Raw genomic sequence first — 129,841 nt, 5'->3', positions numbered from 1 at the left:
GTATTGTTAATTTTTCAAATACTAACCTTAAACAATTTGTATTCTAATATAATTGAAAATCATATAAATAAAAATTACAAAATTAACCAATAAATTTGGATATAGTGGTAAGACACGTGTCATACCAAAAAATTCTGCCTATAGCGTTCACAATAACTCTCAAACGGCAAATGATTGGGATTTCTTCATGAGCCGGTTGTGACACCTCGTTTGTCCGCATCCCAACGTATGTGTCCGAATAGGGGACTTGAAATACTTTCAGCAATTGATCGTCAAGGATCCCTCTGAGATTGCTCTCATCATCGGTACTGCATACAACATGTGGAATCCAATTACTACCAAAAATATCCATCGGCGCCTAAGTGAGATCTAGTCATCAACATGGGTTTGTAGATCAAACTATGTATTCACTGCACATTGATTGGTAATGAGGATATACAATTTATTTAGTTGTGAAATGTCATGGCTTTCGGTTGTATGGTCTACCTATTTCTTTTTATTCTACATTTTTCTTGTTTATCTTTTTTTCTTTCTTATTCAAATCACAGGCTAAATCCAAATCAAATTTCATAATCAAAATAATGTCGATAACAAAATCAGACATTTTTTATTTATTGTTAACTGATGCATAACTCATAATAGATAATAATAAAGAAAAATGGTTTATTTGAATGAATAGCCTCCGTTTTTTTATTTATGATATATCAATATTTACATCACAATAATTGTAAAAAAAATAAACTCAATCGTGTCGTTAAGGAGAATGTGTGCCACAAGGAGATGGACGATGATTGCATGAAGGATTTTTTCGTACAACCAGCTGTACAAATGGAGGTTCAACCGGAGGTGCATCTGGAGATGCTGGCCTGTAGACTTCCTCCTCCTCGTCATCATCGCCTGAATATGTTTTTGGGAAATGTGACCATATTATAGTAAACATGTAATTGTTTTCTATCTATTTGAACGATTACTAAATAAATAAAGTTAATTTCACATTTCACTATTATGTCTTTTGTATTTTTTGTGTTTCATATTTGCATGCATGGCGAAATTGTGACAAGCAAATATTAGTTTATTTTCTAAGTTCAAACTGAAGATAAGTGGCATTTAAGAACATTTACATTACGAGAAATACAACTTACTTCAATAAATAATCTAAATAAGTTCATAATCCCGTAAAAGAATCGAAGTGAGCATTTGATTCAAATACTGAGAAGGATTATTATGTCATATACAATTCTAATTGGGAAGATGACTAGTCTTGGCTATCGGAGCAATTGACTCAACGGATAGAGATATAGATGTATTTATTGGTAGAATGATACGTTGGACTGTACCCAAGATGAATTAATTCTAAATCCATTTATGAATTAATTCACTTGTGACATTCATGGTGTAATTTACCTAAATCCTGAGTTAGTTACTGACATGCGTATGTAACTCATGTGCTTCGATATAAGTGGAGGCTTATGCTCTAAAGATGATTAAGCCCATAGCCGGTATGTTGGGTACATGACTTGTGTATGGCATGACTTTACTAGCAACAGTGAAATTCATAGGTCAATTAAAGAGTTAATGGTATCTTCTCATTAGCATTGTGAGGATTGATAAATATGGAACATGACCACGGGTAGCTCTTTTTCGAACGAGCAATTTATCACAGCCATTTGTTGACAGTTATCATATTAATAATTAAGAAGACACAATGGTGACCATGAGATAAAATAAGATTGTATTAAGTGAACGGATTTAACTCAAAAGAATCAATGATATCATATGAGGGTAACACACATATGACGAGGTTACTAGACAAATAAGTTGGATGAATTGTTTTGGTAAACAATATACAATAAAGAGTTTTCAATCATGATAATTCTTGTGGATAGTCTCCATGATTAAGTAATTACGAATTATCGGAACGATGCTTCTGAACATAATTGCAACCACTAGAGCTTAATTGTATATGTCCTATTCGTCCCTCCGCTAGCTCAACAAAAGCTCGATTGGACTGTATTTGAATTAGAAGAAAATCTTACGACTTTGGAAATAATTTGATTGAGTTGATTTATTCGATGTGGAATTGAATTAGGTGGCCATGAGAATTGTTTAACAAGAGAATTTGATTAAAGAATTTTCTTGAAAAATTAATTTGGAAAATCTAAGTGATTTTTGCGAAAATTAATTTTGATCAAGTAAAATTAAATTAATAAAATTAAAATTAATATGATATTTTTGGAAATTAATTTACAAGTTAGACAATTCGCTCAATGGGTAATTGAACTTGAAAATTGGACCTGAGATCGTAAATTGGGTCCGGGAGCCCAAAACCGAGACCAAGTTCTAAAAACTGGTCGAACCAAGCCCGATATGTGAAATCAGACCGACGATTCAATCGGTGTATAGACCGGACTGATCGGGTTGTCACTGACCTGGATCGAACCGGCTTGGGGTGCTGTAAAGGTGTTGCACTTGCATCACCGGACATGGCGGTGCTGACGATGGCATTCCGGTGGCCAACGATGGTTGGTCTTCAGTGGGTGAGTAGTGAAAGAGTTATATTTCTACTGAGACTCTACCAGAGAATTTAATTTCAGATTAACTATTCTAAAAATAATATTATTTTAATAGTTTAATATTAAATTAAATTTAATACTTATCTTAATAGTATTTTATTAATTTAATATTAAATTGATTATCTTAATGTTAAATTTAATTTAATGTTACATTCTATTATTTTAATAAAATTTAATATTAAATTTAATCTAATATCAAGATAAATATTATATTAATTTAATATTAAAGTAATTAAGTTCAATCATAATTGAACTCTCTAAAGTCTCATTGTATAAAAAGAGCCTTGAGTCATTATTTGACACACACTTGAATTTAAGAGAAATTATAGAGAGAAAATTTTCTGAAGAGATTATTTTAGAAAACTTCTAAAGATATTTTTATTTACAACTTGACCTAAAATTTTAGAAAAATTACAAAATTACCCAACTGATAATTTTTGTGAAAAATTTTCTGATTCGAAACGAGCTCACACTCGGCAGATGTGAGCCTGAGGATAACAGAAAAGACTACTTGGTTCAAGTGCTCATCCTAAACGAATAAAAAATGTACAATTTTGATTAAGTGTTTATCACTTTAGATATCACAACCAAGATTTTGTTTTGGAAAATTTTTTAAAAACTCTGATTTTTTCCTAAATTTATTTTCTGCTACCTTTTCGAAACTCATATTTTCCAACAAATATTGCATAGTCACAGGCAGTGCATCTTCTTTCGGAGCGGATGATGAACTCGTTGTGTGACCCTGTCCCCTTCTACACTGCTGTGGCTGTCGATGTTGCCTTTTTAGCCTAATTTTTTGACTCCTCGCCTTTGGTGGTAGCAGATACAGCTTATCGACAGCTCTGAGCCATGTCAAGTAATCATCAACTACCGCCATGTCCGCTGAGAAAAATGACTCGTAAACGGGTAAGGATTGTATCCTACAATCCCACGCTACGATATGCTCCCCGTCCCGCACCACCCAGTTGTTGTTGTCCTTCCCCTGCATGTCCACCTTGTACAGCTCTTTCAGGTCTCGCGATAGCGGCGAAATTCGTTGTCGCCACCCGAACTTCCGCAACACTTAAATTGATTTATGCATTTCCACTATTGCTTACACTACCAACGGCACCTTGGCGTCCCACATCTGTCGATTTTCCAACACTTCTGGTAGATGCAAGATATGACATTGGTGTCAGCGTACGACATCCATTCAAACTGAAAAGCAAAATTATAAATATCGTTATGTATGATTTTTTTTACGAATCATTACGTAATTAATATAGGTTCGAAAGAATAAGTAACTAGCCTCAACTTTCGAGCGTTGATCTAACAACGACCTAATATCTTCTAACTCATCTGGGCACTCCCATGTAACTTGGTGTAACGTCCCCTCACCCGAGACCGTCGCCGGAGTCGAGCACAAGGCACTACTAAACTAATTTGAGCACTTAACCAAATTCAGACAATTTATATCACACTTTTCAGACAAGCTGTCCAACTGCGTCATAGTTGCTAAAAAAATCATATCTCGAGTTATAAAACTCGAAATCAAAATACGTAAATTTTCCCCGAATTTAGACTCATATATCTACTTAATAATTTTTTTCTAGAATTTTTGGTTGGGCCAATTAGTACAGTTTATTATTTAAATTCTCCCCTATTTCAGGGTTTGGCTACTTTGACCCCTATGCACTACGAACCAAATTTCTCCCTGTACAGAATTCAAATAACCATGCTGTTTGTTTCTCTTAAAAATATACCCAATGAGGAATCCATACATATACAGTATGACTCCTAATTATTTTTGTGCAATTTTTAATGATTTTTACAAATTAGAACAAGGGAACTCGAAGTCATTCAGACTCTGCCTCACAACAATTTAAATATCTCATAACATAAAATCCAATTGCATGCACTGTTTCCTCTATATGAAACTAGACTCATTAGGCTTTAATCTCATTTTTTTCTCAGCCCTTAACTCAATTTCCAAAATTTATGGTGAATTTTCAAAGTCAAACTACTACTACTTACCAAAAACTGTTTTAGTACAAATATTGTTAACTAGTTTATAACATCTTTACTTCAATTCATTCAAACTCTATACATGCCATATAAATATTTAAACATAAAACAAAAACTACCGGAATTGATCTGAATAGTGTGCCTTGTTGTGTTGATCCGATCTACCAACTTCTCTTTAATTCAATCTACAAAAGAAATTATCAAACACATACAAGTAAGCTTATTGAAGCTTAGTAAGCTCATAGGCATAAAAACACAAATCTTATCAAATATTGTACACAATCATATATCTATTAGTTTAACTATTTCATCCTCCAAATCACAATTTCATTAATAACTCATTTGAATAATTTCCATATGGCTACTCACAATTTAACTCCCTTAGGCCCATTTCTCATTTACTTCATTGTCAAATTAGGGAACAATAAGGGAATTGAGTGCTTCATTATCACATTGCCATAGTAAACTATGGACTTTCACATTGTTACGCATCACACACGAAGCCATAGCCTTGCCATGGTCTTACACGGTTCACATATCATCTGAAGCCATATCCTGCACATGGTCTTATACGAATCACATTATCCCATTATACCGATGCCATAGCCCAGCTATGGTCTTATACGGAATCACCTTATCACATTGCACCGATGCCATAGCCCAGCTATGGTCTTAAACGGGCGCACTTATCACATATTTTCCGTCAATTCATCAGGGTCACAGAATGGAAGCACTCAAATCCATTGTTCCTACTAATTTGTACTTTTAGTTACATATTATTTATTAGTTAATGCAAATTGATAGTATTCATCAACAATAAAATACTTTAACAATCATAAGATTTTCATAACAAAACATTGAACTTTGCCATATGAACTTACCTGGGCTAATTTGCAAAAGTCGTAGAAATTCAGGGACTATTCTTGAATTTTCTCCTTTCCACGATTCACTTCGTTTTCTTGATATGTAATAGAAATATGAAAGACCAGCTTAAAATAACCCTTCAATGGTGTTTTTGCTGGAGAAGACAAAGAAAATTAAAGAAAACTCTAGATTTTTACCTAATATATCATATTTTACAATTTAATATTTACCCAATTCCAATTTTACCCCTTGTTCACACTTGATTTTTTTTTTCAGCACACACATGCCGTCCAGCCCAATAATAGGTGTTTAATTGCCTATTTAGTCCTCCTTTAATTATTACTAGAGCTATTTAATCACATTTCACAATTTTGCACTTAATTCAATTTAGTCTTTTTTTACCCAATTAACTACTGAAACCTTAAAATTTCTTGACGAAACTTTAATACTAACTTATTAACACTCCATAAATATTTCTAAAATATTTATGACTCGGTTTATGAATTCGAGGTCTCGATACCTCGTTTTTATTCCGTTTTATCTACAACTTCTTATACTACATAATTTCACTAATTCAAAATTATTTCTAAAACCACATTTAACATTTACTTACTAATATTTAAGCTCACATATTGGATTTAGTGATTTCAAATCACTGTTCCGATATCACTGAAATTTGGGCCGTTACACTTGGCCCATAGTTCCACCTATACAAGCTATATGTTAGTTGAAACATATAATAATAAAGAATTTATTGTACAAAATATGTATTTGTTAATAAACTATGTTTACTTCGTTACCAACGGGAACATATATGGGTCAGTCACATTGGGATGTAGAAACGGTAGTCACCATGTAACACCCCAAAATATGACCTAGGAGTTTTAAGGGTATTTTAGGGATTTTATTCTTAGAGTGTTTGGAATTTTGCAACATGATTTATTGATAATATTTTATACTATGATTTTTAGATAATTAAATCAATTTCTGAAAATTAGTTTTAAAGAGCTTCAATCTTGAAAATTGGATTGATTTGTAAAAAAGTAAAATTTGTGAGTTTTTAAGAGTAATTAAACCAAATTTTAAAAATCACCCTAGTATCATCCCCCACCTATAAGTTTCACGTCTTCTTCCCCTTTTATTGTTATTGCCATCCCTTGCTTCTCTAAGCACTTTACAATCAATTTTGATTCCCAAACTCCACACTCTTGATTTCTTTCACTTTCCCAATATTAAACCTCCATAAAATCCAAGAAAAACACCCAAAATACCATAGATTCTTACATTTTCAAGACTGTGAGTTTTTTGGGTTTTCGATTAAATATTCAGAATTTCGTCAATTAAGGTAACGATTCAATTCGTAATTAGTTTTAAATATTATCTAGTCTTTTAAATGGAATTTTTAGCCATTAAATCACATGTTTTAAATAAAAGTTGAAAATTTGATCGTTAATAGTGGATTTTGAGTTTTTGGTTAAAAACGCGGTTTCAAAATGTTTTTCAATTAGTTTTGACATAATTAAGAGGTTTCTAAACTTACATTGAAGTTTCGTTAAATATTTCTTGAGTTTTAATGAATTTTCAAAAAATAATCATAAAACATGTCGAAAAAGTCGATACTATGAGCTTAGTAGTTTTGTATAGTTTAAAGGTTGGGAATTAGTCATAGGTGAATTTTAAGATGAAACCGATATATTCAAATTTAAAGTTTGCAATGTTAAAGGTTTCGATTACATAAAAACATAGCTTAGGCTAATTTTTTTGTTGCTTGAAGTGAGTTCTTAGCTGATAGTTGAATTTTATTGTTGTGTGATTGTTGTGTTGAAGCTCGAGATTCGCTAGGGCCATCTATGAGTTAAGAAAGGCTAGTTTAAGCTTTTGACTTTTCAGAGAAAGCGTAATTGGTGAGTGTTTGGAATAATTGCTTATGGACATAATTTAATGTGTTATTTGAGAATTTAGTAGTAGCCGAAACCCCTACTCTAAATTTCGAGTGTAAGCTTTCTCATACTTGTGTTATCTTGTGAACTATGTGCTTAAGTGTTTGTGAATATGTGAATTGAGATGAGATGCTATAACATGTGATATGTGGTTATGATAATTGTTGTGAAAGTGCAAATGTGTACATGTTATAATATGTTAAATCCTAGTGACAATGTTTTGCTAAAAATGCAAATATGCAGTGACAGTGCACGGATAATCGGTAAGTGATGTTTGTTTGATTTCAGATATTTTGACTTTGTTATCTTGAAACTGTTGGATATAAGCATTAGGACATGTTGAAGGGATAAGAGAATGTGAGCTAAGCTCCATCCAATGGAACATGTGAAGGGAAATAATGAGAGTGTTAACTTTATACTTCACTTTTGGGACATGTTTGACTCTATAAGTCTATCTGGTGTGTTGAAGATCTGTGCATCGGATGAGTGACGATAGAGCTTATTTTTATATTTCATAGCTCAAGTGCCAATTTATCTATAAACATGTTTTGAGTATTGTGATATATTCTTGAATGTTATGTGATTAAATATGTATTGTGATATATGTTTAAATGTTATGTGATTGTATGTGTACTGTGATATATGCTTAAATGTTACGTGATTATATGTGTACTGTGACAGCCCTAATTTGGCCCTAGTCGGAAAGTGGTTTCGGGATCACAAAACCGAGTCACAGAAATAATTAAATGTTATACTCTGTGTTTATTATATGTGAAAGTGCATGTGTGAAAATTTCATGCTTTGATTTTATCATTTGAGAGTAAAATTATGAAATAGGACCTATGTGAAAATTTCTGAAAATGCTATAGGCCAAATTGTAGTGGGCAAATAATTTGTAGTGTAAAATGGGAGGATTTGCATGTCAAACTCCCCATTTTATGTGTAGTGGCCGGCCATGATGTTGGTGGGAAGCAACATGTGCATTAGATAATAATAATTTAAGACATGAAGTTATGGTACTAATTGATATGTGTCATTTTATGTCATAAAATAAAGACTAAAAATAACAAAATGATGGAAGGGAAAAGTTTGTCCATCCTTGTTCATGGTAATTGAAAATAGAAGAGAAAGGAGAGGAAAAGAGCTCTTGAATGTTCAGTCACTTGGGGAAGAAAATCCAAGGTGAGTTCATGGTGCTTTGCTTCTATTTTGATGTTCATGGGTTTTTCTTGTTTCTACGTTAACCCATGGAGCATATTTTTGATTGTTGGTTGTGTTGTGAGCATTTGGTCATGAATGGAAATGAGAGAAATGGTTGTTGTTTCATGTTCTTTTGATAAAAAATGGAGAATAGATGAAGTTGAGCCAAGCAAATGAGCATGCATGTGCCTTACATGCTAAGGGGGGAAAATCGGCTAACATGTTGTGTGTATTATGGCCGAATGTGAACTTGGATAATATTGAGTAATGTTGTGCTTTAAAATGATGAAAGGAAGATTATGCTTAAGTGAAGTTATAGGTATGTGATGATTGATTTGTGATATGCATGTTTAAATAACATGCATGCAAGGTATGTGTGAAAGAGTGAATTGGTAATAAATCTACTTGAGACAGCAGCAGTAACATGATTTTGGAAAATCACCATAAATTGTGGGAGATGAGTTAGAAGCTGAATAAATTATGTAATTAAATCTTAATGAGTCTAGTTTATTATAAAAGAAACCGTGTAAGCAAAAGAATTGCTTATGATGAGATATTTGAAGTGATGTGGGACAGGGTCAGAATGACTTCTAGATCCTCTATTCTGTTTTTATAAAATCATTATAAATTGTAAAAAAATGGTTATAAGATTAATTTTATATGCTTAGACTCCTTAATGAGTCTAGTTTCAAATGAAATAAACGAGAACATATTTTGAATTTTGTATAATGAGAAATTTGATTCGTAGTGAAGAGTGGTCAGATTAGTCAAGCAGTGAAATAAGGGAAACTTTAAGAAAAATCTGGTATTGATTGGAAAAACCAAAAATCCTGAAAATTTTATGGGTAAAAGATATATGGGTCTATTTTCAGAGAAAATTAACGGCACTTGGTTTGGAGTTTTTTAGCTCTAGTTATAAATGATATAGTGACTGTTGCTCAGGAAGACAGCTTGCAGTGAAATTATGATTATGTGGTAAATATTGACAAAAATTTGTTAATGAGTTGCTTATTGATTTCTTATAAGCTTACTATGATCAGTAGGTGTGAAAGTTGAATATATATATATATTATATTTTGAAAGTGATGCTTGAATAGTCAAATAATGACTAATTTAAAATCTTTAAATTTTAAGCTCAAGAGCATAGATGGGCAAATTCGGATAAGAGAAAAGAGAAAGTAATCGAATAGCCGTTGTAATCATTCGACAACATTCGAGGTAAGTTCTTAAGTGTTTAAGCTTGATTCCTTTTTATATGCCCAAGAGTTAAATTAATATGGTAAAGGGAATGTAAATTTTATTTAGTTAATGTGCCGAATATGTAATGATTTAAGGCTATAAGCCGATTATGGCTATTATGCTTAAGTTGAATTGGATTTGGAAATTTGATGCACTAAATGAGTGTTACAATGAATAAACTATGCCGTATATGTGCTGGTGGAGATATCATGATTTGTGATTATTAAATACTTAAAGGAAACCATGATGTGTATAAAATTATTATTATTAGTCCTTTGTGGTAGCCGAATATGGCTTGGCACTAAAGTGATTAAATGTGAACTTCGATGAGGTAAACCATTAAAAGTGTGGTGCTATAAGACTATGGGCTAATACGATATGTGGATTCGTTTTGTAAAGTAAATTATTCAGGTATACGATATGTACTTAGGCATGTTAAATCGATTGGAATTGAATCATGAATGTGAATAGAGAAGCATAGGTAAAAATGCCTATGACATATATGTGAGTAAGGGTAAAACCATCGTAAATTATCGATAAGGATGGGCTATGTGCGGAACCATCTTATAATTGCTAATTTGAAAGGTTGTGTGCGAATCAGTGAGCAATATGTATATATTAGATGAATCGTGACCTTTTGGTTCTACTTGAACTAAGTTGCGCGATAAATAATTTATGCATATGACTTATAGTCGAATGGTCACTATGGGTTAAGTTTGAATGGTGAAATGGAAATGTGATATGTTGAATGAAATGTGTTAATATATGATTAAATATGCATGATATTTGATATGTATCCAGGCTTAAAGACCCGCAGGCTTCATGCTTGTAAAATATCCGGGTTAAATCCCGCAGGCTTCGTGTCGGTGATGTATATTCGGGCCTTCGTGCCTAGCAGGCTTCGTGCCGGTGATGTGTATTCGGGCCTTCGTGCCTAGCAGGCTTCGTGTTGGTGATGTATATTCGGGCCTTCGTGCTCAGCGTGCTTCGTGCCGATGATGTGTATTCGACGCCTTCGTGCCTAGCGTGCTTCGTCTTGTGATGTGTATTCGCCTTCGTGCCTAGCAGGCGTAATGCCGGTGAAATGATATGTTATGTGAATTCGGTGTTCCTTGTAAGATAAGGGTTTAGCCGAATGTTAAAGATGAAATGATAGTGTATTGTATCATGCTTATATGGCCTAATGGCAAGTATAACATGTTGGTAAATATGCAATATGCTTTTATAATCGAATGATAAGTTTGAAATGAATGTGAGTGAAATGTTATGCATAAGCTATCAAATGTTAAGTGTGAAAATGAGATGGAAGAAAAGTGTTTGAGATGTATAATTATATACGTTCGAATGATGTTAGTACTCAATTGATATGAATATGTTATATGGAACTTGTTGATTTGATTATTCGGGCCTTTGAGCTTAGCAGACTATAATATCGGTAAGATAGTATTCGGGCTTTCGAGCCTAGCAGGCTATAAAGCCGGTGAAATGATATCGGGCCTCGAGCCTAGTAGGCGAAATGCCGGTGATTTGAGAAAAGCCTATGACTAAGGTACCTCGTGCTAGATTGTCAAATAAATACATTTAATACGTAAAGTGGGCAGTGCGCAGATGTACTCAGATGTGAGTTTGATTTGAAGTGAATCATAAGTGAGTAATGTGACACGTACGTGAATAAATGTTAAAACTATACCTATGATCATGATACACCTGGTCAGGGTGTGAAAGTATGTGAGGGTATTTGATTTAAATATGTTATATGAATTCAGATTAAGTGTGATAAGAATGCTAAACGTGCATTATGTGCTTGTATATATTCGGCCAGATGGTAATATCTCTAGAATTTGGCCTCTTAAGAAATTAAATAATCGAAGTATAATTGTGTTTATTTGTTTGCATTGCTTAAGACTTACAAGCTTATGAAAGCTTACTTCGTTGTTACATTTCTCTATTTTATAGATTGTTGACTTCAGTTACCTGCTCGGGTTGGAGTTCGCCGGAGATATTATCACACTGTCGAGCTCACGTTATCGGTGTAAGTAAATCCTAGTATTTCGAGTCTATGGCATGTATAGGGTTTTAATGTTTTGGACCTCGTAAGCTCATATATGGGATAGATTGCATGTGAAAAGAAAAGTTTTAAATTGATCGAAATTTTTCAGCACAGTTTTTGTGTGATTGACTGAGTTTAAGCCGGGTAACACCTCAAACCCTGTTCCGGTGAGGGATATGGGCGAGGGGTGTTACATGTACTGTGACATATGCTTAAATGTTATGTGATTATATGTGTAATGTGATATACACTTAAAAGTGAATATGAATACCATGTAAATGAACTAGTAAATAATGCACAAGTAAGTATAATATGACGCTAGAGTTGGAACTGTTGAGATTGTGTTATATGGTTGTTTCGTTAAAGCTTAGTGTATTGTTTGCATGGTATTTGTTCTAGGCATTCATTGAGCTTGTTGAGCTCGCCCACTCCTTTTAAACCCTTGTAGAGTAGTTAAGTGTCGGTGTGAGCGATGTGGTTCTAGGGGGTTGTACCAAACAAATCCATTTCCTTGCTTTTGTAGGTGTTATTGTTATTTGTTTATGTTTTGGGAATAAGGCAATGTGGTATACTTTTATTGATATTTACCATGACATTTTGGATGCTTTCATAAACTATTTGTTGCTAAGTATATGAGATTCATTTTTTATTACATTGATTATTGCTCGGATTTACTTTCAATGCTTGAGACTATTACTACAACCGTTTTAACATTTATTTGATGATGATATGATAGCATGATAAGTTGATACATGTTGGACTGACTTATATGCTTATGTATGTTGTATTTTTCTAGTCCGAAGCAATGTATCTATATTCGTGTTGTAAAAACGATACATCTGTAATTTGAAATGTGCAAGAAGCCAGAATCGTAAATTGGTATCGATACCATATCACGAGTATCAATATTTTGGGTAATTTTATCGATGTTTTTGCAGAGGTACCGGTATTTTTTGAAACTTTGATTTTAGATGAGAAACAAAATACTGATTTGGTATCTATTTTACAAACAGTTTCGATACCGTACCAGAAAAATATTGATTCCCTTGTTCTAGTATTGATACCTACGTGATTGTCTTAGAAATTTTGCTAAGTAATCCTAATGCATGTTCAATTATTACTATAAGTTTATTTAAAGTATGTTTGACATGTTCTAATGATGATTGATATACTGACTAAAAATTTATGAGATCACTGATAAAGAGGACAATTTCTTAATAACATGACAATTTACTATGAGTATGACATAAGACGGTGGTGTGGCATCCTGATATTCGGGCTTGGCAACCAGGCGGGGTATACGGTGTTACACGCCACTAGGCCCATGACTACAGCGGAAGTAGACATGTAACACCCATTAACCTGTATCCGTCACCTGAACAAGGTTACTGAACATTACTGAAACTTTTAGAATATTTTCAGATAATTCACGTAAATTACTATTCATTAACCGAGATTATTCATATCGTCCCTTAAATAGACCTTTGATGCTCAAAACAAACATTTGAATCAAGTTAGGACTTAATCGGAAACTCTAAGAATTTTTCATAAATTTTCAAAAATTTTCTAAGTTATAGGGCTCACATGCTCGTGTGGTCTAAGGGACACGCTTGCGTGACCTTGAGACACGCCCGTGCTGCAGACCGTGTTCAACCCTATGTAACTCTCTGACTTATACACAAGGCCATGCCACACGCCCGTGTAAGTAGGTCGTGTGATTAATTAAATTATTTCGAAATTAGATGCAGGTTTCACACAGCCAAGACACACGCTCGTGTTCTAGGCCGTGTAGTACACACGGTTGAGACACACGCCCATATCTCTGCCCGTGTGCTCAATTCTGAGCATTCTGTTTCTTAAATTTAAGGTGCAGGGGACACACAGCCTAACCACACGCTCATATACTAGGCCGTGTGTCTCACGGTCTAGACACATGCCTGTGTGGACAAAATAAAGCCATTCCTAACTTCATTTCTCACCCAAAATCACACCAATGACCTGCACTTAAACTCGTATTCAAATACCAACCATTTTGAGCATTCAAATTGAGCAAACTCAATCATTCAACATGGCATATCATTACATGCATACATGTTTATAATCTTACATTGGTATATTCCATATGTTAGACATAACTTGATCAACCATTTAACATGTATATAGCTACCATAGTATGACATTACAAATATATCAAAACAACCATTATTAGCCATTCCAATGGCTATATTACAAGCCATATATTTAAGCCATCTATGGCCAAATTAGCTTATACATGCCATTATACCAAAATGATTTTACTATATATACCCAAAATAAGCTAATGGATAGTGTGATGGTACTCCAATGACCTCCAACCTTTGCAAGCTTTCGAGCACTATAAAACAGGTAAAAATAAAATGGAGTAAGAATTGCATGCTTAGTAAGTTCGTATAACGGAAACTAAACTTATCAATCCCGTTTATTAAATCTAAGCATACAAAGTCATGTTTTCCATCGACTTGGCAAAATTGCTTAAACACATGCATTCAATCAAACATGTTAGTCACAAAACTTTCATATAGACTAAGAAATCATAGATGAGCTCATCATGTAATATTTTTTTCAAGACATTATCATTTCATCTCATAATTAGAGGTGTGCATGGGCCGGGTCGGGCCGCGTTTAGGTCGACCCCAGACAAAATTTTAAACCCGTTTTCTAGGCCCGGGCCCGGCCCGACCCAAAATATGGGCCTAAAAATTTGTCCAAGCCCGGTCCAAAATAAAATTGTTAAGCCCGAGCCCGACCTGGGCCATATTATTATTTTTAGTTTATTTCATTAAATAAAAAATTTTTAAAATATAATAAATCAAATACATTTAAAACAAATATTAAAAAAGAAACAAATAAAAATTGATACTAAAACAATACACAAATTGAAAATATAATAAAAAGTGATTATATTAAAATTGAAAATAAAATGTAAATATGATTAAAAATAAAAATATATATATATTTAGTATATAATTCGGGCCGGGCCTGGGCCAAAAAAGTTTTACCCAAGCCCGGCCTATTTTCTAAACGGGCCTCGTTTTTTTGCCCAAACCCATATTTCGGGCCTATATTTTTACCCAAACCCTCCCATTTTTCGGGTGGGCCTTCAGGCCTGGCCTGGTAGCCCGACCCATGCACACCTCTACTCATAATTCTCTCATCATGCCAAGAGTTTTGTCGTTGAACCATTGAAATTTTGATGGATACTCGAGTAGTACACTCAAGGTGTACAATTCAATAACCCGTCAATTCTTATTCAAGAGTGCTCAATAGGGCATTTAATCAAAGGACACACTCTCGAGCCACATATCGCATTTCAGGATTACCAGTCCAAGCTAAATCCTTTATATAACATGTCGAAACCATTTTCAAATCGAGTTTTGAAAAAATGGGAACTGATTTTAAAAAACGAAAACGGGAGTCGCAACCAATCTTTTTAGGTGTGATTGGATCACCTTTAAAACATTTTATTCTAAAATAATTAGTTTTGGTCCACGAAATAAAAGAACGGGTTCGGGAGTCGGTTACGTACGAGAAAGGATTAGCACCCTTGTAACGCCCAAAAAATTGGTACCTAATTTATTATCCAATGTCTTTAATGACGGAAATTTAAAAAAGAAAAAAAATTTAAGATGTAGTCCCCTTTAAAATATTTTAACTTTGAAAATTGGGATTCACTCGCGTCAAAGTTTTGACATTAAGTTAACCTTTTTTGAAATTCCTATCTCGAAACAGTAAAACGCTATATCCAATAAGTTAGGACATATTGCTTTGAAATTCCAAGATACTGGCTTGCATTTAGAAAACCTTTAAAAAACTTAGAAGGGTGCTTAATTATTCGAATTCAACGAGAAAAGTGGCAACCCAATAAGTTAAGGCATTACTTTCTCGAAATTTCTAAACACCAAGCATCGCCTTATTTGTAAAAAAAAATCTTATCTCGAGGTAATAAGATGTCATATCCAAGTGAGTTAGGACACAACACCTCAAATATCGAGAGTAAGTATTTTATTTAACACTCAGATTATGATTTAAAAGAATATGCCATTATTTAGGTTAAACGTGAGAGAAAAAAAATCGAAATCCAGAAGTTAGGGCACGATTGTCTCGGATTACCAAATACGAAATATTTACTTCAAAGAAAGAATCACTATCGGGTTGGATAAAACCTAAATTAAGTAATGAAACGAGATAATAAAGAATGCATAACAAATAAAAATTGATAACTATAACAGGATAAACATAAACACAAATATGAATACTAACGATAAATACGAAGGTAAGATAAATGGGTTTAATAAATAATAAGAAAGGAAATAATGAATAAGCTAAATGTTTGAAATTATTTAAAAAAAAGCTGTAAATAGAATAGATGATGAAATAATAATAAAAGTAATGGTATGTAAATAAAATAAATATGCTAAAAATATACAGTTATCAAATTAGTTAATATAAAATAATAACGATATAAGTAAATACAAAAATAAAGGAAAATATAATAACAATAATAGAAAAATACAACAATAATAATAGTAAAAGATATAATAACCTAATAATATAATAGTAATAGTAACAATATGACGATAATAGTAAAAATAATATATTAAATAATAGTAATAATAATAATAATAATAATAATAATAATAATAATAATAATAATAATAATAATAATAATAATAATAATAATAATAATAATCTATTAAGTTATAATGAAAATAATGATAATGATGATATATTAGATAATAATAGTAAAATAATAAGTAACAATGATAAATTATAATAATAGTGATGAGAATAACAAGTGATGATAATAACAGTAATAATAATAGTAATAATATATTAGTAATACATAATAGAGTAGTAAAAAAATATAGTAGTTATAGTAATAATAATATAAACAAAGAGTATATATATGTATGAAAAATAATGATAGTAAAATATAATAATAGTAATAATAATAATGGAATGAAGGTAATAATAATATTAAAGTAAAGTAAACAAAAATAATACTATATATCAATATATATATATACATATAATGCAAATACACACTACCATATTATTATAATAATAATAATAATAATAATAATAATAATATAGAAATACAAAGAGCAAATAAAAATATTAAATTTAAAAAACAATACTATATATAAAAGTATATACATACATATATGTACATAAAATATACACTAATATATAATAATAATAATAATAATAATAATAATATTAAAATGCGAAAGTAAATATGATATAATAGTAATATTAAAATGACGTAATAAAAATAATACTTATATATAAAAATGTACATACGTATATATATAATAAACATACATTAATTAATAGTAAAAACAATAGAAGTGCTAATAATACTAGTATTAGAATGAAATAAGAGATAAATGTAAACATAATAATATAAATAAGGTAAACAGAAACAATAAAAAAATAATAGGAAGGACATAATCGAATCTGAGAGCAATATTTTGGGGCAAATCCGTAATAAATAAAAGAAGAGGGGATTAATTCGCACACGCAAATAACCGAGAAGGACTAAAACGGACAATAGCCCTTTGACCCAAAACGCGCAGCTTTGATTCTATCATTTATTTCTTACTACGATTGGAGTGAATATAATGAAACCCTTTGAACCTTTTTGATTGCTATTGATATACTGATTTTTTGTTCTTGAATCTCAAAAAAAAAGAAAAATCCCCTCTTGAATCTCAAAAAAAAAAAATCTCTTCTTGAATCTCAAAAAAAAATCTCTTCTCTCCAAAATACAATAGATTCCTCTCTCCAATCCCCCCCTCTCCTTTGTTACAATGAACATAGGGCTCTTTTATAGCCCAAAATCCAAAGAAAAAAAATACAAAGAATTTCATTTTCTATTGTTTTTCTTTGTTGCCCTTTTTTTATCTTCTTTTGCAGGTCTGGAGTGGTGGATAAGTGCTATTTGCACTTATCAATGCAACTAAAGTAGTGGGATTAGGTGATTTAGGGTTTCTTTTTCTTTTCTTTTCTTTTTTTTTTTGTTTTTTGTTTTGGGTATTGGGCTAATTGGGCTAGGGTTAGGTATTAGGTTTGGGTTTAGTATTTATTTATTTGGTTTATTGGGCCCCGGGCAAAATTTGGGCCATACAGCTGCCCCTATTTGCTTGTTGTTGTGTAACAAGAACAGAGCAAAGACTATAAAAGGACCAATTTTGCCCGGGCTCGCCGAGTCTTGAGTTCTTGATCTGCTTCTTCGATCTGCTCCCCATAAACACAGGGATGCCAAATCCGCTGTCTTCAACTTGTTCCTTATAAACACAGGGATGCCAAATCTGCTATATTCAACTTGTTCCCTATAAGCACAGGGATTCCATGCTAAAATCTTCTATCTGCTTCACCGTAAGCACAGGAATGTCAGTTCTGCTATCTTCGATCTGTTCCCTATAAGCACAGGGATGCCAAATCTGCTGTTTTCAACTTGTTCCCTGACAATACGGAGATGCCAAATCATCTTAGATCTGCTTCAGTGAAATCATCTGAAGGTTGGATCTACTATGTATCTGCTCTCCGTCGAAATGGAGATGCCAGATCTATTATCTTGGATCTGCTTTGGTGTGGGAACATCCGAAAGTCAAATCTGCTATGTCTTCGATTTGTTCCTTGTAAGCACAAGGATGCCAAATCATCTTGGATCTTGCTTCAGTATAAACATCTGAAGGTTAGATCTGCTATGTATCTGCTCTCCATTGAAGTGGAGATGCCAGACTTCGATTTGCTCTCTGACAATACAGAGACCACAAATCATCTTAGATTTGCTTCATCATAATCACGTGAAAGCCAAATCAGTTATGTCTTTGATTTGTTCCTTATAAGCACAAGGATGCCAAATCATCTTGGATCTTGCTTCAGTATAAACATCTGAAGGTCAGATCTGCTATGTATCTGCTCTCCATTGAAGTGGAGATGCAGGACTTTGATTTGTTCTCTGACAATACAGAGACGACAAATCATCTTAGATTTGCTTTCACGTGAAAGCCAAATCAGCTATGTCTTCGATTTGTTCCTTGTAAACACAAGGATGCCAAACCATCTTGGATCTGCTTCAGTGAAATCATCCAAGGCGAGATCTGCTATGTGTCCGCTTCTCTATCAAAGTGAAGATGCCAAACTTCGATTCGTTCTCTGACAATACAGAGACGACAAATCATCTTAGATTTGCTTCATCGTAATCACGTGAAAGCCAAATCAGCTATATCTTTGATTTGCTCCTTGTAAACACAAGGATGCCAAACCATCTTGGATCTGCTTCAGTATAACATCTGTAGGCGGATCATTATGTCATGACCTATTACCCTCATCGCTAAGGGATTAAGGCCCGTCATCCTGTAGAATGATTATGCCTGATAATTAGGATGCCATGATCAAAATGAGTCGGATGTTCCTAATTAAACATGTTATGATGCAAAATTTTACTAATATGACCCCCAATTCTAGACGTCACCACTCATTCCTTTATTTATTTTTTTAAAGCATTATTCTTGCTCAACCTGTAGGCCTGTACCCTTCCTCCAATGCTACGATCCACTGAGGATGTTTGTAAAACAATCTTTTCTTAAAATTGAATCATTGATTTTGTTCATTTTCCCTTTAAACTGGATGAAAGAAATTCCTCGCGTTTCTTCATCCTTTACTTACGTGAATTTCTCGAACAATTGTCCTGTTTTAGTTTCTTGTATTGTCTAGAAATTTCAGAGTAATGCGCAAAACTTCGTTTGTAAACATATTTAGTTCATCTATCATTATTTCAATGCAACATGGAAGATGAATAAATCTTTAAGAATAATTAGATTTGAATGAATTAAGAAGAAATAATACAAAGGAAATTAATCTGAATGTCTATCTTTAAAAAGGAATAGAATCTAAAGATGGAAAACAAGATAGAAGTTAGATCCTCCAGATATCACCGCTTGAATACCTATACACCAGCTCCATGAAGTCTTTCTTGAGTTCAAAATGTGTTTAAAAGATCCCAAGTACTCTGTTGATGCCCCAGTTTGTAGCATTCTTCGCTCTTTGCAACAAGATCACTGTGTACTCTTCAAAATTTGAGCTGCCCTTATAGGTTTTCAACTCAAAACCCTTTTGGTCACAAGGTGCCCTTTGCGGGTTTTCACCTTGGCCTCTCTATTTTTTATTTTTTTTTCAAGGCGCCCTTTGCGGGTTTTCACCTTAGATTCTCTTATTCTTTAGACAAAGTATTTTTTAACTAAGTTTGAGTTCACTGGATTAGGTAAACTTTTCCCATCCATTTCTGCTAAGATCAATGCACCACCGGAGAAAGCTTTCTTCAAGACATACGGCCCTTCCCAATTCGGCATCCATTTTCCTCTAAAATCTTTTTGAATAGGAATGATCTTTTTCAGCACAAGGTCTCCCTCATGGAATTCTCTTGGTCGAACTTTCTTGTCATAAGCTCGCATCATTCGCTTCTGATACATCTGACCATGTCGAATGGCTTTTAGCCTCTTTTCTTCAATCAAGTTCAACTGGTCATACCGGGATTGAACCCACTCAGCTTCATCTAACTTTACTTCTGTCAAAATTTGAAGAGAAGGTATTTCTACTTCAATAGGTAATACTGCTTCCATCCCGTAAACTAACGAGAATGGAGTTGCCCCAGTAGAGGTTCTGACAGATGTTCGATAGGCTAGGAGTGCAAACGGTAACTTCTCATGCTAATCTCTATAGGTCTCAGTCATCTTCCACACTATTTTCTTAATGTTCTTGTTGGCAGCTTCTACTGCCCCATTCATTTTTGGATGATAGGGAGAAGAATTGTGATGCTTAATCTTGAACTGGTCGCAAACTTCTGCTATCATTTTGTTGTTCAAGTTCAATGCGTTGTCTGATATGATCCTTTCAGGTATCTCATACCGACAAATGATCTCTTTCTTCAAAAATCGACTTACAGCCGACTTAGTAACATTTCGTAAGAAGTGGCCTCTACCCATTTTGTGAAGTAGTCAATTACTACAAAGATAAATCGATGTCCATTCGAAGCTCTCGGTGATATTGGTCCAATGACATCCATGCCCCACATGGAAAAGGGCCATGGAGAAGTTATAACATGTAGAGGTGAAGGTGGTACATGTATCTTGTCTCCATAAATCTGACATTTATGACATTTCTTAGCGTAGTTGATACAATCCCTTTCCATGGTAGACCAATAATATCCAAATCTCATGATTTGTCTAGCCATCGTGAACCCATTTGCATGTGTCCCGCATACGCCTTCATGAACTTCTTCTAAAATTAGCTTAGCTTCCATAGCATCAACACATCTCAAAAGTACCTTGTCTTTCCTTCTCTTGTACAGGATATCCCCGTCCAAGAGATAGTCGCAAGCTAGCCTTCTCAACGTTCATTTTTCATTTTCATTGGTCGGCTCAGGGTATTTACGATCCCTCACATATCGTAATATATCCTGATACCAAGGGTTATCATCCTCTTCTTCCTTCTCAATGTTGCAACAATGTGCTGGAGCCTCGTAGACACTCATTTGAATTGGTTTTATCTCTTCTTCTTTATTCGCCTTAATCATTGATGCCAAGGTTGCTAAAGCATCTGCCATCTAATTTTTGTGTCGTGGGAGATAATTGAAGGTGATGTCATCAAACTCCTCAAGTAACCGCAAGACTACCTTTCGATAATTAATCAATTTAGGGTCCCTTGTTTCCCATTCACCTCTAAGCTGATGAACAACCAACGTGAATCTCCATATACTTCTAGGGTTTTATACCTCGCCTATAGTCGCTTGAAGTCCCATGATGCATGCTTCATATTCAGCCATATTGTTTGTGCAATCAAAGTCCAACTTGCACATAAAAGGATAATGATCGCCATTCGGAGATACCAAGATTGCCCCAATTCCATTTCCGACTGCATTAGAAGGCCCATCAAAATTGAGCCTCCAAGAAGAATTTTCAGTCATTGCTATACACATCAACTCTTCATTTGGAAAATCGAAGTTCAATGGCTCATAATCCTCTAGAGCCCTACTGGCCAAGAAATCTGCTACCGCACTTCCTTTTATAGCCTTCTGACTTATGTAGATTATATCAAATTCTGAAAGCAAAATTTGCCATCTCGCCATTCTTCCATTCAGAGCTGTTGACTCCATCATGTATTTCAATGGATCAAGCTTTGAGATGAGCCAAGTGGTATGGTATAGCATGTACTGTCTTAATCTCCGAGTTGTCCAAATCAGAGCACAACATAACTTTTCAATCGGTGAATATCTCATCTCACAGTCAGTGAACTTCTTACTAAGATAATAGATTGCCTTCTCCTTTTTTCTTGACTCATCATGCTGACCAAGCACACATCCCATAGAATTACTGAACACTGATAAGTACAGTATTAATGGTTTATCTGGGTTGGGTGGAGACAATACCGGAGCATTCAACAAATACTTCTTGACATTTTCAAAAGCATTCTGGCATTCCCCATCCCAAAAACCTTGATTGTGCTTTCTGAGGAGGTGAAAGATAGGATCACATTTCTCGGTTAGTTGTGAAATGAACCAAGCAATATAATTCAACCTTCCTAGGAATCCTCGAACTTCTTTTTGAGTACGTGGTGGAGGTAATTCTCGTATGGCTCTGACCTTGTCTAAGTCGACTTCAATTCCTTTTTCACTGACTACGAAGCCTAACAACTTTCCGGATCTGGCTCCAAAGGTACACTTTGCTGGATTGAGCTTCAACTGAAATTTTCTCAACCTTACAAACAATCTTCTCAAAACCTCAATATGCTCTTTTTCCGTACGCGACTTAGCAATCATATCATCTACGTATACCTCAATATCCTTATGCATCATGTCGTGGAACAAGTTCACCATGGCTCTTTGGTACGTTGCCCCTGCGTTTTTTAGTCCAAATGGCATTACTTTATAGCAAAAGGTGCCCCACAAGGTTATAAAGGTGGTTTTATCCATGTCCTCTGGATGCATCTTTATCTGGTTGTATCCTGAGAAACCATCCATAAAGGAGAATAATGAATATCCCGCTATGTTATCTACTAAAATGTCAATGTGGGGTAAAGGAAAATTATCCTTTGGGCTTGCTTTATTCAAGTCTCTGTAATCGACACATATTCGTACTTTTCCATCCTTCTTTGGAACAGGCACAATGTTAGCTACCCATTCGGAGTACTTTACTTCTTGCAAGAATCCCGCATCAAACTGCTTCTTGACTTCGTCCTTTATTTTCAAAACGATATCTGGCCTCATTCTTCGCAACTTCTGTTGGATTGGCTTACAATCCTGTCTTATCGGAAGACGATGTACCACAATGTCAATACTCAATCCAAGCATATCCTGATATGACCAGGTGAAGATATCTTTAAACTCTCGAAGCAACTCAATCAGACCATGCCTTGTGTCTACGCCAATTAGGGTTTCGATTTTCAACTCCTTCCCTTCCTCTAGGGCTATATTCTCTATTGCCTCTTTCTCATGTGGCATGATTTGCTTCTCCTCCTGCTTAACCATTCTTAACAGATCGAGAGATACGTCACAATCTTGAACATCTTCAAAATCCTGAGGTTCCTCTAAACCCATGTCTTGCTCGCTAGAGAAATTAGGAGCTGTAGTATCAGCGCTCATATCATTGATATCTAGAGACCTGTGGGGGTATGAAAGAATATACAAAGAATGAATGAATCGAAAAATGATTGTTTACGTGCTATGAATAAAAGAATAAGAATTGCTAGAATTTGAAGGAATATTGGTCGATAAAAATAGAACAATACTCGTTTAAATTGATAAAAAGTTATGTTTTATTTAAATAATTATAGATGAACATAAGCCTATTTCTAGAGTAACAGACATGTTTTGAGAATTACTCTGAAAAATTCCTAAAGACTACAGGAAAGTCTTCCGCAGTCCAATTATTCAGAGAGCTCCCTGGTTCGTAAGGGCGAATGCCTTCGAGGCTTCCTTGCTCCGATCCTTCATTGTGCACAGCATTAACTTGATATCTTTCCTTTATCAGCAGTCCTCCTGATTTGAAGGATTTAGATATAGGTGGGAATGTCATCGGTTCCCACTCCACTTCTTTTCCATTCAAACGCGCCTTTCTTCTCGCTTGGCGCTTCTCTATTTCCTGCCTCTTGTGCTTGTGGTCTGGCTTGAAGCCCAAGCCAAAGCGATCCTTCTTCTCAATCAGTTTTGGGATTTGAACCCCTCCTTGCAACTGTCTTCCTAGCCCTTTTCCCGGCAATGCTCCTTTCCCCATCATTATTCGTAGGGCCATTCTTGTGGCTCCAGACATTTTGGGTACCGGCACTTCGTTTCCTTCCAAAATGAAGGTGGCATTAATGACCTCTAAAGAACGGAAAGAACATTCAATAGCCTCTTCATTTGCCTCAACATAAAGGGCCTTGCTAGTAACTACCGCTATGATGTCCTCTTCCGCATTGATGGTTATTAAGCGACCATCTGTCACTAACTTTAATTTTTAGTGCAATGAAGAGGGCACCGCTTCTGCCGAGTGTATCCATGGTCTCCCCAATAAACAATTGTAGGAGGGCTTGATATTCATTACTAGGAAATCAACTTCATATGTATTCGGCCCAATCTCCAGAGGGATGTCAATTCGTCCCATTACTTTTCTTTCAGTTCCATCAAAGGCTCTTGCCACATTATGACACGTTTTCATATGCGAACTGTCAATGGGCAATCTGTTCAGGGTGGATAGCGGAAGGACGTTCAAAACAGACCCATTATCCACGAGTACACTTGGAAGTGTGTATCTTTTGCACCGAGTAGTGATGTGTAGGGCTTTGGTTGACCCTATGCCCCCAGGTGGAATTTCATCATCATTAAAATAAATGAAATTGTCACCACTAATGTTGTTTACTAACCGGTCTAGCTTGTTAACGGATATGTCATGGGTAACATATGTTTCGTTAAGCACCTTTAACAACGCATCTCGATGCACCTCAGAATTCAAGAGTAGGGCTAACACTGATATACGCTACGATCGCTTATGAATCGCTCAACCACGCTATACTCGCTATGTTTCAGGAATTTTAGAAACTCTTTAGCCTCTTCCTCCTTTACCGGCTCATTGATGAGTACTTCAGTCTCCTTTTCCCTTTCAGCCTCGACATCTTTTGTCTTTGCGGGCTCTACTATGATATTTCCCCCGTCATAACATTTCCCACTTCGTGTATGAGAACCTTCATTTTGCGTGCCCCTGGATGCGCTAGCTATACTCTCCCCCTCAGGTATTATTATATTGCAGTCATAGCTCCATGGCACCCTCTTGTCATCCTTATAAGGGAAAGGATTGGGTTTATGGATGACTATTTTGGGCCTAGTTTGTGACCCCTCCTCATTATTCCCTGGCAAGGAAATAATAATTCTCGGTTGGTTGGTTCTTTGTCGTTCATTCTCCAGCACACATATTTGTCTTTCATAAGAACTACCTTCAGAAACCTGCAACTCTTTGTTAACTATAAGGCATTGTACCATGACCTTAAACTCTTCACAATTTTGGATCATATGACCCACTTCCCCAGAGAACTCACAATGGTTCTCAATTCCTTCTCCTCCTTTTCTAGAGGTCAATATACCTTTCTTCACCATCTCTTCCCATATTACCTTCATAGGTGTCTTCACCTCAGCAATGTCTTCCTTGATTTTTCTTTTCTTTGTTTCATCAATGGCATTCACTCCTTGATTGCCATGATCTGGTAATGGATTTTTGGCATTAGGGGTACTGTCGAATTTCACAACCCCCATCTTGATAAGCCTCTTTACGGCCTTCTTGAATCCTGTGCAGTTTTCAATCGAGTGCCCCGGTATTCCTTCATGATATTCGCACTTAGTATTTGCATCATACCATCTGGGGTACGGTGGCTGTAGTGGTTTCAAGTGAAATGGAGCAATGGCATGTGCATCATACAAGCTTTGATAAAGCTCACGATACGTCACAGGGATAGGCGTAAATTGCATTCTTTCTGAATTCTGTCTTATGCCCGATTCCTGTCTTTGGGTATTTTGTTGTTCGACCATAGCTGCTTTGGGTTGACCAACTGTGATTGCCCTCGAGTTGAGACTATTCACCTCATTGTCCTTTCTCCTTGGGGCCGATCTTTTAGCCACTTCCCCCTTGATTTTACCGCCTCTCACGGCATTCTCAATCATCTCACCCGCCATAACTATATCCGCGAAACTTTTTGTGGTACTTCCAATCATATGTGTGATGAATGGCGCCTTCAAAGTATTAATAAATAACATGGTGGTTTCCTTTTCTAACAATGGTGGTTGTACTTGCATTGCCTCCATGAACTGATTCTTGCACGGCTCAACTAATTGTACCACCTAGCCGCCGCTCCCACTAGGCTGTCTAGAAAACAATAGATCAATAGTTGATTGTTGTTCACATAACCAGTCATTCTTCTACAAAACATTGTTATGTGTGCCTCTGGGCAAGTAGTCCCGTTGTATTTTTCAAACTCTGGCATCTTAAATTTATGAGGAAGCACCAAATCTGGAACCAAACTTAAGTCTTTGGCATCAATCCCATGATGATTGCCAGGGCCTTCTAAAACCCTAAACTTCTCCTCTAACCACCTGCAACGGTCTTCCAATTGTTTTGAGGATTCAGTGGCCATTCTTTCCTTCTCCATTAAATCCAGATCAGGAGTAATAGGGTTGATTGAGTTATCACCCAAATTATTTCCCAACCCAGATGGGAAATTTATGGGGATTCTAGCATCCACTGGCCCATATTGAGGCCTTACAGTGACAGATGGCCTTCTAGGAGGTGCCTCGGTTTGTAGGGGCACATAAGGCGGAGTAAAACCCGAAGGAGGACCTTCATTATCCTCTTCAGTGATCACCATGAGAGCTTTTCCTTTATCAGTGACTCTCAGCAGCTGAGCCATTTCAGCCATCATGTTTCTCTAAGCCTCTAGCATCTGCTCCCTCATTTCATTCTGTATTTTGGTCAACTGCTCTTGCATTTGATCTTGCATATCTTTTTTGTAATTACACAAACCTTTGATCCATGTTCTTAGTTTTAGTACGAGTGCCGTAAGGATGTGTGATTTCCAGATTTTCTTTTCTACCTCTCTCTTTTCTACCTCTCTGGAAAGTAAACTTTAACTAATCAGGGTCTTTCTATAATTTTGAATGCAAATGATGTGATGAAATGTTATGAGATGCAAATGCATGAATGCAAAAAGAATATCGATTCTGGTTCAACTTCATTTAAAAAATTTTATTTAGAAAAAGAATATCTTTACATATAAGAGGATTACAAATACGATTTCACCCTAAGGCCCAAAGCTTTAACTCTATCTAATAAAAAGGCTAACTTTCGTCCTACATCCGACGATGATGAATACATCAGACTCAATACGTCAGCTCGAATTGCCAAGTCTTGCACATACTCAGCAACCTCTCGAATCTGAGCTATGGCTTCACCAATGACATGATCCCTTTTTCGACTCGTTCTTTAGCCCGATGTAGCTCTCCTCAGATAATCCTCTTGCGCCTTGAGCTGCTCAACCCAGAGTTCACCGTCATGCAATGCCACCTCCAAATCTTCAACCTTGCTTCTTAGCTCCTTTAACTCGACCGTAGAATTGTGGTTTTGGTGCCAACGCAGGGATTTTCCAAGTTCCATTACCTTGGTCTTCAATCCTTTATTCTCTTCCTCTAATGCCAAATTCTGCCCCTGCATTTCTTGGAATTTCCTCTCCCAGTACTCGGCTCTATCCTTTTCTTCTTGAACCTCCTTCTGCCACTGATTCGAAGATCCTCCTACTCTCGCCCTCCTCAAGGCTATTTGTGCCATTTTGTAATGCTCCCTTAGATCATCTCGGTCTTTCTCAATCTTCCTTTTTTCTTTCCTCTATTTCTCGACTTCCATCTTTTGAACATCAACGTCCAAACTCAAGTACATCTTTTCTTCTTCGAGCTTTGCTATCCTCCTCTCGAACTCCAAGCTTTGTCTCTCTAACTCCTGTTTCATAATTTCTAACTCTGAGGGCCTTACTTGCAAATATTCCTCCATTGGTCGAGCTCCTTCCATACTTGGCTTAGGGATATTATCATTAACTCTTCTACCTCTCCATTCTATGTATTCTGGTATCGTAGCGGGGCTAATAGCTTTTCCTCTCAATCGACAAGTCTTCTTCCAAGCACTAGAAACTTCACTAACCCTCCTCTTGTAATCGGCTCCTCTATATACAAACTCACTTTGAGCCAACCCCTGAGTCGCTGGTATGAATTGTCTCAATCCATACTGCCTCAGTATGAGCAAAAGGGCATAGCCAATGGCACCCCAAATCCCCAATAAGGGTATCCAATCAAAACTACCGCATCAGTAAAGAACCTCACCAGGCATCATCCACGGAGCCCTCCACTCGACATCTTTCGATTGAAGGCTCTAAAGTAACGCTATCCAATTCTCTTCCGGAACATCAACTCTCCTGGTTGAAGCTACTATATCTTTCAACGGTGAATAATCCTTAAAGTAAACCCAACAAACCACCCTATCTATCAACCGGAAATGACTGTAGAACCAAGCCAAAAGCAACTGAGCACACCCTATAAACCTGCCAGCACAAGCCCTCCTACATGCACCTAAAGACCTAAATGTTTCCGCCAAAATTGCAGGGACAGAAGTGACCTTTTTACTAAGTCGATGAAAAAGATCCGTGGTTGCCTCATCCACATATCCCAAAGCCCTAGGGAAGACCATCAATCCATATAAAATTAGGGCAAAAGCATCTATCTTCTTTGTCTCATCAGGGTGTGTCAGAATCAAATCTTTCAAAGCATCCCACGAAATGCACTTGCACTCACCCTTTTCTTTAATTCGGGCCGTGGCCCACTGCTCGCTCATCCCCGTAATAATCATCAATTTCTTCCAAAAGGTAGGGATACAAAGAGCTTGGGAATAGATCCTATCATTCTGAAATCGGGGACAACGAAGTAAAGCAGTGTACTCTTCCACCGTAGGTACCATATCTACTTCCCCAAAAGTGAAGCAACTATATGTCGGGTTCCAAAACTGAGCAAGGGCTCTGAATAAGTGCTCGTCTATCTGAATATCAAGCAAGTAAGGTAAGTCTCCATAGTTACCGTAGAATAATTGCTTAGTCTCTTTGCCCCACTGATCCCAAATTTCCTTAAGCTCTTAGAGATTATTCTGTGTGACACTTATACGAGTATAATCTGGCAGCTCTAACACATATCCTATAGCTATACTGTCTCCCTTTTCTAGTTGAGTTTGCTCGGACCATCTGTGGACATTAACGTTGCCTTCCACTTTATCAAAAAGTCCGTTCTTCATAATAAAACTTCCTAACTTAGAAACTGACCATGAACCGATATCTTTGTAAATGCAAAATGACATGCAAGCAAAAGAAAAGAGATAGTCAGTATCACATGATATCAATAAATTTCAAAGATAACTTATAAGGGTAATGTCTAAGTTGGGCTCATACGGTTCTTCGACATGGGGTTGGTTCTAAAGTTTGAGGTACCCGAACCAGCAGATTCCTCGATCCTCACCCATTATAGGCTCATTTGAATCGAGTTCAGTTCAGGGGAATACATTTCCCTATGGCTACACGGAGATGAAAATCTCACGAAACCATAGGTACGGATGTATCCCGAAAGTGATCCACTATCCTGCACGGAGGCGAAAACCTCACGAAGGCATAGCTTTTCACTCCTACTTAAGGGTGTGACCACAACGGTCATGCAAATGCAATACGATCAAAATATAGCATGTAATAATACAAACACATGTAATGCAAAGAGGATTAAATTTTAAAATTTTTAATTTCTGACATTAAGACAAGAGATAATCAATTACATGGCTCGAGTCTCTTATTAATCCCGATGGAGTCGCTAAGTCGTCAAAACCATTTTCAAATCGAGTTTTGAAAAATGGGAACCGATTTTAAAAACAAAAGCGGAGTCGCCACCAATCTTTTTAGGTGTGATTGGATCACCTTTAAAATATTTTATTCTAAAATAATTAGTTTTGGTCCACGAAATAAAAGAACGGGTTCGAGAGTCGGTTACGTTTAGGAAGGATTAGCACCTCGTAACGCCCAAACAATTGGTACCTAATTGATTATCCAATGTCTTTAATGACGGAAATTTAAAAAGAAAAAATTTAAGATGTAGTCCCTTTAAAATATTTTAACTTTGAAAATTGGGATTCACTCGCCAAAGTATTGACATTAAGTTAACCTTTTTGAAATTCCTATCCCGAAACAAAGAAAACGCTATATCCAATAAGTTAGGACATATTGCTTTGAAATTCCAAGATACTGGCTTGCATTTAGAAAACCTTTAAAAACTTAGAAGGGTGCTTAATTATTCAATTCAACGAGAAAAGTGGCAACCCAATAAGTTAGGGCACTACTTTCTAAATTTCCAAACACCAAGCATCGCCTTATTTGTAAAAAAAATCTTATCTTGAGGTAATAAGATGTCATATCCAGTGAGTTAGGACACAACACCTCAAATATCAGAGAGTAAGTATTTTATTTAACACTTGTATTATGATTTAAAAGAATATGTCGTTATTTAGGTTAAACATGAGAGAAAAAAATCAAATCCAAGAAGTTAGGGCACGATTGTCTCGGATTACCAAATACGAAATATTTACTTCAAAGAAAGAATCACTATAGGGTTGGATAAAACCTAAATTCGTAATGAAACGAGATAATAAAGAATGCATAACAAATAAAAATTGATAACTATAACAGATAAACATAAACACAAATATGAATACTAACGATAAATACGAAGGTAAGATAAATGGGTCTAATAAATAATAAGAAAGGAAATAATGAATAAGCTAAATGTTTGAAATTATTTAAAAAAAACTATAAATAGAATAGATGATGAAATAATAATAAAAGTAATGGTATGTAAATAAAATAAATATGCTAAAAATATACAGTTATCAAATTAGTTAATATAAAATAATAACGATAAGTAAATACAAAAATAAAGGAAAATATAATAACAATAATAGAAAAATACAACAATAATAATAGTAAAAGATATAATAACCTAATAATATAATAGTAATAGTAACAATATGACGATAATAGTAAAAATAATATATTAAATAATAGTAATAATAATAATAATAATAATAATAATAATAATCTATTAAGTTATAATGAAAATAATGATAATGATGAAATATTAGATAATAATAGTAAAATAATAAGTAACAATGATAAATTATAATAATAGTGATGAGAATAACAAGTGATGATAATAACAGAATAATAATAGTAATAATATATTAGTAATACATAATAGAGTAGTAAAAAAATATAGTAGTTATAGTAATAATAATATAAACAAGAGCATATATACGTATGAAAAATAATGATAGTAAAATATAATAATAGTAATAATAACAATGGAATGAAGGTAATAATAATATTAAAGTAAAGTAAACAAAAATAATACTATATATCAATATATATATATACATATAATGCAAATACACACTACCATATAATAATAATAATAATAATAATAATAATAATAATAATATAGAAATACAAAGAGCAAATAAAATATTAAATTTAAAAAACAATACTATATATAAAAGTATATACATACATATATGTACATAAAAATATATACTAATATATAATAATAATAATAATAATAATAATAATAATAATAATATTAAAATGCAAAAAGTAAATATGATATAATAGTAATATTAAAATGACGTAATAAAAATAATACTTATATATAGAAATGTACATACATACATATATAATAAACATACATTAATTAATAGTAAAAACAATAGAAGTGCTAATAATATTAGTATTAGAATGAAATAAGAGATAAATGCAAACATAATAATATAAATAAGGTAAACAGAAACAATAAAAAAATAATAGGAAGGACATAATCGAATCTGAGAGCAATATTTTGGGGCAAATCCGTAATAAATAAAAGAAGAGGGGATTAATTCGCACAAGTAAATAACCGGGAAGGACTAAAACGGACAATAGCCCTTTGACCCAAAACGCGCAGCTTTGATTCTATCCCTTATTTCTTACTACGATTGGAGTGAATATAATGAAACCCTTTGAACATTTTTGATTGCTATTGATATACTGATTTTTTGTTCTTGAATCTCAAAAAAAAGAAAAATCCCCTCTTGAATCTCAAAAAAAAAATCTCTTCTTGAATCTAAAAAAAAAATCTCTTCTCTCCAAAATACAATAGATTCCTCTCTCCAATCCCCCCTTCTCCTTTGTTACAATGAACATAGGGCTCTTTTATAGCCTAAAATCCAAAGAAAAAAAATACAAAGAATTTCATTTTCTATTGTTTTTCTTTGTTGCCCTTTTTTTGTCTTCTTTTGCAGGTATGGAGTGGTGGAGAAGTGCTATTTGCACTTATCAATGCAACTAAAGTAATGGGATTAGGTGATTTAGGGTTTCTTTTTCTTTTCTTTTTTTTTGTTTTTTGTTTTGGGTATTGGGCTAATTGGGCTAGGGTTAGGTATTAGGTTTGGGTTTAGTATTTATTTATTTGGTTTATTGGGCCTCGGGCAAAATTTGGGCCATACATAACGTATGCTCAAAAGAGGTCACTTAGAATTACTAGTCCAGGCTAAATCCTTTATATAACGTATGCTCAAAAGAACTCAATTAGAATTACCAGTCCAGGCTAAATTCTAATTGTAACATATGCTCGAGAGGGATTATATCAGGATTACCCGTCTGGGCTAAATCCTTTCTATAATGAGATCAATAGGATTCCTCGTCCAAGCTAAATCCAGTCAGCAACAAATGCAGGACTTCATTTTATAAGGCAATCACGTTTATCCATCGAAATTCAATATTCAAACGAGACTTTACCCTTTTTCCAACATTCCCGAACATATAATCCTTTCACACATTTATAACATTTACATAAATGTATTTCATATTGCATACAATCATAACATTCAAGTTAACATATTTACATGCTCGATTAAGTTACACGAACTTACCTCGACACTTGTTCGCGTAAATAATCTACTAATCCGAAATCTTTCCTTTTCCTCCATCTAACCTCAAATTTGTATTGTCCGGATCCAATTAAGCCATGAAAGTTTATTCTTTCTCTCCTAGGGTTTCCATATATTTTTGGGGAAGATGATGAGAAAATAAGATGATAATTCTTTTCTCATCTTTTAATTAATTAATTTAAGTCAATTTCCAATTTAGTCTTAGCCATTTTTTCTAAATTTCCATGGATGAGTCACTAAAATATCTGCATACTTTTCTTTAATGGTCTAATTACCATATAAGGACTTCAAGTTTTGAATTCCATAGCTATTTAATCCTTCTAGCTACTAGGATTCAACTTTTACATTTTATGCGATTTAGTCCTTCTCGTGATTAAGCACATAATCGATAAAATTTTCTTATTGGAATTTTCATATGACATTTCTAACATATTACGGACCATGTAATAAAATAAAAATAAATTTTATTTTCGGATCGGATTTGTGGTCCCGAAACCACTGTTTCGATTTCACTGAAAAATGGGCTGTTACAAGACAACCACAGATCGACGCCGCACTCGGTATTGTGGCCCGACACATCTTCCGGTATAACATGTAAAATATGACAGATTCCTAACTTAGTTTCCCGCATTCATTGAAGTCCACTAGATGTAGTAACCACTTTACATGCACCTTATTTCGAGATTTATCTGACATTAAAATGCCATTTATTAACCTCATGATGCATGCTCGACGTATTGTTCTATGACCTTCTCTGTTCGATCTTCAAGGTCTTCATGGAGCTCATTGAAATTATTCTTCAACCAGTTCATTAATAGCTGACCACTTTCAATCTTCAGGGTCTTCAGGGCGCTTTCCTAACACCTATACAGAAAGCTCGCCTAGCTGAACGATCTATTTTCCTAATTAATTTTAAAACCGATCTAAAATCCTAATTAATTAAAAAAATTGACCTACAAGCCTTATTTTGCCACTAGTTAATCACGTCATTATTTAATTATAAATAACCACATTAACATAAAATAAATTAGTAAAAACAAAACTTGAAGGTTTTTTAAGTAATTCATATTTTTTAATAATTCATTTTAAATTTAATAATTATAAAGCAAAATGTTAATTTGAATAGAATTCTAAACCTAATATAGATAAATATTAGAATAAAAAATTAATTAAAATTTAAAATTAGCTCTATAAATAGTATCAAGTAGTTTGACATAATTAATCCAATTACATTTAATAAATTAGAATTAAGTTTTTAAGCAATAAATTTTCGAAAATACAATATCGACAAATAACAATAGCACCAGATGATGAGGTAATATAAACTATCTTTTATGATTTCTATTTAATATTTTAATATTTCTTAATTTTAATATTCCAAACATTCCAAGGTTTTTTGAACATTTCGAGATAAATATGGTTCTCACCACGAGAAAGCTCAAATTTTCTTTTCTTTTTCTTTTTATTGATTTTATGTTTGTTAAATTTTTATTGAGTTAAATTATTTTAGGAAATTAAAATTCAGGTGACAAAATTCAAAGATATTTTTCATAAGAAAAAACTTATACTGCATTAGAAAAACTTAAATTATTACAAATGGTGTAGTAAAAATACTTATGATGAGAATAATAGTGTTCATAATAAATATTAATTGTCATTGACTTCTTATACCTTTTGATTATCTAAAAGAGCAAATTGGTATAAATTTATATTTTCTACTTTGTAGAATTTATAATATTCTATTGTTTACTTTGTGTTGTTTTTTACTAGATATTTTTACGTGGTTATTAATGTCAAACCAACTCTTCTTAATAAAAAAATAAAAAAATAAAACAAAAGTATGATGGATAAAAGAGAAAAAATATCATTATTAATTATAGGTAGTTAATCTTTTTACTTTAAACATCTAGATTTTCAATTTTAATTTATATAATTTTCTAATTCTTTATAAATTTATATTTTTAGTTTTTATAATATTAATTTTATATAAATTTTTAAATTTAAAATGCTACATATGTCATTAACATTGTAGGAGATCTCTCCAACAATGAGACTGAATTCCTTAAAATGATTTTGATAAAAACTTTGTTATTACATTATCTAATCTTAATGATATTTTTTATATTAATCTCATAAGAATTGTACTTGTTTGTGTTTGAATTACATACATTTTAATACTTTAAAAACAATAATTATAATTAATTATTATTTTATAATTTTTAAGTAATTTACAACTTTAAAATAATTCAATTATTATTATGGAAATTAATCGACTCCATCGTAATTCAACTATTACTATGAAAATTATTTTGAATCTATAATATATATAAGTACGAGTTTAGAAAAATTGTAAGTTGATGAAACTACTTTTTATTTTTAATCATATTATTAAATTGACATTTAAAAATAATTATAATATTTAATGCCATAATTATTCATTTAAAATAAATATAATTTAATAAAATTGTGATCATTGCACATTTAAGAATAATTATAATTTAATTTACAATTATTACTTAAAAGTTTAGTTGAAATAATTATAATTGAAGTAAAAGTTAAGGAATTTTTTAAAATTTTTTGCTACATATAATTTATAACTTATTATATTCAATTTATTGATTATTAATGAAATAAAAATACAATATTTTAAAAAAATATTTAAATATTAAATACGTAAAATTTCTATAATATATATAAAAGTATAAGTTTAGAAGAACTTTTGATTTAAGGAGAATATCATTCATTTTCAATCATATTACTAAATTAACTTTAAAAAAATTATAATTTGATTTAGAATTATTATTTAAAAAATAGTGCTATTTTCAAAATAAAATTATCACTTGGATAGAATTTTAAGTATAAAATATAAAAAATTTGTGATAATTGTAAATAAATTAAATTAATAATTATTAGTTTAAAAATTGATGTAAAAAAATTGTGATGGAAGGTTATGTTAATAGATAGTGAGGTAATATAAGTTTATGGTATTTTTAATTTTTTTTCTAAATTTATAAGAAGCAATATTGTTTATTTAGAGCAGTTGATAAATATTGTATGACTTTTTCTGAATATGAAATAATTTAAAAATATTTTATATATACAAATTCATCAAATAATAAATTAAATAGAAAGCAAAAAGAAGAGCAATGTGTGATGCTTCCCTTCACTTCATGCAACTTTGAGTGCTTTACCTAATTACTAATTAGGTGCTCTCTCTTTGTCTTATCCAATATTAAACTGTTATTTTCTCATTCTTACCTCTACTTATTTAATACTAATTACTCAGCTAATTCAATGCCTACGTGGCCATTAAATAAATTTATTTGGTCATTATTATTTTTAATAATTAAAAAAATGTTAAATAAAATAAAACCACACTTCCTTCTTTCCACGCGCGTCACCTACTCTTAACGACAAACTGTTGAAGAAATTTGAAGCTTGAAATAATGGATCTCATTAATTAAAGGAAAATATTTTATTTTAAATATTGATTTTTTGGTGAACTTGATAGTGTTATGATTACTAATATTTAAAAGGAAAGAAATGGTATCATTCTAAATGGAATCACGTACGGTTTTCTCACTCTACCTTTTCAATTAGGTTTTTCTCTCTGTAGAAAATTAGGCTTTCTTTTTATGAGTTGGTGGAAAAATCCGTCTTTTTTATGGATCTTCGTGTAGACGACGCTTCGATCTCCAAGCGACTCAAACCAACCCAGGTTTTTCTTTTTTCTTCAATATATATATATGTCTTTTCCATTAAACCGAATTATGTGCGTGCTTTATCCTTTGATTAACTGTAGAAGTGGATGGAATTTGGTTTTTGTTGTTTCTTGAAGAATGATCTTTTGATTTGATTTACGGTATTTGATCGGAATTCTGTTCCCTCGCCCCTCTCTCTCTATCTCGTTTACTAAATGAGCTTTGTATGTAATTCTTTGACTATTTTTTTTTATAATATAAATTTTCTTCTTAAGTTCTATGTTTGGTTGCTTGGAAAATTCTGTCCACGGAGAAAGTCGAGGTCTTACTGCCTGTTTCAGAGAGAGAAGTTAAAACAAACTATAAGGATCACCAAAAGGGTTTATATTGTTCTTTGGCTTTCCTCCTATGTTTCTCTGTGGCCAAGCACAGCCTTTGGTTAATTTTGGTTTGTTTCGATTCGCCAATTTGTTTAGCGTGTTGTCTTTGGTCCAAAGCATCCATGTAATATTTTTGGCTTGCATGCAAGTATTATTTATGCAATTATTATTTTTTAATGATGGGATTGGAGGATTTTTCTTTTTTAATGGAAGTTTAGGACTTCTGACTTAGAAAAAAAATTAGCCCATAATAGTTTGAAGTGAACCTTTTTGAAGAGTTAGTAGGATATCCTAATTTGGTTTCTTGGAATATTAACGTTTTCTTGCCTTCTTGGTACAAATTTAAGTAATTTGACTTAAAAACAGTTTTGTAGATTATGCTTTAAGTAAGTAGCATAGCCTTTTTTCCTGTTTAACCTTTGCCTCATTGATCAGTTGAATACTTTGAGTGAATATTTGGTTTACTGTTATGAGTACCTATCTGTCAATTGAATCTTAATATTACTCTCAAGTGTTCTGTTTGGTACTCTGCTACGGATGCCTTTGTGGGCAAGACAATAAATCAAAGGCGTGATGGAAAGACGACAGGCAAACAACTTTATTTTAGAAATATTCCTAATCATAATAATTGCATTTAGCAAATAGTTTATTTCAATAAAAGTCCTTAATTATATTTTCTTAATTCCCTATGTAACTTCTATTCTAGGGGACGATTCTTGGTAATAAGTTAAGACTCTCTCCCCTAATCAGTCTAAGATTAGTAGCTCCCTTCCACAAGTCCCGAGGTTGGGAGCTCCCCTAGACGAGTTCCATACCTATTATTAATCATAGGTTTTCCACGAGATAGGAACCGCAACAAGGGTAATGCCTTATCTATCAAATCAGGTTTTCTCATGAATTGCCTGGTTACTTGATCCGTAACCTGTTAACATAATAAACTTCGCCCTAATATTCAATTTGCACCTACAAGCATAAAAAAACTAGAGCATCTTGAAACTTCAATGCATGTATGAAAAGCATATTCTTGTCACTGTCAATTTTCCCAATTTTTTATCATTGTCGTTGAAGCTTTTTGATATGCAACTTTTTTAAGTTTTCACTTAATTATTTTGCTTGAACTATATGTTGAAGAAACAATCTTGTTGTTTAGATTCTTCTTTCTGATGCAATGGATATTGAACAAGTTGAAGATCCAACAACTGTTTTGGTTGATTCTGAGAAAGCTGGTATGGACACCAAGGGGAAGACTAAAATATGCTGTGACAAGAAGTGGGAAGACCATGTGAAGGTATATTCATTATATTTTTAAATCGAAACTGCATGTTTCCGTGGCACATCTTTTTATTATTTTATCACCAATGGCTTTTAATTAACTTTCCTTTTTTTTTCCCAGGATGCTTCAGCCAGTGATCAGGGTATTTCTGTCAGTATAGCAGGGTCTGAGGATAGTAACAATCCCTTCAAGAGTTCTACTTCTGCATCAATCAATTCGAATAATATCAATAGTTCTAACTCTGATTTGTCATGTCCTGATGATGATGAGGATTATGATGACTATGCTGATGATATTTCTGATTATGGTGACAATGATGATTTTTTATATGAAGATGATTATGCAATTATGCAATCCCATTTTGATAATGTGGATCTTCCTCCTGGGGTAGAGGCTTCAATTCCTTGGCTGAAAGACTCTGCTCCACTTGGAAATCTACCTCCTGCCCTGGGTGTCTCACTCTCAACAACCCCATGTCTGGCTGAAAGCAAGAAAGCGACAACATCAAATTTGGCTGATAGCGAACTGAAGTCGGTTTCTATCAATACTTCAATGGTCTTAAGAGAGTCAGGGTCTGATCGGAAAGAAGGAAATGAAGAAAATGGAGTTGTGCAAAATTCTCTCAGTTTCAAACATTTTGATATTGTGGATGATTTCTCAGATCATCATTACAGCAATTTGAATTCATCAGGAGAGGTGAGTATACATCTTGTTTGGCTGTCATGGTAAATTTGTAAGTATTTATATAAATATGAAATTTGCACTTTCCATTGATAGCAACCAAAGGAGTGGGCCAAGCAAATACAAGAGGAGTGGAAGATTCTGGAAAAGGACTTACCAGGTGAGTTCGATTTATGAATATGTTTTCTGAAACATGGTGTCATTGTCATGCTAACTGTAAGGAATAATGACATATTAAATTACTTTTACCAAGCGTTAACTACTCCCCTGACTGAAATTCTGCTACATTTGCAAGCTGAATAACATCTTTAGAGTCATGCATTTCAAACTTTAAAGGACAAGTGCAGTTATTTCTAAATTTTGTAGCTTCTTTTTTTCCGGTTCCCTTCTAAATGCATCCCATGACTTCTAAAATATGAATATCACTACGTTTTTTTTCTTCTCATCCCCTGGCATGATTTTGTTTGAATGACTCATGTTCTCTCTCTTTCTCTCTCTGTTCTTACACAGAAACTATATATGTGAGAGTTTATGAAGCAAGGATGGATCTTTTAAGGGCTGTTATTATAGGACCTGCTGGTACTCCATACCATGATGGCCTTTTTGTTTTTGATTGTTTCTTCCCTCCAAAATATCCCAAAGAGCCACCGGTATGTTCAGTCTTCAGTGTGTATGCAAATCTGCGTGCTTCCCCAAAAAATTCTCATATTGGACTGTCTGTTGTATTAAAACTTATTTTTATGGAGCTTAATGGATATATGGTAATTTCTTGGCAGATGGTTTATTATTATTCTGGTGGCCTCCGGTTAAATCCAAATTTATACAACTGTGGTAAAGTGTGTCTAAGCCTTTTGGGCACCTGGCATGGGCATCAGAATGAGATGTGGGTTCCGGGGCAATCGACCATGCTACAAGTATTGGTTTCCATACAAGCTCTTATTCTGAATGCTAGACCTTTCTTTAATGAACCTGGGTATGAAACTTCGTATGTTGGGGCTGAAGGTGACAGGAGGTCCAGGAAGTACAATGAGGAAGTATTTATTCTATCATTAAAGACAATGATTTACACACTAAGAAGACCGCCAAAGGTATCCTTGCTTATCTAGTATATCCACGAATTCTCTTCTGTCTTTTTCTGTTTTATGAAGTGTGTTTTTGTTGGTAAGATGCCGAAAAATATGATTGCCACAATAATTTCTTTTTGTGTCTATCTGTTATTATGTAATTCTTTTTCCTGGAATTTGTATACATGCATTGACAAGTCCGAATACCCTCCCATTTCCTATAATCTTTCATTACTAAATAATTGACCCGATGTATATGGCCTCGGCGTTTGGTCAGGCATGCTTGTTAAATAGGATCATTTTACTATTCTTTTTGTTCTTGTCGTCTATGCTCAGTATTCTTTAAGTTTTACCAATCAGTCATGTTTTCTGTGTACAGCATTTTGAGGACTTTGTTACTGGTCATTTTCGCAACCGTGCACAAGACATCCTTGTGGCATGTCAAACATATAAAGAGGGTGCTATAGTAGGCTCTGTTGCGGTTAAAGATGGTGTTCCGGATGCTAACAAAATTGTAAAGGGTAGCTCTGAGGAATTTAAAGGAACGATTCCAAAGATGATCAATGCGGTGGCTAAAGAATTTGTGAAAAACGGGTCAACGAACTGTGAGCAGTTTCAGAGTTGCAGAAGCTGATAACGGTTAAGAAGAGTTGGTTAGATCTAAAGTGTAGGATGGGATGTGTTAAGCCATTATAGAAGCTAATGTAGTGCCGTTTAGTATGAATGATTTGGTGAACGCAATTTTGGTGAACTTGGTTACATTATTACTACTTCTTACGGTATATATAATCTCGGGATTCCCCGGTAGATTTTATTATATATAGATAGTGGAACGGCTCTGGTTGACTGAAAGAACGTCCACAGTGATTCAATTTTAGCCTTAACTGTTATTATTTTTACCATTTCAGTCAAAATGTGCTGCTAAACTCTAGCATACTTTATCATTTCAGTCAACATGTGCTGCTAAACTCTAGCATACTTCGGTTGAATCTATTGTACTTAATTTAGCCTGTTCATATGTGTACTTTTAAAGGATCGCATTTGATAGATTTTAAGGTTCAAACTGTAATGAAGCGTAGCAGAAGCAGATATTGTTAAATCTATGAAGCAGATATTGTTAAATCTATCATCACGTGACTGTTGGTATGTTTTGTCACTGTTTGTTTTATCTCTGTTTTATTATGGATGTTACAATTTGAATATCATTACCATCAGGGATGTTAAAACTTGAATACCACTATCATATATAGATGTTAGATACAACCATTAAACACCACCTTACATACAAACATGGACGAATAATCTTGACATCATTGCGTTGCTTTTGGCTTTTGCACCAGTCTACTACCCCTCCATTAGCTTGCTAGCGTGCGCACAGATAAATAATTACTCTTTCAAAATGATCTCTTTAATTCTTATGGGGAGAATAATCTAAAGCTATGGAAGAAGGAACAATTTTATTTATCAATCATATAATAATATTTATATCACTATCACAATCTCAGAGCTTAATACACAACCTTGGTTTCGATCTAAAAGATAAGTCTTTGCAAGCAGACTTGGGTGTACATCGACCAAGTTGAACACTTGAAACAAGTGATGCACCTAAAAGTTCAACAAGCCCAAATGAATATGGCTTCATGAACTTCACTCAAGAGCTTATTGCTTAGAAAGAATTTGCTTACCAGAAGAAGAAATGGAATCAAGTTAGGCATCGGAGGAGGCTGAGGAGTGGCTTTTATCCAGCTCCGCACTCAACATGTGATGTAGAAGGATATCAACTCTTTGACTACGAGTCTTTGTGCTGTGCATCATACCAGGATAAAAGAAAATCAAAATGCAACTTCAACATCAAACAAATGGAGTGAAAGTGAAAAAAAAATTATAGAAATATCGGGACAGAAAATACAAACCCAGCAAGTCTTTTTCGACCTTTTCCTGATCCAGCATCCTGGGAATATGAAATCAGCAATCAGATTTACATCATTTAGATGGATATGTTAACACTAATTTGTTGAATAACGGCCATGATAATGGGAATGACAATTTGCCCATAGGCATACATTGTTACTTAGAAGTGACCTTTTACTCTTCTAAATAGATTAACTTGACTTAATAAACCATGGTTAAGCGGACACTAATGCTAACCTCAAACTTTATGACGCTGAAGAAGACTCATGAATAACAAAAATGCAAAGGTTGCTACAATCCCAACCTGAAAACTCCCCTGGAATACTCCCAACTTCTGCAATAAATTTGTATAGATTGAATGACGAGTTTATAAAATGTACCAACCTTGTCATCTTCTTCACTATTCCCTGATGCCTCAAGATCCATTTCAGCAAAGAATGCCTCCAAGACAAAAGCTACGACCTGAATTTACAAAAGGAAGAAAACTAAGTTTTTTCTTGTTCTTTTTATAAACGTCTTGAACGTACCTTGAAAACATGAATTATAAAGGCATGATCTAGAGAACAGGGAAACAATCATATATCAGTAAATCTAACTCAAATCTAGATGAATGATGATCAAGCAAATAGACATATTCAGGGTAGTCACACTGAAACTTAATATATAGTATCTATTATTAAGGGAGAAAACTAAAGATTGCTGATTAATGAACAGACTTATATTAATCTTATTACTAAATTAATATTCCTTGTTGGGTATGTTCAAATAAATTAATCTAAAAAAGAACTATATTTAGGGATGCTATATTTAACTTGTGGAACTATTAAAAAACACAGGGCCAATCAACTTGCTCTTCTTACTCCCTTCTTCACTCTTTTCTCTTTCCTATTAGTCCTTTATGTTGAAGCAGTTTTAAAACTGTCAAGTCACAAAATGCAAGAAAAAAGACTAAACTGCAAATATATAGAGACCATATGTGAGTGAGAAGCATCCAATTGCTTTTGTACATGTCAATACAAACAAATAAACATCATATAAACATATATGCAAAGCATACTGGATGACAGCATGACAATTCCGGAAAGCATTGAAGTATACAGAAGTATTTACAATGTTAAAGAGAAGTGAGAAGGTCAAATATTTCGTAACTTACCAAATTCAGAAGTAACAGAACAGTAACTAGGTAGAAGCTGATAAAATATACAAGGCTCCAAGAAGTTCCAGTTAATTCTTTGTAGCTCTGTAACAGCAATTCAGAAGGAGAATGAAAAATCAATGCCTCTGGGAATGATTATACCATTTGAGTAGAGCAAGATGAGAAAAAAAGAAAAGAACATGCATGAGCAAGCAAAATTCTATAGAACCTGCATAAAAGAATGGCTACAAATGACCAAGCTAAACGTCATTTTTACTTTTGACCAGAAAGTACTTCATTCCTCAATGTAATAGAGGGAAGCAAAAACTTGAAATATACTACATAGAGTTTAAGCGATATTTGTTGAGAAAGAGTATTCAAGTCAGACGCAACAAACCAATCCACACAGAGTCCAGACAATTTATCCCTCAGTCTCTTCTCTGGAGAAAAAAAATGGTGCTGATTTGTAATTTTCCTCAAATATATTTATTTACTCAATATAAGTAGAGCATTTTAAGAGCAAACAAAAAGTGAAAAGCATTTATTATGCGATCCTCTATACAGTTATCTCCTTTTGTTAGAATTACACTTTGTTTTGTAAGTGTAAAACTGCATATACAATTTTTTGGTGTAAGAATTGGTGCAAAAGGTTTTTGTTTTTTTGTTACAAAGAGAACAAAAAAATAAAATACAAAATAAGTCTCTGTGACCTAGCTTTGTATGCATCTATTTTTAGAACTGCCCACATCAGCATGGACCATGCATATCGAATCTGTGCCCCATTTTATGTTAATGTGAACATAGCTTATCAATCAAACAATATCCTGAATAATAAAAGGTGGTACACCTGCTTTCAAATTTACTTAGATGCTTAGAAGTTCAAAGAGATAAATTTGCTATAATTTGAATAGGTTCCCATAACTTTTAAACTAACCCATTGCCAGCTCTAATTTAGAAAATATTCTTTTATTCCGCGAGTTAGTAGAGGCAGTAAGAAGAAGTGAGAAATATATCCAGAAGTGAAATAGCATAATTCTATTGTAATTGACCAATGAAGCATACATCAAGATCATATATAACAAGGATGTCCCTCTACATGTCCTACACTGTAGAAACATGTTGAAAGAAACAACAAAATGAAGAAATTCATGCAAAAAAGCAATACCTGCATCCACACTTGCCAATTTCCCATCACCAGCAAGTTAAAAAGTGTTACCATTCCATTTGGATAATCATTAAAATTGAAGAGCAAATAGCTGATATAGTCAAGGAAAGTCGCTGAATGTTAATACAGTTTAACAATTCAATTGCTGTTAAAACTTAATATACCTCTAAAACTAAATGCAAAATTTACGAATTCTGTAAATTGCCATGATTGTCAAAGCATTCTGTTTGATTAAAAAATAAACTAAGTGAAGATAAGAAGGGTATACAGAAATGAAAAAAAAGGATACTCATCATCAGTGAGTTCTGTTGCTTCTAGAGCAGGATTCCCAGCATTGACGATCCCACCAAAGATCTAGAAAAATGGTGATAATTTCCATTAGTAACAAATCAGAACATTGATTGGACTGAATAGTAATCCACTATGAAATCTAGAGATCTAGGAATCTGAAACCATTTTCTTTTAGGATAAAAAATTCATGACTACTCCAGATTTTGATATATTGAGGTAACTTCAATAGAATGTTGCATCTGAAAATCCAGGTAGGCAGGCAGATGAAGATGGAAGTAAAATATCCATAGTACCTGTACACCAATTGAGCAATAGATGCATAGGACACAAAATATGGTCCCAAGATATGGCATTAAACTTGGTATTAGGGTTAAGAATGTGGCAACGAAAGCTCTATAACTTCGGACATGCATGAGAAGCCTTATCAATCTTAGCAGTCTGGCAAGAAGAAGGTAGCGAATCCTGTAGACAAGAATGGGAGCAAATGGGATATGTAAAAGCTACTAAAGGAGGAAAAGGGGAAATCCAAAACTAACAATATTAACTAGAATTTATTTCTAACAAGCAGAAAGCATATGTTTAAGGATAAGTGATGAATGATAAGAGGAAAAGAAAATGATGCATCTAATATGCAAACTTTGAATATTTTGTCCTTACCATTCTCCATTTGAGAAAAAGTAAAATTCATCAGGAGATGCAAAAGTTACAGTTTCTCCTATAACTGCAAGCACAAATTAAATAAAATGAAATTCAGCAGCCTATTGACAAATGAAGCATTTTCTTTTACACGTAAAAAAGACATATTAACCCAAAGAGAAAATAAAAGCTTATGTTTCAAAATTGAACGGACAAATATTGCTTATGTAAAACATGCAGAAGTGCACACGCCATTTGCTCTATCCCTATGTGCAAACATTTCCAAAATATAATAATAAGCTTTGCGCATTATTGCTTGATAGTCTCTTAACAGCATGGTTATTCCCCAACTTGTACCTATCTGTTTGTAAATGTATACAGCAGTTCACTTCAGTGGAAAACCACATAACGCAGCAGCATGTTCAATAATATTTTGATCATAATAAAATCATTTCATATCTTCAATTTTTACAGGTTACCTAAAAATTTTATAACAGTCGATATTTAAAAATTGGAATAACATCAACAAAAGTCATTTCCCAACCATGCCCTCCTCTATTATCGGTCACCTAGGAAACTCTAGAATAGGAAAAATGAAAGGATTTAATTAATGCATTCTGTTTAATTTCTACAAGTATTGGCAGTTGACACAAATGACAACCAAGTTTTCACATTTGGTTTAACCAGTAACTAAATTAAGGTGTCATCCAATATTAGATCATTAAACAAAATAATTTCTGAAATTTTCCTTTTGAAAGCTCATTGTGCTATTTGATTTGTATTACTAGTATTATTATTAGAATTTCAAAAAAAAATTGAAAATAAAATTGGTTGCTTTAGTAGATCTAAGTAAAATACCAAAGATTTAACTTGATTAATTACCTATTATCCATGTGATAAGAAAATCGAAGCGATTCTGACCATCCCTCCAATAATTTTCAAAGCCAAATGAATATACTTTCAGTGCCATTTCCAGTACATATATCCAGCCTGTCAAATAATAAGCAATGCATTAAGCACCATGAGATAGTAAGTAATAACATACAACAAGCTAAATGAATCATGCAAATTTATGAATTTAAAATTAAGTAAAATCAGGGAGTTAATCAACAAGCTCAAAAATCTTGACATGCACTAGAAAGGTACGTACCAAAGACAAACTCAACCTCCTGCCACACCTTCTGACCAGAGTTGTTTGCAATATCAAGCTGCGGGCCAATTTATATCAGGGAAATTAGACTGTAACCCAGAAATTAAATTTGGCGATATGTATCCTAGAAATCAAATGATCTGAAGCAAAAATAAGGAAAATGGGTTCACTTCGTTCAGCAATCCATCCAACAACGAAAAAATAATGGTAAAAGCAGACCAGGAAGGTCTTCTGTTGATTTATCAGAATAATGCATAGGCATTTTTCTCTCCTGTTCCTCAGTGTCAGTGGCGCCACTTCCGTACCCCCCTCCATAGGCATCAGATCTTCAGACCATTGCATAAGCTTGAAAAGCTTCTTGTTTAATTTTAAGCTATCTTATAATTTTAGTTCCAAATCAGGTTTAGGTGGCAAACATGAGCCCATGTTGAAAAGAGCAAGAAACTGTGTTAAAGTTGGGAATCACATTGCTGGACTCTAGCTATGGTAGTAGTAAAGCAATAGAAAGCTTCTGCAGGTCATTCATATTTCACTTTGTTAGTCTGTGAATTTGATGCATTCACAACATTCTCGGAATTAAATTGACATATTTTTCTTCGGTCAGCAAATTATTTTTTTTGCCTTAATTCAGTCAGAAAATTAGAATATACATATAAGGGAAATTACATGTAATTTAGATGCATGTCTAGAAAACCTAGAAGTTTGTATTACTCAAATGGATGGAGTACCTCTTGAAAAATGGAATAATTAAGGGACAAGATTTAATCATATAGAAAGAAAACAGAAAACTTTAAGCAATTACTCATGGGGTAGTGATTGAGATATTTTTTTTATTTATAACCCTATCTTATTATGTGCTTCAAAACAATTCATCAGAGCCCCCAACTGTGGACATGATATAAGGCAAGATGGAAATCAGCACACGCCAGAGGCAAGAGTTCTAAGTAGTTTCCAAACTCTTAAAATTGAGACAAAAAAGAGTTTTACTCCAATGTGTGAGTCCCTTTTATGAAAGTGGACAACTGACAACATCACCATCAGATAAATGCAAGTTGTTTATTCTATCAAATTGTAAAACTAGTTGCACGAAACAAGGATATAAAAGCACCTTAATTGCTAAACAAAATTACATATTATATATTCATTAGATGAAATGCATTAAGAGGCATACCGTTGTCTCAATGATAACTGCAAACAGATTCAGTATGAGAATGAAGGATATTATGTATCCAAATTTGGGACCCCGAACAAAGGCTTTCAAATTTTCAGAGAAAGGCGAACGATAGATTTGAAATCTTTCAAACAAAGATGGCTGCACATCATAAAAAGATTCTGCTGTCATAAATATCTTATCCGTATGAACATGTTTTTGAAAAGGTTAATAGAAAATTGGACTTACAACATCCTCCTTTTGAAATCTTAGACCAATGGCATTGCAAAGATCAGTAAATTCATCCAAGTTGATCTAAAGGTGGAAAAAAGATCAAACTCAGAAACAATTACATTAAAAGAAGAATAAAGAGTAATGATATTGTACAAACAGGCAATCCACTGAGCAAAAAAGATATATGAAACAGAGCTCGCATACAAGAAGATATGGAAAAGAACAAATAATGTTTTAAAACAATAAAATAGCATTATAGTCTCCGTTGCTTAATGATCTGAAGAAATATATTGAAAGCTCCTCCAAAGTTTCCCATACAATCGATTTCGTTCATCTAAAAGGAATCAGAGCCTTGTAATAAACAACAATTAAATATTACAGCTGGTCCTTCAAGATCCTTCGATGCCCCAACTAACTTGCATTTTCCTAGGCTTCAAGATACAGCTTTAGTTTACAAATCCAGATTAGAACAAGATTCTTACGAATATCTGAAAGGGCTCTGGAAAGTGTGAGATGGTAATGAGTGACCTATCCAGATATTATCTTTGTTAGCCATCAACCATATGTCAGGCTCTTTACCTTCCAAATGAACCACCTTCACTTAACATAAACAGCAGTAGCCATGTTCACATCCTAAGATATTTCTCTTTCCATCTGTGCAGAAGGTTTAACATTTATTTATAGATGAACCCCAGCATATAGTTTATTTCCCTGTACAAATTCAGTCCCACAAACTCAGGGAACACAATTGTAGAAGATCCCAACACTGTTCATCACCAAGATAAACTCAGGCAATTTGATGCGCATCCTGATAGAACTCCTACACCGAGTAAAACTGAAGTTGACTTCTGACCAACAAAAAAAAGAGAGCACCAAACCTAGAGAGAATATTAGCTCATTCTCTCCCATTCTAGTGACCTCTTATGTATGACTTACACAAGGCTCTTTTTATACCCTTCTAAAGAAAACTATTCATTCCATATTAATATGTAGAAATTTTACAATTGGTTAACGACACAAACTTCCAGATTTCTCCGTAAGGTTATCCTGCCAAAGATGGAAAATAATTCTATTTTTTCAATAAAAGAAACAGTAACCAAACCGATCTATTTTCTCAAATTAGAAAACATCAAACTTTTTTGCCCCCACTTTTCTCATTAGAGATTAGAAAATTTTGGTTATGCTGGTATTTGATCTCAACAACTACAATCTCTTCTCGTGTATCGTTGAAGTTAACAGCATATACTGACTGATATACAAAAAGGAAAAAAATGCCCAATTTAAATAAAACCAAAATGGTGAAGTAATAAGTATACCTTGAAGTCATGACTATCATCCAGCTCATCAAATATTAACTCAAATTCTTCCCTTGTTATTTTTGGCAAAGACCTGAATAGGATTTTTGACGGCATACTTTAGCATGCACAATATCAGAAGAACTAAAAAATGAAAAGAGGTCGAGAAGTCAATAAAATCAGGAACCTTCATACATTAAGCGACTTACAACAAACTCAAGAAATATGAACTACAACCTGATGAATTAAATGCATCTACATAAATTTGCTTTCACTAATTAAATAAAATCTTTAAGATTTAAGATAAAAGATACAAAGAGAAAACTAGCTAATCTTTGACAATCAAACAAGAGATTGAATTCCTTCTGGTTCAAAATGCTTTGATCCTAATTAAGATTTAACAATGCACTAAACAGACTTAACAAGAGAGACAACTTGTTAATAATGCTTACACATATATCCCCTTATTTGAGACAGTAAATCTTTCCTGCATCTTAAAATTAAAAAAAAAAAAAAAATCCTTCCTTCATCTTTTCTTCGTTCATTTTTAACATAATTCACTTTCTTTTACCCCAGAAATGCAAACCTTAAATGACTTAAGCCCAACAGAACCAGCACAATTTCCATAAATCCTACTAGAAACTGGAGAAATATGTATCAATGCAAGAGATAAGAAGGCATTTTACTTCAACAACACATTAAATATGGTGACGTAATTAATACCTGTACTTATTCAGTTCTTCAAACAGATGAATGCATTGCTCTTTGTTTAGGAACCCAACATTCTGCATTTAGAATAGGAGCCCTGATATAACATTCAGAAAACTTAAACAAAAACATAACCACATACTACCCTTTTCCTGAAATGTAGGGTTGGCTCCATCAATAAAGTAGCAATAAGGTTTTTTTTTCAAAAATCATGATGACAGACAAACAAGTTAAATATAAGTTGACTGCGGCTACATAAAAGGAAGGATAATAATACTCCTTTCACAACTCGAATAAAAAAATTTGTATTGTGAAGGAGTAATGCTACTTGTCAAACATTTTTGTCCCTACTTTTTATCCACCTAATGTGGCAAAATTTATAGGATAAATCGAATGGTGGGATCTTCCAATTCATGGATAAGTCAACCTATTCATAAATAAAATATTTGAAGTTGAATAAATTATTAATAAATCAAGTCAAACAAATAATTAGGACAAGTGGTCTCTGTTGTAAAGTCTCTCTCCAGATATAAACATGAAACAAATAATCCAACCACCAAACTCGAGGACATAAAAATTCTCTCTTTATCAACTTTACATAATAATTCAAACATCTGAAAGCATGATAGATTGATGGTAGTAATCTAATTATACCTTTGAGATGCTCAATCACCAGAAGTGTCCCCAAGCTATCTTTCCTGGTCTTACTTTATCCATCCATTCTCTTTCTAATTAGATGTTTAGACAATATCATAAGTCTCTTTATTCATCTTATCTTTCCGATACATTTCTAATTAGGTACTATAGAAGGACTTTTGAAAAAAGATATAGTGAACGAATCCTATATACTTGACATTGCAAAATCTCCACATCCAGATCACAATGTGAAAAGACTGCAGAGATGAAGTTCTGCACGACTTTGACATACAAAGATTTCTAGCAACCATATATTGTAAATAAAGACAGCAGTATTCACACGGAGCAATTTAGAATGTAAAAGGGATATTTGGCCAATAAGTGAATAAAGTACTTACATAATCATCAATAAGGTTGAAGGCTTTACACAATATACTTCTCCTATTTCGGTCCATCTCAGAGACTTGTTTTGCAAGCTACAAGAAAAGAAGATTTAAGCACATATGTTTAATCTTTTTTTTCTATTAAGTGACAGTCATCATTAGCAATATTCAAATAATAACTGATCATACAACAACAACAAAAGAATAAAAGGAATATTGCATATTAAATTGGCATCTTTCTCCAGTCTTCATCAGAGTAAAAGTAAAGAGAATTTGCAACCAACCTCGCTTTTGAAGCTATCATATACAACAGCAAGGATCAAATTTGTGACAAAGTAGACCCCAATCAGGACAAATAGAACAAAAAAGAGGCAGTACCAACGAGAGGCCCTGTAGCCAAAAGATTGAAAGATAGAAAAAAAAATCAAAGGAATTATCAAAAAGAATTTAGGCTGTAACATGATCCAAGCATACAACAGAAGATAAACACCCTGCCTTTCTTAAGAAATGCAGATTTTACTTATTATAATTCCAAAAAAAAAAGAGTATAAATAAAGCTGAACTCTGAATGAGTTTACTGTAATCACCAGTGAAAGAAAAATGATAGGACATGGCATAAAATGATCATTACAGAGGAAAAAAAAGCAACTAATATTTTATACACTGCAAAACAAACGAGTGGAACAAGCAGGCACTTAAGAAATATATAAGATTGCAATGTTTCTTGAAATGTTTATAAATGTTAAAATTTGTCTCTATGGGGGAAAGAAACACCATCCAACCAATTTGTTTACATTAAAGAAAAATAACTCCAACCAAATATATTATAATAAATCAATAAAAATCACCATTTAACTCTAAACTTACTTATAAGCAGGTATCCATACATCTGGGTTGTTGGACGTGGTGAATAAAACAAACATCTGATACAACGTGGTACCATATGAGGTAAATACCAATTTGCCCTGTTGTGTATCTTCAAACATAACATATGCTACCCAACTAGCAAACAGAAGAAATAACAGCCACAGAGCCTGCAATGGAAGCAGATGAGACAGTGACTGTGTTCTCAGAGAAAACATAAGCAATATTTACTTATGACCAATAATTTGGGCCAGATCAGAAGGCAAATACATATTGTTTAAAACTAAAATACAGCAGGCATGTGTACTGGTATGGTGCTAAGAGAGTATACAAACCAAGACATTCAAGTACGTTCCAATCATTCCAGCCAAAATGACGATGCTATTTCGTAGTTCCCTAAGCAAACAAAGCAGGGAAAAAGATTAAATGAACATCAACTGAAATCATGGAGAATAAAAGAGTACAACTTCCTTCAAACATGAATATTAAAAAATGGTCGGTAAAATATGCAACCTTTACAATGAAAACGTGATTTGCAATCAAGATTTAGAGACCAAAGTTAAATAGGTTCTCAAAAAGCAAAAAAACTCGGAAAATATTGAAGAATCAAGTTAAATTACGGGCATGACAATCTATAAATGGTCAATTTATGCACCCCAAAGCAAACCAAATTAGCCTTAGCCCAAGAACCAATGAGGTTAGGTAAAAGGAGATCAACTACTCGTTTAAAACTAGTTACATTTTTATTTGTTGTGAACCTTAGCGGAACAAAAAACACCATAGAAAATTCACTACTTAAATTATCCCCAAGCTCTCTCTATGATAATCTTATGGATCTATATGATACTCAGATCAGGTCAAGTAATGAATGGAAAAATATGCTCAGTAGTTCCAAGTTATCTTTTGTGATGCATAATTTCACACGTACATCTACAAACCACAAGCATACACATTTTCGGCAGACTTAAAGCTTAATTCTGGACATGCACATCAACAGATAGATTCCTGTCGGACATATAAAATACAAACATATACACATAAAAATTTTCTACAGAAACAGTCACTACCTAATGCTCAGGATGAAAAGAATAACTCTGACATAAGGTGCAACCCTGAACGGAAGAGAACTCACTGCCACTGGAGACAAATAGAGAGTATAAACCAGTAAATCTGCAACCAAAATTAAGAGGCAGATGACCTGGAAGTAGAACCAAAACATGCATTGTTAGGCTACATCATAAAAATTACAGAAGGGCAAAGCAAAACTAAATTCTGAAGAGAACCATGTGGCTAGTATCGGGGGAATCAAGATAGTTAATTCTATTCATAGGATTCCATAAGCAAAAGATGCAATTTTAACGCCTCTGAAAGACAATAATAAAAAATCAAAATACAACATGCAAAAGCCAATATCAAATCATAAGCAATGACCAATGACAAACATCATCTACAAGAAGCAGTTCCTTGCACCTTTTTTTTTAACCACTGTTCCTTGCACGTTGGTGGTTTATGGAGGTAAAAAAAAATAGAAGACCACAAAGTCCATCTTTTATTGAAACAATAAGACTTCAACTCCATTGTTTAGCTTCAAAGAAATAAGTTCTACTTAGAGTCCATATAGCTTGAAAGGCTACTAATGTATATACTATGATTGCCTACGGAAATAGGTGACTGTTGCACAAAGCATAAACACTATTTTGGATTTGGCATTTTCAGACAGTATACATGTCTAACACCATATAGAGTATCATCTCAGAATATGCAAGTGCAATTGAGAAGTCCCAAACAGGTCAAACATGGGTATAAAACGTACATTGAAGAGTATAGTTTTGGAATGGTATTCTTGTCATTCTTTCTGTCTCCTAACTTTTTTTTTTCCCTTACATTCAAGAAATCCATCCATAAGAGAGTTCTATCTGAATACTACGAGAGAGAGAATAAAATGCAAGTACCTTTATCTGATTAAGAGGACGCTTCCAATAGATACTGGACCCTTCATAGGAAATTGGGAAAATAGTATGTATAGCAAGGAGAATGAGAGTCACGACCTGCATAAAAATGGAAAACCAAAGGGTTATTAGCGAATTCTAATATGATAGAACACGCATTAAATTGATAATTCCTGGAAGCCACTACTCTTTTACACCAGATAGCAAATAGCATATAGCAAACAGCGGTTCAGTCACTTCAGTATAACCTTATAGAAAGCACATGCTCTCAGGGTACTCTTACACAAGACCAAAGCCAGCAAAGATAAGCATTATATATATATATCCCCACAAAAGCAAACTAACTAGCAATTAACTTATAAGCATGCATACAGTCAAAACTGAGCAAATTTTCACTGCTTTGTCTTACTCCCTTCTTTTAGGTACAAGATGTTTGTATTGAGCTATATATCACAACTCGGAGTGATCGGATGGATAAGATCACACAAGCATAACAGCCACTTTTTTTGTGTGGCGTGAAAAACCGGAGAATTTTACAGAAATTATATCTACCTATATTACCTTACCTCATATATAAGAGACTCTGTAGCATTCAAATAAGGCAACTGCCCAAGAAAAAAGTAGTCCCTATCACTGCAAGAATATGAACTACTCAAACACCACAATGGCTTCTGCAAAGAGTCAATCAAGTTCAGAATTAGATAATCATCTTCATAAAATTTCTAGAGCATTTCTTTTTGTTCTTCCATGGTTTTTCTTCTTTCCATCCTGATTTACCAAAAGACCTTGTACGACCTCATTGAAATATAATGTAAATGATAGCAAAAAAAAAAAAAAAAAGGTTAAGCAAACCTCAAGAAAGTTTAGGACAACCAATGCAAAATAATTAAGGGTCCAAATAATATCAAATTTAATGAACATGAAGTAGAACTTTGCAGCACTTCCAAAGCTTGATTTATCAAGAATTTGTTCGGGCAGACCAACACCATCCTCAGCCTGCAAAAATCACGCCAACCAAATAAGTTCTCTCTTTTTTCTTTTTTTTTTGTCAATTATTTGAATAAAAGGGTAAATCTAGAATTTTGTTACTAATTAATTGTAGTGTTATTGTGTTAAGAATTACTTATTTCAGGTACTGTTTTAACTTTTAAGTATTCGTCAAAGAGAGGATAGGATAACTATAACGTTGAAACGGCGGAATGATAAATAAATACAGATAAAAAGAGCAAATTAATAAAATCCTACCGTACTATTTTACCAAAAAAGAATTGAGATTCAATGATTTCGAATGCTAAATCAAAATGCCAAATTTTCAGTAAGTGATGAATCGATACCTATAGTATTGTTACATTTGATTACAAACTGGGAAAAAAAAAAAAAAAAAAGAAATCTTAAAATCTCAAATAAGTAACATCCGAAACTAAACTATCACTATTCAATTTTCTTTTCGGAGCATTTCTATTCATATTTCACATATACTAAAGAGATCTCTCCATGCTATAGATAAATAAATAATTTTCAAAGACATTATCCTGAAGCTACTAAATCTAGAAACATAACTAGAAAAAGAAAACAAGATCTGTTAAAAGGAAGAATAATCAATCATTTTTAAACAAGCTTAAGAAAAAAAAAAGACAAATCTCGGAACAGCAGATAGAAAAGTTAAATTGAGAATAAAAAAGGAAAATAGAAGGTGACCAGATCGACGAGGGCAGCTGCTCTTTGGTAAGGAGAGCCATACGTAATAGCTTCAGAGCGACGATATAAACGATCTCGCCTTCCACCGCCATTACTAGTTTCTCCAAACAGCAAAGGCTTATTCATTTTCTTTTCCTTCAATCACAAACAATGGAGGAGAAGCTTTGATTATGAACAGAGAGAGATTGGATCTCTTCTCTTTTGGACTTTGAGGAGTTGAAATTAAAAAAAAAAAAACAATGTTGTCAGCAAGGAGAACGTTCGTTACAGTGAAAGGAACGTGGCCTTTGGATATACGTCGATACCATTTGTATCTTTGATTTCCTTTTTCTTTTAACTCAAGGGCTCGAAGATGCAGACAAGTAGACTGTCAATATCTACTTTCCCTTTGGCTTTTATCCTTAAAGGTGTAAATGGATGAGGATCACATACCGTTTTCTACATTATAGTGAGTTGTAGCCTGCGCATTAGTCCATTTGCACATCAATGTTGACAGGAGGAGGTTGGCAGGACGTGACCTGACCGATCTGTTCGTTCTTTTATTTCATTTTATTTTATCTTAATTAATATTTTGACTTTTTGCTAAAAAATCCAAATTTTGCCGACATGTCATCATCTATCCGTGTATTCAATATTGTAATTTTAAATAAATTTTTTATTTTACAGATTTAAAATTTAAATTTAATTATTGTATTGTTAAGATTATTTTATTAAATTTAAATTTATTATAATATTATTTTTAATTACATAATTATCAAGTAAATATTTTTTAATATTTTTAACAATTGAAACTAAATTTTAAATTTGAAAAATAAATTATGACATTTTTACAAATAAATGTATAGAGATTAAATTTAAAATTTATTGATTACAGGGACTTATGGTAGATTTTAACTTCTATTTTTGTAGTGGAGGAAAACATAAACTAGTTACACCAGAACAAATCTTCATGGACTATCTGCTGCACTTGTCCCGGTGGAACATTGAACGAATGAAACCCCAATATTTTTGGAAACGGTGGGATTAGCAGGTTATTTTATCCAAATGACCAAAAAAATTAAAATAACTTACCAAATGATGGACTTTAGATAAATTTTTGAAGCAATCATTGTCTAATAATTTTGTCAGGTGATTAAAAAATAATTTTTTGAGTGCTGGGATTAGATGACCGACACTTTTATATTTTTTGACCTTGTATTATATAGGTGTACGTTTATACTAGTATTCGAAAAAAAATTTAAGTGCTAGTATATTGATGACCCGACACTTCTTTATCAGTTTTTTTTTTTTTTGTGTTGGTACACCAATGCCTGACACCATTTAAAATTTATAATAAAAAATTAGGTGCTGTGACACTGATGACCTGCACCCTTGTACTAGATTAAAAAAAATTGGGTTGCTGAGACACTGATGATCGGCACCTTAGTACCAAATTTTAAAAAAAAAATTGAGTGCTGAAATACTGATGGCTGACACCGTTGTACCAGATTTAAAAAAAATTTAGTTGTTGGGGCACTAATGGCCAGCACTCTTCTACGAGATTTAAAAAAATTTTAGGTGCTGAAACATTGATGGCCTGCACCCCAATGTTAGGGCACTGATTGTCGGCACTCTTGTACCAAATTTTAAAAAATAATAATATTTTTGGGGTACTGGAACACTGATGAATGGCCATATTCTTTAACTGTAATTGGTCTACACAGTTCACCATCTACGACAGAGGAAGTCATCCAACCTTTGACGGCATAACTTTTACGGTTCACGTGACAGTATATAATTCAGCTCTGTTAAAACATGACAGTATATAGTTCAACTCTGAAATTTGGTTATACACTAACATATGCAATCCACTACATTACACCTATTTGATGATATACTCTCAAATATGATATTCTCATTTGATGGTACACACCCAAACACTCTTCTTTGATGGTAATCCCAACATTTTTTTTCTCATCCAATTATAATACCAGAACCCAAAGAGTTTCTATATATATAGACTAAGGGGTGCCGACCATCAGTGTCCCAGCACCCAAACTTTTTTTTTTAAATTTGCTATAAGGGTGTTGGTCATTAGTGTCCTAACACTTTTTTTTTAAATCTGGTACTAGGGTGCTGGCAATTAGTGTCCCATCACCCCAATTTTTTTAAAAATTTGGTAAAGGGATGTCGGCCATTAGTGTCCCAATATCCTAATTTTTTTTTTTTAAATCTAGTAGAAGGGTGTCATTCATAATTGTTCTAGAACCCAATTCTTTTTAATCTGGTACTGGGGTGCCGGCCATCAATGTCCTAGCATCCAAAAATTAATTTTTTAAATTTGGTACAAGAGTACAGGCCATTAGTGTCCCGACACCCAAATTTTTTTTTAAAATTTGGTACTTGGGTGTTAATCATCAATGTCTCAGCACCCCAATTTTTTTTTAATCTAATATAAGTGTGTAGGCCATCAATGTCCCAACACCTAAAAGAAATTTTTTTAATTTGATACAAGGGTGTCGACCATTGCTGTGTCAGCACCCAAAAAAATTTCAAATACAGGTATAAACCTATACTAATATGATAATGGGTCAAAAAAATATATGTTATTTAGCTAATCATTTTTTAATCCGAATTATTTACATAATTAATTATTTTTTAGGTGATTTGGGTAAAATAGCAGGCATTAGAGCAGCATATCTATTCCCTTCTCGATACACGTATGCAAAATACGTACTTTTCATCCTCTTTGGAGCATTTCCTAAATTGATCAGACCATAGAACTGGGCGATAGACCATCCTATTTATTGCATAAGATACTAATAGTCATGAAGCTATCCATTTCAAGAATAACATGTCGTATACCAAGTGATCAAGCTAAATGGAGCCTACGATGAGCACCCCCACAATTCCGCATCAATAACCGTAGTGATCTTGGTCATGAGCTCCATCAGTGTTGATCTTGGTGCAATCAGCGTTGGTTGGAGTCAGCCGACCAGTAGCCAGTGTCCCTCACCATCCTTCCCCATCAAAATCTTGTCTTAATAAAACGAGTACACACACACACACACAAAAAAAAAAACATCTTATTATTATTCCAAAACGTATATCCCAATCTCACTTTCATTAGCAAGATTTGCAAGGAACCATTCTTTGACCTCCAACCTTATAAATTCCACCAACTTGTCAGCTTTAATAGTCCTCATCCAGATAAATCAACTGCGAAGCACATGGTTGATGCCCTCAATTCAATTGCATCCCCACATATCAGCCAACTCGGATTCCACAACGCTCTTCATTAGTAAGCAGTGTGTTTAGAAACACGCCATAGAAAAATTCAGATTCTCTGAGCCTTGAGGGAGACGAAATCACCATATCCACTGTCATCTCCTATCACCTTCATCAACCTGGTAATCATCAATAGCTTCATATGCAGATTTTGTGGAGAATTTATAGTGTTGGTCCTAGGAAAAGTCATCGACATCATGCGGAGGAGGCAGCTTAACTGCTGAAATGCGGGCTAAAATAGTTTCAAGGACCAAATGACATACTCTTTTTATCATTTTGTTAAAAAAAATAAGAATTAAAGACAGGTAGTGAGTGAACAAATGATGTATTTCAGACAAAAGAATAACAAATACACTACCATCTCTCAACAATCTATAGAATACAAAGCTATACTCGCTATCAACAACACTGCATAAAGAGCATCAGTAACTCTGGAAACCTGGGAAAGTTGAAAAAAAAAAAAAAAAAGAAGCACGTAATTTAAGTAAACATAGCTTAATTACAGTAAACAGTAAACAAAGCTGAAGCTAGCCATTATGAACAATAGATCAAAACATGAAGGCAATATCCTCCCCAGCCGCTAAGTCCAAAATCAAACTAATGCCATGGCAGCTACATCTTCTGTCTTACAAGAATCTCCATAGAACCAAGCACTTTAATCTACCTAATCAACTCTTGTCCAGATAGTCTCTCATGATGAATAATACCAACCTGCAAAAGATAATGCCAAGAAACTATGAGCAATCCATGACATCACTTGGTATTCTCTGTTTAGTTAAAATGTTCCAAGAAAATCATTAACAAGCATTTCGAAGTTTGAACAAATGGCCTAGTTTGCTGCAGGCTTGCATGTCTATAAAGGACACAGCATGGTGACAGCGTCAGCAAGCACCCAAGTTGCATGCCAAAACCCCAAAGGCCCCGATTACCAAGTCATACAAATTTCTTCTAAAGCTACTTTTTTTTAGCAGGTCAACCATCATGCCATGAGTCAGCCATGTCCCAAGAAACTTGGAAGATAGTAGATGACATTCTACATCAGGGCCTGAAAGGAAACCAATGATAAACAGTTTGTCTGGTTTTTAGACTTTTCTATTGCATGATTTAAAGTTTAACAATGGTAATTCCACATTCTAGGACAAGTTGCCTAGAAATTAGGTTTCAAGGGTAAATTCATTAATGAACTGGAAAAACAGCAAGAACTTTACCAAGTACCATTCGCCTGATAGCTACTTTTCAATTGTGATAACAGAGTAGAAACTTAATATGATAAGACAACATACAGGACAGGCTGCACGCGGTTTTATGTATGTTTCCAGTTACACTGACTTGAGAATGATTGGAGGAGGATCATTACATCTCAAGCTTGTCACGGGTTTTAAACTCTGAACTTAACAGATAGATATAAACATGGATTGACTGACTGCCAAAACAAAGCCTTTAAGGACAAAATGTACCTATCAAAATGGAATGCATACCACAACTGCAGCATACAAATGTATTATAGATAAATGCTACTTCAATTTTTGGATTGAAATTATTCAGGGCATATGGACAATCTTGGAGTTGACACAGATTAGTTCTCAGGTAGCCATCAAGTAACACCCTGAATAGAAGATAGTGGACCCTAAACAGGACAAACCTAAAGGCAAGGCATATTATTGAGATTTCAGTCTTGAGGGGCCTTATGGAAAGGCGATGCATGGCCATGAACCATGATTAAACAAAAGATAAATATTTCCAGTAGACAGCAAAGGTTTTAACAGCAAAACACTATAAAAATTTTGCATTCATGGCAAGAAAGAGACAAAAACTCCATAAACCTCTCACCCTCCGTTTCCATGACCTAATGAAGTATAACCATTATCTGCAGCCTACTACATGATAAGTCAAATTCAAAACAAAACGCAACAGAGCTTAGGATGCAGCATGAACCAACCTAGCCCCAACTTATTCCAATAAAAGAAACTAAGAGATGAATAGGAATCACTAAGACCAAACATGGAAAGAAGAAAGAAAGTGGAAAAAAAAAAAAAAGGGATGACCTATGCAATAGCAAAAGCATAAAAAGTTCATAGTCCACAAACAGAATTAATTTGCTGGAAAAAAGAAAAGAATAAAACCCATTGCATCTAGTATCATTATAATACAGAAAATTAGCACCAAAGCAGAAAGAGACAATTGAATGGAATTCAGAGTTTTAAAGACGTTTATAAACAAAGAAGCCACAAATATGAAGAGAAAAAAAACCGCAGCCTTTTCTCATTTATGAAATGAACAATAAAAACTCAAGAAAGAAAAGCGAAACGTTAGTGAACCTAACCAAACAGCATTATGCTAAAGTATAACTGTACTTGCTAGCCAAATTGCCCATTAGCATTTAACTACTAAATAAATAAATAATCAGCCTCCAGATCATTCTGAAATATCTCTGGCAAAAGAAACTATAAAACAGAAAAGTGCTGGTGAATTACCTCAAACTATGAGTCACTTGATTTTTTCCCAGTAACAATCTGGAAAATACGCAGGCCCCTGCTGAATGCTTCATTAAATAAGATCCTTGTCTGCATTGACTGAAATCCAGGCATCCACGACAAAAATGCCAGAGGGACCATAACAAGGACTCCAAACATTATATCATACAGCCGAGCTACAGAAACCACAGATTCCCAAAGCCTGGTAGACTGCAGGAATGGTCTAAGTACTTGAGCGATTGATATAAGTCCCCAGCCAGTGGGAATAAAAGCCAATAAACTGGTGAAAATGTCAACAAAATTAAAGGCTGTAAACTCAAGCAGTGCAATAATAACTAGTATTCCAAGAATGATGACCAGGAACTGAACCATCCGGAAATATATATGCTCCTTAGCTGCATATTTGTCCCGAGCGTATGAGATTACCAGATAAATTCCAAATGCCACAAAAATGTAGATCCAAGAAAGCAAGTATACAGCAATACTGGTACTGCCATTAGCAATACCCAACTGGTACACAATCCCATACTGGAAAAAGAAAAACCGAAGGTCTAAAATTATCTCCAGTAGCTTTCCCCAGAGGCCAGTTGTCCTTAGATGATCCTGCTCCTCATACCACCACCTTTCCCAGCTTTGCTCAGCCTTTGCAAACACACCACCATGGTACCAAATCCAGTTCATAAATTCATCAAAGTCATAAACAGTCTTCAACCAATCAAAACCAGAAGGATTGAATACAAAAGGGGCCATAATCCATGATAGGACCAGAAACCAACTTGAGATAGTCAAAGCTATGTAAACAAATGTGTCCTTAGCTACAGGGCTGTGAGATGCATAAACTGTAAGTATGAGACCAAGCTCAATAGCCTTTACAAAATGGCTACGTGCATACAGTCTATAATTTTCTGCAAAACTCTTGTGCTGAACAACAAAACCACGGCCAGTCGCCCGATACTTTGCACCACCATGAAGGACAGTCCGGCCAAAGTAGTGAGTTCGGGTTCCCATGGAGAAGGTGTAGAAAACAGATGAAAGCTGAAGCTGCATTGTTATGAAATCCCAGATAGCTTGAAGGAATCCATGCTCAAGGGAATTCTCCACTATCATTGGAAGAGCAGTGAAGAGACCAAGTTGGATGATGAACTGCTGATTTAAGATGGCACCAAGTGCTCTGTTGTTGTCACTGCTGCTAGACAGCGCAGCATTCTCAACACCACTAAGAGCCAGGTAAAGTCTGCCCCAAAGAAAAGCATATACAGTAAGAATGACCATCATCGTAGTGAAAAAGAACCCCACAGTCGTATAAAAGAACGACAACATCCTGAAGAAGTCCAGTCTATGACCCAGCCGATAGACATCTCTGCTGAGAACTTGCTCACCATTCCCACTAGCAACCTTGGCTTCAAACATAGATATTTGATTCAACCCAACATCCCTTCCTTTGCCAACCTGGATGTATTCATGATGTGTGACATTGCCTCCTCGCAAAGTACAATTAAAGCCAGCAAAAATATCCTCGCTAATATTAATCACTCTAGAAGCTTTACTGATCCCACCCCGACTCAGAAACCAAAACCTGTCAAAGACATCTGGATGGCCATAATGCATTCGAATTTTCAAAGGATTTGCCAAGACACGTTGTCCCAAAGTAACAAAACTTGTTTCTTGAGCTGACATAAACCAAGCAAGTGATGAAACAGAACCAGTAAAAATGTGTTCCCTGACTCCTAAGATAGTTGGCTTTCGTATACCATAGTACTGTTTGTATTCCTCCAAGAGATTGCGCATTTTCAATGCCTCTTCAAAATAGTTGTCTTGGTTCATGTCAATAGTTTGAACAGCATCACCACGGGTGAAGATAAGAGCGTGATTTTGATTTTCTGGCTTGCCCTCTCCAAGCTTCAACGGACCAGGCAATTTGACACGATAGATCTCCACCTCCTTCTGTAATTGCTGATCATACTTCACAAGAACAGAGTAATACTCCTTCTCATCCCTCCCAGTTGAAACCTCATCAACATAGGCTACTCGAAGAGCTTCATGCTGTTTCATCAGATACAGGATTTCCTCAGCATGCGGATCCTTTTTGGCCTTCTGAGCCCCATAAATCTGGCAAGCAACCACATATGTGTATTTCATCATACACGTGCCTTGCTCGTGGCCTTTGAATAGCAGACCCAGAGAACTATTTGCTCTGCCTAAACTTCTGGAAGAAGGCGACCTTTCAGAGTTGAAACTGTCCAAACCACCATCTCTCCGCATAGAACCAAGTTCTCGTGCCCCTTCTCTAATATCCATCTCTGATGCAGAATCAAGGAAAGCCAGCATCTTCAGAGCTCTATAATAGTACATCATTCCTCTGACAGTGCGTGAAAGTGTCTGGCCTCTGTATGATGCCCAGAGCCTCAAATCTCTCATCTTGGTTGTCCATATCTCATCATCCTTTACCATTCCCTCTCGTCGCATTCTTTGCATGAAATTTTTCCACTCATCATCATATATGGTCTGCAAGTAATATAGGATCGAAATCCCATCTTCATTCTCAGTTCGGAGTTGTTCTCTGCTATAGAGCACTTCTTCGTTGTAGTAAGGTGTAAGGACACTAAAAGCCATCATCTTCTCTACTTGGGGTGCATGAGGCATATTCATAAAGAGCGAGTTGCTAAAGAATGCAATTCTTCGTCTAGCCTCAAGATTAACAGGAATATTCTGCATAGAATCCCTGGAGGTAAGAATTGTATGCAAGCGCCTAACTTGCCTATAGAACTTCTCATCACTGGGGTCAGGCAACTTAACAGCATTTTCAAACAGCAATCCAGCCATGGCAGCAGGGTCACGAGGAGCCAATCCATCCTCCCTCAGCTGTTCAATGTTCCTTTTGTCTTTGAAAAAATCACGGACAGCAATCTCATAAAGGGCCTGCAAAGTATTAACCACCTGATTCACATCCTTCTTGGGCTTAGTCAAAATATCAACAAGTTTTATCAACTTCATATGAAGCTGGGGTAGTGCAGTCATTCTGAATGTCTTGGTGAATCTCTCGATCTCGATAGAATGATCAATTTCTTGAAACAGAACAGTGAGAATGGAATGCTCTTCAGACTGGACATTGAGAATTTCAAGCATCATGTGCTTGATACTGTCATATGCTTCAATCACGGCACAACGTCTATACTCACTCTTGCATATTTTATACCAAAGCCACTTATCAGGAGCATCAACCAACTCTTTTGCCTGGCTGAGAGCAAGCAACAGCTCATTACATAGCAACAAACATGGCCAGCGAATAACCCTCACATTCCAAGAATTCTGGGGCAACTCTAGCAGCTCAACTTCTCGATCAGAGATGATATCTTCTTCCCTGAAAATGGTAATTATCTCATTCCATATCAGAGCAAACTTGTGAGCCTCAACCTGGTTTGATTCAAGCTTCCTAAAAGGACGCCCAAGCCCATATCTCAGCTTCAACCGGTGAATAGCATCATTAAACTTGCTCCTAAATGTTCCTCTGGCATTCAATAACTGCTCTTCAGGCATCAGATTGAATTGAATTGCACTGGCAAAGAACTGAAACCTCAGCTTCAACTGTTGAATGTTCCTAATCTCTCCCAAGTGCAGGAATAACCCCACTCCTGCTCCCACAAAGGCAGAATAGATTGAATACCAAATCTGAATATCCATCAAGTAAATGAACACCACAGGCAGCCACAACAAACCGACAGCAAATCTGTTACTTCCACCGAAAATCTCATGCCATTCATAGGGCACATCCTTAAGATCCAACATTAGTTTCGTAGGTCTAATCATTGGTTTGATCTGTAAGAAATAACTAAATGCAAATTTTGTAGCCAAAACCAGTGCCCAGAACAGAGTATATTTAACATTATCAACTAGCCCTTCCCTCAATCCCCGACCAACAAAGCTCTTACTCTGAAACCACCAAGACAACAGGTAAAAGATCTTCCAATTTGTCTGCTCAATAAAGTTCCTAATCCAAGGAATCACAAACAAAGCCAATGCCAATAACTCAGGTAACACATAAGCAAAGGCTATTTGTAAAAAGAGGCGCACCCTCCTATCAGCCTCAGCTGTCCAATTTTTACCATGGTTATTCTGCCAGATCCTTCCATAACAAACTGCAAAAATCACTATCCATGCAGCAGCAATCACCACCTTTAACACCATCCTAATGCCGAGACCCAAGGTTTCTCTCGTCACACGGCTATACTGCATCCCTGCATCTAATAAAGCCTGCAAAAACCTCATCCCACTCCAAGTAATAAACAATGTCAAAATCTTAACCCGACAATTTCTAATTGATAATGCTTGCCACGGATACTCCTTCTCTTCCCAAGCCACAATAATAGCCGCCTGAAGAAACAAAAACAGCATCACCCAAAGCCTATCAAAACTCCTGTAAAGATTCCAAAACGACCTTTGCTCAACGAACCCAGTTTTCCCGATATGTTTACTCTTACTGGAAGTAACGAAAAAATTACTGCCCACATCAATCGGCCACTTGAGTTTCTGAAAACACCTCTTACTCCAAAAATACTCATTCAAATCATCATAATTCCTCCAAGCAGTATGCGGAGCTGTTCCGTTCTTGCTGCTCTCCACTTCAGCCTTTACAGTCTCGTATATGGGTTTCACCACACAGTTCAGAAACGCGTTTTCTCCGGATATCGACGGCATAACAGGCTGACCAGTATTTTCGTCGATGTAATCTTCGAGAATCTTGTTTAACTCCATGGCCATGTGGTGGAAGATGTAGCAGATGCATTCAGGCATGAAACGAAGATTAGCAGATTCGCCCCAAATCAACAAATATAGCCCCACGTACAGTAACTCCCGCCGGTGGTCAGAGTTAGAGCGGCTGCTGTCAGAGATCCATATGTTGGACTTTTTGCCTAAATAAGAGCACCAGCTAGTATAGTTTTTGAGAAGCTTACGGCGAAACCTACGGAGAACGCTAGGGTCGAGGGTGTCGATGTTGTCCGGCGGAGGAGTCAGGCGCATCTGAGCGTTAGCCAAGTGGAGCACAAGGTGTTCCCTCTGGTTCCTGACGTTGTCGTGTTGGAAACCGAAGAAGAGAGCAAGCCAATCCAGGAGGTCCATGGAAGGTTGCCATTGAGCATAAGGAGGCCTGCGCAGATCTCCAACGGCGCGTAGAGCGGCGGCAGCGGCGCGTACTTCTGGGAAACGGAGGGAAGGGTGGTCGGCAAGTAGGTTGTGGACGGGGATTATGTTGTAAGGTTCATCTTCACGAGCCGTTCGTGTTGGGCCCGACTGGTTGCCGGGACGGTAACGGAGAGTCATTGCATTAAAAAGAAAAAGAATAAGGGAGTTTGAACTTTGAAAGATGTTGTAGCCGGTTTAGAGTTTTTTTTTTTCTTTGAAAAGAGAAAGCGGAAATAAACCGAGAAAGCGGGATTGGGCGGGTTTATTACGCGTTTAACTTTTTTTAATGTTTTATTATTTTATTTTTGGTAAAGTGAACATTTTGAAGCTTTAACCGATATCTTCTTTTTTTTGTTCTTTTGGCGTTTTCCTATATTTCCAGAGTCTAATAGTTTTAGAAATATTGGGAAATTAGAATAAGATGATATTTTCTAAAAAAATATTGGGAACGAAAATTTATTTGATAATAAGATAATATTTTATAATAAATAGTAAGTTATATAAATTTAATAATAATTAATATATAATTAAATTTTAATTTTAATTTATATATTCATATATGAGAATAGATAATAAAACATTAAAATTAAAATAGATAAATGAAACTAAATACGATTTAAACAAATATTTATATTTATATTATTAAAATATTAATATTTTATATTATAAAAATGTTTAATATGAATATATACGTTTATTATTAAAATATTAACATGAATATTCAATATTTTATACTATAAAATATTAATTTATTATACGATTAATACTTTTTTATTAAAATATATATTTAATAGTAATTAATGTATATCTTTAATAATATTAAAAATTATAATGTTTGATTTTAATATTTAATATTTTTAAAACTTAAAAATATATTTTATTAATATAATAATATTTAGTATTATTTAAATTTATTTTATATAAAATCAAACTACTAATATTTTTCCAAAAAAATGACTTAAAAGCTTATTAAAATGAAAAGTTATTTTTGTTTACTACCAAATTATAACCCATTCTTATCCTAAATAAAGAAAAAAAAATAAGCTTATAAGATGGATTTATTATATTAGTATTTTTGAAAAAAATTGATTGATATATTACTAAATTCGACCAATATTAGATTAGAAACTCACCTAATTAGACTCCAAAATGAGTGACCACAAAACGAGTAATAATGGGGTATTAATAATCTCATGTTTACACCTATATATCGTTTTCTAGTATTTATATTGCTTTCAAAATCTTCTTTAATGTTATGTACACTACAAGTTTTATAAATTTAATCGGGATTGTTTTTCTTTGTTTAAATAAACACCATGCTTTGGAAAATTCAATAAAGTTACCCAAAAAAATCATGCATTCATTTACTATGCAGTTTTTATTAAACAAAAAAGAGCAAATAGTGACTGAGGTCTAAAACCTTCTTTTAACAGGGCAACTTATCTCATCGAAGGTTGGGAGATTGAGCGGAGCGCTTTTGGGGTTTAAGCACATGGACAAGTTTGAACTGCCCCCACCACCTTAAGCTATCATCCAATTTTTAAAATAATTTGATTAAGTCATCTTTCATTAGTCTAACTATTTGTTTAGGCATTACACATCAGTTTAAATTTTAAAATTTAAATTTAACATTTTCAAAAAATTTAATTTAAATTGTAAATATGTATACACCTATGATTAGATTGAAATGTTAAAAAGCAAAATGTATTATTAAAAATTAAAAGAGTATTTTTTAATACGTCAAATCAAGTAATTTAAGTAATAAGCTCACACTAGATTTAAGTTGACATTGAATGTAATATTAATCCTTTAATGATATAATTATAATATTTTAAAATTTAGACCATAATTTAAAGATATTTGATACAATTAATCTATGTTTAAAATTATTTTAATATTCTTATTATTTAAATTGTGTTTTAAATTAGTTAAAAGGAATAGGTGAATAGGTAGATTTGAAGATGACTTCACAATAATTCAATTAAAGCTACAATATGTTTTTAATCCAATTTGTCCACTTACTTTTATTTATCAAAAATATCAACTTGAAAATTTAAATATAAATATTTTTTATCTATATAATTAAAAAATTTATTCTTAAAATACGTGAAATTGTAAGTGAAAAATTAGAGAATTCATTGAAAAATTACAGAGTACAATATACAATTTATTTTTGGTGAATTACAATAATAAAAAAAGTCTGAATAACTAACGTCGACTCAAACCCAGACCATATCTAAGATAATGAACACCCCTAACCATAGGCCATTACATGAGATTCAATATAATATACATTTTAAAATTAAGAATAGAAATTGTATTAACAAACATATAGTTAAAATTTGTTGCACGTATATCTTTCCCGTTAAATGGCACAGAATTTTCCTGTTAATTGTTTAGTTGAATTATAAAAGTACATTTGAACTTCTTCTTTTTCTTACAAATTCAAATTTATGATTATCTGAAATTGTATACCAAACAGTAAATACATTTTTCTTGGGGCAGAGCTTTTCGAAATTCCCCCAAGACTTTGTCCGCCTGCCTGCCCATTCTTAATGCAGAAGCCACAAGTGTACGAATTACGAGGACATTTTCAAAAGATAACAAACAAAATTTGACGATTTGCTCTCTTCTACTCCAAGTAGTTTCCATATCGCATATCAATTTTACGCGCTGAATTCATTTATAAGCAACCACGATTCCAAAATGTAAATCATACACTTTAAAAAGAAAAAAATCTATTTATGTCTATAGTTTTATATCAAATTTTTTAAAATATATAATATAAATTTTAATCCAATTCAATTGGTTCATATTGATTCATTAGTAAATCGATTTTTTATCTATCTCTGAGCGATTCAATTTAAACAACATAATTAAAATGAAGCATAACTAAATTTAAGTAGAACCCGTTAATAATGTTATCAATTGATAAAAATTAAATAAATAAAGTGACTAAATTCTTAAATTTAAGAATAGAGGATTAAATTTTAAAAGTCTAAAAATACAAGGATTTAAGAAGGAATTAAAGTGAAATATTAAATATAATTTTCTTTTCACTGATGGGTACAAAGAAAACTTAGAAAGATCCACTACTTTTTTATATTATTAAAAAATATTATTTAGATCACATTTGCATAAGAGTTGTCTTATAGTATATAGAAATAAAGGATTAAAAATAAGGTATAAAAAAACTTCTTTTGAAAATTAGGTTAAAAACATATATGGTAAAACTTTAGTTCTAGAAAGAATATTGTTTAGAGATTCCGCTTTCATAAGGTCAAAAAGGGAGGATTTGCACTCTCTTGATTCGACACTACAATTTATTGATTGAGAAGATATATTATTCATAGAAATTTTAAATTGATAAAAAGAAATGAATGGGAGACACACAGAACAAATGCTTTTTAACTTTCTTTTTCTTTTCTTTTTTTTTGTAATATGGAGAAATATTTATGTATTAGATAATCATTTTATATTTAATTTTAATTTTTAAATTTAATTTTATTTGTTTTCATTTATAATACACTCATCTCATTATGTGATTATATGCAATGATGAATTAAGGGTCGGCAAGGGTTTAGCTCCTTAAAATAAAAATTTCTCTTTTAAGATTATTATATTTTTAAATTTGTAATAATAAAATTATATTTAAGTTTTTCAAAGTATGATAAAATTTTAATTTAATATTTTAAAAATTATAAAATATAAATTATTAAAATAATAAAATTATATTTTTATTATCGTAAAAATATAATTTAATTTCGATCTCCTTAAAATTTTTCTTTTTTATTTTGCCTCTGATTATATGCTTTAAACTTTGAAGCAATATCTAGGAATCCTGTATAATAATTGTGGTTAAACCCCTAAAAAAGAGAAAATGGATGGAAATTGGGGCTCACATGTCTTTCATATAGAGACAGAATCGAAGTTCCAAGGTGTTAAAAGGATGGCTTTATTTTGGGGGTAGTAGCCTCTCAAATCTATGAATTATTTTAAGGTGCTTCATGTAATTTAGACTATTTCAGTATCCAAATTTCCATTCATAATATATGTTCGTTGTTCAATTTGATGGGATGTGATTACTAAAAAAAAAGCCATTATATTTTAATTTTAATTTAAGAGTTTTCTAGAAAAAATTAATTTTAAAATATATATAATTTTAAATGATTTTATTTTTGCTAAGTTTTTTCCCTAAATTTTGATGTTCCTTTTAAAATATCTCGGTAAAACTTCATTTTATATATACAATTGTAAGCATTGATATCATTGTTAAAGGTAAAAAAATTTATGCGATATAATGATATAATTTTATTTTATAAATGCTTCAACATATATTTATATTAAAAATTACATTATATTTGTATTTGTAAATTTTAAAAAATGTATTGCATTAAATCAAAGCACAAAAGTGCAGACACTGAATTTTTTTTTTTGGTAAAATGTGATTAGTTAGCTCATGGAGGAAAAAATAGGGAATGAGAACACAAGGCATAGAAATAGAAGACAAGAAGTGAAAATATCCCTAAATCAATCTCAGATCCCAAGTTTAAGAAGAACCCAGCAATCCCATTTGTTTACAAGTTGAACATAATATATTCATATCTGGAATTGATCTTTAAGAGCAGAAGTCAAAGCAAAATTATTTTTTGTGTAAATACAATTTTTTTAAAAAGCAAAACATCGAAAATGTTTATAATTTTTAATTTTAAGATATTATTTGATAATTTTTTTTCAAAAACTTGTATTAATATACAAATATTATTAAATTAAAAAATTGTTTCTAGAAACTAGTTTATTTTTAAAGAAAATAAACAGGACCCTTCCTTAGATTTCTCCTTTAACAGCATAAAATTCGACAGCATTATGAATTGAGAAGAAAGAAGCAGCATGAGCATGTGTTGAGAAAGAGGTCCAGGCAGGATTAGCACGTGAAGTTCCATTCCATGCCGCATTCAATTAGATCCATGGGGGTGGGTTGGCCAATTTTGATTAAATTATTATCATGGGATGGGATGGGATCACATTTTTGTATAAAATTTTGAAAAAGGCTGAGGGAAAAGAGAAGGGGTATGGTATCGTGTCATCTAACGACTTTAATTTTTTCCATTTTCATTGTTATTCACTTCTTCATGATGATTATATGAAATGGGTGGGTAGGTAGGATGGGTTTGACTATATTGAAATTTGAAAACCCATACAGGGTCAAGGGTTACCAACCTAATGCCACAATAATTAGTTAATTAAAATCCTATTAATACATGCCACCAATTACCTAAAGTTGAAGAAGGTTAGGTGTTACCTATCGGGGATAATTGTATTATGAGTAGGGGTGAGCGTTCGATCGAATCGAATCGAATGAAAAAATTTCAAGTTAATTGAGTTGATAAATCATATTTTATCATCCTAATTTGATTTGAAATTTTCTCGAATCGAGTCAAATGAGATAGAATTCGAAACGAATCGAATCGAATCGAATATATTTCTTCGAGTTAAATTTTAAAAAATAATTTTGGCTCCTTGTAACCACTGTCACCTATCATAATAAAATTTGTCCACCTTAATCAAATTTTTTAACTTTCATCACCTCATAATTTATTTATTAATTTTTATATACGGGTTAGCTTCTTTGCTTGCTTAATTGTTTCAATTATCTTGATTCTTGTCACTATGTATTTTAGAATTAAAAATATATTAAATGTAAAAATGTGATTTTTAATAAAAGTTATTTTAAATTAAAATGTGAAATTGATAACAATATAAAATTTTAGCACGAATATTTTATGGCATAATTAATAATCCAATTTTAATATAAATATTCAATATGACTAAACAAGTCAACAATATAAATAATTTAAAATGTGAAATTTAATTTAATAATATAAATAGTATATATAAATAAAATGATTACTATTTATGTTTAGTGATATTTTTGGATAATTTTGATTTTTATTTGAGAGTAAAGAGTGAGAAGTAAAAGTCTAGGAGAAAAATAAAAAGTTTTGGGGAATAAAAGTTTGAGGGAAAGTAAATGGGGGGTAAAATTTTGGAGAAAAAATATTAAAAAAATTTGGCGGGGTGATGGGTTTGGGGTAGATGGGAGGTGGGATGGGAAGGGATTAAAAGTTTTAGGGGGAAAGTGGGAGGGAGTAAAAATTTTGGGGAAAAACAAAAAGTTTTTGGGAGTAAAATTTTGAGAAAAAGTAAATGGGAGAGTAAAATTTTGGTGAGAAATGGATTTTGGGTAGATTAGGGGGTTGGGATGGAAGGGGAGTAAAAATTTTGGGGGGAAAGTGGGAATGAGTAAAAGTTTTGAGAGAAAAGTCAAAAGGTTTGAGAGTTTAGGGTAAAAATGTAAAATATTATAGTTTGATATTCGAATTATTCGAATTATTCGAGTTATTCGAATTCAAAAACTCAACTCGATTCGAACTCGAAATTCAAAAAAAATTTGGGTTGACTCGAATAACTCGATTCGTTTAACTCAAAATTCGAGGTTTTTTTTTTATTTTTTCGAGTCGAATCGAATTTTGCTCACCCCTAATTATGAGCCTATCTACTTCACACACACAAACACGCAGCAGTGTCTTTTGTTAGGATTTAAAATTAGTAAGAAGTTAATTCAGGCGCAGTTAATAGTTTGGTAGTAAGATAAGATAACATGACGACCATTCATTCTTCCATTGCACCTGCTGCTGATTTATCAACTGAGGAAAAGGAGTAACTCTTCTAAAGCACCAAGAAAGTTGAGGTTCTAGACCATGGGATCTCAAATCCTTGCCGTATCGTTTCTTATAAACAAACACTCATTGGGAATGAGTTTGGTGATTATCAACAATTCCTTTCGGATAGTTTGAAAGAAATGGATGAGGAAGTTGATGCCAATACACCCCAAATTGTTGAACACATTATTGAGGAAGTTAGTATTATGAAGGCCTGAGATTCATTTGGTCAAATCTCCGTAATCTTTCTGATCTTATCCAAGAAAGAATCGATTATATGCTTTTGTGAATCCTAACTAGAGGTTACGCATCTCCCTTGGGTTCGCTTAGATCATTGTCCTTTGCTTATTTGTCTTAACAATCATACTTGGAAAAAATGAAATTGGCCTTTCCATTTCCAATTAATGTGGTTTGATCATCCTGAATTTAGCCACACTCTTGATGGTTTTTTGTCTAACTCAGATTGTTCTCTATTAGACACTATTTCCCCTTTCATGAATTATTTAGCTTAGTGAAATAGATCTATGTTTGGTAACGTTTTTAGGAAGAAGAGCCTACTCTTGGCCGACTTATTAGGGGCTAAGAAAGCTTTAGCTAAAGCCCCCTCAAATTTTCTTATAGATCTCCATAATTCTCTGCTTGAGGAATTGGGTTATGTTCTAAAAGAAAAGGAATTCCTTTGGGCTTTGAAATCCTGAGTCAATTGGATTATTGATGGGGAACAAAATACTAGATTTTTCCATCTATTTATTTTAGTTTAAAGGAATTCTAATAAAATTGTAGGATTGAATGACTCCATTCGTAGATAGGTTACTGATAGGCCTAGGTTGGAATCTCTTGTCATGAACTACTCTAAGCTGTTCACTACCTCTAACATTGCTTCTTCCAGTCAAATCAGTAGCGAAGATATTGTTTAGTCGCAAATCCCTAACTCAGATAAACTGTAACAACCTATTTACAGTGAAATCAGAATAGTGATTTCGGGACCACAAATCCAAAGTCAGAAAATTTATTTTATTATTATTTTATGGCCTACAGTATGATAGAAATACCTTATAAAAATTTCATTAAGAAATTTTACAGTTTACATGCTTAATTTGATAAAATGACTAAATTACATAAAGTACAAATGTTGTGTTCTAATAGCTAAAGGTATTAAATAGCTATAGAATTTTAAATTGGAGGTCCTTAGATAGTAGTTAGCCATAAAGTTGTTAGTGAATAAGCATGAGTAGTCATCATTGGAAATCGAATGCATTATTAAGGTTAATTTTAGAAATTAGTGATTAAAGTTATAATAAATAAAATAAAATAACCTATTATTATCATCTTCCATCAAAATTAAAAAAAAAACCTAGCCATGGAAGCTTGAAATTTAGGCAAGCTTATTTTGCTCAATTAGGTATGATTTTTATCCCGTTTTTGATGATTTATATGTTTCCGGGATCGTTGTAGCTTAATCTAGCTAGCCCGAGGATTAATTTGCAAAACTATTAAAGTATTAGGGTTTTGCTATTGATGAACATACTTGAGTTCTGAAGTTTAATGATAGAAAATGAATGGTTGTTGTTAGATAAACAACTTTTATAAAGAGAATTTTGATGAAAACATCAACTAGTGGCTAAATTGAAAATGTGATAAATTTATGGTAAAATTTGTGAAGTTTTTGAAACATATGGGCTGCTATTAATATGTACAAAAATTGGATAGGCTTGAGTAAGGATTAAATTGCATGAAATTTAATTTGTTAGCCTCGGGACTAAAGTACAAAGGAATTAAAAGTATAGGGCAAAATGATAATTTTGCCAAAATTCCATACTGGATTAAATTGAATGGAAATTATATTGAAATGAGTTAAATTCATTCGTATAGATCCTGTCAGACCTCGTGCAGAGTTAGGTTGAGGCAAAGAGAAAATATCGTATTAGTTGCCTCTGTATCTACGTACACTTATAGAGATAAGTTCGTGTAATTAAATTATATATATTTATATGTTTTAAATTGAATTATATGTATGTAATTTGTATAATTGCCATGTATAAATACCGACCGCATATCAAATGATTACCGAGTCCCGATTGAACCTTAGGAATTCATAGGATACAAATGACATGTCATTAGAGTTACCGATTTGGTTGAGGTTTTGCATGAGTTGTGGACACACCACACCTCGTATAAGCTTACCGATTTGCAGCTCATGAGAGCTTACCGATTCTCAATTCATGTACATGAATTGATACATTTCAGTTCAGTACACCTCGTGTGTGCTACTCGAGTATCCAATGATATTCCAAATGGTTCAACGGGCGATGTTCTGTTATGAGACAATATGAGTTTGATACGAATTATTACAGGTAAATACATGAAATACATGGAAATGATATTACATGATATATTGAAACATGAAATGGATGATACATGTATATGAAACTTGCTTAGTGATTATGTTCATCCATGTTTATTGGCTATTATATGTGTTTTATATGGCTAACATGTTGAGGATATGTGTTTAGGCTTTTGGCCAAATTGGTTTGAATATGTTTTGTATGCTTACCTTAAATGTGATTGAATGGTAAGTTAATTTCTTTGTTATATGAACTTACTAAGCTTAAATGCTTACCATGTGTTATTTTCCATGTTTTATAGTAATTCAGAAGCTCGTTCGGGTTGGAAGCTTGTCGGAGCTATTTCACACTATCAATCGGCTCTTTTGGTACTTTTGGTTAATTAATTCCAGTTATAATGACATGTATAGGTTAATTTGGTCATTGTTGGCATATAAATGTTTTATTGAGGCTAGCCACTTATATGACTTGTGTTTGGTATATTTTGATGTATATATATGTATGGCCTTATCATATTTGATGTGTGTTGATACGGTAGAATGAAAAAGAGTAAAATGTGGTTTGAATATGCATATATGTATTTGGTCATTTAGGTAAGTTTGGATAGTTGGTTGATATGTTTTTAAGTTGTAATTTGAGGTGCCTAAGGGCATATAGGTTGTATGTGGTGATATTTCATGTTTAAGACTTGATTTTGACTTGTTTTGAATGTCTATTTATGGCTTGGTTAAATGCAAATTGTTGTGTTTAGGTTGGTATCGAATTATGTGAGAAATGTGGCTTGACAAATGACCTATTTTCGTCCACACAGGCAGAGGTACGGGCGTGTGTGACACACAGCCATGTGACATAGCCGTGTGTCCCCTGTATCTTCTTAAGGGTGCAAGTCAGTATGCTCACACGGCCTAGCACATAGGCGTGTGGCTTGGCCGTGTGACCTAAGTCAGGAAGTTACACAGGCACGGACGCGAGCTGGGACACGACTGTGTATCCCTATTTTGAATGTCCACATGGCCTAGGACACGAGTGTGTCTCTTGGCCGTGTGAGTCACGCGGCCTGACCACACAGCGGTGTAACCTCTGTAGCTTTGAAAATTTTTAATATTTTTGAAAAATTCTTTCTGTATCCGATTTAGTCCTGACTTGTTTTTAATGTGTATTTTGGGCTTAGAGGGCTCATATAAGGGACAATATGTATGATTTTGATTGGTTTTTGACATGAATGCTATATAATATGAAATGTTTGCATTTTTTGACTATTTGAAATATCTGTTTATTTAATCTATAAATTTCAGTAATGCTCTGTAACCCTGTTTTAGTGACAGATTCGGGTTAGGGGTGTTACATAAACTGCATTTATGTGAGGAGGTTTCTGAGGTTGAGATAGTTAAGGCGGTTTGGTCATTTAAGGTTATTAAAGCTCCTAGACTAGATGATTTACACCCATCCTTTTATCAATGTTGTTGGCAAACGGTTCGATATAAAATGATTAAATTAGTTTTGGAGGTGTTTCAAACCTCTTTAATCCTTGACAAGCTAAATGAGACTTCAATTTGTGATTATTCCTAAATCTAGAGATGTTGCATCGATCTCTCAGTTTAGACCTATTAGTTTATGCAATACTTCTTATAAGATTATTAAGAAGATTCTTGTTATGCGTCTCCGACCTATGCTCAATAAAATTTTATCTCCATTTTAAGGCAGTTTTCTCCCCAGGCGCCAGTCTTTGAATAATGCAATGATAGTGCACGAATTTTTCCTTTCTCTTCCACAATGTAAGGGGTAGAAAGCAATGATGATTATTAAGTTGATTTAGAAAAAGACTATAACAAACTTGAATGGAGCTTTATTCAAAAGGTCCTTACTTACTTTAGGTTCTCACCCAGTTGGGTAAAGTTAATGATGAACTGTATTTTGACGACATACACTTTGATGCTTTCAAACGAGTCAAAATTGAATAGTTTCAAATAGTCTAGAGGAATTTGTCAGGGTGGTCTCTATCCCTCTACTTATTTATCCATTGTATAAGTTCCTTAGCTTGATGATCCTAAGAGCAATGGGTCTTTAAGATTGGTCTCCCATTCGAGCCTCTAGAAGTGTACCCTGGCTTTCTCATCTATCATTTGCAGATGATGTCATATTAGTAGAAAAAACTGATGACAATATGATATCCTTTATTTAACAGATTCTTCAGTAATTCATGGCTGAATCTAGCCAAACCTGTAACACCTTAATCTGAATCCGTCGCCGAAACAAGGCATTACTGGAGTTCTATATAACATTTTCAAATAAACCAGGTCAAATACTATTCACTTTCTAATTTAATTATAGTATCCCTCAAATGGACCCTCGAGGCCCAAAACATGCATTAGAATCAATTCAGGATTAAATCGAGATTTTGAGGAATTTTTCACAAACTTCTAAAATTTTTCTCACTTGTAGGAGTCACACACCCATGTGAAAAATAAGGCTATTTTCCAAGCCCTATTTTTCACCCATTTCATACAAAACTTGCATAAAACTTTCCCAATACCAACCAACCAATTCAAGCATGATTTTCAAGCCAATTTCAAACATTTAACATGATATGTATGCTTACAACCTTAACTCATACCTTACCTTTCCATAAAATACATTTTTAAATCTAATTAACCCAAAATGTATTAAGCATACATATATAATCATAATTTACTTTATAGGCGTATCAAAATCAAGTTATTAATGGCTAGATTACATTCATCCAATTCATCATTAACATTGGTATTAGTAGCCTGTACATGCCATTAACTCAAAATGAAACGTTTTTATTTACCAAAATGTGGTGGTTGATAATGTGATGTGGCTCTGACTTATCTCTGACCTCTCGAGCTTTCGAACACTATAAAACAGGGAAAAATGAAACGGGGTAAGCACTTAGTGCTTGGTAAGTTCATGTAACGAGAATCTAACTTACCATATATTTTCATGAAAATTTAAATCAAACATGCACATATCCATAACAATAGAACATTTGCCTATCACATACAAACTCATCCCATGAATTAGTCAGATAACATCATATAATTTCAATACATAGATGAATGATGAGCTCATTAGTTCTATGATTCCATGTACTTGCCATTTTCTATATTTATCCCGTTGAATTTCTCAGAATTTTGATGGATTTCCAGTATACACTTATAGCGTACAATTTCAAGTCCGTCAATTCATATTTATTCTTTTCAGAGAGCACACTCCTGAGTCTCATTTCACACAGTGGGATTACCAGTCCAGGCTAAATCCCCGTAACATATGCTCAAAGAGTATTTATCAGGATTACTAGTCCAGGCTAAATCCTTCTAGTGACAAATACTCTATAAGTTCGATTTGGATTACCCGTCATGGCTAAATCCATTCAATGATACATATATTTTGGGATGGCTATATTAGGATTACCCGTCCTGGCTAAATCCTTTTACTTTCCCATGTAACATCCTTTTTCAACCATCCATCGAATTCCTTTTATTCAACTGAGATTATTTTTCCTTTTCATCAGTAATATCAAACATTTTATCATATTCCATACATTGAACATACAATTAACATTCATATCATATAACATGCATTTCAAGCATTTTAAGATTCAATGTTAAGTTACACAAACTTACCTCGATGTTCATTTGTTAATAAAGTCTACTAATCTGAGAATTTTTCCTTGCCTTGATCTAACCTCGTATTTGAGTCGTCCGGATCTATATAAATGAATTTAATCATCAATTTCATTCAATTTATATTCTATTGTGTTCAATCTACACATTGGGCAAAATTTCCATTTTGCCCCTAAACTTTTTATTAATTCCAATTTCGTCCCTAGGCTCAAAAAATAAAATTCATGCAATCTAATCCTCGTTCCGAGCCTAGTCGAAATTTCCATATATCATTTATAGCACCTATGTTTCACAAAATTTAAAATTTTTCTTTGAATTTCTCAAGTTTACTATTTAGTCTGTATTACACAAAACTTTTAACTAATTCTTCAATTTAATCCTTTACCCAATTCTAACTTGAACTTCTATCAATTCAACCCCTAATTCATCAATTAATTCAACATACATCATGTCCAAAAATCTACTAACTTTCAAATTTTCAACATATACTAAGTAATATTTTATTCTAGGATCATAAAAACTTGAAAATTATAAGAAAATAGACTAAATTGACTTACCAATCGAGCTTGGAACCCTAAAAACCTTAATTTTCTTTTTTCTTTTTCTTTCTCTTTCTTTCTCCCCATGTTCTTCTCTGTTTCGTTTGCTTTGTTTCTTTTATTTCCTTTCTTTTATTTATTTTACGTTATATATATAATATAAAACAATATAATAATTAATATAATACTTATTTATTAAGTAAATATATATAATATATATATTTCAACTAAAATATCTCAAATATTTCAATGTTAAACCACCTCAAATTATAATAATGGAATATTTCCCTATTTGGTCCTTTTAACTTTCTTTAATATATAATTAAACTTTTACCTCTGTTGCAATTTAATCCCTTTACCTAATTATTTTTAATTCAAAGAAATTCACTTAACTAAAATCTAATTAACTACACAAATAACTTCGTAAATATTTATTAAAAATATTTATGAATCCAATTACCGGAACGTAGTCTCGAGAATGCACTTTTTTTTAATTTAGTCATTTTTAATCAATTAACCATATAATCAATAAAATTTTCTTATCAAAATTTTCATGCAGCATTCCTATCATAATATATATCATGCCATAATATGAAAACAAAATTTTCTTTTTAGCTCGGATTTTTGGTTACGAAACTACTGTTCCGATTTCACTAAAATTAGGCCGCTACAAAACCATTAATTTTGAAAAATCACTGTACTTTTTTCTCCCAAGTACGCCAACTCTAGAAAGGAAAGTATATCGATTGCTTTAGGTATAGGAGAAACTCTGGATTTGGGGAAATATCTTGTGTAATACCCTGAAAATTTTTACAGTAAGATATTATCCTTGATATAGTAAAATAAGGAAATAAAGTGACAAAAAGGGAAATTTTGAGTTATGTCAATATTGAGAAGTATATTATGATATATTAATTCAAGAAAGGACTAAATTGTAAAAGTGAGAAAAGTTTTGTTGTACAAGAGTAAATATTCATAATTTGGGGGGTTAAAGTGTAAATATGAAAAAGTTGAAGGACCAATAGTGTAAATAATTTAAGATTGGAATGATCTAGAAACTAAGGAAAATGGATGAATTAGGACCAAATTGAACAGATGAAGAACTATGAGGGACTAAATTGCAATTTTACCAAATTAAATGATGACTCAAGGATGGAATTTTAAAAGATAATGAAGGGCAAAATGGTCAATTGGAAGAGAGAAATCTAGAAAGTAATAATGATGCTAGAGATATTTTGATATTTTATAATTATTTAATTAGATAAATATTATTTTATTAATACTTTAATAAGATATTTTATTATTATTTTATTAGTATATAAAGAAAGAAAGATGAGAAGTTCTCATCCATATTTTCCCATGCACTAACGTGAGAGAAAGAGAGGAAGAAAGAAAGTTTTGCTTTCTTTACAATTTGGTCCTTTTACCAAAATTCACCATTTTCACCCAAAAATCAAATGAATTTCTATAGCTACCAAGAGACAAAATGTTAAGGAGAGCATGGGAGTTAGAATATCAAGTTGGATTCAAGAAATAGAAGCTGGAGGAGAGAGAAATCAAGTTAAAGATTAGTATCAATAGAACAAGGTAAGTATATCAAGATTTTAATATGTTTTTAAGTTTGTTATTATTGACAAAGCATGGAAATAATGTTATAGTAGAGTTTTATTACATAAGGTTCTATGTTTTTGATATGTTAGTAAAGAGAAAATAAGAGAAAGTGATGAGAAATGGTGTAGAAAAAGATAATAAGGGTGTTATAACATGGTAATTAATAGCTTGCACAAAAGCAGTTTGGACAAAGACGAGAGACTAACTTTGAAAAATCACCATAAGTTGTAGAAATCGAATTAGAAGATGAAAAAATATGGAATTAAAGCTTATTGAGTATGGTTTCTCATAGAAGAAATAGTGTAAGCAATGGATTTGTAAATTTTGAGATATAATAAATTTTGTGAGACAAAGTCAGAATGAATTCGGGTTCCCCTGTTCTGACTTTGAAAAATCATAAAAAAATTGAATAAAAATAATTAGGGGCTTAAATTTATATTTCTAAAATCCTGAATGAGTCTATTTTAAGAGAAACAAAAGAACATCATTTGAATCCTGTATGAGGAGATAATTAATTTTTGGTGAAGAGGGTCGAATGTCGAGACAATGAGCAGGGGTAACTTTAAAGAATAAACTGTACTTATTGGCTAAACCAAAAATTCTGAAATTTTTATGGTAAGAATATATATGAGTCTAGATTCAGGGAAAATTATCAGATATTAATTTGGAGTTTTATAGATCCAGATATAAATAATTTAGTGACTATGATGCAGATAGACAGCTTGAATATTCATAAAAGTAAATAATAAAAATTATGGATAATGTTACTTACAAGTGTGTTATCTACATTAAGGATGTGGAATGGAGAGGAGGAGGAAAAATATGTATGAATATTCATCTAGCATGGCTAATTTGCATATTTTAGGCTCAGGGACTAAATTGAATAAAAGTAAAACTTTATGGGCAATTTTGTAAACATGTCAAAAATGACCAAATTGCATGAAATGGATTATTTTATTATTTAAATTACAAAATTGAATGAAATTATTAATTTAGTTCAAGATCGAGGGAAAACATGTTTTAGGGATTAAATTGAAAAATGTTGAAATTATGAAAATTCGATATTTTATAGAATTCATGGATTGTTATCAATATATATGAGAATAATAGCTGGAAATAAGGATTAAATTGCAAGAATTTTATTTTCCTGACTCTAAGGATGAAATCTTCATTAATTAAAAGTTTAGGGGCAAAATGGTAATTTTTCTTAGAGCATTAATTAAATGCATTAGAATATGAAATGAATGAAAATGATGATCAAATTTATTTATAAAGATCCGGACGACTCAAATATGAGACTTGATCGTGGAAAAGAAAAGATATCGATTAATGAAATTATAAACACAAACAAGCAATGAGGTAAGTTCGTAACTTGAATTATATTCTTAAATGCTTGAGATTGTATGTTATTTATGTGAATATGATTTGAATGTTCATTGTATGAAAATTTATGAAACATTGATAAATTTGATAAAAGGAGAAGAAATCCGGTTGAATGAAAGGAAAATTCGATGGATCTCGAAAAGGAATTGACGATAAAAGGATCTAGCAGGACGGGTGATCCTATCTGATATAGCCCTCCAAGAATATGTGTAAAATGGATTTAGCCGGACGGGTAATCTAAATTAGGTTCAATTTAGCCTGGACTGGTAATTCAGATCCAAGCTCATTAGAGTAATTGTCGTTGCAGGGAGTGTGCTCTCTCATTAGAGTAATTTAGACAATACTCTATGAGTTTATATTACAGGGGATTTAGCCTGGACTGGTAATCCCACTGTAAGGATGAGGTTCGCGGAAGTGTGCTCTCTGATATGAAATGTGTAAGACCATGGTTGAAAGATACCATGGCAACCTGTGTGTAAGACCATGGTTGAAAGATACCATGGCAACCTAATATGAAATGTGTAAGACCATGGTTGAAAGATACTATGACAACGTGACATGAAAAGAATAAGACCATGGTTGAAAGATACCATGGCAATATGACAGAAAATGAGTAAGACCATAGTTGAAAGACACTATGGCATCACGTCAAAGATAAATAAGACCGTGGATGGGAGACGCTATAACATCTGTTGAACAATTGATATTCAGGTAAAATGTATCAGATGACGAATGGTTATATGAAATGGTTGTGTGAAATGTTTACAAGAACTGGTCATATGAAAATATATGTACAAAAGCGTTGTATGAAATAATTATGAAAATGGATAAACGAAATAAGTATAAGTACATGGAATATAATTTATGTTAAGTTTGATATAAGCTATTACCGAATAAATATACATAAAATATATGGAAATGATGAAGCATAAAATATTGATATAATGAAATGAATGATATATGCTTGTGAAGAAAGCAGTAAGAGCATGATATGTTTCATGACATGTACATATATGATTATCTTTGATATGTTGATACAAGGAAATTATGTAATTGAGACTATTATTAAACTCAAGTGCGACATGTCGAGAAAATAGATATATCAATGTTGAATTTATATGAGATATGTGCAAGTATACTAACAATGTTGTTGTTTGATGCTTATACAAGTGCCAAACTGTTGATTGAATGGTAGTATATTTATTTTATATGATGCATTGAATTGGTAAGTATTTTAATTTTTTAAGTGATCTGCAAATGGTAGTAATGCTCCAAAACCCTGTTCTGGCAGCCGATACGAGTTAGGGGTGTTACATTTAGTGGTATCAGAGCTACGGTTTAGTCGGTTCTCAGACTAAACGTAATATATGTGAAGTCTAAAAACACATGTCATTATAATATGTGATAGTATGATATCTCCCGACTCTGATGAGATTTGTTTTACTTATAAAATGAGATGCTTTCTAACCCAAGATAATTTTGATAATGCTAAAAACGATACTCAGGTATATGAGTACATAGTTGATTAGAATGAATCGGAATTCATAAAGGTATGAATAAATACATGTCGATGATGAATGTTATGTGTATTATTAAAAGTAAATTATATTGCTACACGAAATATTGTGTTGATGACTAAATTACAAAATATATAAAAGTGGTATAAGAAGTACATGATAAGGATTATTAGTAAATTATGGATGAATAGTGAATTTTGAAAAATATTACATGTATTAAAGTGTTACATCTTGGATTTCCTATGCACATGAAGAGAGCTTCTAAACTCAACTACGAATTTATTGTTGATAAAGTTCGGAATAAACTTAATGCTTAGAAAGCCAACAGTTGATTCCCATCCATTCGATATTGGTTTTTGTTTCGAATTATTACATGCAATGTTGCATGCTCCCTAATAGTATTCATAGTCACCTGGATCAAATCAACAAAAAATTTGCTTTGGAGAAGCGATGCTCTAACGAATCATGACAACCTTATCAAGTAGGACTTAATCTCACAATCTAAAGCTTATAGAGGTTTGGGTATCCCAAAAGAAAAAAAATCAGGCTTTGTTAGTTAAACTTGATAGGAGGCTCATTCAGGAAAAAGATAGCATTTAGGACAAAATCCTTATATAAAAATATCTCATTAACCTTAGAAATCCGCACCTATTAAGGACAACATCTCCGATCTGGTCTTTCTTGAGAAAGATTAGCCACTTTCTTGAATCAGGGATAAGATGGGTTATTAATGAGTAGATTTGTGAAATTTTGGAGTGATAATTGGTTGAGGAAAGGCCCCCTCCATCATCTAGTACAAGAACTTCTAACTTCTTTTGAGGAGACTTGGTCTTTCAAACAAGTCCGCAATAACTGGGATCTTAATGAGCACAAGCACCCCTATTTCACCTCATGAGTTAGGCTTGGATATGTTTGTTGGGGTCTTTCGAAATTTGGATCTTTTACTCTTGCAAGTACATATTCTTTCATCCAGGCATATAGTGCCCATTCCCATGTCACCTCTTCTGATTGCAATATAACTCTTTGGAATTTAATCTAGAAAGCTCGTCTCCCTCCAAAGCTAAGTTGTTCCTTTGGAAATATGGATGGATAGCTCTCCCAACCCGATCTTTTATGCTTCGCCGAGGAATGAATATAGTAGATCTTTGCCATTGTTACTCAAGTGAACAAGAACCCATTATCCATCTATTTCGAGAATGTCATGTTGTCTAGTAGCTATGGAATTTTGTTTATTCTCACTATTTGGGCCTCTTCAACAAAGAAATTGGGAGGAATGGATTCAAGGTAATGTCACCTCAAAAGAGTGGGTCTATCATCCATCAATTCATTAGTTCATTGTCTTTGTTTTTGCCCAATGGAAAATTTGCTTGAGTTGTAATGCATTAGTTTTTTTCAAAATTTAAACTTCTACGAGGTTTTGTGCAACGAATAATCCTTGGTGCGGGGGAATTTTTTGCTCATTCCCCTGTGAAGAATCTTAACTTTCTAGAATTTGTTCTAGTGCCAGGGAAACTCCTCCAATGGGATCTTTCAAATTAATTTATGATGGATCATCTTTTGGGAATCCGAGTAAAGCAAGTGCGCGCCATTATTCGTGATCACTAGGGCACTGGGTGATTGGTTCTTTCTATCACATCATTAATCCAACTAGTGTAAAAGTGGAACTTTGGGCATTGAGAGATGGACGAGCATTAGTCCCTGTACTTTTTTGAAAATTGGTTGATTTTAGTCCCTATACTTTTAGAATTTTGAAATTTTAGTCTTGATCCAAGCAGTATCAGTTAAATCCATCTGATTAAGTTCAATTACTAGTCCTGTATTATGCGTATAATTGGACATTTAGTTCATATTCTCCAATTGAATCATTTTAAATCTCTATACTTTTTGAATTTTAAAATTTCAATCTTGACACAAATAATAATAGTTAACCTATTAACATGATTCTTAGTGAGTAATATCTGGAAATAATAAGCTAACATGATATTGAACATATGATAACTCGTTTGTCCCATTAATATTTGAAAATAATATAACTTAATGAATTTAATAGATATTGTTTGGTGAAAATTAAAATTTAAAAATTTAAAAATACATATATTAAAATGATCAAATTAATATACAAAGACTAAATTCGCATAAAGACTAATAGCATTTCATATCTTTGATTCAAGGTTTGATTGTATGTTTTTATATATTCGTTTCAGGATTTGATTGTCACTCAAGTTTGAAGAACAATCTTCCAAAATTTACACTGAAATTGTTACCACTTGTATTCAATTATTAAATAACCAAACCCAACACACCATCACAGCAGGCACTTAAGATAAGCAGCAGGGGGGGTTATTGCATTAGATAATAAAACTGAAATTAACCCAAATAAAAGCAAACATTTCCCAGTAGAAGTTTTAATTAGGAGGTAACATACAAATATTCATATCCCTCCCAACATATAAACGAGAACTCTACCACCCTTTATTCGAATAACATCCAAAGCCCAACTCAGGTATGCGATTGCCCTTTACCATCCTCCTCTTTGAGAACCACCAGAGGAATGTGCATTTAATCTATCAAGCACAGCATTGAAATCCGGAGGCTGCCCGCTCTCTTCCATCCTCTGAATCACACTGGCAACATGATCACCTCTGAAACCCATGCTCACCAACTTTTCAATCAGCTCACTGTAGGGATGATTGCGAACAAACTGCGGATGGTTGGTGTTTCTAACCATAACATTAGGGCCAGTACCTGGTTGAGTCTGAAGAGAGACATTTGCTGCTGGGGGATATCCACCCTGTGAGAAGTTAGGCTGCTGGGACGGGTGATGTGTTCTACCCCCTTCACTATCATATACCATGTAAGCACTTCCCGGAGGAAAGGGGGGATTGGAGACAGGTCCTGTGTACCTATCAGTCGGTTGTGCTCCAAAAGTGCCTTTGATTTGTTGAGGAGGTTGCTGGGGAGCTGTTCTGCCGGGTACTCCGTACCCATAAGTAATGGTATCAGCACGGCTAGACACGGGTTGAGGAAGTCCAGAATATGAGACCTGCATGGCCATGCTGTTGGGCAACGCCTCTGGTTGAGATTGATTTGTTGATTGAGTTGGAGGGTAGGGAGAGTAAGCTGGTGTTGATGGGGCCCTCATCTGTGGTTGCATAGAGGACTGCTGCTGCGGTTGCACTTGCTGCGATAATTGTTGAGGCCATTGCTGCTGATACTGAGGGAATGATTGGACCTGATTACCTTGGGATTGTGTAGGCTGTGTTGGCATCCTAGAGATGTCTTGTATCTGAGGCGGTCGGTATTGAGGATCAGAAGTCACATATTGACTCTGGGGGTGCTGATTTTGTGCTGGGGCAGGGGGAGGGTTAGGGTTAGGGGCGGGGCTGGAGAAGGAGCTGCAGCTGGAGCTTGAGGGTTGGATAATTGATTTGAAGGCATGTAGTAGGATTGTTGGGTCAAATTTTGAGGTGGGGCTTGAGAGTGTGCCGCCACAGGCTGTTGTTGTGATGCTACTTGATGAGGTAGGGAAAGAGCTAATTGTTGGTTTTGCATCTCAGATGTGTGGTCAGTCTTTTTAGGATCAGAGGCAGGTGGTGATACTCTCTCCTCAGTCGATTGTGAATGGCTGGAAGAAGATTCCTTCTGTGCAAGTTGTAGCTTAGCCAACTCCTTCTGAGTCTCCGCAAGCTCCTGCTTATCTCTTAGGATCTGCACAGACCTGTGGACCTACAATGTGCATTGATACTTGAGGAGTAAATAGCTTGAGTGAAATGGAACTCAACACATGCATGATATCGTACTATGAGTATCTTCTCTCCATGCAGATCTATGTAGAATGAACCTAACCTGAGCCTAAATTAATCATTGTCCCAAAAAACATTTTTATGAAGAATAATTTAATGTCAACAATTGAAGAAACTGAAATTTAAAATTATAATAATAGCTGGGACTCAATATAAAATATAGTTCTTTTTCCAATCATATTATCAAAACTTCTCCTTTATGCTAGCTCCAATTTAGACGATAGATCGGTACCTTTGTGAGCAAAGACAAATACATGTTTGCTTTAAAGAAAAATAAGGATCATATAACCATCTCACTGCTACAAAGGGAGAGAAAGCACACCCGATTGATTATCAGGGTTGAGTGTATAGATGTGGCGCATCTTATAGCCAATTAATAGATTAAGCCACCTTATCCGAAAATATAGGATGTTCTAGGGAACTCACCTCTTGTAGATGTTTCTCAATAGATTTAAGCTTTGAATCTGCATCTCCATTCCCATGAACTAAATCAGCTCGCATATCTCCAATTGATCTATCAAGATTGTAGCAATATAGCTCCAACTGTGATAATCGAGAACTTATTCCTTCAAGAAAGCGCATGAGATTATCTGTGTATCTTTTCATGGTTTTTTCAACAGTAGCAGCCACATCTGAGGAGAAAGAGTCTTCCGGCTGACTGTATCCACTAGGTGGAAACATTGAACGTGCTACTCTTCCTTTGTGAAACTCCTGCAGAGTTGGTACGACGACAAGATTAATTATTTACTCTTAAGCAAAAGGGCCACTATGCCACTAGCTCAGAAACACAATGGGCAGAATGGAAAAAGGAAAGTGTGGATGATTTTTCCCCATAATAGATTGAAATACAATGCACCCCTAAAGACAATATGTCTCGATTCTTCTATAATATCACAAAGGAATTCATCATAGGCTCAATCCAATATCATGCGAGGATTGAATAAACTGAATAGCATGAAGTATGACAACTTTCGAGGCCTAAATTACAGTTTGTGGAACTTTGATGGAACTGCATGTTACCTGTTCTTGGTCACCCTTTACATATGAAACAACAAAGAAAAAGGCTTAGGATCAAGAATTGAATGCTCTAATAAATACACACACACAAATATGAGTAAAAAAAAAACCTAAAAAACAGTGGACCTTGACCTCCCTCTCCAACGACAGATGTCAAACCACACATCTGTAGCTGATTATTCAATAACCCTAGTGTGTTCTTAAGATGCGAGGACTTATTTCATCGAAAGATGAAAGATAACTCTATATTGGATCGAAATATGTTCTACCAAACCAAAAGTTGTGACATAACTTGCAATATGTTCTACCAAAGATAACTTGCCATGGACTTCAGCCACTAATATGAGATTCGTAATCAAAGCGAGAAAATTCTCAAATATATATTTTACGTTTCTAAAAACAAACGAAAAGCCCAACAATCATTCCAAAAAAGAAAAAAAAAAGCAATAAAAGGGGAAAAAAGAACCTAGAATGTCGAAATTCATTACAAATATTTACAATTAAAAAAAAAAAGAACAAGAAAAGTTCTAATCTTTACTAATTTAAGGTCAAACAGTCTATCATGTTGATAGAATTAAAGGGAAAAGAAATCCAAAATTCATCACAAAACAATGCTCGATTAAACCCAAATCATATGAAATATTCTACCCCCAACAACAACAAAAAAAGAAAAAAAAGAAAACCCTAGAAATGAAATTGCAGTTATACCTTATTGGAGCTGTTGGGTTCGGTGTGGTTGCCATTGGACGATTCCTGGTTGCCGTAATCCTCATAGGAGCAAAGAATATCATCGGACCCAAAATCAAACCCTTTGGAATTACCCGTGTTTCCCCGACCCGATGATCCAGATGCCATTTCCTCCAAAAACACAGATCCGAACAGTAAAATTACTTTTCTCTCTCTATTTCTATTTCTGGAAGAGATAACAAAAAAACAAAAACAAATTTTTAAATAAATGGAAGAGAGATTATGGTTTTCGCTTTAATGAGCTTGTCTGCAAGGCAAGGAATTTTCTTTTGAAAGTTTTTTTTTTTTTTAAATTTATAGGTAAACAGAGAGAAAGTGGGGAAACGTTTATTGTTTGTTGCAATTAGATAAGGATGAGTGATGATCCTTTCCCTGACTTTCATTTTCTTATTTATTTCACATTTAGTCCTCTATTTTGTTCCTATTCTCATTTTTTACATTAATTTTTTGTATTTTTCATTTATGTCACTTTATTTTAATTTATTTTTGTTTCTGTTTTGTTAATTTTCTTCCCATCCCTCCAATCATACACAAGATGATTTAGTGAGTGAATTTTGAACATCACTTTATCTTACAAATTATTGATATTTTTTTACAATGTCTAAACTCTAACGTGATCATAGAAATGCAACAGGGCCTGTCTCCATCGACCCGTGGGTGCACCAATACATTTGGTGTTTTCTTTAACATTATAAATAAATATTGAAATTTTATTTTTATCTATGGTTTAATTTTTATACTTAATTTATAATGTAATTTAATTTTTATATTTTTATAATGTTATTAGTTAATTTAAATAATTAATAATTTTTATTAAAATATTAAGTAGTTAGAAATAATTTAAATAGTTTAGATATTAGAGATTTGATATATGGTTTTTAATTCTTTTAGGTTTGTCTTATTTTTTGCATTATAAGATAATAGCTAAATTTTAGTTCGGTCCTTACAATTTATTAAAACTTGATATTTAATCTATATTTTTAATTTCTAATGTAATCTTATATATTTTATAATATAATTTTTAGTCTAAATAATTAATATTTTAATTATTTCAATTAAAATGTTGATATTAATTTTTCTCAAGAGTATTATTCTAACAAAAATTGCGTTATCATGATGAGTGTTTTTAAGGAAAAAATCCATATCAACATTTTTAATGTTATTTTTTACTACTACATTAAAAAAATTAATTTCAAAATATTGCATGTAAATTTAATAGAAGAATTTTAATAGCAGTAATAACTAGACCTAAATTTTTAATTTCAAAAAGTAAATGAACTAAATTCCAATATATTAAGCAGATAAAGAACATATTTTAGTTTTTAAATTTAGCTTATAATTAAGCTCTAAATAACAATTAACCCGATGCCAACTTGGATCGAAAATCATAGTAGTTTAAAGGCATAATGATTTATCTGGGTCTCTAACTTTACAAAAAAAAAAGAGTCATATTAACCTCTATTTTTATATTATTTTTAGCCTTTAAACTTGCGATATTTGTCAAATCACCCTAAAATGAATGAAAAAATTAATGTTTTTTAACTTTATTACATACAAGTGAATGGCACATCAATCTTTAATTAATATTTAAAATTTTAAAAATTTCAATAAAATTGTAAAACCTAATTTTAAAAATTAAGAATGGCTAAAATTATTAAAATTATAAAAGATATATATTTTAAAATTTTAAAAATGAATTAAATGTTAATATATTATTTATATCATAATCTACGCACATAACACGCTAGTAAAATTAATAAATATTAATCTTTTCATTCATTTTAAGGTGATATGATAAAAAAATTTAATTTAAAAACTAAAAATTAAAAAATTAAATGAGAAGCTGAAATAAATTTTTTAAGTTGGAGGAAAAAAAACTATTTAAACTTTTAAAGCAATGTTCTTGATGTCATTTAAAGTAGAATGTTAACAAATCATGTGTTCTTTGTCAAAAGCAAATCAGAATATTTGAATTTTATATTAAAAAATCTCTCACAAATAATTGATCATTATGATGAACTTTACTTTGTCAAAAAGTAATTATACTGTCTTCAACAAGTAAATCAAATAATTTAAATTAATTTAAAATTTTAATTTAACATAAATACAAAAATTGTATTAGTTTTAATAAAATTAGTTTTCTTAATATTCAAAATTTTATAGTAAAAAACATTATTCTAATTTCAGAAATATGTAACTCATAAGTAAATAAATTAAATCTTGAAATTACAATTTAATATTGATATAAAATTTAATTTCGATTTTAATAAAATATTTTTACCAATTAAATATTATACATCGTTGTAATTCCAGCAATCAAGAGTAGGTGTGTTTGTGCATGCTTAAAAATTAGAAAAATGTTATAAGTAGAAGTAATTATATTATTTTTCTAATAATAAAATAAAATATCATTATAATAATATACTAATTAAAACAATTATGAGTTAAAAGAAAAATTCTCAAGTCAATCAAGAAATTCACAGCCCCCTGTTTATTCTCTTACCAAGGTCCTCCAAATATTAATAATAACAATAAAAAGGCACTAAAATTTTGGAAAGTCTCAAGTTGTGTGTAATAAGAACTTTCAAATTGCTGTGCCCAGAACTGCGAAATATTTAATTTCAACAAATTAGTTTATACCCACTTTGTATAAAAAAAAAAGTTAAAATATTATTCAAACCCTTATTTTTGTTTGTATTTAGAATTAGTCTCTATTTTATTTTTATAAATTTAATCCCTCTACTATTTTAATCTTAAAATTTAGATCCAATTGTTATTTTTAAATAAAAAATTCTCTTGATAGCCATGTAACAATAAGATGATGTGATAATATGAATTTAATAGAAAAATTTTAACAATATTAATAATTGAATTTATATTTTAAATCTGAAAAATAAATTTCTGAAAAAAAAAAAAGTAAAGTGACTTAGAGAAACAAACTAATCTAGGTTAAAACTTAAAAGGATTTCACTTCTATGTTTGGAATGCCCAAATTGTGTTAAAGGATGTGTGGTTGGTTCCGGTTTGGGCTTGTGGGGGTTACCAAAACTTCTATTTATTGGATGACTGGGTCAATATTTAACAGGGCTTGGGTTAACAATTATCCTTATATTTTTTATAAAAATATTATAAGTATTAAATTATTACAACATAAACTATTTTAGAATAATCATAAAATAGAATCAAATAATTACAAATATAACATACTAAAAGCTAAATATAATGGAGACTAAAAATTAATAAACTAAACTAATTAAATTGGACTAATAAAATCCACACATAATCACTATACATTATGGAACTGGGAAATCCACCTTGATGATAATGGTTGCCTTCACAAAATTTCATATTAAGTCGTAAGTCAGGAATGCATAAACTAGTGTTGAGTTGAATGGGCTGTCGTAGCCGAAACTAAACAAATGATTGACAGAAGAATCTTGTAAGCACCCAAACAAAGTATATTTGCTAACTGTGTTACTTATATTTGGGTGAATCTTGCATGGCCTGGATCCGTCTTTTCCTTTCTTCTTTCTCTTCCTCTTCCTCTTCTGTCTTCTGCTCTTTTTTCAATGGTTGGGTTTCATGTTAATTCTCAAGTTAGAGTTTGGAGGTGAAAAATCAGTGGTGTTTTTATAAGAAAAGTACATCACTGTTTTTTTGGTATTAAAGTTCAAGCAACAGAACCAGACAAGGCCAAGATCGGTTTCTTCTTCTTTTGTCTTGCCTTTCTTTTATTTATTTATTTGGCTTTGGATGAATCAGATTTACTACAAGGCAATGATGTCAAAGCACTAATTTCTTGTTCTGTTGAGGTATGGAAGCATGGAGGTCAAAGCAGTGATAGAGAGATGGAAAAATGATCTGCGAATAGAAAGGAAGGCAAAATAATTTTTAACCTTTTTTTTTTTTTGAACCCTAGAAATATGAATGGGAAAATTTTTCACAAGTCAGTTCCTGGGAATAAGTATTCGATTGAGTCAAGTTAAATCGAGTCAAAAAATTTTTTAGTTAGTCGAGTTGATAAATCTTATTTTAGCAATCGAACTCAATTTGATTTTTTTTCTGAATTGAATTGAGTCAAGTCGAGTCGAGTTAACGAATCTTATTATTTGTACTCAATATTACGTTTACATGGACTGATTATTTAATTTGTAGACGAAATACAAGATTATTTAACTACATAAGTAATATAATAATTTTACTTTTTTAACTTAATTAGTAAGCATTTATCAAAATAATATAATTTTACCTTTTAACTTAATGCCTTTGACTTTTAACGTTAGAAAAGAAAACATTTATCAAAACGAAATAGTTTTGCATTTTCTTATTCTGATTTTCGGATAACCCAAAATGTGTAATTCATATTCGAGTTATACCGAAAAATTTAACTTTTTATTCGAGTTGATCCGAATAACTTGATTAACTCAAATAACTCAAACTATTTAATTTAAAATTTAATTTTTTTATCGAATTTTTTCGAATCAAATCAAATTTTATTCACTCTTATTATATTCGACTCAATTTCATCTGTTCTTTAAATAGCAATGCCATGTTTTGCTCATCTAGAGTGCCACGTGTCAAAATCAGACAAACTTTAATACCATCAGGGTAGGGTACAAAATATAAGTACTGGAACTAAAATAATAAATTAAAGCTATAAATACCACATTGATAATTTTATCAAAAAGCAGAAGTAAAACTTGTCTTTATCCCACGATTATAATTTTGTATCTGGCATGATTATAATTTATTTGTTTTCAAGATTTCACGTCTTTTGATGTTCAAGAATGTGGTGGCGTAAGTTTCCAAATACTAAATATATAATAAAATATATAATAATTTTTTCAGATATTAAATGAATATATTGTATTATTTGTTAAATCATTTAAAATCAATAAATTTTTTATATCTATTAACTTTGTTTATGTAGTATCCACATAACAGTCCACATATATATTATGTTAATAATTAATTATTTTTAAATTTTAAAAATATTTTAAATATTTTATAATTGTTAAATAATTTTAGTAAATTTTAATTTTAAATAATTTTATAACTTTTTGAATTTAAAAGTTTTAAAATTAATTATTATCGTATCAGCACAGTGAGTAGTCGATAATATTTTTATTTATTTTAGAATTATTTAATAAATAATATAATTCTAAAATTTAAAAAAATAAATGAAAGGTTAAAATGATGTTTATAAAGTTGAAGGGTTTGTGAATATTATAAACATATGGGCAAGTAGTATTCCACAAACCATTCATTCATCCACAATGGGGAAAGGAAGCTAAGTGACGCCATGCATTTTTCATTTGCAAAAGTAAATGGTAGTGTTGAGGTTAATTAGGTCATAAGAAAGGGTATTTATATTCGATAATGTTCCTCACATCACACCCAATATATTCTGACTTGAAAGCTATGTTGGTGTACGTGGTTTTACTCCCTCTTCTTACTAGTGGCATCTGATGTACAAACCAGACAATAATTTTGCTTCAGCTTCCCACTCAAATACAATCTCCACCTTTCCTCTACTCATCACCCCACATAACATGATAGAATATCAAAAGAAGCAAAAACAATATTTATCAACTTTTGTAGGTTATAAATTATTAATATAAATATAATTAAGTATGATATTAAATTTAATAAAAGATTTTCCTTTCAAATAATAATTTGTTCTTTTCCGTTAATGATATATTAGTATTGTTGGTTAAAGCGAAGATTATAGGTTCTTGAACAATAATGTTGAATCTTATTATTTATAATTGCGATGTATGTTTTGTAATAGTTTGATTCTATGTTATAATTGTCCATCAAATTCTCAAAAATAATTCATTCTTTCGACTAAATAAAGAAAAATATTAAATCTTAATTATTGTATTTCATTTATCGACCATAGTGTATATTAAGCATTGGATTGAACATGAATCACAAGTCAATTAGACACTAACTTATGGCTCAACTCAACATAAATTTAATTGTGAAATTACTAAAATACTCTTACTTTATATAATCTTCAAATAAAATAATTGAAAAAATATTATTTAAAACTTCAATACAAGATTAACAATTTTTATTAAAAAACTCTCGCTACTTCAGTAATAATTATTTATTAAAATATTTTTAATATAAAATATTTTAATTCACTCACCTGTAGTGTATAAAATCAATTTCCATTTGGAGAAAACTATGGAGTAAAATAAGGAAAAGCAACATTACTGGTTGCTTTGGCGATACCCAACAAGCCTCCACCCTCACATGCTGCTGTATGTAATAATGTAAGGAAAAGAAAGCACATCATTAATTTTATAGTACAATGATTCTGGCAATGCAAATACTACAAGCTATGTCAACCAAAAATAATTGATATAGATTTTCAACAAATGGAAAGAAAAAAAAAGAAGAAGTTTTTAACAGATGAGGATGAAGACTAAAATCATGATTGAAACGGTTAGTTTTTATTCGTCAATAATAAAATCACACCAAAACATTCAATCCATCCATGAATGATGATGATGATTAAACCGCAGCTTAAATTATTGTCCACAAAAATTACATAATGCATACAGCAGAGAACGAGTAAATCCCAACATCACAGCTACTTGTGTTTTTTTAGTTGTCTTCGTCCCGACCCAGTTTGTCGGCATGATTTTGTTTTTCTTTGTCGGCTTCAATTCTCACGATTTCTTTGCTTTCATTATTGCTCATTTCAACCCCCAACGATGACAGTTTGCTTGTACCATTTTTCTATAAATTATAATTATACCTTAGGTAAATTATAAGTTTAGTGCCTTAGATCTGTTAAAAAATTATATTTAGTTATTGAAGTTTTAAAAATTATTGTATAGTTACTAATGTGGTGATTATATTTGTTATGTCTGTATAATAGACCTTACAGTTTATCAATAATTTAGTTTGCAAACCTCAATTTGACGAATTATATATTTCTATTAACGCTAAAACTATATGAAGGTCACGAGGAAACTCAAAGTAATTAATTGTTAGTCGCTTTATGTTTAAATGCACACAGAAAACAAAAAAAAAACAGAGAAAAGGAGTAAAGAATCTACTTATTTTATTTCATAAGCTCTAATAATTTAAGAGGACTGAGCATCACATTTATACAATTTTAGCTAAATCACACTCTCATACCTTAATACCTTAACATGTTCCATCCTAAGACATCACATCATATCACTATCAAAGGTATCAAATCAGATTTCTACGTCAACAATTTTAAATCACGTGGCCAAAATTATCCTCTATTATAAAAGTGCAATGCAAATAGATCACAAGCTCAAGTAGATAACCTACCAAATCTCCTTCTCTCCAAAGAGAATTGGGACTTTCTCCCAACCTTCGTTCCTTCATTTTTCACCAAACATTTATCTACTTCTCTTTTTTTCACCTCGCTAGTTAACAAGATCTATTTCTTTAAATTATAATTATGGAGCGATTAATATGATTAATAGTGTGACAACAATATGATGTGGAAGGTTAGCTTCACTTATATGATTTTAGGGTTTAGGTTAGATTGTACAACTAATCCTTATATATTTTTCAAATAAAATCTTTTTATTTTCTTTTAATACTTCATTTTATTTTCCTTTCTTTATTTTCCCTTTTTTTCCTGTCTCAATGTTCTCTTCTTCCTTTTCTTCATCTATGGTGGTAGGCTGGTAGTGAGAACATGATCATACTATAAGTTTTAGAGATACTTGGCTACAAATATTTGACACATTTTGTATCTTCATCATTGTCAGTCCAAGCCTCTTCCGTCACATTACAATTATGGGCGTAAATGAGACATTTATATTTGCAAGCTACTCGAGTTTAATTCGAAAAAAAATTAAATTTGATATGGTTATTGTTATGTAAAGCTCAAGAGCTTGAGCTATTAATCAAGAAAAGTTTGAATACCTTGATAAGTGATTTGAGCAGTTTGCGAGTCTAATAGATTTTTTATTTAAAATATATATTTTGTATTAAATTACTATTTTACCCTTAATATACATCAACTTAAATTAAAACCCTTCTTTTTCTCTCTCACACAGTTTCGTGGTTTTTTTTTTTTTGGTGAAATATAGAAAAACGTCACACATGAATCGTAATTAAATGTTTTTATGAGATATTGAAAATGTTAGAAAAAGTGATTTTTTTTATGACAATGTACAAGTTATAAAAAGCAAAAAATGTCAGAGAAGGTTCAGGAAAAGCTTGTCTATTTTGTAAACAAAAAATGTCACGAAAGGGGTATTTTTAGTCACTTTTATTTCTGAATTTAAAGTAATAATATAATTTTTTTAAAAAGTAATTCATTTTCAGATTTTTTATTTTAAAACCTTCATAAAAATAAATTTCTTCCTTCATATCCCTTATCTAATCACAGTTTTAGAATATGTTTAGATGAAGAAGTTTAATTTTTTGAGATTTTTAAAATGTTAGCATTTTAGAATTTATAAATTCAAAAGCTAAGATTTGCAATTGCTTTGTTTGTATAAATAATTGATTTAGAAAAAATAGGTTAATGAAATTTTACAAACTAAAAATAATTATATATAAAATAAATAAAATAAAAAATTCAATATGGATATTATTATATTTGTAAAAATTATAAATAGTTTTAATAAAAATAAGTTTTAAAATATATATCATAATTAAATAAAATAATTTTTGAAGTTTAAGTTTTTATCTTAAAATGGGATAATTTGTATTAAATCAAATAAATTTAAGAGGAATTTTGAAAAATCACCTATTTAAGTCGAATTTGAAAAAGAATTTTGAGCTAATAAAATTACTCAAAAATTTGAAATTCTTTAATATATTTACTTAAACAAGTATATTCATTTTTAGAATTTTGAAAGCCTTAATACAAATGAAACCCTCTTACAAATTCCGCACCCAGACACACCCTTATAGTTATAACATTTTAACTACTAGGAATGGTCAAATTTTACTATTAGACCCTATACTTTGCATAAATTATAAATTTAGTACATGTTCTTTAATTTTGTTATTTTCAATCCCTTTATTTTTAGAATTTAAAATTTTAGTCCTAACCAAATGATAACTATTAAATTCGTTAAGTTCAATTATGTTATTTTTAAAATTCAATATGTCAAATATAATATCACGTGTGTAATGCTATGTATGTTTGTTATTTTCACATATTACTCACAAAAAATCAGTTAATAGATTTAAAGATTATCGTTAGCATTAATACTAAAATTTTTAAATTCAAAAAAATATATCGACTAAGAACAATTCAATCGATGAACATGAACTAAATCTATAAATTTACACATAATATAGGAATAATGACATAATTTAACCAAACAAATCTAATTATTATTATTAAGTCAAAACTAAAATTTCAAAATTTAAAAATATAAAAACTAAAATTAATCAACTTAAACTACATATACTAAATCTATAATTTATATAAAATGCAAACCTAACCGCAGAATTTGATCACTAGAAATTCACCCCTGGCAATACGTTTTAATTTTTTTTTCTTTAAAAATAATAGATAGTTTATTAATGTGTATATATATACATATTTTAAATTGTTTTTTTTGTGTTCGAGTGTACAAGTCTATTTTTGCCCGGGCCCATTAAAACCCTAGCCCAAAACAATGTAGCCCACACAAAAAAAAAACAACAAAGAAAAAAATCAGATTTCTCAAACCTTAGGTGCGCCACACCTAGGGCCTTCTGACCACCTGCTCCACTGGCCACGCCTGCAGCAAGCCACCGTCCCATCACCCTTACCACTACCTGCAAACAATAGCAACAAGACGACCGTACCAGTGCAGAATAGAAAAGAAAAAGAAAATGTATTGCAAATCGGCTATAAAAGCTGATCTCTTGTAAACGAAAGGGAGTATTTAACCGAACCAAGAACACCTGCAGAAAAGAAAAAAGGGAAAAAGGAAGTTTTTTTTTAAACAAGTGAAAATGATTTTTTAAAAAGAAAATCTGTCTTTTATAAGCCCTCAAAACGATGTCGTTTTTGGATTGGCCTTAAACACCCAAAACGACGGCGTTTTATCCCTTGGTCCGACCTAATCCGACCCGTCCCGCCTCAGGATCCACGAGTTTTTTTACGGAAGGGCTAATTGCAGTTTTAGCCCTTCCGCTTTTTTATTACTTCGCAATGAAGTTTTTTTGTTTTTAATTTTGCCCCGAACTTGCGCTTGGATTTCAATTGGGTCCTTCGTGGTGCTGCGTGTTTTAGAGGGAGGGTTTATTGCCTGCTTTGGTCCCTCCTTGTTGTTTGCGTATTCGATTTGGTCCTTTCCTTCTTCATTTATTTTCAAATTGACCCTGAACTTCCACTTTAAGTTCAATTTAGTCCCTTTTTGTTGTTGTTTTCAATATTGTAATTAAATTAATTAATTTAATATATTATTATTATTATTTCTTCTTATTATTATTATTTTACTGTTACTTATATTTATTATCATTACTATTATTACTATTATATTACTATTATTATTTTCACTATCTTCATTATTATTATTACTATTATTATTTTCATTATCTACTACTATTATTTATTATCGTTATTACCATTATCATTACTGTTACTTATATTTTATTATTATGATTATTGTTTTTATTTATTATTTATAATGTGGTTGTTATTATTATTATTATTATTATTAATTACTGTTACTATTATTTCTTTTATTATTTAATATATTATTATTATCCTGTTTATTATTGTTATTACTATTGTACTATTACTATTATTATACTTTCACCTATATTTGTTTTCTTATTATTTAGTTTTCATTTATCTATTTATTTTTCTTGCCTACTTGTATCTTTGATAATGTTATATTTTAGGTATTATATCTCTATTTATATTTATGTATTAATATCATTATTTTACTATTGCTATATTTTTCATACTATTATTATTATCACTAGTATTACTATCATTTTTAAATAGTTTTACATAATATTTATTTATTTACTACCAGTTTCTTTATTTTCAAATACTTTTAACTTATTTATTATTTCTATCTTATTTCTTTTAGCTCGTCCGTCTTATTATATTTTTACTTTTATCGCTATCGTTCACATTCACATTTATATTCATTCTGTCATATCTGTCAATACCGAAATTTGTATTTGTTTATGCATTCTTTATTATCTCATTTCATTACGAATTTATATTTTATCCAACCCAATATTAATTCTTTCATAAAGGTGATATTTCGTATTTAGAAATTCGAGAAAATCGTGCCCTAACTTACTGGGTTTCGATTTTTCTCGTTTAGCCTAAATAACGAAATATTCTTTTAAACCGCAATACGGGTTTTTGAATAAAAAGGTTTACTCTCGGAGGTATGAAGTGTTGTGCCCCAACTTACCAGGTATGACAGCTTATTACCTTGAGATAAGATTTCGGTAAACAAAGGTAATATCCGGTATTTGGAAGTTCGAGATATCGTGCCCTAACTTACTAGGTTTCGATTTTTCTCGTTTACCCTAAATAACCGAAAATCCTTTTAAAAATGGGGTTAAAATACATGAATTTTAAATAAAAGGCAAGCTCATTTTTGAAGGCTCGAGATGTCGTGTCCTAACTTACTGGGTGTGACATTTTATTACTTCAAGATGAGAAGGTCTTTAACATTCGTTTCAATTTATTCGATCATTTTTAAATTAGCATTAATACAAAAAGGGATCGTATTTTAAATTCTTTCAAGTTTTCAAATCTTCGACACTAAGACACTGATTAATCAACTAGATACCAATTTTGGGCGTATCGAGGGTGCTAATCCTTCCTCATGCGTAACCGACTCCCAAACCCATTTTTTTGAATTTCGCGGACCAAAATCATTGTTTAAATAAATCAAAATATTTATTAAAAACAACCACTTTTACGAGGTGATCCGATCACACCTCCTCAAAAAGGATTGGTGGGGACCCCTGTTTTTTTTTTCATGTCGAAATAAAGTCGACCCCGTTTTTCAGTAAAATGGTTTCGACAGCTTGGCGACTCCACTGGGGACCCAAATAAGAGAGTCAAGCCACAAGTTGATTAATTTTTGTCTTTTTGTCGAAAATTGAAAATTTGGTTTTGATATACGATCCTTTAATTGCATTTCATCCGTTTTCATCCGTTAGTGTTATGATTTTCATCATTTTATTCATATTGTCTTTATTTGCTTCGAGATTTTTGTATATCCCTGCACATTGCATTGCATGACCGCGCGGTTACACCCTTTTAAGTGGAAGTGAGAAACTATTCTTTCGTGAGGTCTTCACCTCCGTGTAGGATAGTGGATCACTTTCGGGATACATCTTTACCTATGTCTTCGTGAGATTTTCATCTTCGTGCAGCTATAGGAAAATGTATTCCCCTGAACTGAACTCGGTCTATATGAGCCTATGATGGGTGAGGATCGAGGAATCTGCAAGTTCGGGTACCTTTTGCTTTAGAACCGAGCCGCATATAGAGAGCCTTAGAAGCTCACCCTAAGTAGAGGCATGCCAAATCCTAGTTGTCACCCGGATAGGTGCTCTATTCTGTTTTCATTTTGTGTTGATGCGTTGGATTTTGCTTTGATCACATTTTATTTCTATCGTAAGAGATCCTTTCGTTGCATTTTTATTTGTCATTGTTACGATCCTTATCATTGCGGTTGATAATCGTTATGTTAGTTTGAGTTTAGGCATTTTTCTGTATATTGCATTGCATGATCGGTCGATCTTACCCTTTTAAGTGGGAGTGAGAAGCTATGCCTTCGTGAGGTTTTCACCTCCGCATAAGCTAGTAGACTGCTTCCGGGATACATCCGTACCTATATCTTCGTGAGATTTTCATCTCTGTATAGCCATAGGGAAATGTATTCCCCTGAATCGAACTCAGTCCATAGGAGCCTATAATGGGTAAAGATTGAGGAGGAATCTGCTAGTTCAGGTACCCTTCCTTAGAATCGGACCACATGTAGAGAGACCTAGGAGCCCACCTTAGGTAGAGCCACGCCAAACCTACGGGTTTTTGAATAAAAAGGTTTACTCTCGGAGATATGAAGTGTTGTGCCCCAACTTACTGGGTATGACAGCTTATTACCTCGAGATAAGATTTTGGTAAACAAAGGCAATATCTGGTATTTGGAAGTTCGAGATATCGTGTCCTAACTTACTGGGTTTCGATTTTTCTCGTTTACCCTAAGTAACCGAATATCCTTTTAAAAATGGGGTTAAAATACATCAATTTTAAATAAAAGGCAAGCTCATTCTTGAAGGCTCTAGATGTCGTGTCCTAACTTACTAGGTGTGACATTTCATTACTTGGAGATGAGAAGGTCTTTAATATCCGTTTCAATTTATTCGATCATTTTTAAATTAGCATTAATACAAAAAGAGATCGTATTTTAAATTCTTTCAGGTTTTCAAATCTTCGACACTAAGACACTAATTAATCAATTAGGTACCAATTTTGGGCGTATCGAGGGTGCTAATCCTTCCTCGTGCGTAACCGACTCCTGAACCCATTTTTTTGAATTTCGCAGACCAAAATCGTTGTTTAAATAAATCAAAATATTTATTAAAAACAACCACTTTTACGAGGTGATCCGATCACACCTACTCAAGAAGGATTGGTGGTGACTTTTTTTTTCATGTCCAAATAAAGTCAACCTCGTTTTTCATTAAAATGGTTTCGACATTGAGAAATAAAAATAAGGATATTTGTAGGTAACTGTGGAGAAAATATGGGTGTTCAATTTTGATTAAAATTGAATTAATTGATTGAACTAATTTAATTCGATTAATCGGTAGGTTAATCGATCTAATTCGGTTGGAGGTCAGTTGATGATTTTTTAGAAGTTTAGTTATCGGTTAATTAAATTCAAAATTAGGTAATTAACCAAATTTAATAATTAATAATACAAATTATATATAATTTTAATTTGGTTAATTAAGTCAAATAAAATTATCAATTTATTTTTATATGTTTTATACTTGTTTTAACAAAAATAAAACATATAAATTTTAATTAATTCGTTAACCAACTAAATTAACTGAAATATTTCGATTCAGTTAATTTTAAAAAATTAATTCAATTAACAATTTAAAAATAAAAATTGATTAACTTAATAAATATTAATTCAATCCAATTAACTATTCAATTAACCGTTGAACACATCTAACCATAACTTTCGAATGTCAACATATTGGAGAACTTTTCCCATGGAAATAACGTGTTGATGGCATGGTCTGATTTGGACCATCCACGTGCCTTCCAATCATTGAGTTTTACTTTGAATTCATCTACCTATCGCCAAAAAATCAACGACCACGTGCCGCCAAAATTTACCTTATGTAATTTCTATTACGAAATTGCCCTTCCACGTTTTTCAAATGCAAAAGAAAAAGCTTTTATTCTCTATTCTAAACATAATTTGATTTCGATAGTTTTCATTTTTATCCTAATTTTAGATTTTAGATTTTATTGGGATAGAATAAACTTGGTTTCCAAACTATTTTCTTTATAATTAATTAATTTTTAAGTAAAAATAATTAATAACTTTATATAGTGTTTCTAAATAATATATAGTACGCTCTTTCTAATTCAAACACAAAATATTTATTTTCTTCATCATAAAATATTGAATATTTATAATTTAAATAAAAATATAATTAAATTTAATTTAGATAACCACAATTTCTTTAACTTATAACAAAAAGAACAGTTCAAAACACCACAATCGATGAATTTTTATTTTAAACACCACAATCAGATGAATTTTGATTTTTCTTTATTCAACTATATTATAAAATATTTATTTAAAAATTATGTCATAAATTAATCGCATAACAACTTAACTGAAATTTTACCATTTTATAAAAGTTTACCAACACATTCTTTCATTTTGATTTCTTTTATAAATATTATCCAACTAAAACCCTTATTTATAAAGCCTTATACCACATGACTACTTCAACTCTTGATGCCTTATACGTAAAGATTTTATAAAACACTATTTATATCTGATTAGATTTATTCATTTGAGAATTGTAGATTAGGTCTATTTTTCGAGATCTTAAAGATGCAAGATGCAAGTGCAGGGATTTGTAGGAATTTTTTAGATTATTTTCTATCTACATTAATTTTAATTCATGATTAATTATGATTTATTTGATTAACTTATTTTATTTCTATTTTTTTAAGGATGGTGAAAAGATTCTATCTCAACATTGATTTTGATCATTGATATTGAATTTAATGAGTAAAATTTAAATTGGTAAGGAGCTTCAATGTATTTTTTGAGGTATATTCAACCATTCAGCTACATCAAGTTTTCATATATACTTTTATATTATATGGGTAATATATCAATCAGTTTCATAATTAGTATGTTTCTAATTTTCTTTAAAAATTTTGAAATTATATTTTGAATGAAAAATTGGATCGGATCAGATTTGATCCACCTATAATCCGCTCTTTGTGCATTAGTCATAGACTTTAATCTACTACCTTGTAACATTAGGTAGTACTTGAAAAGTGAAAAAATATCTTTATCAATCATTATATTATTGCTTATTCAATGTTAGTAAAAATAAAAATTTAAAATATATATAATATAATAATAAGACGTTCATTGAAATGGTCAAAATAAAGGACTTAATGAGTTTGATATTTTAGGTTTGAGTTATATCATATATATATATATATATATATATATTTATATTTTAAAATTTTTTAGTTTAAATTATGTCTTATAAATTATATATATATTTTAATATTTGTGTTTTAGTATATTTTTAACTGAATTGATATGCATATTTCAAAATTTCATTTTCAAATATTTTTTTTTTGACCGAATCGATATTAAATTGAGATGTAACACCAACGGAATCCAATGAGAAAATGGTAGTATAAATAATTGTTAAAGCCATAGAAGCATTGGATGGGCAAAGAGGTAAATGCAAGAGGCAAAAATACCAAGATGCGTATGGTTGCCGCGTAAATATTCCAAATTACCATTAACTAACTTGGAATCTCCCCCACTTTTATATAAAAGTCGTCAAGCAAGCACCCAATATTTTCTCACCTTTTCTGTTCAATTGTTTAACTTCCCACCCAAGAAAATAACGTTCTTGCTTCCGCTTCTATCGAGGTCTTTTGAACCAGATTGCTTATTCCCAACTATGAAGAAATCAGCCCTCTTCTCTGTTTCTCTCGCTGCTACAATCTCTGCTTTTACTCCCAATTTTCAGTTTACAAGCGAGGTAAAAGTCTTTTCACTTTATGTTGCGTTTCTCTTACTCTCTGAAAACTGGGTTTCTCTTCTTCTTTTTTCGGAAACAAAATTGTCCAAGAAAATAATGACCAAGAATTCTTGATTTCAGCGGTGATGTTTACAATTTTCTTTTTTTTTTGTTGGTGTGTTTGTATATATATAGTTTTGATTCTTTGATTTGCATAATCTCAAATTGAACGTTTGATCTTTCCGGTTTTCTATCTTTTCCCCGTCTCATGAAATCTTCAAATATTTTTACACGATTATTTTGATATCAATTTTCCACTGTTTCCTTTTAGTTCTTAGAAAATAAAATCAGTCAATATTTTTACTGTACTTCATTAATTTCTAAAAATTAAAGATGATGGTTGAAGTTAGTTAATATTGCAGAAGGAGACAGAAAATGAAAATTCTACAATCAAGAAATCAACCTTAACCGAGAAATTTGCTCCGAGGTTTGATGGGTTAAAGTTCATTGAGACTTTGATCACTGCTCATAGATAAAAGAAAATCCCCATCACCACAAGCTTCAAATTTTACCTGATTCAGAAGCTTTTTTCTTCTTCTTCTTTTTTTTCTTTTTTTTTCCTTTTGTGTTTGTGTTTGTGACCTATTCGGCCTTTTTGTAGATTGTTAAGAAGAGAAAGAGATGAAACAACAATCCATGTTATTTAATTTGGATGCCCTTCCAAAATTTATGAGTTTTGAAATATGAGCTTTGGCGTAATTTGTTATATAAAAATTAGATTTATAATAATATATTAAAAATTTTATCATGTGAACACGTGTGAATAAAATGTATACGTTAAAAACATACAATAGTTCGAAATTAATTAAGAATAATATATTAAATATGTGTAATACTAAAATGAAAAAATAGGTTAAAGTGCGAGTAAAGTAAAATTTAATTACATAAATGTAGAAACTGTTTTTTAATTTGAAGAACGGGAGTCGACTTAAAAACAAAAATGGAGTCGTCATTAATCTTTTTTTAGGTGTGATCGGATCACATTGATATTGATCATTTTAATAAAATATTTTGATTTATTAAAATAATGATTTTGGGTCTACGAAATTCAAGAAAAAAAGTTCGGGACTCGGTTACGCATGAGGAAGGGTTAGCACCCTCATAACGCCTAAAATTGATATCTAATCGATTAATTAATGTCTTAATGTTGAAAATTTGAAAAGATTTTAGAATACGATCCTTTTTATTTAAGAAGAACATTTGAATAAATTAATTTGGATGTTAAGACCCTCTTATTTCGAAGAAATAAAATGTTGTATCTAGTGAGTTAGGATACGACATTTTATATTTTCGAAATTGAGCTTGTCTTTTGATTTTAAAAATAAAGCAGTGAAGTTTAAAAAAGATATTCAATTATTTGGGTCAAATAAAAAATCGGAACCCAGTAAGTTAGGGCACGATTTCTCAAAATTTCAAACATAGAATATTGCCTTTATTTTTATAAACCTTATCTTAAGATAACGAAGCGTCATATCCAGTGAGTTAGGACACAACACTTTAAATTCCCGAGAATAAGTTTTCATTTGAAACTCATACGTTTGGATTGAAAAAAGGGTATTCGGTTATTTAGATTCAACGAGGAAAATTGAAACCCAGTAAGTTAGGGCACAATCTTCTCGAAGATTCCAAATACCGAGTATTGCCTTATTATTTTTTAAAAGTTTTTTTGAATTTAGGGAAAAATTGATACAATATTAAATCGATGCATAGAAAACGTTAATGGAGAAATGGCAATATGAAAATATAGATAAATAGCTTATAAAACATAAAATGACAATAAACACATCATATACATTATTTAAGTAGCTCACATCAATAATCAAAGACAAATGAATTAAAAGACGATATAACAATTTAAAAACAAAACAAGTTTTTGAAATAGAATGTAAAAATAATTTAAAATGATTATAAAACAAATGAGTACGTAAAAAATTAATAATAATAATAATAATAATAATAATAATAATAAGCTAATAATGACAATAATATGAAGAAATAATAATAAGAATAATGATAATTATAAGACAAAATATAATTATAGTATAAAAGTAAAAATAATAATAGTAATAATAATATTAATAAAAGAATAAAAAAACAATGAATGTGATAGTAACATATAATAATAATGAAATAACACTAGTAATAGAAATATATAAAATAACAATAATAATAATGATATGTTAACAATAATGATAAAAATAATAATAACATATGAATAATAATAGACTAATAATAACAATAGTAAAAATAAAAATAATATTAATGGAATAAAATAATATTAATAATCATACTAATAATAACAATAATAATATTAAAATTAATTAATTAAAAAATAACTAAACGGACTAAATTGAACTTAAAATAGAAGTTTTGGGGCTAATTCAAATAAAAATAAGGTGAAAGGACCAATTTACATGTACAAATAACAGGGAGGGACCAAAAGGGCAATAATCTATTCTCCTCCAAAACGCACAGCATCAGAGAGGACCAAATTGAAATCTGAAATAAATTTCTGGGCCAAAATTAAAAACAGAAGGAATTTAATTGCAATTTAATAAAAAACGTAAGGACTGCGCGCCTAAATATCTTAAAAATAAAAAACACGCGGATCCCTAAAGCGGGTCGGATCAGTGCACGAGTCTAAGGTAAAACAATGTCGTTTTGGACATTTGAGGCCAGTCCCAAAACAACGTCGTTTTGGAGGCCTATATAAATCAAAATTTTTGACAAAAATCAATTAGCTCTCATCCTAAATAAAGAAAAAACTGAAAATGCTCTCTCCTCCCCTTTCCCTCAGTTCCTATTCCAGTCAGAGGTCCAGCCATCGGTCATGTCACAAGATGCCGCCAATGCGGCGATCGCACGCCGCCCATCTGCGGTCGGAAAAAATCAAAATTTTCTTTTTTTGACGATAAAATGCAGGTAAAATCCTTTTTCTTTTTATTTTTGTTTATTACTATAAATATATAAAAAGATCGTAAAAAAATAAAAATAAAATAAAATAAAATAGAACACCTTTGTATCTGTTTGCTTCTCTGCCTTTGCTATATTTTTGAACTCTCTCTTTTTTTATATATTGATTATAACAAAAAAACCCCCTTACGATGGTTGTTTTGTGGCTTTTTATAGCCGAAAAATACAACAAAATATATGTTTTTGCTACTATTGCTATTTTCTCACCCTTGTAGGTACATGGAGACGTGGAGATGCAGGCGTGTCGTCAGTGAGGCGCGAGTGGCGACGTGAGATGCGGCGCCGGAGGCTGGGCAAGGGTTCCTTCCCCTCTTTTTTTTGCTGAAAAAAATTAAGGTTAAGAGCTTGAGTATTGGGTTTTAGAATTAGGTTAATTTTGGATTATTGAGTTTTGTATTTGGGTACTTGGGCTTGCTGTTGTAAATAGACAATTTTTGGACATTATTATTTTTGGTTTAAATTTGTTTTATTTTGTAATCTAGGCTTGGACTAAAATTGGGTCTTACAGTAAATATATATTGTTGGACCTAATTTTACCTGGCCCAAGACCCATTTACATCTAAAACACAGACCCAAACAATTAAACCCAATACAAGCCCATTACCCAAGATCTAACAGAACACAAAAGAAAAAGGAGGAAGCAAAACCCTAGCCCCACTTCTTAGTGCCACAAGCCCCGAGTCCGAGTGCCGCACGTCTCGCATCTCCGAGTCATGTGCTGGTCTACCTCCGAGATAGCTGCGATTACACCTATGAAGAGAGGCCGAACATTCGGCTTTAAAAGCCAAGAACACAAATGTAAAAGGGGGATTTTTTTTTCTTTACGAAATCAGGAGAGAAATACATAAAAGAAAGAAAGATAGCAAGTTTTTTTTTGAAACGGAACTTCCATACATTCAAATAAGGTGATTATAGTCTTCCTATTTCAAGTTTTTTTTGTTTTATCGCGGATCTTTTTTCCTTCCTTTTTGAAATACAACAGAGTTTTTAAAAGGGATTTTAGAAAGGATTGGAGGAACCTTACCTGGCTCTCTCCCCAGTCGCCGTCCCGGTGCGCATGTGGAGGAGTTGTGATGATGGGCGTGGTCACCGGCCCTAGCAAATGGAAGAAGGGTGAAAGCTCATTTATTCTCTTTTCAATTTCGGCAAATGGGAATAGGGGGTCTTTAATTTTGGTTTTAGAATATGACAGACAGCCATCATTTTTTTGGTTTTAATTACAAAGAGAACAGCGCCACTTCATTTTTTTGGTTTTATTATGCATTAGGTCCTCCCCTGTTGCGTGGTCGTTTGATTGAGCCTTTTCTCTGTTTATTATGCTTTTTTAAACATTGGGAGAGGGGGATTTTTGCTATTCTGGTCCCCCTCGTTCGCATGCGCGCCCAATACGGTCCCAGCCTCTCTTTTATTGCGATTTCACCTCCAAAATCTCTGTTTTTAATTCATTTAAGCCCTATTTCGATTATTTTTTTGATATTTTATGATAAAATTAATTTTTTTGGGGTATTATTATTCTTTATTTTATTATTACTACTTTATCATATTATACTATTAATTTTAATACTTTTTTCCTACTATTTATTATGCTATTTTTATTATACTATTATTTATTATACTTATCATATTATTTGTATGTTTTTTGTTTTTCTAATAATCTTTTTTGTATTATTTATTTTAAATTATTATTTTTCTATATATATTTTTATTAAAAATTAATTATTTTAAATATAGTTTATTTCATTTATTACATTTTTTGTATCATTTTTACTATTTTACTATTATTATATATATTTTTCACTGAATTGTTTTTAAAATATAATTATTAATGACCTACTATATTATTTTTATTAGTATTTTTATAAACCATTTTTTCGGATATCATTTATATACTAAATTATTATTTATTATTTCTCACCGTCACTAATTTATTGTAGTTATTATTTTTATCACTATATATATATCTTCATTGGACTATTATTTTCACTTCTATTATGCATTTTCACATCGTTAATATATTTATTGCTATGTTTGTTATGTTATTATATTTATTACTAGTGTTATAATTATTGTTGATTTTCCTTACATTTACTATGTTCTAAGTATTAATATATACACTGTCAAGTTTATTATTATATTGCTATTTTCATATTGCATGTTATCATTATTTTGTTAAGTTTCAACTGGCCCAAATTCATTTTTATTCAAAGATTTGTCCTCGATTATTTTCAAAATAAAGGCAGTATTCGATATTTGGGATCCTTGGAAGGATTGTGCCCTAACTTACTAGGTTCCAATTTTCCTCGTTGAACCTAAATAATCGAGTACCTTTCTTAAATCTAATTGTACGAGGTTCAAATAAAAACCTATTCTTGAAATTCGAGACGTTGCACCCTAACTTACTCGGTGTGGCATCGCGTTATATTGAGGATAATGATTTCCAAAATCAAGGCAACCTTCGGTATTTGGGAGTTTTGAGAGATTGAGTTCTAACTTACTGAGTTCTAATTTTTCATGAGTCCCAGAAGACCGAATATCCTTCTCTTGAACCTTCATACATGAATTTTAAAAATCGAAGACCAACTTAGTCCCGAAGGTCTGAAATGTTAGACCCTAACTTACTGGGTATGGCTTTCTCTCCTTCGAAATAAGTAGGTCTTTACATTTTATTCGAATAATTCCGATTGTCTTTCAAATAAAAAGATCGTACTCTAAAATCTTTTCAAATTTCGACATCAAGTCATCAACTAATCAAATAGGTACCAATTTTTGGGCGTTACAAGGGTGCTAATCCTTCCTCATACGTAACCGACTCTCGAGACCATTTTCTCAAACTTAGCAGACCAAAAAGAATTATTGTTTTAATAGGCCCAAATGTTTTATTAAAACGATTGATTTTAAGGTGGCCCAATCTCACCTTGGAAAAGATTGGTGGCGGCTCCATTTACATTTTTAAAGTCGATCCACGTTTTTCAAAATTTAAAAATGGTTTCGACAGCTTGGTGACTCCGCTGGGCACCAATAAGAGAGTTAAGTCGCGATTTGATTACTTTTTGTCTTTTGTCGAAAGTTGAATTTGGTTTTGAGTCTATGATCCTCTTATTGCATTTCATCTGTTTGGTTTTATGTTTTTTTCGGCATTTTTTTTTCCAAAGTTCTTTTATATCTTCTGTCATTGCATTGCATGACTGTTGTGGTCACACCTCTTAAGTCGGAGTGAGAAGCTATTTCCTTCGTGAGGTTTTCACCTTCGTGCAGGATAGTGGATCGCTTTCGGGATACATCCGTGCCTATGTCTTCGTGAGGTTTTCACCTCCGTGCAGCCATTGGGAAATGTATCCCCCTGAACTGAACTCGGTCTATATGAGCCTATAATGGGTGAGGATTGAGGAATCTAGGGGTTCAGGTACCTCAAATCTAGAACCAAACCACATATAGAGGAACCCTAAGGGCCCACCTTTGGAAAAACTATGCTAAACCCTAGTGATAACCCCCAATAGGTGCTTGTTTCTATTTTCTTTACTTTGAGTTATGTTTCTAATATATGATACTAACTTGCTGTGTTTTGTTTTTGCCATATTTGCATGTCATTCCACATTTAAAATGTGTTAATTCGTGTTCAATTTTTTGAATTAGAAAGCTCGTCATGAGGGACAAATTCCTTGATAAAGTAGAAAATAATGCGGCTGTCCGTGAATGGTCAGAAATAACACAATTAGAGAAGGGAGACAGCCTAGCTGAGGGATACAAATCTGAGTTATGGGATTACACTCGCATTAGCGTGACTCAAAATAATCATCAGGAATTGAAGGAGATATGGGATCAGTGGGATAATGAGGCTAAACAGTTGTTCTACTGCAACTATGGAGATCTACCGTACCTACTTAATATCAAAATAGACGAACACTTATTCCGGGCCCTTGCTCAGTATTGGAACCCTGCATATAGCTGTTTCACGTTTGGGAGGGTAGATTTAGCACCCACGGTGGAGGAGTATACAGCTTTATTAAATTGTCCGAAGATTCAAGTCGATAAGGCCTATTCGAGAGCTGCTTATGTTTCAGCGTTTTGGAAGAAGCTAATGAATATTACTGGAATGAGCGAACAGTGGGTTACGGCAAGGATCAAGCAGAAAGGGGAGTGTAAGTGTATCCCGTGGAAGAATTTGCGAGATTTGATCCTAATACATCCTGATATGAAGAAGAAAGTTAACGTCTTTGCCTTGAGTATCTATGGGTTGATGCTTTTTTCTAGGGCATTGGGATATGTTGATGAGGCGGTCATGGATCTATTCGACCGACTTAACAAGGGAGTCACCCCAGTTCCTGCAATTTTAGCTGAGACAGTCATGTCCTTGAACGCGTGTAGAAGGACTAACGAGGGCAGATTTATAGGGTGTGCACAGTTATTGCTAGTATAGTTTCACAGTCATTTTTGGAAGATAGACAAAGGTCATTATCGAGCTTTCTTTATGAATAATTCCCCATTAAAGGAGATAGCAGCTACACCCAGAAGAGATGACATATCGGAAAAAAACTGGATTGCGCTCCTGCGGAATCTCCAGGGAGAGGACATTGAGTAGAAAGCACCTTGGTGGATGCCTAACAAAATTCTTTTTCGATATGGGAGTTTCGATTGGGTCCCTTTGCTTAGGATTTAGGGAGTCATTGGATATGCTCCATTGCTCGTGTTTAGGAGATATGCAGCAAGACAGTTCATACCGGTAACTCATGGGCTTGTTCAATGCGAATTTATGTATAAGGGAGACTACAAGAAAAGGGTTAAAGAGATTACTAATGCTTGGAATCAGACTAGTCGAATGGAAGGGTTGGCTGCAGATCTAATGACGAACCCTGAGTATGATGGATGGTTGAGTAGACGAGTTAACGACAATATTCTTGGGTCGAGTTTAGAGGGTGCTCAACTGATAGAGGAGTATCTGCGAGTAGTTCCCTCCAAATTGGAAATTATAAAACAGGATTTTGAGAAGAGAAGTTCAGAGTTGGGGAAAAAGACGCCGAGAAACTGAGAAAGGGGAAAAGGAAAGCTGAAGAAGACTTGGATAGTCTGAAGAATGATTACAAGGAGCTGCATATGTTGATGAGAACTGCCGGGTTAGGGAAAACATCGAAGCAATGGCAACAAGAAATCCAAGAAGAAATGTCTAAGGCCGATCAATGGAAGAGGAGGTTCTGTGATGCTCGAGCACGAAGGAAGCCTTGAAAAGAACTACATCAGAGAGCCAAAGCGAAAATGAAACGTTAAGAGCTCAAATAACAGATTTAGAAAAGGCATTGCATCAGCATCGTAGTCGCAACTCTGTAATGGAATTAAAGGCTAGCTTAAGTGAGATCGAGAATCTGAAAGGGAAGATAGAAGAACTTGGGGCTGCACTACAAGATTGTGAACATCGAATTGAATCACTAGAAACAAATAGTGAGCAACTGGAGGAGCAACTTCACCGGTCTCAGAATAAGGTTCGAGATAGAGATCACCTCATAGGAGAAGCTATAGTTTAGATTCGAGAAGTGGTGGAGCATTTACAAATCCTGGCAGTCCAAGCTGATGTGTTGAGTGTAAGGTATAAGTCAGTGTCGAACCGAAGTCAAGAGCTGGCTGAACTTCTTAAAAAAGTTAGAGCTCTGGGCAGAAGGGCTAGGCCGTATATGTAATCTATTTTTATGTAAAGGATTTTGTCTTTTAATAAAGTTATTCTAAATAAAATTGAATCAAATTGACACCTTTTTGCATTCATATCATGCATTTGCATTGCATTGCATCGCATAACATCATATACACAAAAGAACCCTATTAATTAGCAGTCATTTATCAAGTTACCCAGGAACACCGGTACTACACACAAAGGAAAACAAAGGATATGGATCAGAGGTTTGAGCAAATGCAAAAGGAGATGCAAGAGCAAATGCAGGATCAGATGCAAGAGCAGCTAGCTAAGATCCAGCAGGAAATGAGAAACCAAATGCTGGAGTTCCAGAGAAACATGCTGGAATCACAAAACAACATGATATTCCAGCTGACACAGCTGTTTAAAGGAGGGTCTGACAAAGAAAAAGGCCCTATGGTGGACATGGGAAATGACAATGAGGATTCCGCTTATCCTGCAAGTTTTGCGCCAGTGAACATGCAAACACAAACACCAAGGATGTCTGTTAATGTCCAAACTCTTTATCAAACTAGTACCTCAGCACCAGTAAACTTCCCAGTAGGATCGAGCACCAACCCTAGAGATAATCTGGCAAACCCTCAGGTCCCTGACTTTGACGACGCAGCAGAGGTGGAAAAGACAAAGGTTGAGGTCCTAAAATGATTTGAGGATCGATGCAAATGGTTGGAGGAAAAGTTCAAGGAGTTAGAGAATGCTGATAATTACTGCGGAATCGATGCAAAGGAACTGAGTTTGGTCCCGGACTTAGTACTTCCCCCAAAGTTTAAAATGCCAGAGTTTGAAAAATATAACAGAACCAGCTGCCCTGAGGCTCACATTACGATATTTTGTCGAAGGATGACGGGGTATGTCAACAATGATCAACTGTTGATCCATTGTTTTCAGGATAGTTTGAGTGGGGCTGCAGCGAAATGGTACAATCAATTGAGTAGGGCCCAAGTCAAGTCGTGGAAGGACCTAGCTCAGGCTTTCATGAAGCAATACGGCCATATAATGGATATAGCACCTGACCGGATCACACTCCAGAATATGGAGAAGAAGCCAAGCGAAAGCTTCTGGCAGTATGCTTAGAGATGGAGAGAGGTTGCTACACAGGTCCAACCATCGTTGCCAGAAAAAGAAACAACCATGCTCTTCATCAATACATTAAAGGCGCCTTTCATTACTCACATGTTAGGTAACGCAACCAAGAGTTTCGCGAACATAGTAATGTCTAGCGAAATGATAGAAAATGCCATAAGATCGGGTAAGATAGAAGTTGGGGAGAACACGAGAAGGTTATCCCCAAAGAAAAGAGAGAATGAAGTAGGTAATGTGAGCTCAGGTTACGCAAAACTTGCCACTGTTAATCAGTCAAGGACGATAGTCACAGGCCAGCATGCCTCACCAAAGCTGGAGCCCAACACGAGACAGAATACAGAGAATTTTTAATTTACTCCCATACCAGTGACATATAGGGAGCTGTACAAAAGTCTGTTTAATGCACATGTAGTGGCTCCTTTCCATTTAGAGCTGTTGCAGCCCCATACCCTAAGTGGTACGACGCAAATGCTCAGTACGAATACCATGCAGGGATTACGGGGCACTCCATAGAAAACTATACCTCGTTCAAAAGGTGCGTGGAAAGGCTTATTAAAGCAAGTGTTGTAAAATTCGATGATACACCTAGGACGAGAGATCCGTTGCACAGTCACACTGATAAAGGGGTAAACGCGATAATTGAGAATATGGAAAGGAAAGTCAAGCTGAATATCGCGGAGGTGAGAACCCCATTGAAGCTAGTTTGGAAGGAAATACAGAAGATAGGTTTAGTCCCGCAGGGGTTGGGGGATAAAATCCAAGATACACGGAACTACTGTGAGTTCCATCATGAGAAACATCACGAAATCCAGAATTGTATTGAGTTCAGGGCCCTAGTACAGGGTCTAATGGATAATAAGGGATTAGAGTTCCTCGAGTCTGTCGGAGAGGAGGATGTATGCTCTCTAGGAGGAGAGTTAAATGAAGAAGACTACAGAGCCAGCTGTCCAGTGATAATTATTTCGAAGCCCAGAGTTAGTGAAGTAGAAGCAAGAGTCACACCAAGAGTTATAATCCAGAAGCCAACAGCTTCCCCTTAGAAAGATAGCCATAGGGTGCCTTGGAATTATAACTGTAGTATAATAGTTTCAGAGAAGGAGGGTTCGATTAACATGCCAAACACAAAAGCCGAACCAGCAAAAGGGAAACCCGTCATGCTCAAGCAAGAAGTAGAGAGATCAGAACCACTGGTTAATGAGCCAGTAATGGGAAATGAAGCCAAGGAGTTCTTGAAATTCCTAAGACACAGCGAGTATAGTGTTGTAGAACAACTATACCAATAACCGGATCGCATATCGGTATTGGCTCTGGTGTTAAATTCAGAGGTCCACCGCAACGCATTGATGAAAGTGTTGAACGAAACCTATGTTGCGGATGACATTTCGATTAACAAATTGGACCGTCTCATCGGCAACATAAGCGCTGAAAATTTTATCTCCTTCAGCGATGATGAGATACCACCAGGGGGTAGGGGGTCTACTAAGGCTCTGCATGTCACTACACGTTGTAAGGGGTATACGCTACCCGGAGTACTAGTTGATAATGGGTCCGCATTGAATGTGTTACCTTGGGCTACGTTAAACCGTTTACCTATAGATAGTTCCCATATGAAGACGTGTCAGAACATAGTAAGAGCATTTGATGGCACAGAAAGGAAAGTAATGGGAAGGATAGAGGTACCTCTTCAGATTGGCCCAAACACTTACGAGGTAAATTTCCTCGTGATGGATATTAAGCCTTCCTATAACTGTCTATTAGGAAGACCTTGGATTCACTCAGCTGGGGCAGTGCCATCCTCGCTGCTCCAGAAGCTAAAGATGGTTACTGAGGGTTGGCTAATAACAATAAATGCGGAGGAGGACATTATTGCGTCAGTTATCAGTGATGTACCCTACGTAGAAAATGAAAACAAAGCGGTTGAATGTTCATTTCGATCGTTAGAGTTTGTAAATGCAACGTTTATAGCTGAAGGAAGCAGGATTCCGATACCTAAGATATCAGGGGCTACGAAAATGAGCCTACAGTTGACAGTTGAGAAAGGGGTGTTACCTGGTAGAGGACTCAAGAGGCATCTCTGTGGATAAGTTAGAGTGCCAGTCTTGGTTGGCAAGAGGGATCGCTTCGGTTTGGGATTCAGGCCAGATGCAGGCCAAGTGAAGAAGGAGTTTGAAAGGAAACAAGAACAGCGGAGAGCAAGATTGAGTGAGACAGAAGTCAGGTGGGAACTGATGAGCTTCCCCCACATTTCCCAAACATTTGTATCTGGAGGGTTTATTCACTCTGCACAGGAGAGGATAAAAGAAGGAATGGTCGAGGAAGTGATGGGAATTTGGAACATCAACGCCACGTTTGAAGAGGAAGCAATGGAAAAGAATTTGTCGGGCATTTGCCTGTATGAGCCTAGGAGTGTTTTGAATAACTGGACAGTGGAAGAAATTCTTGTAATCTTTAGAGATAACACAGAGTAATATTCAAAACTCACTTGTTGTCTTCTAGCCCAGGGACAATAAGAATCTTTTGTGAAATAGGCTCATGTTCAAACATTATTTTCAATAAAAAATGCATTTTCATATTTCAGCTTGAGCAACTATTCTTTCTTTCTTTCATTCTATACACGATCATACCATACAAAATAATTATTTATTTTATTTTCTGTGGGTATTTTTCTTGCACCCGTAATAGGCCCCCAGATGTCAACATCATGAGTAATGCTGATACGAATCCAGAATCTCTTTTTGAGCAATACATGTACTTTGAGGGATCTCAAGATTTTGAAGATGATGAAGATTGTGGTTTATCTCCAGACTTGTTAAGGATGGCTGAGCGAGAAGGGAAACAGATTCTGTCTCACAATGAAACAATCGAAAATGTAACCTTGGAAGAAGGGAAGGAGGTGAAAGTTGGCACTTGTGTGAGCAAGAGGACAGGACAGGACCTCATTGAACTGTTGCAAGAATTTAAAGATGTCTTTGCATGGTCGTACCAGGATATGCCCGGTATAAGTACCGATATCACAGTACACCGTATCCCCACAAAAGAAGAGTGCAAGCCAATTCAATAGAAGCTCCGAAGAATGAGACCCGATGTAGCAATGAAAATAAAGGAAGAAGTCAAAGAGCAATTTGATGCTGGCTTCTTACAGGTGGCTAATTACCCGGAATGGGTGGCCAACGTCGTCCCTGTCCCTAAGAAAGATGGGAAAGTGCGGATGTGCGTAGATTACAGAGATCTAAACAAGTCCAGCCCAAATGATAACTTTCTGTTGCCTCACATTGACACCCTAGTGGATAATACGGCGGGTTATTCACTGTTCTCCTTCATAGATGGGTTCTCTGGGTAGAATCAGATTAAGATGCATCCAGAAGACATGGAAAAAACCACGTTCATAACTTTATGGGGGACATTTTGCTACAAGGTGATGCCATTTAAGTTAAAAAATACGGGAGCAACGTATCAAAGAGCCATGGTAACCTTGTTTCATGACATGATACACCAGGAGATCGAGGTCTACGTTGACAACATGATTGCGAAATCTCGAACTGAAGAGGAGTATGTGCGAGTTTTGAGGAAATTGTTTCTGAGGTTGAGAAAGTTTCAATTAAAGCTCAATCCGTCAAAATGCACCTTTGGAGCTAGGTCCGGGAAGTTACTTGGTTTCGTGGTCAGTGAGAAGGGAATAGAGGTAGACTCTGATAAGGTCAAAGCTATACAGCAGTTGCCTTCGCCACGCACTCAGAGGGAAGTCCGAGGTTTCTTGGGGAGACTAAATTACATTGCTCGGTTCATCTCGCAACTAACTGAGAAGTGTGACCCCATATTCCGCCTTCTTAAAAAGCATAATCTTGGTGTTTGGGATGATGAGTGCCAGAAAACTTTTGAGAAGGTTAAACAGTAATTGTCCAGTCCCCCCGTGCTAACACCACCTAGCTCTGGTAGGCCATTGATATTGTATTTAACAGTATTTGATAATTCAATGGGATGTGTGCTCGGCCAACACGATAGGACTGGGAGGAAAGAAAAAGTGATATATTATCTCAGTAAAAAATTCACTGAGTGTGAAATGAGATACCCCCCAATTGAGAAGCTATGCTGTGCTTTGGTTTGGACAACACGAAGGTTGAGGCAATACATGTTGTACCATAAGACCTGGTTAATATCAAGGTTAGACCCTCTCAAGTACATGATGGAGTCAACCGCCTTGAATGGAAGAATGGCCCGATGGCAAATTCTGCTATCTGAATTTGACATAGTCTATGTAAACCAAAAAGCTGTGAAGGGGAGTGCAATAGTAGATTTCCTAGCTAGCAGAGCTTTGGAGGACTATGAACCCTTGAATTTCAATTTCCCCAATGAAGATCTAATGTATGTGGCAGCCATTGAAGAAGACACCCCTGATGATCGTCTTTGTAAATTAAACTTTGATGGGGCATCAAATGCCGTTGGCAATGGAGTTGGGGCAGTACTGATATCCCCAAGTGGAGATCATTATTCATCCACTTGTAAGTTAGATTTTAACTGCACAAACAATATGGCAGAATATGAGGCATGTATCATGGGAATTCGGGCAGCTATAGACCGTGAAATCAAGGTGCTAGAAGTGTATGGAGATTCTGCATTGGTAATTTATCAGCTTAAAGGCGAATGGGAAACAAGAGATCCCAAATTAATCAATTACCGAAAGTTAATCCTGGAGTTAATTGAGGAGTTTGAAGATATCACCTTCCATTACCTCTCACAAGACGAGAATCAGATGGCTAACGCCCTGGCAACACTAGCTTCCATGATCAAAGTAAATGAACAGGTGGATATGAAGCCAATTCAGATGAGTATTTGTGAGGCTCAAGCTCACTGTTGTAATATCGATGAAGAGGAAGAGCGAGATGATCATCATTGGTATCATGATATCTTACAATATATGAAGAACTGGGCATACATTGATCAAGCAACCGAAAATGATAAAAGAACATTGAGGAGGTTAGCTAGTGACTATGTCCTAGACGGAGAGATCCTGTACAAAAAGAGGAAGGATCAAGTGTTGCTAAGATGTGTTGACGCCATTGAGGCAAAGAAAATCCTAGAAGAAGTTCATGATGGCGTCTGTGGGACACTTGCTAACGGCTTCACGATGGCTCGGAAATCATGAGATTCAGGTACTACTGGTCCACAATGGAAGGAGATTGCATGTAACGGCCTAATTTTCAGTGGTGTCGGAAATGGTGATTTGAGATCACAAAATTCGACAAATAAGATTGAACAAGATAGTAATTTAATATTTATGAGTCAAGTAAGAATTTAGAAGAATTTGTGAAATGGTGAAATTAGTGAATTAAAAGAATTTATTAGGTCAAACGGGTCAAAAATGAGGTATCGAGACCTCAAAGTTGAAAATCGAGCTATAAATATTTTTATAAATATTTATGGAGTGTCATTGAGTTAGTATTAAAGTTTCGTTAGAAAATTTTAACGTTTGGATGGCTAATTAATTGAAAAGGATTAAATTGAAAATAGGAGATCTTATCTTCACTGAGTAGGAGTGAAGTAGGTTAAACACAGCAGATCTTATCTTCACTGAGCAGAAGTGGAGCAAATCACATTTTCGGCGAATCTTATTTCCATGTATCGGCAATAGAGTAGATTCCATGTAACACCCCCTTTACCCGAGACCGTCGCCGGAGTCGAGCACGAGGCATTACTAAACTTATTTGAGCACTTAAACAAATTCAAACAATTTATATCACACTTTCCAGACAAGCTGTCCAACTGTGTCATAGTTGCTAAATAATTCATATCTCGAGTTATAAAACTCGAAATCCAAATCCGTAAATTTTATATGAATTTATACTCATATATCTACTTACCAATTTTTTCTAGAATTTTGGTCAAGCCAATTAGTACAGTTTATTATTTAAAATCTCCCTGTTTCAGGGTTTGACTACTCTGACCTTTGTGTATTACGAATCATATATCTCTCTGTACAGAGCTTCAATGACTATGCCGTTTGTCTCTAATAAAACTAGACTCAATAAGGAATCTGTACATATAAAGTATGACTTCTAATTATCTTTTAAAATTTATGGTGAATTTCCAAAGTCAGAACAGGGGATCCAGAAATTGCTCTGGCCCTGTTTCACAAAAATTTAAACATCTCATAAAATATAGCTCATATACCTATTTTGCTTCTTCCATATGAGAATAGACTCATCGAGATTCGATTCCATAATTTATTCATTATTTAACTCCATTTCTACTATTTTTAGTGATTTTTCAAAGTCAAACTACTGCTACTTACCGAAAACTATTTTAGTACAAATATTGTTAACTAGTTTATAACATCTTTACTTCAATTCATTCAAACTCTATACATGCCATATAAATCTTCAAACATAAAACAAAAGCTACCGGAATTGATCTGGATAGTGTGCTTTGTTGTGTTGATCCGATCTACCCACTTCACTTCAAGTCAATCTACATAAAAATATTAAACACACACAAGTAAGCTTATTGAAGCTTAGTAAGTTCATAGGTTAAAAGTAATGCTTACCAAACATAATATTTCCAAACAATACCAAAACATTTACTAAAGTTTCCTGCGATTCACAACCATTGTTATAATAATTCACATAGTTGAGCTCAACAAGAATAACTACTCAATCTCTTCCATTTGGATCACTTCTCTTTATTTCTTATAATCAAATTAGGAAACGGCTTACGAAATTGAGTACGTCGTTGCTCAATGCCACGATTCACAACTCAGTATGGTTTTCCTCATTGAAATACCATACCTACATTTTTTAACTCGGTATGGGAAATGCCATACCTACATTTCTTAACTCAAGATGGATTTGATAATACCATACCTACATTTCACATTTCAAGATGGATAATACCATACCTACATTTCACAACTCAGTATGGATGATACCATACCTACATTTCACACTTTGCCATGGAACAACCATGGTCTTATCCGTCAATTCATCACACGTCACGATACGAACGTACTCAATCCTGCGTTTTTCCTAATTTGCATTTCCACATTTATTCTTTCATTAACAAAATCTACACAATCCCACAACAAATTCGTATATAATAACACATTATATACTTCAATCATTCACAAATAAACATCTAATTTCAACCATATGAACTTACCCGGCTAATTTGTAGAAGATATTGAAATTTTGGGACTATTCCGCAACTTTTTCTTTTCCTCGTTCTTCTTTGGATTCTTGATCTATAATATAAAATATTTCTACTCATTAGCATTTATTTGATTTCTATTTCACTTCACAATTTATGCTGTTCAAATTTCGAAATTGCACTTTTACCCCAAAATTTAGTTTTCACAATTTAGTCCCTACTCAATTCACCCATCAATTGAACTAATTTTTCTCAATTAACACTTTATTTTATCATTATAAACTATTTCAAAACCTTTTATATTCTGAATTTCAACAGAAACCTTCAATTCACAACTTTTTCACAATTAGGTCCTAAATATCATTTCCTATCAAAATCACTTAATAAAACCACCTTAATATGAAATTAGAACTTAAATTTCATAATAATTCATCATAAAATTCCCTTATCCATCCAGGGTAACTTCCAATTTCACCCATAAAATCAAAAACTAATGAATTCTACAAGTGGACCTAATTGTAAAAGTCATAAAAACATAAAAATTATCAAGAAAAAGCAAGAATTAGACTCACATGATGTAAAAATATGAAAACCAGCTTTCTCCAGACCTTCTATGGCGTTTTGGCTGAGAAATTATGAAGAAAATGTCTAGATTTTTCAATTACATCATTATTTAACTATTAACTTTTATCTATTTCCAATTTTGCCCTTGTTCACATTGTTTTCTTGCTTATTTCATACCCAAACCGTCCAGCCATTAACCTTTGGGTCTAATTGCTCTTTAAATCCATCTTTTAAATACTTAAGCTATTTACTCACAATTTAACAAATTTTGTGCTATTTTCAATTTAATCCTTTTCAATTAATTAGCCATCCAAACGTTAAAATTTTCTAACTAAACTTTAATACTAACTCAATGACACTCCATAAATATTTATAAAAATATTTATAGCTCGATTTTCAACTTTGAGGTCTCGATACCTCATTTTTGACCCGCTTGACCTAATAAATTCTTTTAATTCACTAATTTCACCATTTCACAAATTCTTCTAAATTCTTACTTGACTCATAAATATTAAATTACTATCTTGTTCAATCTTATTTGTCGAATTTAGTGATCTCAAATCACCATTTCCGACACCACTTGAAAATTAGGTAGTTATAACTCTCCCCCTTTAAAAATTTCGTCCTCGAAATTTGTTACTGAAAATAGATTTGATATCTGTGATCTTATTGACTCCTCTGTTTCCCAGGTTGCCTCCTCCATACCATGTCGATGCCATAATACTTTAACCAATGGTACTCTTTTGTTCCGCAATTCCTTAACTTCACGAGCCAAAATCTTCACCGGTTCTTCCGAATAAGTCATATCTGGTTGAAGCTCAATTTCAGATGGGGAATTAAGTGTGAAGGATCTGACCTATACCGCCTTAGCATAGACACATGAAACACATTATGAATCTTCTCAAGTTCGGAGGTAAAGCCAAACGATAAGCCACAGGACCAACCCTTTCCACAATTTCATATGGCCCTATGAATCTTGGACTTAATTTTCCTTTTACCAAATCGTAACACCCTTTTCCATGGTGAAACTTTTAAAAATACTCGATCACCCACTTGCATATTCTATGTCTCTTCGTTTTAAATCCGCATATGACTTCGACGATCCAAGCGACTTTTAGACTATCTCGAATAATCCGGACTTTCTCTTGGTTTCTCGAATCAAATCAACCCCAACTATTTTTGATTCACTCAATTCAGACCAACACAATGGAGTCTTGCATTTTCTACCATAAAGAGCCTTAAATGGTGTCATTTTATACTAGATGATAGCTATTGTTGTAAGCAAACTCACCAACGGTAAATACCTTTCCCAACTGTCACCAAACTCGAGTATACAACATCTTAACATATCTTCTAAAATTTGAATCACTCGCTCGATTGTCCATCTGTTTGAGGATGAAATCTTGTACTAAAATTCAATCTGGTGCCTAAGGCTTCTTGCAATTTATTCCAAAATCTTGAAGTAAACCTCGGATCCCGATGCGAAATGATAGATATTGGAACTCCATGTAGTCTCACAATCTCGACACATACAATTCGCTAACTTATTAAGTGAAAAATCTATTCGATGGAATAAAGTGTCTTGACTTTGTCAATCTATCAACAATCACCCATATCGAATCTTTCTTTCTCGAGTCACAGCAATCCTCGACACAAAATCCATTGAAATATGCTCCCACTTCCATTCAGAATCATAATGGGTTGTAATAAACCCGTTGGCACTTGATGCTCTGCTTTAACTTGCGGCAAATCAAACATTTTGTAATAAATTCGAAATTTCTCTTTTCATACCGAGCCACCAATATGTCTTTTTCAGATCACCATACATTTTTGTACTACCGGATGAATAGAATACATACTATTGTGTGCTTCAGAAAGAATATCATTCTTTAAATCGAATTATTGGGAACACAAATCCTATTATGATAGCGCAATATACCTTCATCATCAATCTTGAACTCGAATCTAAATTATCCCGAACCATTTGTCGTTTCAAGACCAATTTTGGATCTTCATTCTGCAGCTTCGAATTTGTTGAAGAAACATTGGTTTTACCTTCAATTCTACTAATACAACACCTTCTTCATTAAGAGCCAAATGAGCATTCATTGCAAGTGCAAACAAGGATGACTTTCGACTCAATGCATCAAGAACTACATTAGCTTTCCCGGATGATAGTCAATAACCAAATCATAGTCTTTCAAAAACTCTAACCACCGTCTCTGTCTTAAGTTCGGTTCCTTCGAGTCATTAAGTATTTCAAACTTTTGTGATCCGTATACATATAACACTTCTCACCATATAAATAGTGTCTCCAAATTTTAAGGCAAAAACAATTGCAGCTAACTCAAGATCATGTGTAGGGTAATTCTTTTCATGTGGTTTTAATTGCCGTGAAGCATAAGCCACTACCTTTCCGATTGCATTAACACACAACCCAAACCACTTAAAGATGCATCATCACACAACATACGGTATACCGATTCGGTTGAGTTAAGACCGGAGCTTCATTAACATTTTCTTTAACTGATCAAAGCTCTGCTGACATTCATCAGACCACATAAACTCAACATTCTTCTGTAATAAACGAGTCATTGGTGAAGCAATCATGGAAAAATTCTTTACAAAACGGCGATAGTATCCTGCTAATCCCAGAAAACTTCGCACTTCAGTTACATTCTTCGGTGTTTTCCAATTCACCACTGCCGAAACTTTACTTGGATCCACACGAATTCCTTCAGCTGATATAATATGACCCAGAAATCCAACCTCATGAAGCCAAAACTCACATTTACTAAATTTCGCATATAACTGTTTTTCTCTCAAAGTCTGTAGTACAATTCTCAAGTGCTGTGCATGTTCGGATTCTGTCTTTGAATAGACCAATATGTCATCAATAAATACCACCACAAATCTATCCAAATAAGACTGAAAAATTCGATTCATTAAATCCATAAATGCAGCAGGGGCATTCGTTAAACCAAAAGGCATTACCAAAAATTCGTAGTGACCATACCGAGTTCGAAAAGCAGTCTTTGGCACATCACACTCTTTAACCTTCAGCTGATAATACCCAGATCTAAGGTCTATTTTTGAGAACACTGCAACACCTTTCAGTTGATCAAACAAATCATCAATACGAGGTAATGGATATTTATTTTAATTGTTACCTTATTCAACCGCTCGTAATCAATACACAATCGCAACGAACCATCTTTCTTTTTCACAAATAAGACAGGTGCGCCCCAAGGTGATGTACTCGGTCTGATGAACCCTTTATCCAATAACTCTTGCAACTGTGTCTTCAACTCTTTTAACTCAGCTGGTGCCATTCTATACGGTGTTATTGATATTGGAGCTGTACCCGGAATTACATCAATTGTGAATTCAACCTCACGATCTGGGGGTAAACCAGGTAATTCCTCAGGAAACACATCAGTAAACTCATTAACAACTGACAATTGTTCCATCTTCAATTCAGAACCCCGAGTATCAAGAATATAAGCTAGAAATGCTTTATTACCTTTCCGAATCAATTTTCGAAATGTAAAGGTGAAATAATCCGACATCATTCTTTTATCCCCAAACTCATTTGAAACTATTTCCCATCGACATTTTAAATCAATCCGTTTTCTCTACAATTCACTATGGCATCGTGTTCAATCAACCAATCCATTCCAAGAATAACATCAAATTCTCGGAAAGGTAACAACATTAAATCAGAGAGAATTCACACCTTGTATTTTCAAAGGACAATTCCGACATATTAAATTAACCAACACACTTTGCCCTAGTGGATTAGTGACTTGCAATTCAAGGTCAGTGGACTCAACAGTCATTTTCTTTTCTGACACTAATGCAGTGCAAATATATGAATGTGTAGATCCAGGATCAATTAAAGCATACACAGAATCATCAAAAAGATAGAAATTACCAGCTATCACATCTGGAGCAGAAGCTTCTTCCCTTGCCCGGATAGCATATGTACGTGCAGGTACTCTTGTCTCTGATCGGGCTGCAGTATCTCTCGTTCCCGAATGAACAGTCCCAGTAGCACTACTTTGACCCGAACGTTTACCTTTCTGAGGAGTATTTGCTTGCTTCTCCCCTTGTTCTCTATCTTCTTTTAATAATTGAGGACAGTCCCGAATAAAATGATCAGTTCCACCACATTTATAGCAAGCTCCGGCTCTTCCCCAACACTCACCAATATGAAATCTACCACAATTTTTACATCTAAGTCTCGGAATATTTTGCACACTACTAACACTAGCTGCTGGTTTCTTAGTTACTCCGACATCTTGTTGAGTCGTTTTATGTTATTCGATCGTTCCGGATTATAACAGTCGACGAATCATTTCGAACTTTTGGCGAAAAAGTCGAAGTTGGTCTAGAGAAACTTCTTTTGTATACCTCTTTACCTCTTCTTTCTCTTTGCATCTTTCATTATACACTTCTTCCATCTTTTGAGCTCGATCGAGATGAGAATCACAAATTCCGAATCTCTGTACCTCCAATCATCATTCGATTTCATCATTAAGCCCTTCTTCAAATCTAATGCACATTTCTTCCTCTGTCGGTACAACATCCCGAGCATATCTCTTGAGATACACAAATTCTCTTTCATATTCGCCCTTGTTTTATTCCTTGTCGAAGATCAAGAAATTCTCTTCTTCTTATCTAAATATCTCTTTCCCACATACTTCTTCTTAAATTCGTTTTGGAAGAATTCCCAGGTAAGTTTATCTGCAGGTACCACTGCCTCAATGGTTTCCCACCAATTATACGCTTCTTCTTTCAATAGCGAAACTGCACATCCCAAATAGTCCTCCGGAGAACACATCATCTGCTTAAAACTCTCTCCAAACTCTTTAACCAATACTCTGCTTTAACCGGATCATCGTCCGATCTCCCTCGAAATTCTTCAGCTCCAAACTTTCTGAGTTTTTCAATTGGTGTTCTTTTGCTAGATTCATCTATTAAAGGAGGAGCAACCGGGTTATAATCGGTGGTACAGTGGGGGAGGAGGAGGTTGTTGTGCTGACTTCTTCCTTGTATTGTTTCATGATACCACCGATTCAATAATCCGTAAATCATATTTTTAAGTTCTTCCTCTCTCATCAAAGAAATCGGGACATTACCACTTGTTCCTGCTCGAAGTCTCAGTATTCTACTATTAACTTCCTCTTCCCGACTAGCACCATCGGGTCTATCGACATCTTTACAATCTATAACAAAATTAGTAATTAGATCGGATCATTCACATCACACTATCACAGATTTATATGGCATGTATTTTTAAACACTTTACACATCAAATTCGTTCGAGAATCGACTAAACCAGGCTCGATACCAATAAATGTAACACCCCTTTACCCGAGACCGTCACGAGTCGAGCACGAGGCATTACTAAACTTATTTGAGCACTTAAACAAATTCAAACAATTTATATCGCACTTTCCAGACAAGCTGTCCAACTGTGTCATAGTTGCTAAATAATTCATATCTCGAGTTATAAAACTCGAAATCCAAATCCGTAAATTTTATATGAATTTATACTCATATATCTACTTACCAATTTTTTCTAGAATTTTGGTCAAGCCAATTAGTACAGTTTATTATTTAAAATCTCCCTGTTTCAGGGTTTGACTACTCTGACCTTTGTGTATTACGAATCAGATATCTCTCTGTACAGAGCTTCAATGACTATGCCGTTTGTCTATAATAAAACTAGACTCAATAAGGAATCTGTACATATAAAGTATGACTTCTAATTATCTTTTTAAAATTTATGGTGAATTTCCAAAGTCAGAACAGGGGATCCAGAAATTGCTCTGGCCCTGTTTCACAAAAATTTAAACATCTCATAAAATATAGCTCATATACCTGTTTTGCTTCTTCCATATGAGAATAGACTCATCGAGATTCGATTCCATAATTTATTCATTATTTAATTCCATTTCTACTATTTTTAGTGATTTTTCAAAGTCAAACTACTGCTACTTACCGAAAACTATTTTAGTACAAATATTGTTAACTAGTTTATAACATCTTTACTTCAATTCATTCAAACTCTATACATGCCATATAAATCTTCAAACATAAAACAAAAGCTACCGAATTGATCTGGATAGTGTGCTTTGTTGTGTTGATCCAATCTACCCACTTCACTTCAAGTCAATCTACATAAAAATATTAAACACACACAAGTAAGCTTATTGAAGCTTAGTAAGTTCATAGGTTAAAAGTAATGCTTACCAAACATAATATTTCCAAACAATACCAAAACATTTACTAAAGTTTCCTGCGATTCACAACCATTGTTATAATAATTCACATAGTTGAGCTCAACAAGAATAACTACTCAATCTCTTCCATTTGGATCACTTCTCTTTATTTCTTATAATCAAATTAGGAAGCGGCTTACGAAATTGAGTACGTCGTTGCTCAATGCCACGATTCACAACTCAGTATGGTTTTCCTCATTGAAATACCATACCTACATTTTTTAACTCGGTATGGGAAATGCCATACCTACATTTCTTAACTCAAGATGGATTTG

The 129,841-nt window shown here is 33.2% G+C and overlaps 5 protein-coding genes, 1 long non-coding RNA gene and 1 other non-coding gene across 9 annotated transcripts; 2 read left to right on the top strand and 5 right to left on the bottom strand.

Annotated features, from left to right (window-relative positions):
* Positions 1-36,380: 36,380 nt before the first annotated feature.
* Positions 36,381-40,940, top strand: LOC108475896 (putative ubiquitin-conjugating enzyme E2 38). The gene is made up of 7 exons (XM_017777873.2): positions 36,381-36,704; positions 38,218-38,355; positions 38,461-39,036; positions 39,118-39,181; positions 39,532-39,671; positions 39,798-40,109; positions 40,465-40,940. Exons 1-7 carry the CDS (start codon positions 36,651-36,653, stop codon positions 40,717-40,719), a joined length of 1,539 nt encoding a protein of 512 aa, XP_017633362.1. The 5' UTR covers positions 36,381-36,650; the 3' UTR covers positions 40,720-40,940.
* A 363-nt stretch (positions 40,941-41,303) lies between these two features.
* LOC108475894 (two pore calcium channel protein 1) lies at positions 41,304-55,837 on the bottom strand. 3 transcript variants are annotated; one of them, XM_053025488.1, is made up of 25 exons: positions 55,723-55,837; positions 55,291-55,425; positions 54,445-54,588; positions 54,159-54,263; positions 53,596-53,691; positions 52,711-52,841; positions 51,979-52,039; positions 51,647-51,813; positions 51,064-51,169; positions 50,795-50,872; positions 49,776-49,837; positions 49,074-49,146; positions 47,773-47,838; positions 47,545-47,685; positions 46,374-46,431; positions 46,106-46,213; positions 45,245-45,308; positions 44,881-45,049; positions 44,586-44,650; positions 44,297-44,387; positions 43,150-43,236; positions 42,381-42,458; positions 41,999-42,036; positions 41,771-41,889; positions 41,304-41,690 (listed from the first exon to the last, which is right to left on the bottom strand). In XM_053025488.1, exons 2-24 carry the CDS (start codon positions 55,414-55,416, stop codon positions 41,793-41,795), a joined length of 2,211 nt encoding a protein of 736 aa, XP_052881448.1. In that variant the 5' UTR covers positions 55,417-55,425; positions 55,723-55,837; the 3' UTR covers positions 41,304-41,690; positions 41,771-41,792. The 3 variants fall into 3 exon arrangements, with proteins under 3 accessions (XP_052881448.1, XP_017633361.1, XP_017633360.1); XM_017777872.2 differs by lacking the exon at positions 55,723-55,837 and adding an exon at positions 55,559-55,712 and having other exon boundaries at positions 55,291-55,452; XM_017777871.2 differs by lacking the exon at positions 55,723-55,837 and adding an exon at positions 55,559-55,712.
* Positions 55,838-58,798: 2,961 nt separating this feature from the next.
* Positions 58,799-66,502, bottom strand: LOC108475990 (callose synthase 12). The gene is made up of 2 exons (XM_017778022.2): positions 61,032-66,502; positions 58,799-59,268 (listed from the first exon to the last, which is right to left on the bottom strand). Exon 1 carries the CDS (start codon positions 66,348-66,350, stop codon positions 61,038-61,040), a length of 5,313 nt encoding a protein of 1,770 aa, XP_017633511.1. The 5' UTR covers positions 66,351-66,502; the 3' UTR covers positions 58,799-59,268; positions 61,032-61,037.
* LOC128290903 (small nucleolar RNA J33) lies at positions 63,317-63,397 on the bottom strand. The gene has a single exon (XR_008280681.1). It is a non-coding gene; the product is annotated as a small nucleolar RNA J33 (small nucleolar RNA).
* Positions 66,503-86,294: 19,792 nt separating the features above from the next.
* LOC108476299 (uncharacterized) lies at positions 86,295-89,914 on the bottom strand. Its single transcript, XM_053025487.1, has 4 exons — positions 89,505-89,914; positions 88,206-88,490; positions 87,413-87,702; positions 86,295-87,359 (listed from the first exon to the last, which is right to left on the bottom strand). The coding sequence occupies exons 1-4, from the start codon at positions 89,649-89,651 to the stop codon at positions 86,495-86,497; spliced, it is 1,587 nt and encodes a 528-aa protein (XP_052881447.1). The 5' UTR covers positions 89,652-89,914; the 3' UTR covers positions 86,295-86,494.
* Positions 89,915-105,482: 15,568 nt separating this feature from the next.
* Positions 105,483-106,553, top strand: LOC108475774 (uncharacterized). Its single transcript, XM_053026162.1, has 2 exons — positions 105,483-105,800; positions 106,202-106,553. Exons 1-2 carry the CDS (start codon positions 105,495-105,497, stop codon positions 106,313-106,315), a joined length of 420 nt encoding a protein of 139 aa, XP_052882122.1. The 5' UTR covers positions 105,483-105,494; the 3' UTR covers positions 106,316-106,553.
* Positions 106,554-121,873: 15,320 nt separating this feature from the next.
* Positions 121,874-127,562, bottom strand: LOC128290086 (uncharacterized). Its single transcript, XR_008279728.1, has 3 exons — positions 127,214-127,562; positions 122,728-122,809; positions 121,874-122,040 (listed from the first exon to the last, which is right to left on the bottom strand). It is a non-coding gene; the product is annotated as an uncharacterized LOC128290086 (long non-coding RNA).
* Between the last annotated feature and the right edge of the window lie 2,279 nt (positions 127,563-129,841).

This window comes from Gossypium arboreum, chromosome 3 (assembly GCF_025698485.1).
Source record: "Gossypium arboreum isolate Shixiya-1 chromosome 3, ASM2569848v2, whole genome shotgun sequence".
NCBI lineage: Eukaryota > Viridiplantae > Streptophyta > Magnoliopsida > Malvales > Malvaceae > Gossypium > Gossypium arboreum.
The sequence above is the reverse complement of the archived record's forward strand: the minus strand, read 5'-3'. Positions and strand labels throughout refer to the sequence as shown.

Bases quoted from the DNA above. Each gene is read 5' to 3' on its own strand.
- LOC108475896 (XM_017777873.2), top strand. From the start codon at position 36,651: ATGGATCTTCGTGTAGACGACGCTTCGATCTCCAAGCGACTCAAACCA. The intron at 39,672-39,797 runs GTATGTTCAGTC...ATTTCTTGGCAG, and splicing joins AATATCCCAAAGAGCCACCG to ATGGTTTATTATTATTCTGG. The intron at 40,110-40,464 runs GTATCCTTGCTT...TTCTGTGTACAG, and splicing joins CACTAAGAAGACCGCCAAAG to CATTTTGAGGACTTTGTTAC.
- LOC108475990 (XM_017778022.2), bottom strand. From the start codon at position 66,350: ATGACTCTCCGTTACCGTCCCGGCAACCAGTCGGGCCCAACACGAACG.
- LOC108475774 (XM_053026162.1), top strand. From the start codon at position 105,495: ATGCAAGAGGCAAAAATACCAAGATGCGTATGGTTGCCGCGTAAATAT. The intron at 105,801-106,201 runs GTAAAAGTCTTT...TTAATATTGCAG, and splicing joins ATTTTCAGTTTACAAGCGAG to AAGGAGACAGAAAATGAAAA.
- LOC108475894 (XM_053025488.1), bottom strand. From the start codon at position 55,416: ATGAATAAGCCTTTGCTGTTTGGAGAAACTAGTAATGGCGGTGGAAGG. The intron at 54,589-55,290 runs GTCACCTTCTAT...TGATTTTTGCAG, and splicing joins CAGCTGCCCTCGTCGATCTG to GCTGAGGATGGTGTTGGTCT. The intron at 52,842-53,595 runs GTACTTGCATTT...TTCTACTTCCAG, and splicing joins GTCCTCTTAATCAGATAAAG to GTCATCTGCCTCTTAATTTT.
- LOC108476299 (XM_053025487.1), bottom strand. From the start codon at position 89,651: ATGGCATCTGGATCATCGGGTCGGGGAAACACGGGTAATTCCAAAGGG. The intron at 87,703-88,205 runs GTGAGTTCCCTA...TGCACATTGTAG, and splicing joins TTGAGAAACATCTACAAGAG to GTCCACAGGTCTGTGCAGAT. The intron at 87,360-87,412 runs GCCTTCAAATCA...CTCCTTCTCCAG, and splicing joins ACCCAACAATCCTACTACAT to CCCCGCCCCTAACCCTAACC.